This window comes from Vigna unguiculata, chromosome 1 (assembly GCF_004118075.2).
Source record: "Vigna unguiculata cultivar IT97K-499-35 chromosome 1, ASM411807v1, whole genome shotgun sequence".
Taxonomy (NCBI): Eukaryota; Viridiplantae; Streptophyta; class Magnoliopsida; order Fabales; family Fabaceae; genus Vigna; species Vigna unguiculata.
In genome coordinates, this window is record NC_040279.1 from 18,520,041 (window position 1) to 18,664,219 (window position 144,179).

The following is a 144,179-nucleotide window of genomic DNA, read 5'->3' on the forward strand; positions in this document are numbered from 1 at the left end:
GAATGGGTATAAAATATGATGAAGTCTAAAGACTATGGCTACTGAAGACTCTGTCAGAGTCTTGGGAGATATTTCAGGTTTCAATTACAAACTCTGCCCCGAATGAAATTGTTTCTTTCTAGATGGTAAAGAGTGGTGCTCTTAACGAAGAGATGAGAAGAAAGGCAAATGGTTTTTCATCTCAATCTGATATGCTTGTTATAGAAATTAGGGGGAGAAGTCAGAAAAAGAAACCGAAAGGTGGTAGAGAGAAAAGCAAGAGCAACTCCAAGTTAAGATATAAGAATATAGAGTGTCATTATTATAATAAAATAGGGCACATTTAGAAATATTGTTTTAAGTGGAAAAAGGACAATGTAGATAAGAAGGGCAAGCAGAAAGAGAATGATTGTAGTGATGATCGTGTCACTACTACTAGAGGTGGTGATCTTGTTCTTCTTTGTGACTTTGAGTCCGTTAATCTTGTATCTAATAAGAGCATGTGGATTATTGATAGTGGTGCTACACTGCATGTTACAACTAGGAAGGAGTTCTTCACATCTTACACTTCTGGTGATTTTAGAGTGTTGAAGATGGGTAATGATAGTGAGTCTAAAGTGATTGGTGTTGGTGATGTTTGCCTACAAATCAACATGGGAGTGTACTTGTTGCTTAAAGGAGTCAAACATGCTCCTGATGTCCGTTTTCATTTAATCTTGTGCACATGCTTGATGATGGTGGTTATGATAGTCCCTTTGATTTTGGAAAGTGGAAACTCACCAAAGGTAACTTGGTTGTGGCTAGATAAGAAAAATCAGCCAAACTATATTGGACAAAAGCTTTGGTTTCTAAAGACACTATGAATGCCATGGATATGGAGGCATCTTTTTGGTACTAGAGGCTTAGTCATATAAGTGAAAAAGGGTTGAATTATTTAGCTAAAAAGGATGTTCTTCAAGGGCTAGAAAATGCAGAATTGGAGAGATTTTCTCATTGCATGGATAACAAGCAAACTAGAGTATCCTTCAAGAAGCATTCGACCTCAAGGAAGTTAGAATTGTTACAATTGGTGCATTTTGATGTTTGTGGCCCGTTGAAGGTAAAGTCATTTAGTGGTGCACTTTACTTTGCTACCTTTATTGATGATTGTTCTAGGAAGCTATGGGTCTATGCACTTCAGCGAAAGGATCAAGTACTTGATAAGTTCAAGGAATTTCATGCCTTGGTTGAGAGGCAATCAGAGAAGAAGCTGAAATGTATCCATTCTAACAATGGTGGTGAGTATCGTGGACCCTTCGATGCTTATTGCAAACAACATGGTATTGGACATGAGAAGACTCCTCCTAAAACTCCTCAATTGAATGGTTTAGTTTAGAGGGTGAACATTACATTACTTGAGAAGGTGAAATGTATGCTCTCAGATGCTAAATTACCCAAGTATTTTTGGGGTGAGGCACTATACATGGTGGTGCACGTTATCAATCTCACTCCTACTGAGATTCTGGATAGTGAAGTGCCAAATAAAATTTGGTTTGGCAAGAATGTAAGCTATAATCATTTGCATGTCTTCAGTTGCAAGGCATTTGTTCATATTCCAAGGGATGAAAGATCCAAGTTGGATGCCAAGACAAGGTAGTGCATCTTTATTAGCTATGGTGAGGATGAATTTTGCTACATGTTTTATGATCCGTTGAGAAGAAGCTTGTTAAAAGTCATGATGTAGAATTCATGGAAGACCAGACCATTGAAGACATTAATAAGGTGGAGAAGACCACACCTGAAAAAGATAGTAATCTCAATGATGGTAATTCGATGAGGTTGCTTGTTTAGAATGTGGAGAATGTTGACATTGAAGCTCAAGATGATGAGCAACATGGTGATGTTGATGATCAACAAGTTGGAGGTGGAGTACAGGTTCCAATTGATGATGCTCAAGAGGAACAAGATGATGATCTTGGTGATATACCTGAACCACCTCAAGTCCAGTTCAGTAGGTTTAACAAACAGAAACAACCTTCTATAAGGTATTCTTGTGATGAGTATATAACCTTGACTGACGGTGGAGAACTTGAGTGTTTTGAAGAGGCTTTGGAGAGTGAAGAAAAAGAACAGTGGTTGGATGTAATGCAAGATGAAATGAAATCTTTGCATGATAATCACATTTATAACTTGGTGGAATTGCCTAAAGGAAAAAAGAGCTTTAGAAAATAGGTGGATCTCCAAAGTGAAACAAGATGTTAATTCTACATTTCCAAAGTACAAAGCCAAATTAGTGGTGAAAGGTTTCAGACAGAAAAAGGGTGTTGATTTTAATGAGATTTTCTCACCTGTGGTGAAAATGTCATCCATCATAACTATGCTAAGTTAAGCTACTACTCTTGATTTGGAGGTTGAGCAGATGGACGTGAAGACAACTTTCCTTCATGGTAATTTGGAGGAAGAGATATACATGAAGCAACCTGATGGTTTTCTTGTTGATGGCAAGGAAGATTTTGTGTGTAGGCTGAGGAAGAGTCTATACGGTTTGAAGTAGGCTCCAATACAATGGTATAAGAAGTTTGAGTCTTTTATGTGTGAGCAAGGCTACAAGAAGAGTGCTTCTAATCATTGTGTCTTTGTTAAAATTTTTTCTAATGATGACTTTATTATCCTGTTATTATATGTTAATGACATGCTTATTGTTGGGAAAGATGTTTCTAAAATTAATAGGTTCAAGAAGCAATTGGGCGAGTCATTTGCTATGAAGGATTTAGGAGCTGATAAACAAATTCTTGGAATAAAAATCATTTAAGAAAGAAAAGAAAAGAAGCTTTGGCTGTCATAGAAACACTATATTATAAAGGTGTTATAGAGATTCCAGATGGAAAATGCGAAAGCCGTAAGCACTCCTCTTGCTACTCATTTTAAACTAAGTGTTAAATAGAGTCCTTCAAATGAAGATGAGAAGGCGTATATGAGCAGAGTTCCTTATGCATCAGCAGTGGGTAGTTTGATGTATGCAATGGTGTGCACGAGAGCAGATATTTCACATGTTGTTGGTATAGTTAGTCGATTTTTGTCAAACTCAGGTAGAGAGCATTGGAATGCTTTGAAATGGATTTTGAGGTATCTTCATAGTACTGTTGATATGAAACTTTGTTTTGGAGGTGATAAGCCTAATTTGGTGGGATACTCATATTCAGATATGACTAGAGACATTAATTTCAGGAAGTCCACCTTGGGCTGTTTGATTAATTTTGCAGGGGGGTTGTGGCTTAGTAATCAGACTCCAAAGGTGTGTAGCATTGTCTACTATAGAGGTGGAGTTCATTGCCATTACTAAAGCATGCAAAGAGTTTCTATGGTTGAAGAAATTCTTCCAAGAGCTTGGTTTTGGGCAATATAACTATTCATTGTTTGTTGATAGTCAGAGTGTTATCCATCTTGGTAAGAATCAAACTTTCCATTCTAGATCAAGACATATTGTTGTGAGGTATCATTGGATACGTGATGCTTTGGATGCTAAGCAGTTTGCGTTGGAAAAAGTTCATACAGATGATAATGGTGCTAATATGATGACTAAAGCATTTTCAAAAGCGAAGTTTGAAGTTTGTTGTGAGATCACCGATTTGGCGGTTATTTCCACATAGTTGTGAGGGGGAGATATGTTGGGTATTGAGCTCCCTTCCTATGTGGAGAAAAGGCCCAAAACTTGAGAAGCCCATGTCTCATTTAACCTAGTGGAGAGGGGACTACAAAATAAATAGAGAGGCAGAATAATAGAGTCAGAATACACTAAAAACCCTAGCACATAGAGGGAGATGTAAAGGGAAAAGTCTGTTCACGTTTTTCATAGAGCTGTCACCATGAAATTGGCATTGCAGATTCGTTCATCGTTAGATCGGGCTAAAACTTTTACAGCAGGTTTGGAACACATTGTTTTTCATTCTGACTGGTCACATTGTTGGTAAGAGGTCTAAGTTGGGAGAAATTAATTTCGTATTGCAATAATGATTTTATAGGTTTTTTTTTTTCTCTCTTGTTCTTCTCTATTTGAAAGTTTTGTTACTTTGTTATTTGGTTGGGTGTTGGCACTAATTTGTGCAGCTGATTGAGACTCATTTGTAATCTTGTTGATCATGGTGGAGTTATTTCTTTGGTCTGGACGACTCATGATTTTTACCTTGATTTGAGGGGTTTTCCACACCTTAAAAATCTTTGTGTCTTTATTTATGATTGTGGTAATTTATTATTACTGCTTTGATAGTTGCTCCTTGTATATTTTTGCAAGTTAGAGGAAATTATATATGCTGCATTCTCTGATATATTGTTTGTATTGTTGTTTTTTCCATAAAAGTATATATTTAAATTAATTTTTACAACATAATATGTTTGCAAAATAAAAAAAGGTTAGAAAAAAAAATTCTAATGTTTAAAACAACAATCATCCTTAACTAAACTAATTTTAAAATCTTGCACTGTTTTTTTTTTAACTTACAAGAAAAAATTATATTTACAAACCATTATTTATAAGAAATGTTTATTAGGTAAAAAGATATAAAGGGATAAAAGATTAATTTTCTTCTCACATGAAAAAGGATTTTCTTTTTTAAATTGGCCACGTGATGGAATATTAACGGGAAGAGAATCATGTATTCAAATTTTCGTTTGAAGTTTGATTGCTAAAAAAGCATTATTTGATGCATTGGGAGAGTATGGTACAAATCTTTCATGGATCTTCGTTCTTAAAACATCTACCTACATGGTCCATATTTCACGTGCCACGGCTCCACCAAAAAAAAAAAAACGCTTTATGATTTTTTATTATTATGTAATCTATAAACGAGCTTTTATTGATCCGATGAGGATTTTGCAATGTTATTTAGGCAGAGACTAGGAGTTTCACCGGTTTTGTCGAGGGGAGAAGGAAATATACAATATACTATTTCTTTAATGTAATATTTCTAAAATAAACTTTTTAAAAATTTACAAATATATAAATTTGTTGTATATAATATTTGTATAGTTTTTTACAAAAATCTGTTTAAGATAAAAGGAATTTCTTTCAAAATATATGAAAATTCAAATATTTCAATAGTTCCTCTATATATTTTGATGATATTTCTACTCCTATAGTATTATATGCTCTCTAAATGTATTACATTCTAATTAAATTCTTACATTCAGATTTTGAAAACGTTTACAAAATTTGAGATTTCTTTCAAACTCCTATAGTTAACTCAAGTCTTCTTCAGCTTCTCACCTCTTCTTGAAACCTCCATTTATGTGATATAATTTTTAGTAAAACTTGAAATCTCAATATTGGTAATAGCCAATTCACATAAATTACTCACATGTAATTTAACATCAATTATCCATTTATCTTCTCAATATAAAAGCATTCCACTTAAATTTCATCAATCATCATATAAAATTTCTATAAATACCACACCTTATGTCAGACATCATAAAAATCAAAATTTATAATAACATATGCTCATTAAATCTTAATTAAAATAAGATAAAAAAAAACTTTATCAATGGTCAGCTATGTGTCATTCTTTCAAATGAGAGAAAATTGTCTGTATTTTTCTTGTTTGCTTACCTGTGCATATTGTAGCTTAAACTATACAAAATATCTTTCATTCAAGTATGTATTTGGAGACTTGAGTGACCAAGCTCTAAAAGAAGATAGAATTAGAATGACTTCCTTCTCACTCAACTTCCAATCATAGCTTGAGATTTGGAACTCCTCTTTTGAGTGACGAAAACAAACATAAAAGAACTAAGTGTTTGATTCCGATTAAACAAAATCATGTACTTTTTCAATTAATGTAAAACATTTTCTCGTCTATATACTATTCAAATTATATTAATTTAGTCCAATTAAACTCAAAAGCAGCTAAGTTGTTAAATAGCATTACATTTAAATACCAACTTCATGTATCACATATTAAAACAACATCACATAAAAATAACTTCAAACTAATCACAAAGCTCAAGGTTTTGCATACACTCTTTATAATCATCAATTACGTGCACTTTTATATAAGTAAATTTCATCGCCACCAATAGTACCTTTCATTTAATTATCAAAATTCATCATACTCATTTCTAAATCAAAATCGTATTAATACTACATAAGTTCGTTCATAGGTATCTAACCTAGGGTTTAATCCAGACAAGTATATTGTCCAAATCACTAATTCTTTTCAATTTGTGTGAATCAGGTTAAATTTTCATGATTTAGAAATTAATATTAAAAACTAAATCTTTTGGTGCCAAAATTTTGATAACCAAAATTTAGAGACCAATTTATAAATTAATTATAATTTTTTATTTATAATACTGACTATTTTAATAAACAATAATTTTTAATTTTGTTAACTGGTATATAAATTAGTCATTATAGTGACTACTTATTTTTGTCACTAAAATTGGTTACTATATAAATATTTTCTTGTAGGATTGATTAATATATCACTTTTATAACTCAAGATAATAAAAATTGTACCTTCTCCATTTAACTTAAACTTTCTTCTTTAAAACTTATAAAATAGAGCCTTACATTTTAGAAGTTACACCAACACGTCACTCTCTCCTAGTTCTTTTAAATTATTACAGATTTACTAATAAAACATTACACTACAAGAAAAATCCTATTTTGCTAGAGAAATTAGCAAGGAAAAATATTTGTAGCTAATCTCTCGCTAATTTGCGAGAAAATAGCGGAAGAATAAAATTGTAGCGAGTTTGTAGCAAAATAGTTACAAATTTGTCAGAGTTTATATTTATAACTAGTTTCTCACTAATTTGTGAGGAAATGGCGAAGGAAACAATTTGTAGCTTTTTCGTAGCAAAATAATTACAGATTTACAATAAAATATATTTATACCTAATATTTCACTAATTTGTGACGAAACAGTGAAGGAATAAAGTTGTAGTTGGTTCATAACAAAATTGCTACAGATTTATTAGAAAATATATTTGTAACTAATTCTTCTACATTAAAATGTACTATAATTATTTTTAATTTTAGTATAAATATATATTTTTAATTTTAGTATAAATATATATTTTTAATTTAAATGTTTTAAAATTATTATTAGTTTAGATATTTTAAATTATTTTAAATTTAAATATTTTAAAATTTATTTTTAATTTAAATATTTTAAAATTTATTTTTAATTTAAATATTTTAAAATTATTTTTAATTTAAATATTTTAAATTACTTTTAATTAAAAAATTTTAATTATTTTTAATTTAAATGTTTTAAAATTATTTTTTTAAATATAATTGTATATATTGAAATATAAATCATAAATATAAATATTAATAAATTAATTAAAATATATAATGAGTAGATTAAATATATTAATTTTAATTTTAATAAAAGAATTGAAAATTTAAGATAAATATAAATTAAAGAAAGAGGTAGCTTGATATACTTTAACTAAAACTGATTATACTTTTTATTTAATAAGACACTTTTGAAAAAAATATTAAAGTTGTTTTCTATTTGTTTATTTAGAAAATATCTTTAATTATTTTTTAATCAATGAAGTGAAATATTATTAGTTACCCATGTAACTATTTTTTATAAATTTCAAAGAAATAACAGTTAATTATATTAGAAAGTTAAAATTAAAATTAATTGAAATTATAATAATGTTTATTATATAAATATTATTATAAATTGTATGAAATTATATTTTAAACAAATATTATTATAAATTAATAAATTATATTAATATTTTATTACTATTAATAAAATTGATTTATTATATTATTTTTTAACACTAACCATTTACTCAAATGCACACAGGACACACACTCAGGACACTCAAGGGGAAACCAGGCACATCCCACGGATCTTTTTCATCATCCAAATCTTTTATTCTTTGGTGGAACTAGGACAAAGACCTCCATTTTCCCCAATCTTTCACTCTCCAATTTTTCATTCTTCTCCATCAAACCCTCACAGACTACTCACATTTTTCTATTTCTCTCTATTATCGTTCCTCCTCCGCAAACCACCATGCAACTTCTGTCTCAGCTCCGCGACACCACCGCACGAGCTCACCACCAAAAGTTTGTGAACCAAAGCGAAAAAGAATGGCGACGCGAGAATAGAATTAGGCGCACAACCATCTATGGCCTCATTAGCCACTGTTGGAACCTCGTTGGTGCCGTCGAGGTTCATCCTTATTCTCTCCTCTTCTTCTGTCTGCTCATTTTTTAGAATTCATTGTTTAAATGTGGGTTGGATTTGATTCAGTTAGGGGTTGTTGAAGCTGAATTGAAATTGTTAAGCTGTTATTTAGGTATCGGTGAGCATTTTTTGTTATTTATATTAACCTGTTTAATGCATTGGATTAGTGTTTTGAATTTGGTTGAACATGAATTTTGAAGGATATAGTTTTGGTTTGGAATGAAAAATTAAATAGAGTTTTAGTTGTACTTATTTCTTATTATTTGAATTTTATGACGTGTGACATAATTTGGAGTAACTTGGATCTCTCTACAAGTTATGGTTGTGAATGATGGTTGTGATATGGTGTTTTCTTATTGTTAGCATTGTTAGATAACCTCTTTGTTATATATTTTTATATATTATAGACTCGACCTAATGTCATATTATAGAATAATGCAATTCAAATTAACTATGCTATGGCCTGAGATAATTTAATTTAGTAGGGAATATGTTCATACCAAAAAGAATTATTTTATTTTATATTGTAAACTCAAAATCTAGTTAAAATTCTAAAATTAAGTAAATTCTGAAAATTCGGTTCATGCCAAGATTTTCATTTTTATTTTGAGAAAAGATATTCTCCCTTTTTCACATCAAAAGAAGACATTGATTTATTTAACTAATAAATCAGATTAATAAACATTGTAAATTAAAAAAAAAAAGATATTCTTCTTGTTTCACATCAAAAGAAGACATTGATTTATTTAACTATTAAATCAGATTAATAAACATTGCAAATTAAAACAGAGAAGTTAATGGAATAGCATACTTGTTATCCTTTGAGCCGCTTAATTCAACCCCTATAAGTATAGAGTCTGTTTATAGTGAATTTAAATTCCTAATATCAAAAGGAATTTTTCCATTTAGGTTATTTCTTGATAAGTCAATAAATTCTTTTGTGTCTTAGCGGTAACGCTAATACTATTTGGTCAAGTTTTATTGTTATTTCCTGTTTGTGTACATGATAATTTATACAAATTCTTTCAGAGGTATGGAGAGAAACTTCATTACAGCATGCCTGATATACTTGAAATGTTGAGGTTGGCTTTCTTATGCCCTTAATGTACAAATTTATACTGCTTATGCCTTTAATGTACCTCTCTATTGGTAATCCTATGCTTATGCCCTATCTAGTAGATGATGCGAAGAAAGATCTTGTTACTCTCGACTTCCAAGTATACTGATTTAGTTTGCAGGATTTTGTCTGTTTGAACATAAACAAAATAATGTGGGTCTTAGGTGTTCCTTTAAAATGCTAGGGGTTTTGTTTGAACAAACTTCTCCATAAGCTCTTTATGTGATAGTAAGTGTACATAAAATTTATTTTATGTTTTTCCAAAAGAGTGGTAGTTTTGCTCGTAACTATTAGCTATTAGCTATCAGTGATACTTTCAATAATAGGCTTAAATATATATTGCAAAATTTAGTTGTTTATTTATCACCCATAGAATAGAAAGTCAATAATGTGTGGTACAAGTATTTGAAGGTCTCAATGAAGAAAATATACCTATGAAATTCATTGTAAGTATGTGGTTATTCTATAAATGTTAAACTATTTATTTATAATATTGCTAACATATTGATTTTGATGTAGGAATCATATGAAAATGCTATGACTGAAAAAATTGCAAGAGCAAGTGAAAACACAGTTGCAAGCACATATTGATATACAAGGATTAATGTAAGCACAAATGAAGGCACAAGTAGAAATGGAAGCACATACTTTTATGGATATACTTTGATCATTATAAGATTGATTATCTATCATTTTGAAATAGTTATTGCAAATATTGGAGGTATTTAGACACTTTTTGTGAATCATTTATTTTCTTTGTCTTCTTTTTTTATTATGGCATAGGTTCATGGACATGACTCATAATAGAGAGTGAATAACAATGAAGTAATTGCAATTAACAAAATAATATTTATAGGATATTAATAGAATTGTAATAAATTAGCTAATCAATTGTGATACAAATTAATGATAAAAGAATTGCGACAAATTAACTACGGATTAGCGAGAATAAAATTATGATATATTAGCGACAAATTAACTACAAATTAGCAAGAAAAGAATTGTGATAGATTAGCTACGGATTAACGAGAAGATAATTGCGACGAGAACAAAATTGCGACAAATTAGCTACGGATTAGCGAGAACAAAATTGCGAAAAATTAACTACGGATTAGCGAGAACAAAATTGCGATAGATTAGCTACGGATTAACGAGAACAAAATTGCGACAAATTAGCTACGAATTAGCGACAACGAAATTGCGACAGATTAGCTACGGATTAGCAACAAAAAAATTGCGACAAATTAACTACGGATTAACTAAAAATTTTAAAACTTTTTAGAGAAGAAATAGAGAGAGATTAGCTATGAATTACCTATGAATTAACTACGAATTATATCCCTATCTAATTAGCTACATGTATTTAGCTATGAAAAATTCTCTAACAGTTTGGTAGGTAATCTGTCGCAAAATGTTTTAGCTACGAATTAGCTATGGATCAGCTACGAAATTTTCCGTAACTAATATATAAAATTTTTGTAGTGTTAGTTATTGTATATGTAAACTAAGTTTAAATTAATGCAATAATTTTATGAAATAAAACATTTAATACATCATTAAAGAAATAATAAAAAGAAATGTCATAAATATTATTGAATTTGTAAAACAATTAAAATTTTAAACAAAATTAAATTGTCAAAATGATGAGTATATTTTTTTTATCACATTTAGAACATTTAATATTAACTTTCTTAAAGAATAATTGAGTTTGAATCTAGTTTGGAAATTGTTCAAATGAGATTAATTGAGCTTTAAATAAATTATTCACTAACATAATATTTTCTAACCTTTATTAGACAAAAGATGATCTCTGTAAATGAAATACATAAGACACGTGTCTAAATTAGAGATTGTAGTTTTGTTGAAGTTCACTAGACGAATTGATGAACCATCCATGAGTTGAGTTTTAATGATATGATAAAATGCATAGATGTTTTTTTAGCATTCTAACATGTGCTTTGTATAGTTGAAGTGTAAATAAGATCATAAGTCATATATATATATATATATATATATATATATATATATATATATATATATATATATATATATATATATATATATGATACAATGAAAGGTTTAATGATTCTATAGACAATATTAGCATGATGAGTTATAGACATTCCAATAATTTGGAGAAGATGAGTTCATAAGCTTAAAAAAGAAGTGTTATGGAAGATTGAGAAGAGAAAATGATACATGCTAAGTTGTTTAGACAATGTGTCTTTGAAGTTGTATAGTTCGTACGGTTGAGTAGACGAACCTCATTACCAATAAGGTTTTTATGATAACAATAAGTGTCTAGTTAAGAGTGAAGCGACATTAGACAACTAACAGAAAGAATGACATTTTGTAATCGATCAATATAGTTTGTGTTAGAAAATGATTACTAAAATAATACTATTAATAATAAAAATGTGAAATAATATAATGATAATTATTAGAGCAATAATAATCCCAACATGTATATATATATATAAATCAACGAATATTAATCAGAGATAAAAAATTATAATAACAATAATAGAAAAAAAATAGATGAGGAAAGGATAAAAAAAGCCTGGGTTGAGGCACGCTTAACGCTATGCTTAGAGAGAAAGCGCCCCTACTACATAGGACACAACAAAATCATATGCGTTTGTCTCCAAGATACAACAACCCGTCAGATCGATCGAGTGCAACAAAGGATCTCTGAACCTTATGAACACCATTTTTTTGAAGATAATATAGAGAAGAAAAGAAGAACACTTTTGAGAAGACTCTAGTGTTTGTTGTTGTTGTTGTTATTTTTCCTCATGCATCTAAGTGGTATTTATAGGTAGAAAAGGGAGACAAAGCAGCAAATTATAATAAGAATATAGTCGTTAACCATAAATAACATGAACCCATAAAATTAAAAGACCATGAAAAATATTAGTAATAGTAGAATTTATTTTTAAATTATATTAAAATATTTCCAACAATCCCCACATCATTTAAAAAAATAATAAAATAAAATATATTATCTTTTAAAACAAAATATTGTAGTTCAACGTAAGGAACTTTCTAGGTTTGAGCCTTACACCTAGTGCTTATAAACTTCCACTCGAGAAAATGCAGAGACTTAATTGTCTTGAGCTACATCCCCTCTTACCGAGTTTTAGTAAATAACACATACAATATCGGTATTCATTATAGGTTTTAATCAATGGGTGCAGGTTACAACCTTGTGCATGTATCTTATTTCATGAGTGTCACTTAGAGACTTGCCCATGTCTCACAATGGCGGTCCCACCATTACACTCACTAGATAAACCCTCAAAGGGTGGTTTGTGACTCATACCCCTACAATAATTGTCATTGGGTTTATTAAGAGGTATTTTTATAAAATAAGCATAATAATGCACATAACTCAACCTTATTATTTCCACAATTTATAGTACACCTCGCCATAGGAATGAGACATAAATTTAATCAAATTATTTGGTTTACTTTAGTCAACAACAACTTTGTTGTTACCCATTGAACTCCATTCCATGAGATCGCCATTCATGTGGAGTTGGGTGTCTGTTGTTGCAACTAATTTATGAGCTTTAATCTAATTCCTCTAGACGAATCCAATTCTTGTTGATGCATCAATCCTTTGATAAGCAGATCTGTAATATTTCTTTATATTCTAACAAAGTCAAGAGAGATCTGCAATATTTCTTTCTATTTAAGTTTCTTATAAATTTGTCTCTCATTCTCATATGTCAAATTTTCATTGACATTTTTATTAGAAACTTTAAATATAACAATTTGATTGTCAAGATGCATTGATAATAAGAATAATCTATGCTTGCATAGTAGATCATGATAAAACAAGATTTTTTTAACATATTTACATGATAGTGAACCTCCATCCAAGGTTAAAACATAACCATAAGCAATATGTGATCTTGTGTCACTAGAATCAATATCCAATTTACATTAATATATCCTTCAATCCTCTCAAGAATTTGGACATATTGCCATACTTAGAAGAAACACAAATAATATTATTACTAGATGGCAAAATAGTACTAGAGGTATCGCTAACAAATTATGTTAATTTATCATTTGAAGGAAACAAAGAAACATCTCTATAAATTTATCAGTATAAATAACCAAGGATTTTTTTTCCTCATTAAGAGGTATATTAACCTTTACAAGATACCCCTACACTTTGAAATATTTTAAAAGTGGTTCTTTTTTTTCTTTTTCTTCCATAACTCAAGGAATCTTATCACAACCTTTTGTAAGGAAATATATTTAAGAATATAACCATCAATATATAAATTTTTATAAGTTTTACAATATATAAATTTTAGACAACTAGAACTTGTAGAATAACATTTACCATATCAAAGCATTTTTTTTCTTTCTTTTGTTGCACCATTTAGCACTATATGAAGATGTTATTTAATAAATAATACCATGAGTTTCACACGAAACACTCATTTATATATACATGTATTGCCATTTATAAAGAAATATATTCATAACTTCAAACTTTTTAATTAATTTTGTACCTTAAAATTTTATAATAGAATGACCTCTAACAAACTTCTCAAGAGTTCTAATAATAGCATGTCATATATCATAATTTATATTTATAGTTGTAAGACTCGAGAAATATAAATAATTAATTAAATAATTATTTAATAAATACGGGTAGTAGGAGCCTTTAAGGAATTTAATACGGATGTTATGATGTGGAAAAATACTAGTTCAAGTGGTTGAGAGTACTTTATTGTCCAAGAGGACTTGGGTTTAAGTCTTATGTATGACATTTATGTGTTATTTAATTATCATTGTTTTAATAATAAGATTGTGCATCTTAATTAATAATATAATATTTGAATTATATTAGTTGGCATGAATATGATGTGGTTGAATGGTTGGGCATTGATTTGGCAATTGCATGGTTGTGGGTTCAAGCCATGGGGAACCTAAATTAAACTTTATTTTTGCTAATGTTAGTTTTGGATGGAATGGGAAGGGTTAAAGGAAACCCTAATTGAACTAGCAGCCAAGAGGTTGTAAAACAACCTATAATGGAACAATGAATAGCCATTAACCATCAATTAATTTGCATTTTCGTTTTTAATTATTGACCTAGCTTTAAGGCATCATTTAAAAGGCAAAATTGGGGTATTAGGAAAGGTTTTGCAAGGCTGAAATTATACCCAGAAACAAAGCACGAATTCTGAGATATGGTGAGGCTTAAGTGAGATTCTTGGGGGCTGAATTGAGAGGGAGCTAAGGAGGCACTTGGTGTAGGGAGGATTCCAATTGCCAAAGTTCAAGCTAAGGAATTCAGGTTAGGGGAGTTTTACCATGTTAGTGTTATAATTTTGATTAATTGTATGAGGTGTGACTTGAATATGCATGAATTCTTCCTGTTGTATGTGGAATTTTGTGTTTCTGGAAAATTTCTAGAAACCGCCTGGCGGGCTATTTATAGCCGCCAGGCGACACAAGCCAGTTTAGTGTATTTCTGGGTTCCCTGAGGAATCGCTTGGCGGTGAATCCCTATACCGCCAGGCGATATAAACCTGCAACCCAGTTTCTGGGTTTTGTGATGAACTTGCTGGCAGTGATGAACACCCGTCAAGCGACGCGAGTCGAATTGACTCGGTTTTAATGTTCTGTGTGTTCTGGGGTGATTCTGATCGGGGAAAAATGAAGTTCTACTCGATTATTGATGATGTGATGTGTTATATTGTAGAATTATATATGGTTGGAGGTTGAATGTTGGGGTGTTTTTACTCCTGATTTGAGAATGAATATTGTGAATTAGCATTGGAAATTATTGATCAATGTGGTTAGGGTATGGATTATTTTGAATGTGAATGAAATCGGGTGGAGATTGATAGAAAATTTGCAAAGAAGGGAGAATGGTGAAAGGTTGGGATCGCGGGTGCTGAGAAAAAAAATCTGGAAATGCCCAGATGGTATGCACCGCCTGGCGGCACGGGGCTTGTCGCTAGGCGCCAACGCAGATGCTCTAATAGTGCATGGCTGAGAGGGCGTCGAGGGTCTGGGGACTTTTCTTGTAAGAATTGGTTCATTATGATGGAACATGGGGTCACTAGATTATGAGCTTATGAATTGAATCCCACTCAAATTGTAGATAGGTTATGTTGAGTTAAGGATATGGAATTATTAGGACATAATAGTTATTGAGATACTGGTATGATGCAGAATTGATTAAAATGTAGGGTCCTGATGAGCCTTGTTTGAATGCAAAGTGAATGCACGAGTTTAGTTGAGAATGGAGTATAAGATGGTGAATTGGTTTTGGTATATGCGTAAGCTATGAAGAGGGAAAAGTAGGAGCAAGTCTAGTGGGAGACATAGGTACTACTTGGAGTAACTGATGGAACATCCTAACTGGTGTTAGGATTAATTCTGGCAGATTTGGAATTCCAAGTGTTGAACTTAATGAAGTATAAGAAAGGCAATGCTGCAATTGGGATAATCATAGTTGATGTAATACCCTTAGTGAGTTTTACAATGGGTGTTAAAGTTTATTAACACTGGATAATCAGAGATGAAGAACCTAAATCAGAAGGCCTTGTTGTACTCATACAACACCTAACGACGGAGTAAATCCGCCAGGTGATAGATGTGAAAACAAAGAGCACTTGGATCGCGTGCGCTTGGCGGCGTGAGTGGTTCCGCCAGGCGATAACTTCCCAACAGGGAGCTGCTAGACCGTGTGCACCTGGCAGGGAGGGTCTTCCACCAGGCGGTACTTGCAGCGTGATTGAATCAGAGGCGCTATGCGCCTGGCAGTACGCGTCACCCGTCATGCGGTCTGGGATATATATATATATATATATATATATATATATATATATATATATATATATATATAATAATAATAATAATTATTAGAGCAATAATAATACCAAGGCATATATATAATATGCCTTGGTATATATATATATATATATATATATATATATATATATATATATATATATATATATATATATATATATACCAAGGCATATATATATATAATAATAATTATTAGAGCAATAATAATACCAAGGCATATATATAAATCAATGAATATTAAATAGAGATCAACAATTATAATAACAATAATAGATAAAAAATAGATGAGGAAAGGATAGAAAAAGCCTGGATTGAGGCACGCATAACACTATCCTTAGAGAGAAAATGCTCCTACTGCATAAGGCACAACAAAATCATATGCATTTCTCTCCCAAGATACAACAACCCGTCAGATTGATCAAGAGTAGTGAAGGATCTCTGAACCTTATGAACACCACTGTTTTAAAGATAATATACAGAAGAAAAGAAGAACACTTTTGAGAAGACTATAATGTTTGTTGTTGTTGTTATTTTTCCTCATGCACCTAAGTGGTATTTATAGGTAGAAAAGAGAGATAAAGGAATAAATTGTAACAAGAATATAGTCGTTAACCATTAATAACATTAACCTATAAAATTGAAAGTCCATGAAAAATATTAGTAACAGTAGAATTTTATTTTAATTATTTATTTTGTAAATTATATTAAAATATTTCCAACAGTTTGGAGATCAGTGTGTGATTTATACTTATTCTTTATATGCTTAAATTGTTAGCATTTAAATATCACGTATGTTAGCGTATGATGGAAGTCTAATAAATGCAAAGGCCAAGTCAAAGCATTAGATGAGTCTAAGTAATAGACAACTCAAGGTGTTATGTGAGTACATAAATTATATTCAACAGGTTTAAAGCATTAGACTACCCGAATCATTAGACAACCCATGTGTCTTTAGGTAACACAAGGTGTTAAAAGACTTAAGTAAAGCACAAGATGACTAAAGCATTAGATGAGCTAAAAAAATAGTGAATTATAACGCGCTTTGTTATCATGAATGCCTTATTCTTTGAATGATCATATGAATTAATATATTGATATGAGTTCTAAGGTTCAAGAAAATTATCTTTTGATAATTACATTGCGGAAGAAGTTAGTTTTTTATTAGAATTCAAAGGATTTAAATATTATGAAATAATTAATGAATGAACTGTTTGATTGGATGTGAAATTTTATTGCTCTAACAATTCAAATGCAGAAGCATACTCCACAAAGTTTTCTTAACAAGACAATTATGATGTTTAAGGAGAGGATAATTCAAAATAAATATGAGCTTATTCAAGAAAGGAAATAAGATATCCTAAAGAGCATTAGCTGATTCAGAATTGAAGTGTTGAAGAATGACGAAGATTCAAACTGAATAATAAAATTAAGGTTAAAATACCTTTTTGATCCAAATTTTCATTCAATTTTGTCATTTTTGTCCTAATATTGTTTTTTTGTTCAAATAGGTCACAATTTTCGTCAATTTTGTTCAATTTGGTCATTTTTTGCTAACGTCGTTTAAATAATTAACATTAATGAACAATAACTCCCACATGTCATTTCATGATATTTTTAATTTTTTTTAATTTTTAAATTTTTTATAAATGTTCATGTGTCAATGCAACCTTATGTCACTTGTCAGAGTCAATGTTTTATATTCAATTTGGTTCCTATATTCGTTATTTTTGTTCAATTTAGTCTCAACTTTTTTAAAATGGAACAATTTTGTCCCTCTTCAAATTGAGGCCAAATTTAATTTTTATATACATGTCATAATGATGTTTTTAATAAAATTCATATTTTTATTAAATATTTTGGTTTAGGGTTGCAATTAGTATAAAATTAGAATGAAAATTGTATAGATATATGGTGTTAATTGTCATCCTTAAAATTTTCGTTCTAATTTTAAAATAATAGTAACCTTCAACCAAACATATTTACTAAAGATATGAATTTTAATAAAAATATCATTATAAGTTTTATATAAAAAATAAATTTGATATTAATTTTGGAAGGGATAAAATTGTTCAATTTCAAACAAAATTAGGACTAAATTAGACAAAAATAAATGAATGTAGGGACTAAATAAATATAAATAATTGACTCTATGTGGCACACTACTGAATTGACATGTGGACATTTTTTTAAACATTAAAAAAAAAACAAAAAGTGACACATGAGGCATTGTTCATTACTGTTAGTTATTGAAACGGGATTAGCCAAAAGGGGCCAAATTGAATAAAATTGACAAAATTTGGATCCTACTTGAACAAAAAAATAATATTATGACTAAAATGACAAAACTGAAGGAAAAGTGGGACCAAAAAGGTATTTTAACTTCAAATTAAAGAATTGGTCAAGTCATTCCTTATTAAGAAGATAACGATGAAAAGCTGCAAATATAATTCTTAATGGCTAGCAAATGCAATAAGTTTATAAAGGATGCAAGGCCATACGAAAGTTCAACGAAGCTAATTTGTTTACAAACGACCAAAGTGCTAAAACTAGATGTAGCCTCTAGTGGTTGGAACCAATAAAAATCTATTGTGTGCATTTTGTCTATCCCTACATTTTTACTTTGAAAAGTTAATTTCTTTGTAATTAGTTGTTGTGCGTGTAATTTTTGAATTTGTTTTTAGGCACTATTCACCCACCGCCTTGCCCCTTCTAAAGCCATATTGCACCAACATGATTGTCATTGGACTCATCTGATGCATTTTTCCATAATTGTATACTCTATATTGTCTTAGACTCGTCCAATGAACTCATATATTGTGTATCATTTGATGAACTCGATTAATTTATGTTGAAAACATATGACTAAGTTCAAGACATGGTTGAATTGAACTCACTCTGAAATCCTTATTGATTACGTTTATACCAAGTATATGAAATTTATTGTATACAAACCACTCATTTAGTTAGTTGAAATTAGTTTATAGTTGATTGATAAATTAGAAATATAATAATTTTAATAAACTTAATTTCATCGATGGATTAGATTAATGATTTTATCAGAGTTTTTAATAGAGGTGTTCAAATTTAATTCTTAAATTGTCTTTAGGATTAACCTAAAAAACAAATTGCATCAAATTATGGTTAGTCTTGAATTATGCAATCTTAAAGAGAAACAATAAGAACAAAGAATATATTTATACTAATTCACTCTTTAACAGCTACGTCTAGTATACTTGGCAACATGAGCAAAGTGTTCCACTAATTCAAAATATTACAATATTTCTTACCACATAAAAGCAACTATTACAAACACACTTCTTGAATTGATGGATCCAGCTTAAGCCCATTACATGGCCATTCTCAACTCAAGGCTCAAGCCCATGAAGAGGCCCAATAACTAGAAGTATGGTGAGAAAGATTCAAGAGGGCCTAGATCAACAAGAGCCCAATAATCCTCATTGACTTCACATGTTATTCTCTTTGGCTAAAGAAGATATCAAAATATGATGGGTTTCATGTAAAAGCATTAGCATAGTCTTTTATTTTTAGGCCACATGTTAGGCCATGCTTTATAAAATAATTGGCCAAAGTACATTGATGAGTAGCTTCGAAATTGGGCCAATTCAACCCCATTTGCAAGCTTGGTCGAGAGTGCTCTCTAGCACATGGTGCACATGGTGAAAACACATGGTAGGTGTGAATGGACACTTGACGCTTGATCCTCGCATCATGAATCCGAGAGGCAATCTTGTTGCCTAATCCATGCGTTGCATTTCATTCCACACACATTTGCATTGCATTTAAGGAAGGTCTCTCTACTATAAATGGAAGCCTCCTAAGCTTGTGTAAGGTTACTCTTAATTTGAATGGTAAATGCCTTGATATTGAGAGCATTTCACACATTTGCCTTAATTACTCTTCCACAATTTTTTTATTACTTTCTCAATTTTATTACAAATATAATCACAAATGTTACTCTCTATATTTTTATAAATATCTATAATTATATGAATGTCTTCTTTCAATTAAAAGATAAAATAATGATTAAATAAGCTAAAATAGAAAATGCAAATCTAAATTGTAACTAACAAAAAATTAAATCAAATTAATAAAAATCAATTGACAAAATATGATTCCTCAAATCTACCAAGTATAGTTATATTGAGTTTCTTGAAAACATACGGTCTCAAAAACATGGAAACAATTACAATTACAAAATATATATACATATCTAAATAAAAGTCTAATACACTTTGTCCCCTAAAGATACAAAATGCTACATTTCCATATGATTAGGAATGTCAAAACAATTTGTACCTGTGGGTATCTACGAATAAAATTCGCAACGAATAGGAAATAGATATTAAAAATTGATATCTATGGGTAATGGGTACAAGTATTTTTTATACCCGCATGTAACGAGGTAGGTACGGGTATCATAGTATCCGTACCCATGGATACTCGTACCCATTGTATTATAATTTAAATTAAAAAATTATTAAAATATTAACACAATGATTTTGAATGGGTTATTTTTTATCAATTGGTTTTAAAAAATCTTCATTTATTTGTACATTGTCATTCAACACTATTTAAATGGGTTATTTGCACTTTGTTTGAAATTTATAAATGTTATGCATTGTATTTTTATTTGAATTTATAGTTAAAATTTGTTGTTAAATATAAAATTTTCCTTTTTGTAAATACTCGCAGGTACTCATGGATATTAAAAAATATACGGGTACCCACATAACGGATACCTGCACGGATTTGGGTACAGTATGGGGCAGATATTTATCCAACAGGTAGGGTACGAGGGAGCTACTACCCATACCCTACCTGCCCCGTTGACATCCCTACATATGATACAATATGCTAATCAATGTGAATATTCAAAATGGATCAAACATGGTAAAGGAAAAAGGCACACCCATGCCTACTTGTTGTGAAACCCTTATTGTGAAATCAATAGATTGATTCACATAGTTTTCCTTTACTATGTTTTTTCATTTATGAATTTAATAATGGTATTTACTTTCACCCATTAGATTGATTCACATAATTTGGAACTTTCAGGGACATAACTTAATTAGATCTCTAATAGAAGAGATTTCAAGTTGTTAAAAATTGAAAATTTGAAGTAGAAAGCATAGTAAAACAATTCAATCATCCTACCAAGCACTTCACATTAGATTTATACAATAAAAACAATAAAAGATTACACTTGGGGAATGACATTGAACAATTGGGGGACTTCTTTGGATAGTCGTTATTACAAAACAATGTTCAGTTGATAGATTCTTCCTTTATTGTTTATTATTTTTTCCAAATTAACACAGTACAAAGTTATGAAAAATTGAATTGTGAGATCAATTTTATAAAAAACTATGTTGAACCATTCGGTTGAAATTGTTCAATCCAAGACTGAATTATATCAAGTCCATACCATTTGTTGGGTTAGAAATGTTAAGAAACAATCATAACTAGGGTATAATAGTAAAGATGAATTCAATCATGATTAATGTAACATCCAGGCAGGACATTACAAATTTTAATAAAATAAAATTAGATAAAGAATAAATAATCATTTATTTATTTTGCCTTTTTTTCCTAAAAACGAGGGAAATATATGATTGTTTTGTGAAATCTGTCATGTCTCTTTGTTCTGAATTTAGGGAATGTATGTGGTGAATCTGTTTGTGCTTAATTTGTTGAGTAATTGCATGTGTTTGGGTTAAGTTATGTTCATGCTTAATGTATGTAGCTTGGCTGTGACGAATTTAAGGATGTGTGCATTGTAATTGCATAATGAAGCTGGATTGTAAGTTTTGCTTAGTATATTATTATCTAGTGTATTGAGAGAAGGAAGAGGTGTTAATTTGGTGGCCTATGATAAGTGAAATTGTGTTTGAATCAAGGATGTCAATACGTTTTTAATCATTGTCGCATTTAATTTAATCTGTTAATTAGCATACTGAATCTGCCAAACCCCCCCTTGTGTTTGAATTTGGAAATTGAAGCTTTGAACAAGAACATTGGTCGTTGGGAGACGACTTGGTTCAACTGTCACAACTGCATTTTAAGTGTTTTAATTTGGTGGGGTACGACCTCTATCAGCGGTACATAGAATTCTGGGTACAACCAGAAACTACTGCACCTGCAACCCTCCCAAGACTTCCCAATGCAATTCTCTGTTTATTCCTACAATTTCACAAGCAATCCTTCTTCCAATGCTATCAAATGACTATCAGTCACACTCACTCAAGATTCTTAATGACCATCAAAGTAAAATTTTCAGTGGGTTTGTGTTTGTGTTTGTGTATTGGTGTTTTCGTGTGTTTGTGGTTCAAGTGTGGTTGAGTTGGTATATGTTCATTGTGATAGTGTTTCTGTGTAGTGTGTGTGTTGTCTATGTAGTGGAATGAATAGTGTTGCGACGCGCATGAATAATGTCAATTCTAGTGTAGTGAATAATGTTGAATAATGTATGATTCTGGCATTTAACTTGTGGATTTTTGTTCTGGTAGCTACGATGCTTGTTTTGACTTGAATTTTTTCCCCCATTTCTAAGACATTGAACTTGATGGGAAAAATAGCTGGAGTAGTTGGTATGGTCTGATTTGAGATATTCAAAAAAAAAAAAATTGGACTGAGTTTTAGTTAAACTTCAGAGGACCATAACTTTTGCTCTGGTTATCAAAATCATCATTATTTATATGGATTTGGGGTGGAATTTAATTTCCTACCTTGTTGGAACTTGCGCTACCAATTTGTAAACTCCGATTCTCCAGAAAATGTCATTTTCTATATTTCAGCAATGTTTTTTGTGATTTTTCTTCATTTTTTCCACTTTTGAAAATATTTTAAAAATACTTGCACTTTGAGTTTTGATCTGATTTTTTTGTGGTATTGTTTGAGCACTCAAAGGACAATTCTACCAATTTTCAAGTAATTTGGAGTTTGTTTAAGTATACTTGTAGTTATACCCTATGTTGTGCCAATATCACTAGAATTAATGTATTTTGGTGCATGACTAGGGGAAACCCAAGTGAGTTACGACCCATTGACCCTGAGATTGATAGGACATCCCACAGAGGACGTAGGCATCTTAGGATTCCATCTTGCATGTTGATTATACTGTTACTTTTCTTGATTCCTCTAATTCTTTTCATACTCCTGATACTTCTCATTTTGTGCATTCTTTGCATTCTGAGTATACTATTTATTCTGATCATTCTGATTTTCATACTGATAATATGGCTCAACCTCCTCCACCTCATGAGAGGACCATGAGTGAGCTCACTACACCAGAGTTCACTTATGATAGTTTATGCATTCAATATCCTGAGGAGGGAGGTCCATATATGTTAAAAACTGGATTAATACACTTGTTGCCAAAGTTTCATGGACTTGCAGGTGAGGACTCATGCAGACACTTGAAGTAGTTTCATGTCGTGTGTTCCACCATGAAGCCTGCAGACGTCCAGGAGGACCATGTATACTTGAAGGCCTTTCCTCATTTCTTGGAGGGCAATGCAAAAGACTGGATGTACTACCTTGCACCCAGGTCCATCACGAGTTGGGATGACCTAAAGAGATTGTTCCTTGCCAAATTCTTCCCAGCTTCAAGGACAACAGCCATAAGGAAGGAATTTCCAGAATCAAGCAACAATATGGGGAGACCCTCTATGAGTACTGGGAGAGGTTCAAGAATCTTTGTTCAAGTTGCCCCCAACAAGGGGAGAATGATAAAGGATTGATCCCTACCAAGGATGATGGCCCATGGCACATGCTTAGAAGAAAGGGAGTTCTTTTTATTCCTTCCTTTGCTTTTATTTTCTTTAGTTTAAAATTCCATTAAGTTGTCTTGGTTGACTATTTTTAAGTTGACTTGTGGACTCAAAGAATTAGCTTAACCTAAAGCCAACATGCTAATTCAAAAATAACTTGTTTTGTAGGATCATTAAGAGGTGGGACAAGGAAGGACAAGTGGCACATTTAGATGGCTTTTGGAGAGCACATGTGGAGGAAAGAGAAGGAGCAAAGCTTTCTAGAAACATCTAGAAAGGATGACCACATGCCTTGGCCACCAAGAAGTCTAGAAACATCTAGAAGGAGCATCCATCTTGCCTTGACCAAGAAGGCTTCTAGAATGTGTCCATGTGCTCCTTTGTTGACCTACTTTCTAGACTCTAGGTTTTTATATTTGCATTGTAATCCTTTTCAGCTTATTTTTTTTTTGCTAAGAGGCCCCTAAAAACTTCTATTTAAGGGGACCTCTAACACTTGTACAAGGGTTGAGCATTTTGGAGAAATTAAACACCTTTGTGTATCAACCATTGTGAGAGTCTTCCTCCTTAAGGATTGATGTAGGGGCAGCCGAATACACCAAGAAGTTGGAGAGTAAGATTGATGCTCTTACCAAACTGGTCAATCAACTTGCTTCCAATCAGAGAGCCTCAGCTGCTGCCAGAGTTTGTGGCCTTTGTACATCTATTGATCATTTCACAGACTTTTGCCCAGCATTGCAACAACAGGCTGCTACTTCTTCTACACCAGTGGATACTCTTTAGGCGTATGCAACTAATATTTTCTACAACAATAGGCCCCAACACCAGCAACAAAACCATGATTTGTCAACAAACAAATACAATCCAGGATGGAGGAATCACCCTAATTTGAGATGGGGAAACCAGGGCAACCAACAGTAGCAAAACCAACAATTTCAAAATGTGCAGCCACCTCTACAACAAAGAGATACACCTGCACAAGCTGCTCTTGTTCCACCTGTACCCACACTAGCTCCTGCTGCAGCACCTACACCTTCTTCTTCTACTTCATTGGAGGAGTTGGTTAGAATGATGACACTTCAGAATATGCAATTCTAGCAGGAGACTAGAGCCTCGATCTAGACTTTGACAAATCAAATGGGGCAGATGGCCACTCAGCTAAACCAATCATAGGCTCAGAATTCTGACAAGTTGCCATCATAGACGGTGGAGTATCCGAGAAATGTGAGTGCCATTACATTGAGATCTGGGAAGAACATTGAAGTTCCCACTCCTAAGCCTACACCTCAAAAGGAAGTCAACCCTGCCACACTTCAGAGAAAGTGTGATGCTCATGCAGCTGGTCCTTCCATATCTAGTGTGACTTCTACGCCTTCCACCTCTATTGCTACACTTTCCATACCATTTCCTTTCCCTCCAAGAGCCATTCCAAGCAAGAAGATAGAAGAGGTTGACAGGAAGATCCTAGAAACATTCAGGAAGGTGGAGGTGAACATACCTCTTTTGGACGCCATCAAACAGATTCCCATATATGTCAAGTTCTTGAAGGAGCTATGCACGCATAAGAGGAGGCTAAAGGGGAAGGAGAAGATCAGCATGGGGAGAAATGTGTCAGCATTGATAGGTAAAGTTGTTCCATAAATTCCTGAGAAGTGCAAGGACCCAGGTACATTTTGTGTACCTTGCATCATATGTAACAATAAATTTGAAAATGCAATGCTTGATCTTGGTGCTTCAATAAATGTAATGCCTTTGTCTATTTTTAAATCTCTTTCTCTTGGACCCCTGCAACCTGTAACGTCCCTAAGAAATATTACTGAATTAAATAAATAATTAAAGAAAATAAATTAAAACATTAAAATGTTATTATTCCCAAAACGCGGGAAAATTTAAAATGTTTAAACATCGCACCAAAATTATTAAAGTCGTAGTATTAAAGCTTTACAATTTCCAAAGTCAAAAATCATAAATGATAACATAATAAAAATCCTTCGCTATAATCCCAGCTAGCCCTCACTCCGTCGCTTGAGCATCCTCAGCATCACCTATATCAACATCTACTCCCGTGTAACGAATCACACGATCATCGCCATACACAAACAGAAAGGGTGAGTTGATAAAAATAAAGATAACATATATATGATACATAAGATAAATCATACACCCATCTTAATCAATCTACTTAATTCTTGGCCAAGACCTTAACCCCAAGACTTTTCAGCCTTCAAATCACACCAATGCTTAGCCTTGGACTCGGAAACATGATGCTCAAACTAACTTGCCCGCTTGTTGTTCTGCCTCTACGAACCTCCCCGCTCGTAGTCCTGCTCTACGAACCTACCCACCCGTAGTCCAACACAAGTGATCCACCAGCCACGTACCTCCCCGCACGTAGCGTCTTTCAAGCGTGAGCACGGAACATACAAAACTACCTCGCTCGTATCCCCACGCGATAGTAAATTGATATGAACCTCCCCGCTCATATCATCACATGTTAATCACCATCCATGAACCTACCCGCTCATGGCACAACATCTTTTGATCCAAGTATAGCATTATATCTTAAAAAGCAACACACACACAAGTCATAATCTACAACACTATCGCCTGGTGCAACTCCAAGCGCCGCCAGGCGAAACCAGTGCAGACCGCCAGGCGAAACCAGTGCAGACCGCCTGGCGGTTCAAGCCACACCGCCAGGCGCCAAGCCCATATAGAACACATACTGCTCCGTGTCCGCCTAGCGGATCTCACCCTACCGCCAGGCGCCAAACAGTGCAGACCCTTTCTTGGAGCGCCAAGCCAAACAGTATTACGACTTCGACATATTTAGCTCTCGATTTCTCTTACACAAGTCATAGCTTATACCTCAATTCATTAAGACACACCATCTCACGTTCCAATTATACACTCTCAAGCCAACCTATGCTTTCCAAACTTGAAACTTTTATTGAGAATTATGATTCCCTCTTTCTTGCATTAACATTCCCACAAACCCACCATAACACACTCATACTTTCAAACCTCTTACCATCACATACTTACTTACCATAGGTAGGGTGTCCTTTCCTATTTCATCAGTTAACTTCCAATACCAATCACTCACCTAGGTTTCCTCTTCATTTTCCACTACCTAAACTCGTAAAACATCCCCAATGCCTCGCCATCGCTTGGCAGCAAGCCTAGCGCCGCCAAGGGTACACCAGAACCAGCCTAAACCTAGGCTTCTCCATACCTACGAGTATGTTAGCCCATGACCAATATCCATCCCTGATGCTAAACACACCATAATGTGACAATGCATAATATAAGAGACTAACTTTTTGTTCTTAATTCAATTCATAAGATTTTCTTGATCTTTTCCTCTCTTGATTCAATCCAATTTTCGTTTCCTTCCACCCTTGCCATATGATCATGGTTTAACATGCACGCGTGTGTCTAAAACACTACCATAACCCAATTTTTAATCAGTTTCATATCAGCAAAGCACCCAATGGGGTATACACACATCGAATTCCAGAAATCAATTGACATTTCGCACAACCAGCATCAAAACAATAAAAAAGAACGCGAACCGTGTCGCGCTGCCTAGCAGATACTCATCGCCGCTAGGCAGTTCTTGGAAAAATCAAGAACAACACTAACCTCTGATGTGTCACCTGGCGGCAAGGATTGAGCCGCCAGCTGGTGGTTTTTGGGAAAAACCCAGAAATCCTCAAAACAATGTAGAAACAGTGTGAGAAAAATCATATATTGACTCATGGCATCGCACAGTTATTTGAAAGAGAAATAAAAGCGTAAGAGACAACCCCGTTACTTGGATTCCTTGCTAAAACGTGAATTTGATGTGTCTTTAACCCAAAACACTCTTGTTCTTTGCTTACAACCCCAAAACTGGTTTTCCACTCCAATTCTTCTCTGTAGTACGTGCCAATATGACAAAACTTGCTGCCCAACACTCACACCACAGTTCTCTCTCACCCTAATTACTCTCTCTCTCTCTCTCTCAAAATCAATCCACTCTTAATTACCCTTTAACACCCTAAACGAAAATTAAGTTAAAATGTGTTTTAATGGTTATTCAATACCCTTTACCGAATATTTTTTCAGCCCTTACGTTGCCTCTCTATTAGCTACTAGGGTTCCTAAACCCTTTCATATTCATGCCAAGTAAATTTGGCAAAAAGAGAATGAATTTGTCCTCAGCAAGGTTTGAACCCACAACCCATCACTTACCAAGCCAAATGCACAACCAATTCAACCAATTCATATTTGTGATAATTCCTACAATTTTAGGATTTTATTATCTCGTCTAGCATTCAAGTATATCATCAAAATAATGCATAAATTAAAATATCACACAATTGGCATACATAAGACTTGAACTCAAGTCCTCTCACATAAACCAAGTACTCTAAACCATTTGAGCTAATACTTTTCCATGTCATAGCTCTCTACATTAAATGCCTTAAAGGCTTCTATTACCCGCATTTATTAAATAATTATTTATTAACTATTTAATTTTCTCGGGTCTTACATTCCCCCCACTTTTAAAGATTTTTATCCTTGAAAATTAGGACTTACTAGGAAACAAGTACGAATAGGATTGCCTCATGCGATCCTCTATCTCCCAGATCATCTCTTGAGTAGCCTCATCCCAAAGCACTTTTACGGTCCTGATCTCCTTCCCCTGCAACTTCTTCACTTGCGAGTCTAGAATCTGCACTGGTCCGGTGTTCACCGTCAAGTCTTCCCTGATCTGCATTTCATCTGACTCCAAAACATGAGACAGATCTGCTATGTATTTCCTTAACTGAGAGACATGAAACACATTGTGCAGATTCGCCAAGTGCGGTGGCAAGGCGATCTTATAAGCTGCAGCGCCAATCCTCCTCAATATCTGATAGGGCCCAACAAACCTCGGAGTTAACTTCCTTGATTTGATGGCCCTTCCAATACCTGTCGTCGATGTCATTCTGAGGAATACATGGCCCCCAGCTTCAAACTTTAAAGGCCGCCTCCTCTTATCTGCGTATGACTTCTGTCTGCTCTATGTAGCTTTCATTCTTCTGAATTGTCTTGACTTTCTCATAAGTCTACTGCAGAAATTTTGGACCCAATACCAGGGATTCACCATCCTGGTTCCAACATAGCGGTGTCCTGCATCGTCGCCCATATAGGGCCTCATATGGTGCCATGCCTATACTGGAGTGGTAGCTGTTATTGTACGTGAACTCCACCAATGGAAGCATCTCACTCTAGCCTTCCATATGATCCAACACACAAGCTCGTAACAAATTGTAACATCCCTAAGGAATATTACCAATTTTTAAATAAATAAATAAATAAAATGAAATAAAATGAAAAGAACGTCACGATAATATTGTTCCCAAACGCAGAAAAATTTTCAAATATTTAAACACGTGCCAAAATTATAAGATAGCAATAATAATGATGTTATAATTTCCAAAAAAAATCCCTAATCATAAATAAAACATCATAAATATAAGATGAAAACTCCTAGCTCTAATCCCCAAGCTAGCCCTCACTCCGTCGCCTGAGCGTCCTCAGCATCACCTGTATCCACATCTGCTCCTGTGTAACGAATCACATGATCATCGCCATACACAAACAAAAAGGTTGAGTTGAGAAAATAAAGAAATAGCATATATATATATATATATATATATATATATATATATATATATTAGTATCAGATAAATCATACACCCGTCTAGTCCAACCTACTTAGTTCTTGGCAAGAACCTTCACCCCAAGGTTGTATAGCCTTCAATTCACACAAAAGGTTAGCCTTGGACTCGATACTATGATGCTCACACGAACCTGCCCGCTCGTGGTCCTGCCTCTATGAACCTCCCCGCTAGTAGTCCTGCTCTACGAACCTCCCCGCTCATAGTCCTACTCTACGGACCTACCCGCCCGTAGTCCAACACATGTAATCCTCCAGCCCCGTACCTCCCCGCACGTGGCATCTCTCGAACGTGAGCACAGAACATACGAACCTACCTCGCTCGTATCCCCACATGAGAGTAACTGGATATGAACCTCTCCGCTCATATCATTACATGTTAACCACCATCCATGAACCTACCCGCTCATGGCACAGCATCTCTCGATCCAAGTATAGCAACATTGCTAAAAAATGACGAAAACAAGCCATAGACTGTAGGATTGTCGCCCGCCGCGACACCTAGCGTCGCCAGGCGAAACTGATCCAGACCGTCTGGCGGTACCTTCCCACCGCCAGGCGCCAGCACCCTCTAGCCCTCATTGTCTTTCAGTCACCGCCTGGCGGGCTCACCCTGCCGCCAAGCACCACGCGATGTAGGGATCCCTCTTGCAGTTCCTATCACCTAGCGAGTATCAGTAGGCCGCCAGGCGCCATATCAGAAACTCCTTGGTGTTGGTTTTGGCACCTAAATTGGTTAGTTCTGCAATCCAGAATGCTCTACAGTATATTGCACCTTTGTTTTATCAGGGTCTGTTAGTTTCTAGCCACTCCACCATCACTTTAAATTCCTGTCTCTCATGCTCAAGTTATTTCATTCTCTTATCAATATTAATCACTACACCAGTACCCAAGGCACACCATTCGCTACCTAAATAGCATTGTTCAAGAATAATGTCACACCTCTTCACCACATACTCCACTCACACTATACTGCCATGAGTGTTGTCCCACACAATATTGCATAATCATATGTCTTTTATTTAAGCTTACAAGTCACTAAGGACACCAAAAGCTCATAAATCATAATCACATATATTTAATAACACATATGCAAGGTACTATGCTTCCAACACCTAAACTCTTAATTAATGTTATCCTTCCCTCTTTCTTTCCTTAACACGTCTATCAACACCCATCACATAGTCATACCATCAAACCTCTTTCTATTCCCATACTCACTTACATAAGTATATTATATCTTACTGTGTCCCCCTTTAATTTCCAATATCACTCACAGCCTCTTCCCTCACGACCAACCAAACTCAATGCAACATTGTGCCACTGCCCCCGCGACTTGCTCAAGACGTCCATGACTCAATTCAGCCTCCAAATTCAATACCACACAATAATTCTCTCATGGTTTACCCACCCAACTTCCTATGACATTATTTCCCCTAAGTCGCACCTACTATGCACCACAATAATTCAAATTCTGATTCTACCGATTCCAAAACCCCCAACTCCATCCATGGTTATTCATAAAGAGTTTTCCAAAGCACCATAAGAAACCCCAATTCTAACAGTTTCATACTATTGACTCATAGCATCATACCCAAAATCACAATCAGAAGTCCCATTGACCCCTACGCACACAGCAAATCAAAAGAAACACGCGCACAATGTCGCGCCGCTTGGCAGATCTTCATCGCCGCCAAGCGGTTCATGGCAGAATCAAGAACAAGGCACACCTCTTATGTGTCGCCTGACGGCAGGGGTTAGGCCGCCAGGCGGTTTCTGGGAAAAATCCAGAAACTCTAATAAAACAGTGCAAACAGAATGGTAATCATACAATTGCGATCATACAAGCTCAGTATAAGGATTACAACTAAAAACACGTAGAAACAACTCCCCTTACATGGAATTCGCTTCAAATTCAAATTAGTGTGTGTATCTCTAATCCAAAAGCTTCCTTGCCTTTGCTCCCACGATGGTTTCTCCTTCTCACTCCCCCTTTGCAATCAGCCCCAATTCACCATAATCCTTCTGTCCAAGGTTCACACGCAATACAACACCTCTCCCTTCACTAATTCACTCTCTCTCTAACTTATTTCCATTCTAATTACTCGTTTTCTCCACCAAAACAAAAATTACCATAAAAGAGGTTTAATAGCTATTCAATGAAATTTTAATCTAGTTTTCTAGCCCATTAGACAACTAGGTTATGCTGCCCTTTTCAAATTCCATGCAAAAATAAAATTAAGCCAAAAAGAGAGTTTAATTTGGTTCTTAGCAAGGCTTGAACCCACAACCTATCAATCACCAGATCAAGAGCATAACCAAATCAATCAATTCATATTTGTGATAACTCCTACAATTTTAGGATTTTACTATCACATCAAGCATTCAAGTATATCATCAAAATAATGCATAAATCAAAATAACACACAATTGCCATACATAGGACTCGAACCCAAGTCCTCTCACACAATCAAAGTACTCTCAACCACTTGAGCTAGTACTTTTCCACATCATAACTTACTGCATTAAATGCCTTAAATGCTTTTATTACCCGCATTTATTAAATAATTATTTAATTAACTATTTAATATTCTCGGGTCTTACACAAATCCTCTAAAGACTGGATTGTTCGCTCTGACTGCCCATCAGTTTGTGGATGATATGCAGAACGCATCCTCAATTGGGTCCCCAGCGCTGCTTGTAGAGACTGCCAAAAATGAGATGTGAATCTCGGGTCTCTGTTTTATACTATGCTAGCTGGCACACCATGCAACCTGACCACTTCTCGCACGTACAACTTGACCAACTTATCCAATGACCACTTCTAGTTAATGGCGAGAAAATGTTCACACTTAGTCAATTTGTCCACTATTACCCAGATTGAATCATGCCCTTTAATAGACCTCGACAAATGAGTCACGAAGTCCATGGTAATACTATTCCATTTCCACTAAGGAATGTCTAACGGCTCTAGTGTACCCCCTGGTCGCTGATGTTCAATCTTGGCCTTCTGACATACCAAGCATGATGCTACGAAGTTGGCAACATCAGTTTTCATCACGTTCCACCAGAAGGACTGTTTCAGGTCCTGGTACATCTTAGTCATACTTGGGTGTATGCTAAGACGACTTTTGTGTCCCTCCTTTAGAATTTTCTTCCTCAACCTCTAGTTTTCCGGCACACAAACTCTATCTCTGAACCGTAAGATACCATCTGATCCCATCATGTAATCCTTTCCTTTCTCAGTTCCTATCCAACTCATAAACTGTTGTAGCTCAGCATCGTTCTTTTGCTGATCATGGATGGTCTTCAATACATCATTGGTCAGTGTCAGAACACTGCATCTGATGGAATCTTCACTCAACTGTATACCAGGTTTTTATCCCTGAGCTTCTCAATCAATTATAGCTCATTCACCATCATGGTTGAGATATGCATCCTTTTCCGACTCAAGACATCCACAACAACAATTGCTTTACCAGGATGGTAAAGCAACTCAAAATCATAGTCCTTGAGGTACTCCATCCATCGTCGCTGCCTCACATTCAACTCCTTCTGATCAAACAAGTATTTCAAGCTTTTGTGATTACTGAAAACCTGTAACTGGGAGCCATACAAGTAGTGTCTCCATGTCTTGAGAGCAAACACTACAGCAGCCAACTCTAAATCATGGGTAGGGTAGTTCTTCTCATGTACCTTTAGCTGTCTAGAAGCATAGGCCACTGGCCTCTTCTCCTGCATCAGTACACAACTCAAACCCTGGTAAGATGCATCGAAGTATACCTCAAACGTTTTACTAGTATCTGGAATAACAAGCATTGGAGCTATTGTCAACCTCCTCTTCATCTCCTCGAAGCATTCTTTGCATTTATTGGTCCAAGAGAAGGGTTGATCTTTGCTAGTGAGTTGAGTTAATGGACTCACCATTTTAGAGAACCCCTCTACAAATCTCCTGTAATACCCTGCCAGCCCCAAGAAGCTTCTGACTTCTGTTACTATCTGAGGTCTTTCCCACTTCAGCACTGTCTCAATCTTGCTTGGGTCTACTGCAATACCCTGTGAAGAGATAACGTGCCCTAGAAACTGTACCTCTTCCAACCAAAACTCAAACTTTGACAGTTTACCGTACAGGTGGTGTTCTCTCAATACCTCCAGTACAATCCTTAAGTGTTCTACGTGTTCCTCCTTATTTTGAGAATAGATGAGAATATCATCTATGAACACCACTACAAACTTATCCAGATAGGGGCGAATGATTCGATTCATATAATCCATGAAGACAGCTAGAGCATTGGTCACTTCAAATGGCATCACAACATATTCATAATGCCCATATCTCGATCGGAAAGTTGTCTTCTGAACGTCCTCTGGCTTGACTAAGATCTAATGATAGCCAAACCTTAAATCGATCTTAGAGAACACACCTGCCCCTCTCAACTGATCGAGCAAGTCATCAATCCTCGGCAGCGAGTATTTGTTCTTTATCGTCAATTTATTCAACTGTCGATAATCGACGCACAACCGAGAACTCCCATTCTTCTTCTTTACCAGTAACACCGGAGCTCCCCACGGTGAGGCACTAGATCTGATAAATTTCTTCTCTAGCAAGTCCTCGATCTGCTTCTTCAACTCTATTAGTTCTGTCGGTGCCATTCTATACGGTGTTGCCGACACTGGCCCTGCTCCAAGGATTAGATCAATTGAGAAATCTATATCCCTACTGGGTGGTAACTCGAGTCTCTCATCTGGGAAAACATCAGCATATTCATCCACCACTGGTATTTTACTGATCTTCTCTTCTGTACTCATCATCTTCTCTTGGGCCACTATCACAAAGCAAGTGGATTGTAAGATCCGAGGAATTTAATTAATTAAATAAATGATTAATTAATAAATGCGAGAGAGTAGTGCATTTATGACATTAAATTCTGTTATGTATGACGTGGAAAAGTACTAGCTCAAATGGTTGAGAGTACTTGGCTTGTGTGAGAGGACTTGGGTTCGAGTCCTATGTGTGCCAATTGTGTGTATTTTTTTTATTATTATTTTAATAGTATGTTGGGCCACATTTGTGTATGAGATAATGCTTGAATTGTGTGTGTTAGCAAGAAATATAAGTTGGCCTAGTGGTTTAACTTTGACTTGGCGTTGTGAAGGTCATGGGTTCAAATCTTGATGGAACACCTTTAGTTCTCTTTTTGCGAAAATGGGTATGGCGAGAATATGAAAAGGGGAAGAGAAACCTAGCAAATGGGGCCAGATAGGAAGGAAGAGGGGTTTAGAGAAGCTATTTTCTGAAGGTGCTGCAAGGGTGCGAAAATTTGAGAGGGGTTTTGGTATTTGAGAGTATAGTGAAGGGAAGGTGTTGGGCTGCCTAGTGATCAAGGAGAGATTCCCAATGTTCGGCAATTGTCTAAGCAAAGGAAAATTTCAGGTTAGGGGAGCTGAATCCGTATTTTCGTTTAAACCATCGTATGTTTGCGATTCTGATATGTTTTGTACCATGAATTCGTGCTGTAAGGGGTGAGATTTGGGGTTTATGATTTTGGTACTATTTTATTGAAAGTGTAACCTAAGTTTCTGAATATAATGGGTTCATGCACGAGCTAGGATGAAAATTTTGTTAAATTGGAAGTTTGAGAACCTTTTAGAGTCAAGAATTATGCCTATGTGTTGTTGCAATATGTGTACACTGTTCTGGTATGTTTTGGAATGTTGAATTGGGCATGGTTGCTGGTGTGTGTGCATGAACAGATTTGGGGGTCTGCATTTCTCGCTCAGGCGAGCCAGGCTCGCCTAAGCGAGAGTGGCAAAGGGGAAATCCTTGTGTTACGCGATCATCTCGCGTAGGTGAGGGGGTCTGGTCCTGAGCAACAGGTCATCTCGCTTAGGCGAGCGTGTCTCGCTCAGGCGAGGATACGCGCATGTTGAAGGGGGCTATTGGGGACGTCTCGCTCATGCGAGAGTCTCTCGCTTAGGCGAAATTTCGAGGATGACTTGTGCTGTTTGGTAGAACTCGTCGCTTGAACGAGATGAGTTATGATTTTGGGCGAGCGAGGGTCTCGCCCAAGCGAGGGTGAGCTCGCTTAAGCGAGAGTACGTGTTCTACAGACCTTCTAGAGGCTCGCCCAAGCTAGTGGATCTAGCTTAAGCGAGATAGGCTGGATTGGCGTAACAAAGGCTTTTGGCCTAAGTGAGCAAAGGTGTTACTGAGTGTTCAAGGCCTGAGTTATTGTTGTATTGATGGAAATTGTAAGGAGTGGTCTATAAGGCTTCTAAAGAAATCCTGATGGTGGGCTTGCTGGTGTTCCATGGGTTGTGGCCCGGAACGTATCCTTGAGTTGTGGCTTAGGATAGCGGATGAACATGAGGAACCTTGAGTTGTGGCTCGGGTTGGCGAGTGTGCCGGTGTGAGTGTGCTAGTTGTGGCCAGTACGGATGGGTCTAAATGGATTGTCCTCCTCAGTGGTTGCTGATGAGTTTGGTAGTCCTGGGACGTTACGGACTATGTTCGTATTTGGGAACTCCACTTGGCGTTACGGTGTGTGATCCGTAGCATGGTTTCCACACATACTCTATCGGTTGTGGCCGATAGGTGTGGCAGCAAGGCACCTAGAGATACTCAATAGAAGATATAGAACACTGCATACATGGTTGTGGCCATAAGAAGAACTCGAACGAGGTTTTAATGTACCTATTATGCATGGTGGTGGCCATGTGGAGGGAAGGTAACGTGACTTCCATTAGGTGCATCGGTGTACATGGTGGTGGCCATGTGATGTAAATAGAGTAAGATACAATGGGAAAAGAAAGGATACTTGATATGGTTGTGCCATGTAGCATAAAGAAAGAATTTGTGTTGTTGTTTATTATTTGTATTTGTTAAAGATGCATATATATATTTGGTATATATATTTTTGTATGCTTTATCTCTTAGCTCACCCTATCTACTTGTGTTTGGCGATGATCGTGTACGCGGTACACGTGAACAGGTGATGATACAGGTGGAGCTGGTGAGGCTTAGCTATAGAGAGGGGCTGATAATGGGGGATTTTTATGTTCATGTTTTTGGTAACTCTATTTTTAATATATGATGTAAAGGCTCATGGCCTATTTGACTAAATTCACAGTTTTGTATTTATGAACTTCTGGTAATTTAATGAAATTTTACATTTTCCTGTGTTTTGGGAAACGTGGTATTATTATAAAATGAGGTTTTAATAAATGATGCCGACGTGTACTTCTATTTTATTTTTATTAAATTCGTAATATCCGAGTAGGATGTTACATTTGGTATCAGAGCTTTGTTTTCAAAATGATTTTTAGGGTCTATGGGGAGTGAGCTTACCGTGCGTGTGCTTGTGAGATCATTTTGATCATTGGTTGTTATCTGACTTTTAGTATGAAGTCTTAACCAAGCTGTTTGATGTGAACAGTTATATGTGGCGTGCTCAAGCTATGGCAAATAGGAGGAGGAGGAATAATGCTGGGGCTGATGAGATCGTGTAGGCGATACATCAGATGGTAGATGCGATGCAGCCCATTGCAGCGCAACCTCGAGCCGTGGTAGCACCCACACGTCTGGTGTCGATGGAGGATTTTATGAGGCATAAGCCCTCAAAATTTGCAAGCAAATCTTCTCCAGATGAAGTCGATGCTTGGCTTAAAGAGTGCGAGAAAATTTGTCAGGTGATTGATTGTACAGACCCCTAGAAGCTCTCATTCATATCTTTCCTGTTGATAGCTGATATGGAATACTGGTGGGCAGGCATGTAGCAGCTCATGCAGACTCGGGTGAGGAGGTTACCTGGACTTCCTTCAGAGAGATTTCTGGAAAAATATTTTCTAGCCAGTGCCAGGCATGAGAGAGAGGCAGAATTCCTCACGTTCCAGCAGGGGAACCTAACTGTGCAGGCATACACAAACAGGTTTGAATATTTGGCCAGGTTCTACACACCTACTGTTACCGAGGAGTGGAGATGCCGAAAATATGAAGGCGGGTTGAAACATGAGCTACGCCGCTTTATTGTACCTCTCCGGATCAGGGAGTTCCCAGTTTTGGTGGAGCAGACCAAGGTTGTAGAGCAGCTGGAGATGGGCCCAACAAAGGGGCTTGACCACAGAAGACTACCTCGGATTCACGGCAACAGAAGAAGTCGTATGATAGGCCACAGAGCTCAGCTAAGAAACTATAGTGCTACAACTGTGGTGGAGAGCATTATCGGAGGGATTGTCCAAAACCCTCAGGCAGTTCTAGTGGTGTTGGTGGTGGTAGCACTGGCAAGTGCTATGTTTGTGATCAGACAAGCCATTTTTCACGACACTGCCCGAATAGAAAACTAGTTGGAGGTGCACCAGCGAAGAAACCAGTAGGGGATCGACCTAAAGCCCCTGGTCGTGTTTTTGCCTTGACGACTACCGAGGCCGCCCATTCAGGTAACCTAGTGTAGACTACTTGTTTGTTATTTGACCATGAGGTTGTTGTGTTTTATGACTCAAGAGCTACCCACTCATTCGTATCCAATGAATGCGTGAGAGGCTCAGTCTAGTGATGCGAGAGCTGGCATGCGAGTTAATAGTTGTGACACCAGCGTTTGGAGAGGTATCCACCACATCTGTTTGTGTGGGATGCCCTATAGAGGTGGCCAGCCGCAGGTTCAAGGTGAATCTCATCTGCTTACCAATAAAGGGGTTAGATGTGATTCTGGGTATGGATTGGTTGGCCAGCAACCATGTGGTGCTTGATTGTGGGCAATGCAGGGTGGTGTTTCCAGATGCAGAAGGACTGGAATTAATATCATCCAACCAAGCAGAGAAGGAGATTGAAGCGGGGGCTACGTTTTTTATGATAGTAGCTCAGACGGAGAAGAAGAGTATTGTAGAGAATATTAGTCTGATTCTTGTGGTAGATGAATACGCGAATGTCTTCCTTGACAAAATCCCAGAGTTACCGCCAAGCAGGGATGTGGATTTCACCATTGATCTCATCCCTGGGCTGGCCTTTTCCCATATTTCCTTTAGTGTTCTTTCCGCCTTTTCATGTTCCCTTTTTGCTTGTTGCGCTTGTTTGACTTCGAGCTTTTTTCTAACACTCCTCTTCACCTCTTTTAAGTGTACAATGTAATCTTAGAGTTCTTGAACAGTCATGTACTTGGCATTCCAATTAGGACATTGATAATTTTCGGGTCCATAACCTTAACACTTGGTGCACCTAACAACACTTGTTTTGGCAATGATCGTCTATCTTCATAGTGCTCCCTTCTAAGATTCCCAAGTTTGTTATTTAACCTGATAATTCTACACACAATGAAGTTGATATCTTCTATCAAGGTCGAACGTGTATGGAACATTCTGGAGTGCTCAGAATTCCTAATTCTTGCAGGGAAAGAGAGAAAGCAAGAACTAACACAAAACACAATAAGTGGTTAGCAAAAGTAATGTGGATAAAATTATCAAATGGGCCTCACCACTCCTTACGTGTTTACACTCAATTCCACTCGTGTTTCACTTGCAAAGTGTACTCACTCGCACTCAAGTTCCTGTTTAGTTCTGCAAAAAAACTCCAATCAATCCATCCAGAATTCAACATCAAAGTGAAAGACGTAACGAATCTAAGCTCAACTCAGGAGGCCAAGTAAAGGAAAACTCCAAGACAAAACAAGGGAAATTTAAAGACAAACTAAAAAAGCACCAAAATCAAGAAAGGGCTAAACCAAAGGGAGTAAATATGTGACAAAACTAGGACTATGACAACGAGAAAAGCACTTTTAAAGACAAGAGTAATCTAAATAGTGTTGTCGCAACCGGAATCAAGACGGGAAGGCGAACTGAAAAAAGAAAACAGGTTTAAAAAAGATTTGGGAGTCGCCACCATAGGTATTCTGGAAAACTATGGAAAACCATAAAGATAAGACAAGTCTACGAAAAACCATCTTTTGAATTCGAGAGTCGGTTACGCGTAAGGAAGGTGTTAGCACCCTACCACGCCGGCCCGAGGGCGGTACCTTTAATTAAAAATGCAAAGTTGATATGGTTTTCAAAATATTAATTTTCCCCAAAAATAATAAGCCAAAAATATTAGAAAGAAACAAAAATATATATTTTTAATTTTTTGGGCCCGACAAGGATTGACCTTGGTCCTACGTATTCTCATTAAAAATGAGAAATCAGGGTTACGTAGTTCTTTAAAACGACATTTTTTGTTTGAAAATATTGATATTTTTATATTTTAAAAACTGTATATTTTTGGGTTTTTTGAATTTTTTAGAAAATATGTGTCACACGACGCGAGCGGTCGAACAAACACTAAAAGAGAAAGAAACTATTTTTGGTATTTTGTAGAAAGTAAGTGTCACACAGTGTGAGCGACCGGACAGACACAATAAAGTTAAAGAGAGTATTTTTACCCCTTTTTTTTTACTTTTCTATTTTTTGCAATTTTTGATAATTTTCAAATATTTTTTTTTATAAATAAAAAGAAAAGAAAATAAATAAAATAATAAAAGATAAATAAATAAATAAATAAGAAATTAATAATAAAAAAAAGACAATTTAATTAAAAGATGAAAGTAGAAAACAAAATATGAAAGTATATGAGTAATTAGTGGGAGGTACATGAAGTAAATGAGGTGTGTTTATTAAGGGTGGGGGTGCAGTAAATAAACTATAAAACAAACCCAAAATAAGAGTAAAAAGTGTGTGCAGGGGTGCGGGATTAGCAATTATGAAGGTGCGCGAGGAAGAGAAAGTTGGGAGGTGTATGCGTAGTGAAACAAAGGGCTGCAATAAATGAGCAAGTAACACAAATTGTAAAGCTACAGTAATCAAAAAACACGGGGTGCGCAGGGATAAAGAGAATGTGTGAAACTGCATAAACTAAAAACAAGGGGTGCGCAGGGATAAAGAGAATGTGTGAAACTGCATAAATTAAAAATAGCGGGGTGCGTAGGGATTAAAAATGGGGGTGCAACAGATAAAAAATACACAACAAAAACAGAACAAATGAATGGAGGTGTACAGATAAAAAAGGGGGTTGCGCGAAGGAGTTCCTAAAGCAAAAAGGGTGTGAGGGTGTGAAAGATAAAGATGGAGGTGCAATGAGCAGGGGTGGGCTGATTTTGAAACCTAATTTTAATTCAAGCCTCCCTTCTCTTCACTTCACCAACGACAGCTTTTCTTCTCTTCTCCCGACCCACAAGATTCCAGCCGCAGGTGCCACTGCCGCAAGTCCCACGGCCGGCGAGACGCACCGCCGTCGACGCCAGCCTCCACCAGAAGCATCGCCGACGGGAACTCAGCTTCCCAAATCGTCTCCATCGTCGTTTCTTCTCTCGCGCAAGACAGGACCAGATCCTGGAGCTCCGCCGTCGCACACCATGTCGGTCCAGCCTCGTGTTCGTCAACTCCAACCGCCGCGGCCTAGACTGCCGCCACGGCGCCACTGCCACTTACAAAGAGCACCGTCCGAGATGCCAGTTGCCACCACCTTCCTCCTGTGGTTTCACTTTTTCGATTTGTGTTGGGTTGTGATGACGAATCGTAGGGATGGGTTGTAACAAAAACAAGGTGGTTTCTATTGATGATGAAGAATGGGTGTGGTTGTAGTGCAGAATAAGAGTCCAAAATTGAATCTGCTATTTAGTGATGAAGGTTCGTTAATGGCGGACTGGTGCGGGCTTATGATGAGGGTGATGATGGGAGAGTTTTTGTTGTGCAGAAATAATGGGAGTGGAGTGAAAATGAAAGGATGAGTGGACAACGAAGGATGATGGGACAGTAGTGTGGATGACCATGTGAGTACTGCTTTCGGGTCTATGTCCCTTTTTTTTATATGCAGGTGTGACATGAAGATGATGGTGAACGAGAAAGTTAGTGAAAATGTGTTCTGCAAAATATAATTGTTGATGTGTTTGGGTTCTGGTTTGGCAATTTCTTGCAGGTAGAAGGTGATGAGGGAAAGATGATGGTGGCGAGAGAGATTGAGATTGAGGGTGAGGTTATTTTCCAGCACTCATTCGGACTCATTCGGACAGCAGTAACACCCAAACAAGAACATATTTTAACAATGGCAGATAAAATAAAAATAAAAAATAAAAAAAAAAATAAAAAACATTGTGCTCTGTTCTTTACTGTACCCAGGTGCGATGGGAATAAACAAAATGAATAACAGATGTAACTATACTCATCTCAAACCATCTTTCATCCATACATTCATGAACATCAATATCAAGTCATGTTAACATAAGCTCTAATTCATACACCCATGAACATCAATAGCAACATCAAGTCACGGTAACATAAGCTAAGGAGAAGTTAAGAACACCTACCTTGAAAATAAAACTTAATGCATTAACAGCTTTGCTTCCGTTTTCAAATTTGACTCCTTCTCTCCCTCACTGATTTCTAGTGCCCAAACCCCTCTCTCTAGTAATCCCCAAAAAAAAAAAGACCCTTCCTCTCATGAATCTTCCCCTTTTTATTACGTAACTCTCTGCACCTCCCAATCTCGAAATTTGGGACAAGGCTGAGAGCAAATGTTGCTTCCTGCTCCTTCAGCCATCATGACCATGCTACAGATCATTCCCAATACAAAACCATGATAGCATAGCAGGCATGGGTCTGATAACAGAGGGCCTTGATGTAAACATAAGAAAATCAATGACCATTCCATCGGAGAGGGCCTTGATGTAAAGAAAGAAAATCAATGAACATTCCATCGGAGAGGGCCTTGATGTAAACATAAGAAAATCAATGACCATTCCATCGAAGAGGGCCTTGATGTAAAGAAAGAAAATCAATGACCATTCCATCGGAGAGGGCCTTGATGTAAAGAAAGAAAATCAATGACCATTCCATCGGAGAGGGCCTTGATGTAAACATAAGAAAACTAAGGGGAGAATGTCTATATATGAAAGGAGAACCCGAAGTTTGATTTTGATGTGTCAGCAAACACTGCTTGAATGCTTAGCCGGCAAGATTCAATCTTTAGGCAAATGATGTAATGTAGTGAGGATGCATAAATGCATGGATGCATGGATAAAATTTATAGGCGGCTTTATTTTTTGCCTTTTTACTTATTAATTTTTTTTCCACGACACCCTCCAAAAATGAGTCTGCTCTTAGTGACTGTACTTGTGATGCCTCGTTGGTATCCACATACTTTTATTCCCTTCTTTTTGTTTATTATTCTCTTTACAAACTTAGTGTGACATTCATTGCTTTAAATTTATGGATAGAACTAAATGGTGTTTATTAAACGAAAAACAAAGCAGAATACAACAAAATTTGGAGACAATGTCAATATCCCCTAGTAGCACTTCCTATTAAGGAATCATCATGTAAAAAAAATTTTGACCGCATCAGAATTGACCGGTAACGGTAACTCCTCTCCATCCATCCTTGTGAGAATTAGCGCCCCACCAGAAAATGCTTTCTTCACCACATACGGGCCTTCATAATTTGGAGTCCACTTGCCCCTATGATCCTTTTGTATAGGTAAGATCTTTTTCAAGACTAGCTCGCCTTCATGGAACTCTCTAGGGCGCACCCTCTTGTCAAACGCCTTTTTCATCCTTCTTTGGTATAATTGTCCATGACACACTGCTGCTAGCCTTTTTTCCTCAATGAGATTAAGCTGGTCAAATCGGGCCTGAACCCATTCTGCATCTTCCAATTGGGTCTCCATTAACACTTGTAGGGATGGGATTTCTACTTCGAAGGGTAGTACTGCCTCCATTCCGTACACCAGAGAAAAAGGTGTTGCCCCAGTTGATGTACGTACCGAGGTGCGATACCCATGCAAAGCAAAGGGAAGCATCTCATGCCAGTCTTTATATGTGACCACCATTTTCTGTATAATTTTCTTGATATTCTTATTAGCAGCCTCGACTGCCCCATTCATCTTTGGACGATAAGGAGAAGAATTATGATGTTGAATTTTAAATCCTTCACACAATTTGGCCATCATTTGATTGTTTAGATTGGTGGCATTATCAGTGATTATCTTGCTAGGCAACCCGTACCTACAAATTAACTCTCTTTTTATGAATTTAGTCACAACTTTCCTAGTCACACTAGCGTAGGAAGCAGCTTCCACCCATTTAGTGAAATAATCAATTGCAACTAGAATGATGCGATGTCCGTTTGAGGCTTTTAGCTCTATAGCTCCGATGACATCTATCCCCCACATTGAAAATGGCCATGGGGCAGACATTAAGTTTAAAGTAGTGGGTGTCGTATTGATATTATCTGCATACTTCTGACATTTCTCGCACTTTCTCACGTGCGTGCAACAATCATTCTCTATAGTCAACCAAAAGTAACCAGCCCTCAAGATCTTTCTAGCCATCGAGTGTCCATTCATGTGTGTGCCGAAAGTTCCTTCATGAACTTCCTCCAATATTGACTCGGCCTCTTTTGCATCCACGCATCGAAGGAGAACCATATCATGATTTCTCTTGTACAACACATCCCCACTCAGGATAAAATTTGTAGCCAACCTTCTCAGTGTCCTTTTATCATTCTTAGATGCTTCTTCAGGGTATTCTCTGGTTTTTATATAGCGTTTAATATCAAAATACCACGGCTTACCGTCTAACTCTTCTTCGAGGAAATGGCAATATGCTGGCCCTTCATGGCTCTTCATTTGGATCATCGACATTACCCCATCCTGATTAATCTTGAACATCGATGATAAAGTAGCTAAGGCATCTGCCAATTGGTTATCCTCTCGCGGAATATGGTGGAATTCAATGAAATCAAAATACTCCACCAATTCCATGATATAAGTTTTGTAGGGAATCAACTTCTGATCCCTAGTTTCCCATTCTCCCCTTAGTTGATGGATAACCAACGCTGAATCTCCATATACATTCAAAAATTTTGCCTTTGACTCAATTGCGGCTTGGATGCCCATAGCCATTCAGCGATATTATTTGTGCAATTAAAACACAACCTTGCTGTCATCGGAATGTATTGGTTTTCTGGAGATATTAGTATTGCCCATATACCATGTCCCATGACGTTAGAAGCCCCGTCGAATAATAACGTCCATTTCTTTATGTTCTCATCTTCTTGGTCATCTTCAAACAAGGCCATGATGTCCTCATCAGGAAATTCGGGTTGCATCGACTGGTAATCGTTAACGGGTTGTTGGGCCAGATATTTAGCCAAAGCACTACCCTTGATGGACTTTTAAGTGACATACACAATGTCATATTCTGACAATAGCATTTGCCACCGGGCTATCCTTCCAGTGAGAGTGGGATTTTCAAAAATATACTTGATAGGGTTAGTCTTGGATATCAACCAGGTAGAATGACTCAACATGTATTGTCTTAGACGATGGGCAGCCCATGCCAATGTGCAACAAGTTTGTTCTAAACACGAGTATTGCTGTTCACATTCCGTGAACTTCTTGCTCAGGTAGTATATGGCATGCTCTCTTTTTCCAGTTTCGTCATGTTGACCCAACACAACCCATTGAATCATCGAGTATCGTTAAATACATAATGAGTGGTTTTCCCGGTTCGGGTGGGCGTAACACAGGAGGATCTTGTAGATATTGTTTAATTTTTTCAGAAGTAGCCTGACAGTCTTCATTTCACTTAACCACCTGATTTTTACGCAATAGCTTGAATATTTGTTCACAAGTGGCGGTTAACTGGGAGATGAACCTAGCAATGTAGTTCAGTCTGCCCAAGAAACCTCGTACCTCTTTTTTTGTACTTGGAGCAGGCATTTCGATTATCGCACGCATCTTGTCGAGATCGACTTCTATCCCCTTTTGACTAATTAAACCCAACAACTTTCTAGATTTCACACCGAATGTGCATTTAGCCGGGTTTAGTTTAAGTTTAAATTTCCTCAATCTCTCAAATAATTTCCTTAGGTTGAGGATGTGTTCTTCTTCTGACTCAGACTTGGCGATCATGTCATCTACATAAACCTCGATTTCTTTGTGCATCATATCATGAAAAAGCGCCATCATGGCCCTTTGATAGGTTGCCCCAACATTCTTAAGTCCGAAAGACATCACCTTATAGCAAAATGTTCCCCACAATGTGATAAACGTGGTCTTCTCCATATCTTCAGGTGCCATCTTAATATGATTATATCACGAGAAGCCATCCATAAATGAAAATAGTGAAAACTTGGCTGTATTATCCACTAATGTATCGATGTGCGGTAATGGGAAGTTGTCTTTTGGACTCGCACGGTTCAAATCTCGATAGTCAACGCACATCCGAACCTTCCCATCTTTCTTGGGCACTGGTACAACATTTGCCACCCATTGAGGGTATTTTGCCACAGCTAAAAATCCAGCATCAAATTGCTTTTGCACTTCTTCTTTAATCTTTAATGACATTTTTGGTTTCATCCTTCTTAGCCTTTGTCTGACTGGAAGACATTCCGGTTTGAGTGGAAGCTTATGTTGTACTATATCAGTATCTAAACCAGGCATATCATTGTACGACCAAGCGAACACATCCCTAAACTCCTTTAGCAACGCACACAATTCTTCTTTCACTTCTTTCTTTATACTCGTGCCAATTTTCACTTCTTTCTTTTCATCCCCCTCACTCATGTCAAGCACTTCAACATCTTCCTGATGGGATTTTATTTCCCTACATTCTTGTTCTACTAATCTCATTAGTTCGGGGGAGGGTTCCGAATCACCTTCATAATCATCTTCCATGTTATTGACAAGGTGCTCGAAATTAGGGATATCGACATTGTTATTTTCAAAACATTCATTATCATATCTACATTATTTGAGTTTATAAAAAAATATAAATAAACAAACAACAGTGAAAAATGCAAACAAAGATAACAAAGGTAGCAAACACAAATTGATTATCACGCTGAGCATAAAGGAAAAAGGTGTCATCCCGTTAAGTCATGAATCCTAAAGCTCCTGGTAAAGCAATAGGATAAATTAAAAATATTACATTTTAACCAAATTAAACATCACGGGTAGATCCAAAGTCTCCCAATTGTTGAGTAGTGCATTTGGAGCACAAGGCTGCACAAAAATCGAGCTTTCAAGTTCATCTTCATCTCTGACAGTTGCTATTTGACTAGTGTTGATCCATCCCGCGCTGCGGAAGCTATCTTTGATGTCGCAGATGCGAATCTTTCCTAACCTCAGTTCTTTACCTTGGATTCGAGCCACACCGCACTCTCTCCTTTCTTCCGCTAGCCTGTTCTTATCCTCTCTAGTAGGCTTGTATCCAAGGCCGTATTTATTCTTTTTCTCGGTGACTTCTAAAGGATACATCAATCCTTGCTCGTACTTGCCTAGTCCCTTTCCGTACTCATATCCCTCTTTCAACATGACCTTGGTCGTCATAAAGGAAGTACGCGACAAGTGTGGGTTCATTGGAAAGGGCTCCACATAGGCATTACCCACAATTTCCAAAGATTGGAAAGCTGTCTCGAGGGCTTCCTCTGCTGCTTCAATATACCGAGAAGATGAAGGTCCACTTACTAAAATATCTTCCTCCCCTGAAACAATCACTAACTTTTCACCCATGACATATTTTAACTTTTGGTGCAAGGTTGAAGGTACCACGCCCGCTGAGTGAATCCATGGACGACCCAACAAGCAGCTGTATGCTGGAAGGATGTCCATCACTTGGAAAGTTATTTGAAAGACACATGGCCTTATTTGGATTGGCAATTCTACCTCTCCCATTACTTCTCTTTTACTCTCATCTAAAGCTCTCACTATCATTACGCTTGGTTTCATGTGAATACCTTCACACGGTAGCTTTCCCAATGTTGTTTTCGACATTACATTCATGGAAGATCCATTGTCGATCAATACACGTGCTATGACATGATCCAAGCATTTTACAGAGACATGGAGGGCCTTGTTGTGTCCCCTCCCTTCAGTAGGTATCTCCTCATCGCTAAACGTGAAGTAATTATTAGCAGTGATATTGAAAACAATTCCCTTAAAATTATCCAGAGAAATATTTTGCTCCACATGCGCTCCATTGAGTATCTTCATTAACAACTTTCTATGAGAGGTTGAATGCATGAGTAGTTCTAAAAGTGAGATTCGAGCAGGCAGGCGATTCAACTGTTTGACCACTTTATACTCGCTTTGTTGTATGAACTTCAAGAACTCGCAAGCCTGCTCATCAGATACTTCTTTCCCATCGTCTTTTCTTAGACCCTCGTCAGTTTGGATGGTCTTCCCTTTCAAGAGTTCCTTAGCCTTTTTGGTATTCACTGATTCACTATTGCCAACTTCATCTTTCACCAAGTTTGGAGGCGTAAAGATTCGACCACTCCTCTTAATTCCACCGATGCTTGATATATTTTTCACCACTGATAGGTTGACCACCTACCCGTTGTTCCTCACCCAACATGTATGCACCATATTTCCATGGGACAGCTTTCTCACTTTTGTAGGGAAATGGGGAGGGTGCTTGGATAATAATAGATTGCCTTTCTTAAATTGTCGGGGTAGAGGTGGATCTAGTGAAATGAATCACCAATGGCTCTGGCAAAGTCACACATGGTTCCGCACCATCTTGTGCTAATACTTCTTCCTCCATGTCCCCGTGACATACTTGCACAAAGTTTTTGTCTATAAGATTTTGTAGAACATCCTCAAACTCGGTGCATTCATCGATAGAATGTTTAGCACTCGGATGGAATCCACACTTTTCACTCAAGTTATATTCCCAATTTTAATAGTGTCTCAAAAACAAACCGCTTGGAGCTTCGAATTTCATTCACATCCCTTACCAGTCGGTGTTTCTTAACCTCAATGGCATTTGTCGAAGGGTTCCCAAGACCAGAAAGGGGATTAGCCTCAACACTAGGTTTGTCTTCATGGAACTTTATCCATCCCGAGTTGATTAAAGCTTCCACCTTGTGTTTAAGGGACACACAATTCTCAATAGAGTGACCAACTCCCCCTTCGTGATAATCACATTTGCCATTTGGATCATAATTCTTGGGGAACGGAGGTTGCACAGGCTTCATCGGACAAATGGCCACCAAACGCTTTTGGAGGAGATGAGGCAACAATTCCGTATATGACATAGGAATAGGAGTGAAATGAACGAAGTTCCTCTCTTGATTCCTCCTTAGATTAGCGTTTTGTCCCGCATTTCTGTTGAAATTCGAGTTAGGTTCAGTTTTCCAAGCATTATTTGGAGCATGTAGTGGTTGATAAAGATTCGACGGTTGATAAAACCCTTGCTGTTGAGGTCGTGTTTGATGAACAGACACTGCATTGGCCACATAAGGAGGTTGGTTCAAGTGTGGTCGATAATTATGTGTAGGAGCCCGACTTTCCCACATAGGCATCATTGAGGCTGCCTGTACTTCCGCTTCTTTCTTCTTTCCGGGAATAAAATTGGGTTTCTTAGGAGTTACAGCCGCGAATGGGCCATATGCAATCTTTCCACTTTTTAACCCGATTTCTAATCTTTCCCTTATGATAATGATATCAGTGAAATTGGAAGACACATTCCCCAACACATGCTCATAAAATGGTGATTACAGCATGTTTATAAACGTCGCCACCATCTCCTTATCAAGTAGAGGTGGCTCAACCTGAGCAGCCAATTCCCTCCACTGTTGTGCATATTCCTTGAAGGACTCGATATCCTTCTTGGCCATGTTTTGCAATTGCAATCTAACTGGCGCACTATCTGTGTTGTATTTATACTGTTTCACAAAGGCGTCGGCCAAATCCATTCAGGAATGGATTCGAGATGGCTCCAAGTGTGTATACCAATTCAATGCTACCCTAACCAGACTATCTTGGAAACAATGTATTAGCAATTTTTCATCATAGGCATAAGCAGCCATCTTTCTACCGTACATTGTCAGATGGCTTTTAGGGCATGTGGTGCCGTGATACTTTTCAAATTCTGGGACCTTAAACTTGTGTGGTATCATCACACCAGGAACCAGGCTTAATCTCGCCACATCACCGAACCCATAGCTTCCACCACCCTCAATGGCACGAATCCTTTCCTCAAAAATTTCAAGCTTACTTTTAGCCCCATCAACAACAGTGGATATTGCTTGGATTGTAGTGTGTGGTGCAGCTTTAGTCGCAGCATCTGCATCGATGAATGTTTTCGGAGGCTGGGGCGCCACAGTCATCCTCGGTCCTGTGAATGTGACTGTCTCATTCATCTCCGCTCCTATCACAGGAGTCAAAGCTAACATCGGCCCTTGAGTACCGTTCGATAGCGTGTTGTTAGCTGCAGGAAAAGAGAAAGAAGTTTGTTATGCATCTGAATATTCTTCAACTAGAGTAGTGTATCCCGGAGGCAGACCGTACATCGGGAACGGAAGTGACGCGCCTAGAGGCATACCATAAGAATGAGCATTCTCCTCGACCCTAGCGGATGAGGCCTCCCCTGAAGCCTTCAGTGACTTCAAAGCCTCTAGGATTTGGCCCACTTGATCCTTCAGCTCGTTAATGTCAGCCTTCACAGCTTCATGGGCTTCTTCCCAATCTTCCATGCTTTTATGGTTAGCTCGTGTGCGATAAGGATGTCGTGGAAATTCTGCCGTTGTATTTGATTTTGCTCTATTATTTCGTTAAATGAAATCAATTATGAAGAATAAAAATAAAGAAAATGAATGCAAAACATTTATTCTAGTCGAAAATTTAAAGCTGTGAGAACGTTAAGGTAAATATATCATAGAAATTAACACGAAACTGATACAACCCAATCATTAACAAGTCTTCTACATTGATTAAACGAGAAAAGAAAGAAAACATATTCCCTAACCCTGACTATCATGCTCTTCATCTCCCTCATCAACTTCTTGCAATGATTAAAGAAGGCTTCAATCTCCTTTGGCGGATTGAAGATCGGTAGTGTAGTCTCTACTTCAGCTAATAATCGTGGGATTTCTTCAATTGCTCCATTCGCCAAGGCAGCCAGCTGTGAGAAACATTTCTTCCAATGTTCTATAGTCATTTCCTGCTCAACTGTGTACTCATTCATCCGACTAATCACCCCTCGATGTTCCTTTTCCAATTCAGCTCTATGCCAACGCTCCTCGTCCATCTTCACCTCATAGGTCGACACCACCTCTCTCATTTGTCGTTCGACCTCACTAATTCTCATTTGGGCATTGTGCAACCGTCTCAGTGCTTTGGTTCTCTCTCTCTTAAATTCCTCACACAATTGATCCCTTTGGCGCTTAGATGCTGCTGCTGCGTCTCTCTCTCTGTCCCTTGACTTTAGTGCGGTGCTTGCTGCGGCCAAATCTTGTTTCACTCTGAAAGCATGATCTCGTTCTTCTCTTTGTTGCCTAAGAATCCCTTCATACGCCTTTGTCATTTCCTCATTATCACGCCTCAGATCCACATACTCATGTCGGAGACTTTGAAGCTCGTTAATTAATTTGGCATTTTTTAGTTTCATCTTCTCGATCTCTTCTTTTAGCCCTTTCACCTTCTCAGACTCAACAGGTTCCAATCGCTCCAGAGTAGGAGAGTCTGATCTGAAGGGTAACTTAATCACATTAACCCTTTCCAGAATCCATTGTCAGTAAGATATCTTTCCGTCTATTACCCATGGCCTTGGGTCTTTTTCTGTGCGCAAAACCTCACCCCAGGCACTCCTAACTCGTCGAATTAGATCTTGAGAAATTCCTTCTTCATAATAAGTCCATATGTCAACCAGAGATTCTGGAGTTGGAGAGCTCTTAATTGGGCACCCAAACTGACGTTGAGCCAAAACAGAGTTATAATTCACACAATTTCTGGTGCCCATCAGAGGGACGTTAGGGAAGTCCCCACAAGAGATGACATGCAACTTGGGCAGCCTAGGGACATACCATCTAATCTTTCCCCCATTCAAACCTGCACAGAATTGGACCCATTCCTTCGCCCCTCAAATTTCAACGCCACCATGTGGCAACTCCCTAATTTGACATTCAGCATTTACTGTACCCAAGCAGACTCGGGATATAAACCATACATACAATATAGGTACACAACACAACATCTTTTTCCTCTTGAGTGCGTAGCACAAATTCAAACCCACGTAGACATCAGCTAGAACCGCAGTGACTGGGCTTTCCGAATGAATCTTGTAAGCGACAAACACATCGATGGCTGCTTGATCAACAAAATTCTCCATGTTAGGAAAGAGCACGACTCCATATAGTGTGAGAGCCAACACATCCATAAACGTCTCCCCTATCTCTTTCTCAGCCAAACGACGCAAGTGCCCTTCTAAATACCCTTGGGGGATCCCCTTCGAGTTGCCCTTGGAGGCCATTTTACTCTCTAGCTCAGCAGGGTGTACCTTCAAGATTCCTGCCAACGTAGAGATAGATGCTCGTTGCTCAGAATATCTGTAAGGGACTTTATCTTCCACCGACAAACCCAAAATTTGCTCGAACTCTTCTACTACTGGTGCCAACTGAAAATCCTGGAAGGTGAAACATCTGAGCGGCGGATCATAATATTGGGCCAAAGCGGTGACTGTGGACGCTTGGACTTCCACATTCAACAACCTCAATAAGTTCCCATACCGCTTCTTGAAAGCATTCTTCTGTATAGTCTTCATTTGTTGCACTATTTCCCTTAGACCATTCAGATTGCTATCTATAACCCTGATAGGTAACTTCTTCTTCTAGGCATTCGACCCTAAATTCCCTTCGACTTGAAATCCCATGTTAATTTCTTTTGTTTCTTTTTTTTTTCACAAACTCAATCACAACCTTAAAATTTCTAACCTAGAATCACAAGAAATGTTATGGCATGGCATGACAAAATACATGTTATGCATGAAGAAATAATCAAAATGCATGTATGATGATGCCGCGAAAGAATGTACAGACACATGACTTCATTGCTATATCAAATAAAGCGAGAAAAATAATATGAGAATTAAGGTAATGCACATGTCTCCCCTTGTGCCTTATTAGAGGTTCGACCCCTAATGGTCCTAAGGTAAAATATATGCGCTTGCCAGGATGGTTCCCTAATACTTAAGGATCAAGGTCACTAGAGCTATGGCCCACTTCTTGGCATTTCCCACAACAGTTGGTAGACAACAAGATGTGGGAGTACCAACGAAGTAAACAAACTCTAGCTGGGGTTCTCACAATGACCACTTGGGAAGTTCATCCACTGTGGCACTGCTACACAATCCCCTCTAACTCTAAGTTACATAGACCCGGGTATAGGGCCCCGCTCATGATATGCACAAAGTGTGTGTGTGGAGGGAGAATGATGCATACCATAACCCCTACCTGCAAAACAACCAGAAAACTTCCTAGGCAGATATATAGCAAAATATGCAAAACAATTTACACACAATCACTTCAAGAGACAAATATATACACATGCAAATAAAGACAATAATAAACAAAGAAAAAGAAAGAGGAAATAAAACATAAGGAAAAAACCACATGAAGTTCGCATATCTAATTAAATGGCTTGACTCTCTAGCTTCCTCAGTGAAGTCGCCAGCTGTCGCAACCGGAATCACGACGGGAAGGCGAACCGAAAAAAGAAAACAGGTTTAAAAAAGATTTTGGAGTTGCCACCATAGTTATTCTGGAAAACCATAAAGATAAGACAAGTCTGCGAAAAACCACATTTTGGATTCGGGAGTCGATTACGCGTAGGGAAGGTGTTAGCATCCTACCACGTCCGCCCGAGGGCGGTACCTTTAATTAAAAATGCAAAGTTGATGTGGATTTCAAAATATTAATTTTGCCCAAAAATAATAAGACAAAAATATTAGAAAGAAACAAAAATATATTTTTTTAATTTTTTGGGCCCGACAAGGATTGACCTTTGTCCTACGTATTCTCATTAAAAATAAGAAATCAGGGTTACGTAGTTCCTTAAAACGACATTTTTTGTTTGAAAATATTGATATTTTTATATTTTGAAAACTGTATTTTTTTGGGTTTTTTGAATTTTTTAGAAAATATGTCACACGACGCGAGCGGTCGAACAAATACTAAAAGATAAAGAAACTATTTTTGGTATTTTTTAGAAAGTAAGTGTCACATGGTGCGAGCGACCGGACAGACACAATAAAGTGAAAGAGAGTATTTTTACCCCTTTTTTTTACTTTTCTATTTTTTGCAATTTTTGATAATTTTCAAAAAAAATTATAAATAAAAGAAAAGAAAATAAATAAAATAATAAAAGATAAATAAATAAATAAGAAATTAATAATAATAATGAAAAAAAGACAATTTAATTAAAAGATGAAACTAGAAAACAAAATATGAGAGTATATGAGTAATTAGTGGGAGGTACATGAAGTAAATGAGGTGTGTTTATTAAGGGTGGAGGGTGTAGTAAATAAAGTATAAAACAAACCCAAAATAGGAGTAAAAAGTGTGTGCAGGGGTGCGGGATTAGCAATTATGGAGGTACGCGAGGAAGTGAAAGTTGGGAGGTGTATGCATAGTGAAACAAAGGGCTGCAATAAATGAGCAAGTAATACAAATTGTAAAGCTGCAGAAATCAAAAAACAGGGGGTGCGCAGGGATAAAGAAAATGTGTGAAACTGCAGAAATTAAAAACAGGGGGTGGACAGGGACAAAGTGAATGTGTGAAACTGCAGAAATTAAAAACAGGGGGTGCGCAGGGATAAAGAGAATGTGTGAAACTGCATAAATTAAAAACAGAGGGTGCGCAGGGATAAAGAGAATGTGTGAAACTGCATAAATTAAAAACAGGGGGTGCGCAGGGATTAAAAATGGGGGTGCAACGGAGAAAAATAATACACAACAAAAATAGAACAAATGAATGGAGGTGTACAAATAAAAAAGGGGGTTGCGCGAAGGAGTTCCTAAAGCAAAGAGGGTGTGAAAGATAAAGATGGAGGTGCAGCGAGCAGGAGTGGGCTGATTTTGAAATAAGGAAAAGGAGAAAACTAATTTTAATTCAAGCCTACCTTCTCTTAACTTCACCCACGGCAGCTCTTCTTCTCTTCTCCCGAGCCACAAGATTCCAGCCGCATGTGCCACTGCCGCAAGTCCCACGGCTGGCGAGACGCGCTGCCGTCAACGCCAGCCTCCACCGAAAGCATCGCCGGCGGGAACTCAGCTCCCCAAATCGCCTTCATCGTCGTTTCTTCTCTCGCGCAAGACAGGACCAGATCCTGGAGCTCCGCCGTCGCACACCATGCCGGTCTAGCCTCGTGTTCGTCATCTCCAACCGCCGCGGCCTGGACTGCCGCCACGGCGCCACAGCCACTTACAAAGAGCACTGTCCGAGATGCCAGTTGCCACCACCTTCCTCTTGTGGTTTCGCTTTTTCGATTTGTGTTGGGTTGTGATGACGAATCGTAGGGATGGGTTGTAACAGAAACAAGGTGGTTTCTATTGATGATGAAGAATGGGTGTGGTTGTAGTGCAGAATAAGAGTCCAAAATTGAATCTGCTATTTGGTGATGAAGGTTCATTAATGGCGGACTGGTGCGGGCTTATGATGAGGCTGATGATAGGAGAGTTTCGGTTGTGCAGAAATAATGGGAGTGGAGTGAAAATGAAAGGATGAGTGGACAACGAAGGATGATGGGACAATAGTGTGGATGACCGTGTGAGTACTGCTTTTGGGTCTATGTCCCTTTTTTTTATATGCAGGTGTGACATGAAGATGATGGTGAACGAGAAAGTTAGTAAAAATGTGTTCTGCAAAATATAATTGTTGGTGAAATGTGTTTGGGTTCTGGTTTGGCAATTTCTCGCAGGTAGAAGGTGATAAGGGAAAGATGATGGTGGCGAGAGAGATTGAGATTGAGGGTGAGGTTATTTTCCAGCACTCATTCGGACAGCAGTAACACCCAAACAAGAACATATTTTGGCAGATAAAATAAAAAAATAAAAAAAAAAAAAAACATTGTGCTCTGTTCTTTACTGTACCCAGGTGCGATGGGAATAAACAAAATGAATAACAGATGTAACTATGCTCATCTCATACCATCTTTCATCCATACATTCATGAACATCAATATCAAGTCACGTTAACATAAGCTCTAATTCATACACCCATGAACATCAACAGCAACATCAAGTCACGGTAACATAAGCTAAGGAGGGGTTAAGAACACTTACTGTGAAAATAAAACTTAATGCACTAACAGCTTTTGCTTCTGTTTTAAAATTTGACTCCTTCTCTCCCTCACTGATTTCTAGTGCCCAAACCCCTCTCAGTAGTAATCCCAAAAAAAAAGACCCCTCTTCTCATGAATCTTCCCCTTTTTATTACGTAACTTTATGCACCTCCCAATCTCGAAATTTGGGACAAGGCTGAGAGCAGATGTTGCTTCCTGCTCCTTCAGCCATCATGACCATGCTACAGATCATTCCCAATACAAAACCATGATAGCATAGCAGGCATGGGTCTGATAACAAAGAGACCTTACGTTACCTCTTTCTTTCCCTTTTTCCTTTTCTGTAGTTTTTACTATTTTTTTTTTTGTTTTGTTATTTTGTTTCTTTTTTATTAAACTAAAATGAGAGACGTAAAACAAAAATGGAGTTGTAATAATAGAAAGGAAAATAAAATAAGCCCAAATAAATAAATAAATAAAACAAAATTAAATCAAAAAATAAAAATAATAATAATAATAAAATAAACATAGATATTTATTATTTTTTTCTCGAACTAAAACATATTTTTTCCCTTTTTTTATTATTTATTTATTTATTTATTCTTCTCAATTGAACTTTAATTAATTAATTTTTTTGTTTATTATTTTTATCATTGTTACCCGGACGAAATTGGGTGTTCACAAGTGTATTTAGAATTACTACTAGAAATGTGAAATAACATACTCAAGCTAAAATGTGATGATTAATTCAAACTCTCACAAGCAATACTTCCAACAATTTAGCTCAAGGTACATTGTCCCACAACACAAGAAACAAACGAAAAGCAAACTCAAAGGAATGTGATAGACAAAAGACTCAAGCAAAGCGAAGGTGAACAAATAATAACTCTAAATGGCAAGACTAGGCAAACCAAAATGTGAGAGTGCACTAGGAATAGAACATGAAAATGCTACAGGGACCAAATTGCATTAATCCACGTTCACTAACTTAACATTGAACCACAAAGGCACTAGCCAAACGAAGAGTGTTGCACTAGAATCACGGCTTTGGTCAAAATGTTCTGCACCAACACGTTTCAAAAAAAAAATTGTACCAAATGGCCTAGGCAAGTTGCAGTCATGAACATGTGGCTGCAGGGGCTAGTTTTGGATCAGCCTACTGTTGCACTGTTGCCAATTCTGCACCGAATGAAATTGCATAAAACAAAAGTTGTTGCACCCAATTGTTTCGCTTAAGCAAGGGGGTTGATGTCCTACATCAAAATGACTAAGCACTGGCAGCTTAAACAAATCTGCACCTGACATTAAACAAACCAAATTCACTGAACCCAAATACCAAACAACGTGCCAATCACAATCACCAACAACTTGAATCTGCTACTTTCACCATGCTCCACCGCTAGCCTATTTCACGTGCCAATCAAAGAAATACCGCATGAACTAGATACTCAAGTGAAATTTCTGCACCAAAAGGACTAAGCCACGCTTAATTCACGGATTCTTTGCACTGTTGCACTACCGCTACTATAGTTGGTCCAAACTGTTTTAGCACTTCTAACTCCAATTTCACGTGGCAATTCACTACACCTGTTGCACCGAAACAGGATTATAGGTTACTCCCACATCAAAATAAAAAGGCTGACACCAACTGAAATAAATAAATGGTTGCGACACTACACAAAATTTATGTTTTGTCACCGATGCACCAAGACAAAATATCCAATCTAAGCCTCCAAAAGATTCAGCCAATCCAACCAAAATTCACGTGAATTTAACCAATGAACTAGAAAAAAAAAAGTTATTGTCACCGCTTGAGAAGAACAAAATTGCCTGCTGTCCAGCTACATCGTTTAGCTATCTTAAGTGGTCCCTCCTTTAACATCACTCACCGATCTGGTATGTAGCTGCAAGAATCCAAATTGCACCAAGAATTCCAAAAGCAAAGAAATAAAACGATGTAATCAATGAATCTTGCTGACTTTGCTGCCACAAGGTAGTTCTCGCTGCTGCCACTAGACGTCCCAAATTCATATGATGAATTCCTTTTGCACCAAACTCACTTTGGATAAAGGGAAGTAACCAACACACCACTTACTGCCTAATGTGATTGTTGCACTGAATTTTTCAGCAAGCACACTGCTCATTCACCTATTTAGTTGGCTGTCATACCCAACTTGTTCTGCACCAATGAAAGCAACAACCATTTCCAAATCTGCACCGCTTGGAACACTCTAAAATGTGCACAGAAAGGAGTCCAAGCTACTTCACCAAATTGCCTAAAAGGCTGCCACCGAATGTAGCAAGGAGCCAACCACACTGCACCGCTTGGAACCCCGCTTAAGCGAGGAGGTTTTGAAGAAATTTTGCACCCAATGGCCTAGACCCGCTGTTGTCACCGTATAGACTAGCACCAAGCTAAACCAAGTGCAACACTAAAACACAAGATCATATAATGAGATAAATCCGCTGCTCGGACCGCACTAATTCAGAAAAAAAAAATTGTCTATGTCTCTAACTATTTGACTCAGCCAACAACTTCACACAACCACTCACTTACTAGACCAGCCCCCCTTTAAATTAGATTAAAACGTTGTCACCAATGCCAATACTTCATGTGGCTTTTGATGATTCTAGAAAAACAATGTGTACGACGTGTTTGCTTTGTCAGGGAAAATTTTAGTTTCATCCACCACCGAATGAATCAACTTCAATTGTAATTTGGTGTGCACCGAATGAGACTTAAGTTGGCTGCCACCAAATGCATCAGACTGCTGCAGCACCACTGAGAATTCTACACCAAAAGGCCACAAACTTATTGCTGCAACAAAATTGCCATCACATGAATCTGCAAACAAAAATCAACACTGGCTGCACTTTCTCCAATTGTTCCAATCAAATTCTCTCTACTGCACCAAGACCTTTGTTGCTTCAAGATAGGGCCAACAAATCCTCAAGTACGAAGTTTCTACTATGCACTAGTATCCATCGCTTCAAGCAACACAACACATCGCATGCTTCAACACCACACACCCTGTTGTGTTCACAAATTCAGTGCCAATCCAACCACATCAATATGCCAATTGTTTGGAGTTTCACCAATTTAATATGAGACAAAAATCTTCAAAAATCTTTAGTGAGTCATTTTCGCAAACATCTTGTATGCATTCTTAACTCCTCTTTACTCAATTGCAATAAACACAATCCACTCCTCTAGTGTTGTGCGTCTACCAAAACTTCAAATAAAAGATGAACCAAGACCACAGTCCATTCATTGTCGAGGTTTAGAAACCCACAACTGAACCAAGAACAACTACTTGTGGCAATTCACGACCCCCAAACACCACGGAACGACCATTGCGACACTGTCATTTTGAAAGCCACAAAATTGTGCCGCTATGGATAAACAACCAGCTCCATTCACCAATTCAAAAGCAAGCCAGACGAAGAGCTACGAATATGATCCAAACATAATGATGAACGAGAACTAACGAAGAAAAACAACAAAACCCCGAAGAACGAACAAGAACAGTTAACAAACGAATGCACCACGAACAATTTTGGAAGCACAAGCGAGAAAATCTGAAACCAATATCAAAAGTACAACTAACCGAGCTCTGATACCATATGATGAAGGATCGTCTCGGATTTGGGGTGGAAATTCATTTAGAACGAAAATGGGTATGAACCCTAGAACGAATGGGAGAAAATGGAGGACGTCGATTTGGGGGTTTTCGGAACAGGAGGAATTCATGCCACTTGGAGGAGATTCCAAGATAAGTGAGGAAGATCCGCCACTTTGAATTGGAGATTCAAAGATAAGGATCGGTGGTTCTGAGGAGAACCTCGAGACTTGAGAGAAAACTCACTGTTTCATAAAACTCAAATCTCCCTACAAATGTGTGTCACAAGGACTTATATACTATGGGCAGAAACACAAAAAGGCCTAACACAAATAAAGGTCCGATAAAGCCCAAACAAAAAAAACTTTACAAAAATTATAAAAGAGTTCATATTCTACAATTTGAATCTAATCTGAGATCTCTTTGAAGGTCTTGGGCATGATTCCATCAATTGCTCTGAAATCCCTATGACGATCCTGAACCACGCCTTCATCAAGACTTCAGGATGCTCTTTGGGCTCACATGACTGCTAACAAGGTACCTATAGGGATGTCTCCTTATCGGGTTGTATTTGATAAGCCATGCCACCTTCCAATGGAGATTAAGCACCGAGCCTACTGGTTGTCAAGTCATGCAACTTCTCACTTGATCAAGCTGGTGAGGAAAGGAAGCTGCAGTTGAACGAGTTAGATGAGATCCATGTAGAAGCATATCAGAACTTTATGTTCTATAAGGAGTTTGTTGTGTATAACTCTAGACTTGGACGCATAGGGGGTAAGTTGCGGTCAAAGTGGATTGGTCCTTTTGTGGTGACTAATTTTTATCCTTATGGTGCAGTTGAGATCAAAAGCCAATCCACCAATAAGAGCTTCAAAGTGAATGGGCATCGTCTGAAGTCATTCCTCAGCAATCCTGCCTTGGTGGATATTGTTGTAGAGGAGACTTCCCAGTTTGATCCCACTTCTATTTCACTATGATTCAGGGAGTTTCCTTTCTCCTTCTTTACTTTTATTGCACTTGTCCAGGTATGTCCGTTGTTGTTTCCTTTTGTTTGTTTCCTTTTTGTTAATTTGTGTTAATTTGTGTTATTTTTTGTTTTCTGTTTGGGACACTCACTTCACTTTTGGAGGATGAGTTGTTGGTTATTCTGTGGACTGATATCCTTGCTTTCTCTTTGCATGTCAAGTTACTTTTAAATTGTTTTACCCTGTGTGATGATTTGAGCCACTCTCTGTTCTTTGATTGTGTGATATATGCCTCTTGAATGCTTGCACAATGGCCTTGGCTTGACTCTTTTTGATGCTTTTCTGATTCAAATGCATGTTGGGATATGATTTAGGCAATTTTGTTCTGTGAGCCTATAGCCAGATGAGCGCACCTTGAACTGTGTCCGTTGATACCCTTTTTTGAGCATGCCTACCTTTTCATTGTTCTACAGCTCATTACAAGCCCTTAGCTTGAAAAACCATGATTATTCCTGCCTTAGGAAATTTTGGAGCTTTGGAATTGTTTTGGGAATGGGTGCTCAATTAAGTGTGGTCGCGCACAACAAGTGTGGTTGTGCGCGCACTTGTTATTGGTTCTTGAAATTGCTCATTTGTATACCCATATGGGATTTCAAAATTGTTGCTTCTCTGCATGTTCTTTGTATAGAAAAAAAAAAGAGAAGTGATAAAACAAAAAGGAAAGAAAAGAAAAGAAAAGAAATAAAAGAAGTTTGGATTTGAGCACTGTATGAGAACCGAATTCGGAAGTGTTGGTGTTTAGGATTACTTTCATGCTTGATTGAGACTTATTCCTCATTGCTCTTCTATTTCCTTTGTTGCTTAGCTACTTATCCATATGTTCCACACCTTGTCCTCAGTCCTATTACAACCTTGAAAAGTCCTTCTGATCTTAACCTGCATGCGTTTTGGTTTGGTTGTTGGTTCTAAAGGCTTACTAAGTCCGTTTGATGTTTGTTTTTCAAGGGTGCTTTGAGAGTAAACAGTAGCCTACAAATTTGACTGATACAGTGCATATTTTGTGAGGTTATGTTGCTTTCGATTCTCTCTTCGAGCTAAACTGAGTACTTGACATGTTTTGAATTGCATGGATGATGTTCATGGATACCTAGCAGCTTTGAACCCTTCTGTGTTGGATGTGTCTCCATTATTTTGTTTTGAGTCTGTTTGTCTTATGTCTCTTTTTTTCTCTCTTGTTTTATGTAACGCCAGGTGGAGTTCTCAATACGAACATAGTTCGTAACGTCCCAAGACTACCAAACTCGTTAAATAAATACTAAAGAGGGCAATCTATTAGGACCCATCTGTACGAGCCACAACTCGTACACTTACACCGACAACACTCGTCAACCCGAGCCACAACTCAAAAGTTCCTTGTGTTCATCTGCCATCTCGAGCCACAACTCAAGGGATATGTTTCGAGCCACAACTCAAGGAACACTCCAGCAAGTTGACTTTTGAGGTATCACCAAAGCCTTGTAGACCACGTACATCAAAAGCAAACAACCACTCCCAACCTCGCACTCCATCTCATAACCCACAAATTTCCAAATTTATTGCGCTAGCGCCTAACGGCTAGCAAGGTGCCGCCAGGTGGTTGATGAGTCATTATTTTCCTTCATTCCACTAGCCTTTGTGTACCTATTTGTCAGTTGTTCAGTGCTTAATTGTTCATCTTTAGTGTGTTTTCATCTGTTGGGCTTTATTGGGTCATTGTTCCGAATTTGGGTTAATTTCATATTATTTGGCCTAATTTTCGTTTTTAATTATTTTTAGGTATTTGGGTGAAGCAATTTTGGAGCTTGGACATTAATATTTAGTTGAAGAGACTTGCCACATCATTGCCACATCATTGCCACATCATTTCCACGTCATTTCCACGTCATTTCCACGTCATCTGAGTGAATGAGCCAACACTTGAGGCCTAGTAGTGACATTTTTGTAATTCTGAGTGACAAAATGGCATTTTGCTAAATAATGCTAGCAGATTTGAGGTGACCACAAAAATTAGGTCTTCATGCATAAGGGAGTCGCACTCCCTTCTTCTTCACTCCTTTCGAACCTCCATTTTCGTTCTTCAAACTTTGGTGGGTGTCTGTGGAGGTGTTCCACTCGTTTTTTATGTTTTTGCACTAATTTTTATCATTTCTATGCATATTTAACATAACCCATTGTGGGATTTACGTTTTGATAGTGTGGTGGTAATAAATTTTTAATAGAAACACATGTAAAATTTATTGTTATTATTATTTTAACTTTCTTGTTTTCATTGTAAAAGTAATATTTTTATTTAGATATTTATATTTTTTAAATTACGTTATTATTATTCATTTTTATATTTTTATATTTTTTTTAATTTCAATATAAAATTTATGTTTACGGTACTAAAAAGATTTATTTCTTTATGTTATTATTATCATTTTAACTTTTTATTTATATTTATATTTATTTAATTAATATGAAAAAATATTTATACTTATACATAAATATATATATATATATATATATATATATATATATTATTTGGAATATTTCAAAATAATAAAGTCACAAAATAGGAGATAAAATAAATAGATACATTGTAAGAAAAGACATTGTCATATGTCATGTTATTATGTAATCGTGTGTCGAAATGTTTGAAAATTTCGTTTTTTTTTTCTAGTTTTTTGATTTTTTTTTTAATTTTGCTTTTCAATTAATTATATTATGTATAGATAGATATGTCATTCGAACATATGCTCCCTTCAAAATTTTTATTTGAACTTTTTTATATAGAAATCATGGTGTAGTGGTACTAAATTTTTAATAGAGGTCAAATGTATTCTTATTATTATTTTAACTGTGTTGTTTTGATTGTAAAAATAATATTTTTATTTAGATATTTATAATTTTTAAATTATGTTATTTTTATTCATTTTAATATTTTTATATATTTCTTTTAAATTTTAATATAAAAATCATGACTTCAGTACTAAAAATTTATTTCATTTTGTTATTATTATCATTTTAACCTTTTATTTATATTTTTATTTATTTATTTAAATATAAATATATATTATAAAAAAATATTTGTACTTATACATAACTAAATATGTATATTGTTTTGAATATTTAAAAATAATAAAAGTCATAAAATAAGAGATAAAATAAGTGAACACATCAAGAAGAGACATTGTCACATGTCATCATGTTATTATCTAACCATGTGTCATGTTGTGGAGTGTTTGAAAATTTTCTTTTTTTAGTTTTTTTAATTGTGTTTTGTTTGATGTTTAAAAATTTTGCACTTTGTGCTATAGATAACTAAAATTATCCATAATAAAAATTAAAAATTAAAAATTAAATTAAACTAAATTAATTTATTTTTGTTTTGTAGATGTTTAATGATTTAACATTATTTTTCAAAATTCAATAGTTTGGAAGAAAATTAATTCAATCCCAATTTTTTATAATTAAACATTTCATATATTTTTTAATTTAAAAAAATAAATTTATTTTAAAAATATTAGTTTTGAACATTTTAAAAATTTTGCACTTTGTGCTCCCTTCAAATAGATTATGTATAGATAACTAAAATTATCCATAATAAAAAATAAAAAAATAAATTAAACTAAATTAATCTATTTTTATTTTGTAGATGTTTAATGGTTCAACATTACTTTTCAAAATTTAATAGTTTGGAAGAAAAATAATTCAATCCCTGTATGGCCCATTCTTTTCTGCCCTTACGTTTAAAGGTTGCTCCAAAATAGTTGGGCCTAGGGCTGGCCCATAGGGTATACAAAGCTCCTAAGGTAGTCAAACCCCCTCACATTTTCCATTCTTGCAAAATAGTACCTTGATTACTCTTCTTCTTTTTTCCACTTCAGAGCTCTGTTAGGGTTTAGAGTTCAATGAGATCCAAGATTAGCCCCACCTCGTTTTTACTTACGTAAGTGTTCATCAACTCATATTATTCCTCTCTGGTCTAGTTTTTGTGGTCATTGTTAGGGTTTTCGTTATAACCTCACTTCTGCTCACCTCGTGAAATCTAACTCTAGAGCTGCTGTGCTCCGCGGTTCAGTGTCGAGGTCTTGTACTAGCTCCTTCCAAGTAAGGGAAGCTAGGGTTTTGTTTGTTCTTCGATTTTATGCTTGTTTTGGTGTGGTTTTATGTTATGGTGGCTTATTTGATGTTGTGAGTGCTTGAAAAAAGTGCTAAAACTTTGTTTGGTTGTGAATCCTTGGTTGTACACCCGAGAACAGTGGAGAACCCTGGTATTTTCGCCCAAGCGAGAGCACTAGGGGTTTCTCCCTGGAGTTTACGTGAGTTGTCACTCAGGCGACGAGCTCCTGTTTTAAGCGAGATCCATCTCGCTCAGGCGAGGAGGTCTCGCCTAAGCGAGAGAACGCGAATGCTCCATGTTCCTCTTTTCGAGCTCTCGCCTAAGCGAAGGGAGCTCGCCTGAGCGAGGGAAACCTCTCGCCTGAGCGAGACCTTTCTGCCTGAGCGAGGAGCTAGGCGAGAGAGTGTTTTGTTATGCTTTTCCTCTGTTCTTGGATGTATGCCACTTGTTTGGTTTGGATTAGTATGTTAAAGTATGTTTTGGAGTGATGTCGCATGTATGGATTGGTTCATGGATTGAGAATGATGAACTTGGTATGGTTTTGGCATGGAATATGAATGAAGGTTGGTTATAAAGGTTAGCATGAGATTTATATGCATGATAAGTATTTGATTGGTTGGTGGAACATGATTCGTTTGTGGTTAGGACGTAATTCCACAATAGTTTCGTGGTGGTGCCTCATTGGTTAGAGCGTAATTTCATGAGCCTCTAGGTGAGACCTCATGGTGGTGCCTCAGTTGGTTGGGATGTAATTCCATGACCCCTGTTAGTGGGAGTTCATGATGGTGTCCCATCTATATAATTTAGTAAGGATTCAAGGTAAGGTTGCATCCTGACACTCTAAAGAGTCAGTTAGTCTCACATAGAGCGTACTGACCCTAGTGGTGAGAGTAGCAGGAGGCTTGGAACCCATTAAGGGTTAACCTTGTGTGTGAGAGGTGAGACACTGTAACATTTAGCTCAATAGAGCAGGGAAGTCCACCACAAGTGCAAGCATTCGCTGAATCCGACTAATTATATGTATTCAGATGAGTCGTGTCTGAGTCTTAATGTATTGTTTGCAAGTCATAACATGATTGGTTGGCTTATACATCTTGAATTATAAAATTGTATGTAATTGTATGATAAATCATCTTCTGGTCTAGCTTACCCCTTTTGTTTGTTGTATGTTCTATTTGTGTGGTTTTCTCTCTTTGCAATGATCATCAATTTAATGATGTGAGCAGATACGAGAAATTCTCGTGGTCAACAGAAATGGTGACTCCACTACATAGCCTGCTCGGGCTGGATTCCTTTTGCTTGGGTTTTTCTCCTAGGGCTACGACCCATGTATTGTCTTACCTCTAGGCTTTATTTTGAATTATTGTTGATTCTTACTATACTTTGTTACTGGCATCGTGGTGTGCCTTAATCCTTCTTATTCCTTTTGGGATAACTGTAGGAGTAGCATTTATACTCCAAGACCGTGCTTACTATTTTATCCTGTGTGACATTTCCTTTAATTAGTATTATTAATTAAATGAGTGTTACAATCCGAACTTTTTTATAATTAAACATTTCATATATTTTTTAATTTAAAAATATTAAATTTATTTTAAAAATATTAGTTTTGAACATTTTTAAATTATAATTTGTTTTTAAATTTTTGACGGATGAGTTGGATATCTTTCTATGAAAAAATTCTCCATAGATGAATTGATTGAGTTTTTATTAAATGAAAATGGGATCAATTTCTTATGAATTAAAATAAATTATTTTATCTAGTGCATTATAATTCAAAGTCAAATTTATCCAAATTATTTTACCATGTTGATTATAAATCAAAATCAAATCTATCCAAATTGTCCCCTTTGTCACCAGAGACCACACCATTTTAATCATAATAGCATTCACTCGTACCATTATTACAATGAAAGGAAAATAATATGAAAAAGACAATTAAAATTAAAATTTTCTTACTCAATTTAATGAATTGTTATCTTTAAAAATAAAAATGAATTATTTCTAGATTAGAAAACTTAAAAACGAACTTTAAATTGAAACTAAAGGAATGTTTCTAAATTTAGAGGACTGCTAAAACTATTATTTAAATTAGAGAGATTTAAAATATTAGGTTTATATTTGATAGACTAAAATATCCCTTTAAGATTCAGAGATTAAAATAAAATTTAATTCAAATCTGAGGTACTAAAAGGTTTATTATTTATTTTTCCCTCCTAGGCTAGAATTATACAGGTAATCCTTACCTTTATAAGGGTAACTATTTCTATGAAATAATAATCAATGTCATCAAAACTCTACTTACAGGTTCACTTATATTACAAACTGAATACACATTTGTAGATTTACACAAGAAGTTTGCAGCAGCCTGCTACAATCAACCGCCACCAAGCACTTGCTGTTCCACTAAATAAAATAAAACAACATAGTGAGAAATAAAAATGCTACCAAGTGTTGAAAAGGGACATTATGCGAAATAAAAGTTTATGCATTGTTTTTGTTAGATCTCTCTCCCATGCACGGTTATATATATATATATATCATTTTTTTTTCATTGTTCTTGTTAGAAATTTCACATTATAAATTTAAACATCACCTTATAAAATTAATTTTTTATATTGAATTAAATTTTAAATTAAATTTATAAATTAGTTAATCTTTAAATTTATTTTCTAATATGATATCAAAACCTATCATTGTCTGTCCCTAATAAGGTATATCAGGCCTATTCAGTCCTTCGATATTGGATTTCTATATTCTCACTCAAAATATTCATTCCTTCCTTGGGCAAGCGTCTTGGATTATGACCAAAAATACATAATATATAAATGTATTGTAAATATAATTTTATAAAATGGCGGTTTACAGGGCCCATGGCCCTAAATTTTTTAAAATTTGTTAAATTTATGTAATATATATTATATTAATGAAAATTAAATTATGTAAATTTTTAATTTTTTTTATAAAAAAATATAAAATTAATTCAATAAGAAAGAGATATTTTTTATGTTTTTTCTTGTTATATTTTGGATTTCTCACAAGATTGTATTTATCTTTCACTCACCTATTTTATTTTTTTATGCAGAAAAAATAAATTAGGTACAAACTCACTTTTTATCTACTCATTTCTCATATACTCTCTTTTATTATTGAAGATAAAAAAAATATAATTATCTTTTACCTTATTTGATAATGAAATATTAATTAACATTTTTTTATTTCATGAAATTTTTGTATATTTGTTTTTCTTATGAATATAAAAAGAAAAATGATGTATTATATATTCTTTTATAATCATTTTTTAATTTGATTTGAATATTATAAACTTTTTTTACCAATTACATCTCTTAATTTTTATTAGATTTTGATAAATTATATTATTTTCAAACTTTTTTTGTAAAATAGATATATTGATAAAAAAATAAAATAATAAATTTATTATTTAAGAATGATAAAATGATTCCGTCTAAGCATCATACTAAAGATCCAAAGATCCGATTGTTGAATTAGAAAAACTCTTCTTTAATATTTAAATAATTATAGATGCATATGAGGAGTTTTATATTAATTCTTGCAACATATATAAATTTTAAGTCTAAAATTTATGATCAAGATCTGTCACCGATTATTATAAACCTCAGGTTCTGGTTTCGTAAAATTAAGTTAAACTCAAATTAATCTTCATATTAATTATCTTTCATAATATAGAATGAGATAGACATTTATATGTTGGAGTGTAATTCTTTGCTCCTCGGGACCTCAGAAGTAGTAGATAGAGAAAATGTATTAAAAGTTGAGAGGATATGAAACTTAAGATATCTCACATCACATTTTTCATTAAAATAATCACTCTATAAAGAGGCTATCTAATTTTAGGATCGATAATAGATTTTATTTGAAGTGATTTAATGTTTTACCTCTAGATTAATCATAATAAATATCAAATCATTTTCTGTTATCCTTTTGAGTTTGCTTTTCTATGTTTCCTGGCATGGCTTTAGTTTGGTTCCCATGTTTCTTGTTTCCGTTTTTATATGTAATAACTTTTCAAGTGACAAGTACGATTGATGGACTTTGAATTACCGAAACTAATGTGTCAAGATTCATAGTGATATATCTAAAATGAGTTTTATAATAAAGAAATTTATTTCTAGACGTGTTAAAAATTTGATTTTGGAAAAGTTAATATAAAAAAAAACTTGCTACTTTATACCTAAATTAATTTTAACTTTTCCTTTGAAAAATATGTTTTATTTTTTATTTTCATTTTGTTATTTTTTTATTTGAAAAACACTTCGTATAAATTTACCTAAATTACCTATACCATATCTACAAATTACATTAATTGCATCCTATACACAAACAGATTAATGGACTTCATATATTAATAGACCTTTTAGTGTCTTTCTCTCATTGTCCAAATTTGAATTTAGTCTCCCTATTTTTACATTTTCGAATTTATTTCTCTAGCTATTTTTCTTTATTCATCTCTTAACATAACTTTGTACTCTAAACATAAATGCTAAGTGTAATAATATGTCACGTCAACATAGACGTACCGATGCAATAGTCCTACATAGATAGGGTCAAGTTAACATTCCCATTAAATATGAGATGCTAAATTATTAGATGAACCAAAAATTGCATATTTAAAATATTTAGTGGGATTAAATCTATGAAAAAAAAAGTAAGACCAAATTTGAATTTAACTACAGCCGTAATACTAAATTTAATTAAGCCTACAAAATATTTTTAGATATTGCCGACATGGATGACGGGCAGAAAAGTAAAGCAGAAATTAGAGTTCAAAGAAATTACCTTCGAAGAACCTTTGAGTTGCCGAGCACTTTGAACAAAATCCATGCACACACTGCTAGACACTCTGTTCTATTGGTTTGATCTGAATTCCACGTTTCAAAAGGGATTTATAAGCTGGAGTTCTTGACCATTCATCAATTTCCCTAGCACGTAGAACAGGTAGAGGATGTGACAGTTGCCTTGTTTGTGCATTCCTAATCAGCAGCCAGAAGTTTAGCTTCTGAATGGAAACAAAATCTCAACATAATTTTCCAGTGCCCTAAACAAGATTCTACAAACCTTATATACCATCCAATTGGGCTGGAAGCAGCTTTTTCATAAGAGCGAGCTTGCTCCAGGAATGCATCCACATTTAGTTGATCAGCCATAGAAGGACATCCCCCAGCTAATTTCATGAGGACAGAGATGACGACCTCTTGTGGGGTTGGGGAATGAAAAATTTATAATTCAGTATTTTAATCAATATAGAATAATAACCAATCTACATGTATCAGCATAGTAGCATACCTTAGGGTCTTGAGCAACTAGAAGAGCTGCTCGATCACAAGTCAGCTCAGCAGCTCGAAGCCAGCGGAATAGCTGCTCTTCTAAAGTTCGAGCTATCATACCACCGATGCCTACATCAAACGGCACTAGTTATGAAAAATTGAGTTGAACAAAGAAGACAAGACTTCACTGTCGAAATAAGGTACCCTTTCAAAGGTCAAAGAGAAAAGTTCGAAAATATTGCATTATGAGCAAGCCTTTAAGGTTGTTATACTCAACTAGTGACAAGAGTGACATGGATTTTATTCCCTGTTCTACCTGTCGGAGTAAGAGAAAAAAATGTTTCTCCAACTTTGATCATTCAATCTAGCTAACTACTTAAGCAGTGTATACATATCCATTTATGTGGGTATTAATACGTCTATGAAAAAAAAAAAATACTCTATGTAACCTACCAGGTACAGTATAGGCTCCAAGGGTTAGAATATTTGCGTAAGTAAGCCACACACCATGATCACATTTTAGATGACCTAGCTCATGAGCCAAAACAGCCTGTTAAAGTGAAGTGATCACAAGTAAATAACATTCAGAACCAGAACAATGGACACGATAGACAAAGATGGTTTGAATAATAATTGATCAGGCATCTTTGAAGAGAAAGCTTATATATCATGCAATGGATCGTACACCCAACATCATTGAGTAGGGAGATGGGAGCACTTTGTGGATACTAAAAAACTGTAAAAACGAAATAGATTATAACCTGCAACTCTGCTTTTGTAAGGAGCTCCACAAGGCTAGTATGAATGACAACGAAAGGTCGTTTACCACTTATAGCTAAAGTATACGCATTTGGTACAGGACTTTGACGAACATATAGATCAGGGGCATCAACATTTAATATTTCTGCAGCTTCGACCATTAGGTGGTAAAGATCAGGAAGCTGACAAAACAAGAGGAAAAGTTTATTTAATTACTTGAGGTAATATTAGATGTCAACGAATCAGAAAGAAACTAATTGCATTAATTAAAGATAATTATATCACAGCTCAACTGAGTGGAAATAAAAATCGGAAGGGAGGATACTTCACAGTTCTCATATTTAATCAGAACCAACATAGATAAATTGGACAAGTTAAATTCCTCATCTGTCAAGGAGGCTTACACAGACTCATGCACATTCATATCTACAAGTACACAATCAATTGAATGTACTCTGACAGTCTGATTCTTCATTTGTGAAGAATAAAAAAAAGAAAGTGGAATTCACACAAATAATTATAGTTTTCCGACATGCATTGTTTTTTCCAATGCATATACATTGTCATATTTGAATTCAAATATGTAAAAATTCATTGACAACTGCATCATAACTGTATTTTCGTTCTTTTGCAAGTAGTAACAGTGAACTGCAACGAAATCCTTCATCACCACAAAATAGGCAAGGACTATCCGATGCAGGAAAAGTTTATCTATTATATTGCGCATCTTCCTATAATGTCCTTTGCAGGTACTTATTTAAGGATTTTGATTAGTGTAAAGGATACCTGATTTTTAGAAACAAGGACAGATGTCCCGATGTTCTCAAGGAGCATAACCTGCTCAGCTACAGTGCCTGCATTTCATTTTAAGGAACCATGTCATACAATAAAACCCATGTCCGAAACATGGACCTACACTACAATGACAACTATTTTCCCACTGGTATCTGAAAGCATGTTGCAGTTATGAATATTCTTAATTAGTATATAGCGGTGGTGTTTTGTGCCCCAAAAAACCAATTGAACATCATTGATCATCATAGAAAAGCAGACAAATTCACTATTTATATAGAAAAGAATAACCACTCCACAACCATGCACAAAATTGTGAACAGATGTGGAGATCCTGATATTAAAAGATATAATAAAACCATTCATGGGCCACTTATTGTAACTATTTATTACTTACGGTTGATTGTTCTGGTCTTCTACAAAGTATATAACGTAATGGCTAGCTGTGTGGGCAAATATATATTGTGACTTTTTTACCAACTTAAATAATTTCAGATGCTTGCATAAACTACGTTAATTTGCATGGAAATATATTAGGGGTATGAGTCATAGAGATTCTTGTATATCAAGGGCGCGTTTGGTCAACATGTGGGAATGGTAAATTCCATGATTGTACGTTCTAAAAACAGAATACAATAAAATATGGAGTTAAAAAAGATGGCACATCTTGGTTCCACTAAATGATTGGAATATTACGGAGAACAGAGCAAAACCTTTCTAATTCATTTGGTGTGCGGCCAAATTCTACCTTAGCATACCTGTCAAAGGTGTACTGGGTCGATAAACTATTGACACCAATGATCCTTGTAGTTACCAGTTGATGATGACTCAATACTTATGACAACTTAAATACATTTCCTATATAATTTTAGTGTTATGTTCTTATCAGAATCATAGTTTCACTTCTATGTAATAAATGTTTGCATTAAAGGTTAGTTAGAAATATAAGAAATATCCAAAGATATTTAGATATTATCTTACATTTCTAATAGTCAGCATAAGTTCGATGGTAAAATTTCACTTCTGATTGTGAGAACAACACTAAATACACCTAAATAACTTCATATAGGTTTTGTCCAACACTTTTTCTAACTCAAATCCCCAAATTCAGCTAGCTAGTATGAGGATTGTCCTCCTTCTATATAGACTACTTTAGACATATCACTACTCAACGTGACTTTCCAACCACTTTATACTTAGAACACCCAAGTTGAGTAAACGAGGATTACATAAGAATCTTTACGTTAATATAATTTTTCACAGGTACCATTGCTCGATAAATCTCCATCGTCCACTAAAAAAGTGGGGTGCAAAAAAAGAAGTTAGAATTGACCAGAACTACTAATTAGAGCAGTCTTAAAATATGGAGTTTTAGTGAAACGCAAACCTACAAAACCCAATTCTACAAAACCGAACTTAAGACTCATAATTTTTCTCATTCATATACTATGATTTCATAATACTCTTCGTCAACTAAGATCTCAACAAATTACACATGCTATTAAACATCACAAGAACTCAATAAACCACAACACCGCTACTTAGAACACGAGGTATCTGTTTGTTACCTAGAAGAGCCTTTCCAAGTTCGTTTAATCCTGGAATCGCTCTCAGTATCACCGTATTCTGGAACATCAAAATTAAAATCTCACCACCAATCATTAGCGCTTCCCAGAAAACAAAAAATCATAAAAGAGAAAACTATTTACACAACTCATAGAAAAAGTTAGTAGGATGATTTTAACTCAGAAGAAGTAAGATATTTGTCGAAGACGGATGAAGAAACCTGAAATAAATTGGACGCACCTGTTGATCAAGCGGGTGGCGAAAATCGTCAGCGTCGAGGTCTCGGAAGGCGACAGCAGAACTAATTCTGCAAACGGGTAAGGTTCCCATTTTGCGGTTCTTCCGAACCTTTGGGAACGAGATTGCCGGCGCGCCGCAAAATGTGGACCTGTCCAACGCTAAGAAGCGGAGGGAGGGTTTGTGGAAGTGGCAGAGAGTGGAGAAAGGCGTGGAAGCCATTGAATTGGAGAGACGCAATGGTGAACTCGTTGAGAATGAGAATGAGAAGAGAAGAGAATGGGTGTGGTAGATATTTGGGGGTGGATTAAGGTTGTTGCTAACGTAAGGGTCGTTGTGACCACATTCGTGCCTATGGTACCTGTTTCGTGCCACTTCATTTTCTGTTGACAACTTCACCTTGTTAACCAATGGGTGCAGGGTTGTGTTCATATTCGCAGGGATGTGTTCATGTTGCCATTGTCAAATTATATTACACATTTTGCGTGTTGCTTATAATGTACTATTATTACAGTTACTTTACTTTTTTAAAAATAAAATATATTTTTTATATAAATTTAGGTTTAGTTAAGTTTTAAGTTTATAATAAGCTTGGGAATGTTTACTTAAGTCTTTATTAAACTCTTGTAGTATATTAAATATTTAAAAAATTTATATTTTTTTAATTAAATCATTATTGTTTAAATTTTATGTTAAAGTAATCTTAATTTATCACCTTGTTTTGTTTTTATTACATATTATTTTTAATTTTATAATCCTATAATTTTCATAATTTTATATTTTTATAAATTTATAATTTCTTAATTTTAATATTTTTAAAATTTCAATTTTTAACTTCTTTTCTTTGTTAGATTAATAGTTATGACCTACAATATAAGAGGTTTGATGACAAATTTTTAGCCGAAGGACCCACTACAAGAATCATGATAAGAAGGATATAAGAAGATTGAGATTCGACTAAGCTAAATAGGCTCAAATTGATGTTTACATGGACTAAAAATTATGAAGACCTAGTCTAAGATTCGTTGTATATATTTAAATAATATTTGGATTGTGCATTCTCGACCAAGTAGTATAGCAAATTCATTTTGGACTTTGTATAATGGACAAAAATAGATTAGGAATATTGGTCAACTTAAGTCAACTTGGGTTAACGCCCAAGGTTGACCAAAAAGGGGTGCATAAAAGAGAGTTGACCAAGGGTCAAATAGTAGTCTTGAAATTTGATGAACAAGACATGAGTGAAGTAGAGGCCATGTGGTACTCTCCTAATGGAAATGATTTGCTAGAAGTAGTGGTCATGTGTCATTCCATGAGTGGAGAGGATTCTCTCATATAGTGGTCACATGTCCACCTCTCATTGGAGAGGATTTCTAGCTTATTCTCCAAGTTTTCCAAGATGACTCTTTTATGGGTTTGCTCATTTAGGTTTAAAACAACTTGCTCCTATAAATAGAGGTCTCTGCTCGTGTATTTTCTAGCTTGAATTTAAGAAATGAAATGATGTCAAATTTGGTGCACATCTCTTATTTGAGCTCATCTTAGAGTGGAATTCTCTCTAGAATCACTCTAGCTTCTTTCCTTAAAGTTGGCCTCACCTCTCTTAGGAAAACCTTCACTAAACACCACACCAAACCATCAAATTGAGACACTTTCCCTTCCATCCCTTAGCTTCTATGCAACCTCACACCGTCCATGGAGCTTCCACCTTGCGTTTTCATGGATTCACTAGGAGGAAGGCCATCAAGGTTGATAGAAGATAAGATACAAAGTATTTTTACATTAATTCATATGATTACATAGATTATATGTCTAGTTCTTGACCAACCAGACAAGTTTTTCTATGTTAACTAACATTGCAAAATACGATTAAGTATTCTTCGTCACCTGGCCACTTTTTTGTTGACATCATTCAAGTATTCTTCGTCACCTGGCCATTTTTTTGTTGATATCATTCAAGTATTCTTTCAACAAATCGTTTTTTAGCTTAATTAAGTATTCTTTCAACAAGTCACTCCTAGCTTAACCCGAGTACTCTTTTGATTCCAAATCACTCTTAGCTGACTCACTTTAATTGTTCTTTTCCTTATCCCCTTTTGACTTAATTAAATATTATTTTAACAAGTCACTCCTGGTTCAAGACAAAAACAATGTCTAAGTGATAAACAAAATTATAATTTTTACTTACCAAAAAGGGTAGCACCTTTAATGCATACATTGGTTAAGCTCTTTTTACTAGATTATTAGGATTAACACAAATAATGTTCTTACAAAACTTTTAAGACAAGGAGAAATTTAGTAGAATTTTGACACATGCAAAATGAGAGTTGTTCTTTAAAAAGTGTCTTTATATAAGTGATCTTACAAGTCCTTTTTCTAGTCATTGAGTAGCTTTGAACACTTGGATGTTTTCTTCTCTTTTTGTTATCGTTTTTTTAGCTTTGACATTAAGATGCATTAAATGTGTTTCATGCAATATTTATTGCTCTTTTCTTTTATGCAATCTCTCTAATATTTGACAATACTTATCTCCCAAGATTTCATATTTTTTTACTTTTAAGAGAGATAAAACTACTCACCATACTTGGGTATATTGTTGGGCCTAAGTTTCCATGTGCTTATGTTAAATGAAGGTGGCGAATATTTCAGCTTTAGCTCGAATCGTAAGATATATTGAATGAAGGTTGAACTTGAAATAATTCTTTTGGTAACAGATGAAGACATTTCCTACATCACAAACTTAAGCTTTAGGAATATTCTTTGAGTTCATGTCAGCTTAAGTCATGGATAATACTTATTGTTTAATTGATTAAAATTTACTTATCAGACATAATAAAACTTAGCATGGTGCTTTATCGCATATCAAACGAAGCACATTGATTGTTGTTGTTGATGCAATCAAATAAATGTCATTTGTCTAATGCAATACAATAATCATTTAATGCACTAATCTATTGCACTATTAATGAACAAAAATAAAGAATAGACAAGGTTAAGCTAACCCATGTCATCTCCCAACAAATCTAATTAAGAGCTTCACTTAGAACACATTTATTTTAATTTGAAAAAAAAGTTGGAAGCATATAACATTGAAAGGAGTGGGTTTTATAACACAATAGACTAAATGAAAGACTTAAACAAATATGACAAAAACAAGTTGATTCTCTAGCTTTCTCATAGTCAAACAAATATGAAAGACTAAAACAATAGCTTCATTAGTTATCATAAGATTGTTATTCATTTAATTTATGGACATTGCAAGTTAACTAGATAAACATCAATTAATTTGTTTACACTCTTAATTGTTCCAACATCTACAATTACAACTCTATTTAGACTTCACATGTATACATGTGAAATCCTACTCTCTTTTTTACCTTTGTAGTTAAACAAACAAATATGTAAATCTAAACTAACCAAGCTAACATTAATTAACTCTTTTAGTTTCTCATAAATTCCAACATATACAAGTGAAAAGTTATTTCACTACACTCATTCCAATGTCGAAGAATGAAGTGTTAATTATACCTCACAATTTCCAACGAATACTCAAAAAGTACTACTTATTCACTTAAGCAAAAGGTTATCGGAAAACTTATAAGAATTTTAACTAAAGACACAAGACTGAATTATAAACGAACATTCTAAAACAGTCTTATGAACAAAAATTAGAAATTATGAAGATTGAAGCAAAATAATAATTTGTATTGAATAAAATTAATGAACAATTCATTACTTGCAAACAATATTTGAATCAACTACTAAACTACAAGAAAATCAATCCAAGACATTTAGCCTCCCATATGGAAGGTAAAACTAGACATAATAAAAAAAGAATAGTAAAAGTGATGCAATGGAGATGAGATGATTAAAGGTGGAAGTGATGATGGAAGTGTTCATTGTTGCTCTCCTTTTACAATAGTTCCGGATAGGGTTAGTTGTTGCTCTAACTCACACTTGCCCATGCTTTTCATTGGTGATTGCATAGTAACTATCTTCAACTACAAATGTGGCAACGCTCAACTCGTGTTGCTTGTCTCCAAGTTGGCAAATTTCACAAAAATCCATGAGATTAAATTCAATTCTATTCATTGAATATTTAATGTAAATAACAACATTTTTCTATATTAAAAAGTCTCTTAAATATCACTCTAAATAATAACCAAAGCATCAACTTTCATTTGCAGAAAGCCTAACTCAACATACGATCGCACCTTCAATGCATTAGATAATAGGTGTAGACAAGGTCCTCCCAAAAAATCATCAAACGATACCACGAGATGAGTCTTTAGTAGACAAGCTCATTAAATGAGTGCAATAGATGATATCATTAGATGATTGAGATAGATGAGTTCATAAAATGATACATTTATTAGACAATGTCATCATATGAGTTTGGCAAAGCACTAAGTAGATGAATCTAGTGAAGCGCGTTAGATAAATCCAACAATGTACTAGTTAGATGACTTGAACAATGCATTGGGCATACAATACCTTGACTAGAAGACTTAAGCAATACCCTACTTAGACACCTTGTCTTTTATGATCTTATTTTTTCCATCTTCACGAACACTCTCTAGTGACCAAACCCTTTTGATTTGTTTGACCACATTTTAATATAAACCTAGTTTGTTGTTAGCAACAATTAATCAAAATTCTACAATGTGTTGGATCATACTCTAAACTTTGTTTGTCTAGTCCATTTTTAAACTATGACTATCTTTAGATTTTGTCTATGTCTGATCATTGAATCTTATATATTTTTGTATTTTATACACACATAGTAACTTTATTACACACATAAAATTATTTGTTATCATTAAAACTTTAATCATTTTTTATAAGTCTTAAAAAGTTAGACTTTTGTCTAATCAAATTATACTTGTCTTTACCTTCTCAAAATATATATATATATATATATATATATTGTCTAATATATTATAGTTAAAGATGAAACACAACATACAAATTTCAAGTACAATAATAAAGACAAAGATATCTCAAGTTATGATATATCCATTGTTTATCATGATGGAGTAATGTGATGTGGATCTAAAAGGGTGGGGAGGGGTTGAATAGAGCTTGAAAACAAATTCAAAAACTACATGCATAAATACACAACCGCAAGTGAGTCACCTGATTAATTTAAAAGTGTAGGGATATAGGAAATGTACACAACAAATATATACTAGTTCACCTCCATTCGAGGCTATGTCTAGACTTTTAACCAACATGCTTAAAAAATTCCACTAATAAACACTTTTGATTAGTAATGATTAGGTTACATAAGTTTCAACCTCTCCAAGTATACGAGTACAAACCTCTCTAGGTACACCAAGTATCAACCTCTCGACATTTCCTTCTCAATGTCTCCTAAAATCAAGAACTCTCAATTACAACGAGTAATCAAATAAAATTCTCGTCGTAGAAGTGTACAATACAACTCACATATTACAACTTAGAGAGGGACTTAAGAGAAAATCCTAGTTTGAAGATAAATTATATATGTAACAAGGTTGTTAGGAAATGGAATACAAGAGTTTCAATGTCTATGGCTCGTAGGGCAAGAGCAAGGGCAGTAGAGGAAGTCCAAAGGTTCATTTAAAGAGCAGTTTAAAAGAAAATATGATTATGCCAATGAATTGTTGAAATCTAATATGGGATCCAGAGTAAAATTGAAGTGGAAGACGTGGAGGGAGAAGCAACATTTAAGAGACTTTATACTTGTTTTAAAGCGTTCAAAGACAATTTTGTGTCATGTAGACCAATTGTTGGGTTGGATGGATGCTTTTTGAAAGGAAGGTTTGGGGGTAAGGTGTTAATTGTTGTTGGTCGAGATGGTAATGACCAAATGTTGCCACTATGCTATGCAATTGTTGAAGTTGGGAACAAAGATACATGGATGTGATTTCTAGAGCTATTAATTCAAGACTTGAGGGTGTTGAAGTATGCTAGTCCATGACATTTATGTCACACCAACAAAAGGTATTTGGTACCTTCTATTTATATTAATTTCTTTTGTAAAGTTTCTTAATTGACTTAAATGAGTGCTTTTTGTAATCCACAAGGACTTATGCCTGCTATACATGAACTTTTACCCAGGGCAGAACAAAGATTCTACATGTGCCATTTGTACTTCAATTTCGGAAAAATATTTCGTGGCAATTGAAGAATTTAATGTGGTGGGCTACTGCAAGCACATATCCCAAGCTTGTGAAAGAGAAATGAGAAATATAAAAGAAGTGAATGTTGAGGCTTACAAATATTTGATAGCCATTCCCCCAAGGTTTGTTTTTTACCCTTAAAGCTGAAAAATTTGTTCTTCATTATTTTTAGACCAACCTTATTGAGCATCGAAACAAATTTTGGTCCAGATCTAGGTTTACAAATCAAGCTATATGTGACAGCTAGTGGACAACATGAGTGAAGCTTTCAACAATGTCATCATTGATACAAGGAGTAAATGAATCATAATAATGCTAGAGGACATCAGACTTTATTTAATGAAAAGGCGGGCCACAAATCGAAAGAAAGTCAAATCTTTAGAAGATTCAATTTGGGCCAAGATTAAAATAGACTTCAAGGAGAATCAAATTTAACAAAGAACTAGATATCGAGGTACCTACATAGTCTTTTTGTCACACATATTTATTTTCACCCTTATTCATAACATTTCACACTTTCACAATTGGTTAGGAGAAAATGTTTTTGAAGTAAGGTGCATTTCCATTATTGTGGACAAGTACAAAGTCAACATCGACACACAAGAATGCACCTACAGGAAATGGCTGCTCACTGGCATACCTTGCTACCATGCAATTATTGTGATGAAGTTCTTAAATTTGAATGTAGAGGACTACATACCATATTGGTTTAGACTATCCACTTATGAAGAAACATATCACTTCATCATTTATCCAGTTAGTGGCCAACTACTGTTGGACATGACTACCTATAATGACGTCCAACCCCCTCTTAAAAAGAGATTACCTGGGAGGCCAAAGGAAAAAGAGGAGATTGGAATAGTGGGAGTTAAAGAAGAATGATACAGAATTGAGGAAAGTTGATCACTGTAAAAGATGCAAGGTATATTATGAAGTGGCTCATAACAAAAGTAATTGCCCACTACATCCTTAATAACCAAATCAGCAATCCTCAAACCAACATAACCACCCCATCAAGTTAGCAGTCCTCACAACCAACACAGCCTACACAACAACCATAGGAAGTGCCAATGTAGTTTGGACAAACAACTTCAAGAATGAGGTAAAAATTGCAGTTTCAGAGACCAACTTGACCATCACTTTCTTTGTTTTAATTAGGTATATTTAGGAGACAACATTTTTTGTTCAATGTATTTAGGCCTCTTTTGTTCAATCTTTTGGATGCAGTACTTTGAACTCTTTTGTGATCAATCTTTAGGATCCAATACTTTGTACTCTTTTATTTGATGCAGTTATTAATATGGTTAACTACGTACATTTTTATGTTGCAATATAATTTTGTTATTAATGTTGCCATTGTAATATGTAGTACTTCTCATTTTATTAGTATTGAAGTTTGTACTAGTTGTGTGTTTACAGGTTCTGATTACACAAAAAATGTGTTGTGATATGGAAATATGGACTTCTGATTACAAGTTTTGATTCACAAGTTTTCTTAAAAAAAATAGGGATTATATTGAACAAATTTAAGCCAAAATGAGGATTGGATTAAACAAATTTAAATGTAATTAGAAACCACTTTGAACAAATTTTGCAGTAAAAAAAATTCATAACTTCATTCATTGAATGGTTACACAAAACGTGATCATCCTTAACATTACATAGAAAAATGATACAACCTTAAGAACATCCCCACCTAAACACATCACTTTTGTAACATTACTGAAACCATCACTTTGTTCATTACACCAATAACAAAAACTAATCCTAATAAAAATTGGATCTTTTCCTTCAGAACCCTCCAACTTAGAAATCTTCATCCTTTGCTTGGCTTTAACAATATCCCTTTCATCAAATAATTCTTCACCACTCCATTTGAAGTGCTTACACCACACCACATTACAGGAATCACTTTGTTATTAAACTCAAAAGTAACAAGGCCAAAATTGTCTTATGAATGTATACCAAAGCCAAATATGGAATAAAGAATTTTTATAAGGCACATGTGAATATAACCTTATAGTTAGGACAACCCCAAAATTGTCTATCATTATTCCTTGAAGTTCATGCCACTTTGAGCACCGCAAACTCTTTAGATTTGCAAATGGGGGTTAAACCCATACGTCTTGAACCACGAACATAAGAACCACTACAACTTGACTGCCCTCAACTATTACAACAAGATGAAGAAGATGAATGGTGATGAGACATACCTCACCTTCAAACTCACAAGGTGGATTGTGCACAATATCTTCTTAATGGTTACAAATTGTTCTCCTTCAAACCTTAAATCAATATTTATCTCCAATTTGGATTTGAAGATCTACTAAACATTAAGAGTATATACAAATATAACGGGTAACGTCAAAATATTTTTCAACTCCCAAATAGTGTTAAGTTGTCCATTGTGTTATAAAATATTTTTAACACCTTGTTACTAAAAGAACTTAATTGATTAAAATTTACATAAATAAAGACTAAATTAACCACAAAACAAAAATAAAAACTAAAATAAATAAAGTGAGACGAAAATATGTACCGTATCTACGAAAAACAATAAAATACTCCCGTTCTTCGTCATGCACGACTAACCGAGCTGCTAAGAATTGAACAGGGTTACTATAGTGTCGTATTCAAATGTTAGCGCCAAAACTGCAACCCTGTTCTCCATCATTACTGCATAGAATCCTCTCCACTCTGGCAGTCCTCGCGGACAAATGCACCACCATGGACCAGCTGAAGCAGCTTCACGCCCAGATGATTGTTTCCGCCGTCGTCACCGCTGATGCCTATGCTGTCAGCCGCTTGCTCTTCTCCTGCGCCCTCTCCCCCTTCGCCGACCTTTCCCACGCTTCCAGAATCTTCCAGTCCACACCCCACCCCAACTCCTTTATGTGGAATACCCTCATCCGCGCCCAGCCCCAGGCGCTCCACGCGCTCTCTCTCTACCTCGCCATGCGCCGCAACCGCGTCCTTCCCGGTAAACACACCTTCCCCTTCCTCCTCAAAGCATGCTCCCAATTGCGCAACCTCCCAGCCTGCAAACAGCTCCACGTTCACGTCATGAAGTTCGGGTTGGCTTCTGATTTGCACGTGGCTAACGCTTTGGTCCGGTGTTATTCGGTTTCGGGCAATTGGATCGATGCTCGTTTATTGTTTGATGAAATGACCGAAAGAAGTCCGAGTCTTTGGACCACTATGATTTGTGGGTACGCTCAAAATTTCCGCTCCAACGAGGCTTTGCAGCTTTTTAGTGAGATGGTTGGGGCGGGCTTTGAGCCCGGTGGTGCCATCCTAGCTTCGGTACTGTCTGCGTGTGCCCGGTCGGGTTATCTTGAGTTTGGAGAAAGGATTCATGGCTTTGTGAGGGTGAAAGGGGTTGGACTAGGAGAGGGGGTGATTCTTGGGACGGCGTTGGTTTACATGTATGCCAAGAATGGGGAGATTGCAAAGGCTAGGAGGTTGTTTGATGAAATGCCAGAGAGGAATGTTGTTACATGGAATGCTATGATCTGTGGGTTGGGTGCTCATGGACATGCGGAAGATGCTCTTGGTTTGTTTGAGAAGATGAAGAGGGAACAGATTGTTTGTCCTAATGGTGTCACCTTTGTTGGAGTTTTGTCGGCTTGTTGTCATGCTGGCTTGATTGATGTTGGTCGTGAGATTTTTCGTTCGATGAAGTTGGTGTATGGAATTGATCCGAAGATTGAACATTATGGATGCTTGGTTGATCTTCTAGGAAGAGGGGGAAGGTTGCTGGAGGCAGAGGAGCTGGTGAAGGGAATGCCGTGGAAGGCTGATGTGGTTATTTTGGGAGCTTTATTGGCAGCTAGCAAGAGTAGTGGGAATACTGAGGTTGCTGTAAGAGTGGTGAATGAAATTCTTGCTCTGGAACCACAAAATCATGGTGTTCATGTTGCTTTGTCTAATATATATGCAGAGGCTGGACAATGGCAGGAAGTTTTGAGACTGAGGAAGACAATGAAAGAAGAGAAACTCAAGAAAGAGCCAGGGTGGAGTCTGATTGTGGAAAGAAATTGATTCTTTCATTTTTAGCAAAAGGTGAGGAAGGGAAATATAGAGGTACGCACTTCACGATCAACTGATGCAGTCATTTTGAAAATAGCTATGATGCTAACTGAAGAAGACTTGAAATACGGGTGGACTTGACTCCATCAACTGATGCATGGTGCTAAATGAAGAAATGTTGCTACACTTCTGCTGGATCACAAAGCTGGAATTTTAGAATACCACAATGATATATATCACATCCTAGAATACTGCGATAGGTTCAGAGGATATGATTTTGTTGAGAACTTCATGAGCAAGAAGAATACAAAAAGATTTTCCAGTGTGCTTGGTGTTGAAGCCTTATATTATACCACCAGAGAAACTAATACAGGATTTTACTTCTATCCAATCCCTGGTATTGGTGACTAAAGGACCGAAGGGAAGAATTCTTCGAAGCTTTCTTTACTACGGTAAAGTGTGTCTTTAGCACGTATATACAGGTATAGCCTTTGATCATGCTGACTTGCTGATTTAAGACAACACACTACCAAAATGCTATCAATATGCATTAAATGCCAAATTACAATGCATAAGTTACGTTATTAATTTGCTTGCTTTAGGTGTTCAAACATTGTTCATTTGCCAGGACTTGTTGAATTGAAGCATAGAAGAGCTACATTCAACAGTAGAGTAGATGAAAAGGAGATGGAAGTTGGCTTGCTATCTCTTGATTTAGAGAAAAAGGCAAAAGAGCTTGTGATTGTTTACATACACACCTTCCCATTGTTGTAAAACAAATTGTGATGTGATACCTTCATGTTCATGGTTCCAGTTTATTATTGAAGACCATTAATCTAAGATTATGGTCATGATGGTAACAATAATAACTATAATAGAATTTTAAACCCTTGTGGGAGACTAAAATACAAATAAACTGTTTTTGGTAAAAATCTTGGCCAAAAATACCACAAGGATAAAAAGGAAAGGATAAATAGTCGATTCGGCATATCAAGCTTAGTTAAAAAAATTTAATTTCGTTAATTTTATTTAAACTCCGTAAATAGTTGAGATAATTGAACACCTGTGTAGTCTAATGTGATTGTTAAATATGTTTATTAAAGAGAAAAATTAAGGTTAAAATATAATTAACCTTGAAAGAAGAAATACTCTTTGCTTCTTTTTTCAAATGTAAAACTTTAGTGATTCTTTAAAAGTTAATTGGATGTAGAAGTTAATTTTTCTTTTGATAAACACACATTATACTTACTAAAAACTAAATACGTGCTTTACTTTTATTAATCATTAAAAGAATTCAAGTCAAATTGATAGGATGGAAGTTGTTGTTTCTTTTATTGTACTAAAAATGAAATATGAAAATACTTTTTGTACTAAACAGACTATTTACCTAACAAGAAACAAGAAAAATAACATACCAATGGATGTAATAGAAGAAATTTTTTTTCTTGGTTGTCGCAAGTAAATTATATGAACTATTATTGTCTTCTTGTTGACAAAGAAAATCTCATTTAATTCATAAAGGGTGCCTAAACATGTTTTAAATACTAGTTAAAATTTATTTGAAATTACAGAATCGCGAGTACAAATAAATAATAAGTGAGGCTCATAAAATTTTGTTATTTTCAATAAATTTAATTAAATAATAAAAATACATTTTTAAAGAGTGTTAAAAATTGTATTGCTAGCTTTCTTTTAATTCATATTGCCATGAGTTATTATTAAATGCATATTCGCTACAAATATGAAACAATTTTTGCATTGACTTTAATCATGAATTGTCACAAAATCAAAGATTAGCAATTTTTGTCATAACTAGCATTCGACTTTATATAATGTATTAAAGTTAGGCAATCTAGTCATGACATGAGATGATATGGTGTAACAATTTTATCTTAATATTTTTGCGTTGTGAATGTTTAATTTTCACAGAAACAGAGATGATATGATGTAACAATTTTATCTTAATATTTTTACATCATGAATGTTTAGTTTTAGTAGATAAAGATCGTCTAGGTAATGTAACATACTAACTCCAGGTGTTAAATAAGAGTAGGAAATTTTTCTTCGAAAACCATTAGTCGTCTGATACTTTATAGCAGGGTCATCTAATGGTGTTTAGCCAATAGTCGTATGGGGAAGGAGTTGTAAACCAAGAAGTCGTCTACCGCAAGGGTCATCTAGTGGGTTAAGAGTCGTCTTGAAACATTGTTTAATGCTCTAGCTCATCTAATGTCGAGTATCGTCCGGTGAGCTTGAGATCGTCTAATGGGTTGTTTATTATCTGTAAAGCGTCTAATTGATTAAGTCATCTACCAGTGACTTAGATATTTTTTTCCATATTCAACTATTTAAGAGATTATTCTACTCACACCCAAAAACCTTAAGGAATAAAAAGAAGGAATTTCACAAAGGTAATGCCATTCATATCAACCTTCATACATTTGGTTCATCATAATTAATCATTAAGACACCATATGAAAATATAGGTTCAAGAGGTTATCCATACATCCGTACAAGAGAAAATGAGATTAAACGGTCCATGGTTACATTCAGTTGAATCTTAAGCATTCTAAAGAAAACATAGACTTCTATTGATCTCCAAGAGTGTCTAATCCTTTCACCCATGTGCACTAGCATCTACACCAACATCTGCTTCCGTGATGATCATGACCATAGCTGGACATGAGGAGGGTAAGATAATCATGAAACAAACGTTGTTATATCACGCATCAGGCCATTCATGTTTACATGCAAATCCATTAAAACTTAAAATTTCATTGACAAAAGAACATGTGGTAATATAAAATGCATGGTATATGAATCCAATTCTGGAAGGTGCCAGTGTGTTAAGTAGACTTAGAAGTTCCTAGACCTGCCACATGACAATGGTAGATTACAATCTCATCCCCCATCTGACTTAACTCGTCCTTTGTAACTACATTCTCACCATTTGACAAGGTAAATCCCTTGTGGTCTAGTCGTAGGCAGTTAACACTACCAACTATGGCAACAAGAAACCTCCCTCTGCTCTCATTCTTGGCTACTTCTTCTACGCGAATCTAATAGCCAGTAGAGTTAAGATTAAATCTCATGTGTTAGGTTGGACTACTAACTATGTGTCTAAAAAGTCCAACCTACTAATGGCATACCCCCTAGCATGGCCAAACACTTTCATGAAGAGATAGCGTCATCTTTGCAAGGTGAAGCAAAGCTCTTTTATTTTAGGCCACAATGGAGTATCGTTAGTAGATTAAGAATTTTTAGACCTTGTATTTAGGGTTATGCAGTGTAAGTTTTCCTTTGAAGGCCTTGTATTAAGAGCCAAGTAGTGTAGGGTTTTAAAAACAATCTTGCTTAAGTAGGGAGCATCATATGCGCTTAGCTTAAACAATCCTTTGATGTTTAATTAAGTTAACCCTAGCTTAAGGTGGAGAACGTCCCACACATGCCACATGGTAAAGCCTCTAATGGAGAGTTCTCTTACAAAGATAGTGGTCATGTGTCATTGTCCTATTGAAAAGGCTTTTCATAAAGTAGCTTTATACATGCAACTCATAAGTGGTTCGTTTTGTGAGAGTGAGGATTGCCACATGTCAAACTCTCCTTCACCAAGATAGCATTTTCAGGATTTTGGTTCATGTTAGCATTTTAGGGTTTGGATCATTTTGAAGACACCTTACTCTATAAATAGAGGTTTCTCCCCCATGTATTTCTCACTTTGAGAATGATAATGTTATGTTGCCAAAATTATTTTTGAGTCATACTTCTTCTATTATTCACTTGTTAGAGTATTCCAAGAGGTCCCTCTAGTACTCCTTTCTCTAGAGTTGGCTTAACCTCTCTTAGAGCTCCACAAATAACATTCATTCCACCATTAAATCACCAAAACCGAGAGCCATTTTCTCTCAACACCAAGCTTCCGCGAATCCACCATCCACCATAGTCACCATTTCAAGCTTTGGCCCAACCTAGGTGTAACATCCTAGCCGAATATTACTAATTTAGAATTAAAATAATAGAAATTTTAATAAACAACATTTAATAATAAAATACTTTCTCAAAAACGTGGGAAAAATTAAAACTTTAGTATATAAGCACCAAAAGATAAAATTCAGAAATATGTTCAACTCTTACAAATATAAAATGATTCATAGTACTGATTACAAAAATCATCCATAAAAATATTTCCATGTAAAAACTCCCATGTTGTCCCTACTTCGGCTCTAAGTATCCACGTGCTCACCTGCATAACATCTGCTCTCATGTAACGAGTTACATGATCATCGTCAAACACACACAAATAGTGTGAGCTCAAATAAAAAGAAATACCATACACGATAACTTAATTTAAAACCCATAACTCTAATGACACCCCACCCGGCAAACCCAACATTCACATCTTCCCCTGGACACCTCTCAATTCTACATCCTTTGATGATTACATTGATCGATCCTTGTTGCCACGAGTGTCTACTCGCCCCTCCGACTACAGGCCACCACCTATAGTCCACACGTGGGAATAATCTACAACACCAAGTGGAGTTTTCCAATACGAACCACAATCTTGCCGCTTTCTGCCTTTATGTTCGTCACCTAGTATTGTTTTGGTCCTCGGAGCGATTAATTTGTGGGAATAATGGCTCTTATAAATATGCACGGTTGCTCCTACTTCATCCAACCCTTTACATTCATTCTTGTGCTGATTATAATACCACTAGAGATGGCAAATAAACCTGCCCCTGTGGGTATTGCCCAAACTCGTCCCCGTTTTGACGGAGAATCCCCGCATTGACTGGGTATGGGTATGGGTATGGGGAATCCCCGACTTTTTCAATTGGGTATGGGGATGGTTATGGGGATGTACGTATCCCCCCATTATACCTGTCCTGGCCATATCTCCATCATCATTTAAATTATTAAAATATTCACAATTAATTAAGTAACCTTATATTTATATATATATATATATATATATATATATATATATATATATATATATATGTATATATATGTATATATATGTACATATATATATATATATGTATATATATGTACATATATATACATATATATACATATATATATATATATATGTACATATATATATATATATATATTTCAATTTTTTATTTCTTCTAGTTATTTGATTTGTCATGAAACTCATTCACATCTCCAATATATTTTTCATCTTATCATAACATTTATGTAATTATGTTAAAATGATGTATGTCAATTAAAATTTTTTTATGTCTCGTATTTGAATATTTCTATTACTTTTTAATATTTTTATTTATTGTATATTTTCTTTTCACATGAGTATGTTTAGTACTCTCAATTTAAGTGTTTAATAGCATAAACCTTTCATTTACTAGGTAATATAAAAAAAAATCTTTACTTATTTTTATTAATTTTTGTTTCATTTGAAGAATTTTTTGGTTTCGCTAAAATAATTATTTCTCAACCATTGAGTATATATGTTAATGTTTGAAAAGTGTTCTTAGATATCTTAGGTATTTTTCATCTTATCATACCCTTAATTATACATTTGTTTTCCTTTTGCGATTTCTTTCAATAGTTTCTCAAATTGTTTCTGAGACATACATTTGTTAATTTTTTAATACTTTTATTTGTTGTTTATTTTTATCATGTTGAATACTATTTGAGTATATTTTATCCAATTATTTTTTATTTTCTAACTCATTATATCAATTATATCGTAATATTTCACTATAATTGTATAAATAACTTTTATTTACTACAATATCAAAATTTAATGTAATTACCATGAATATTTTTTTTATCACCATCCAACATATATTGGAGTTCAAAAAATACAATATCCATGTTAAAAGTTTATTATTATGTTTATTATTTGTTTTTTGCGTCATTTCGATTAAGTGATGTATTATATTTTTATTAGTGTATAAAAAAAGAGATTCATTAGAATTTAAAAATTGAAGTAAACAAATATTTAAAATATATTTTAATTTGAATATTGTTTTACTTTAATTTTTTTTTAAAATATTTTTAAATTTTATCAACTAGGTTTCGTTAATGTTTGCAGTTTGTAAATTTAATAAATGTTTTAGTTCTCATGAATTTTATTTGGTATTCTAATCTAAAATATAAGCAATTATAATTTATTTCAAAGTATTTGATATCGAAGAAACAATCATCATCCTCAAATTGAATATTTAATAATATTATGTTTCATTTACCGTAAGTTTTTATTATTTTATAAAAATTAATTAAAATTTATATTAAAGTGGTAAGGAAACGGGTACGGGTATGGGTACGAGATTATACCCGTTACCCGGCGGGGATGGGGATGGGATAAAACTTTGATACCCGTTAAGTTTGGGTATGAAGATAAATTCTTTTACCAAAATGGGTATGGAAAAGTGAAACCCGTCCCCGTCCCGTCCCGTTGCCATCCCTAAATACCACTCACGAGTTTACTTAGAGGATGTGGAACTTCGAAAGGATCCAAGCCTGGATTATTCTGTCTAGGCACCCCAGAAGCTCTTACGTTGAAGTGAAGAATCTGAATGTGTATTCATTCTTCTCTGTTCCATGAAGTTCGACTGGATCTCTGGTTAGGTCTTTTTCTCCATTTTCAGTTAGAAATAATAGAAGTTAAAGGGACATGACTGATTTAAATTCCTTACTGTTTTCCATGATTTAACAAAGATAATATTTGCTTTAAGAATGTATATTTTGCCCTAGAAAACAGACTATGGATGGATGGTTCTGACTGTTTAAAATGTAAAATAACCTTTCTTAAAAAATTATTTGGTGTGGCAGCATGTACTTTTCATTGAAGTAATTAAATCTATTCATATATTTTGTTTTATTGTCAAGCTTGCGTTTGTTCCGACAATAGTTTTAAGGGCATCAACATCTAGCTGCAGCTCATATTGATCATCGAATATTCTGTTTTCATCCAAGCAGACTATTTTCAGTATTAGATTTGTGAAATTTTAACTGATATTCTGTTGGGAATGTGTTTCACATTCATCTTCTTTTCAATTTCAAAGAAAAGTTTTTTCTCAGTGCCTACTAGTAATAATAGAAGTTGAACCATGTTGAACTTCAATCTTGTTTGGTTTGAGGGCAAACAAGCACACATTGGTTATACCACACATTTAAGCTTTATTAATATTAGAAAGAATTAAAAGTGTATGCATAAAGAGGCCGAAACAAAAAATAGTCAACGTCAACATCATTTATGTACTCTATTACTCATCAAAATTGACAGTGTTTTCTTCTGTCTAGTTAATAGCTGCAGTGTCTTGAAAATTGTGCATAGTTTTCTATCAGTGGTATCTGCCTCACTGTGAGTTTTGTTGAAAAATGTCAACATGATATTAATCTGAATTTGAAGTTTATGACTTTGGGTTTCCATGTGCCCCGAAATATTGTATGTTAGGTTTTTAAGGAGGGGTATCACTAGGGAGATACAATACCAATGAGACTTGAGTCAAACCATATAAGGCACTGACACCACTCTCAACCCAAAATCTTAAGGTAATGGGTTTATGGGTCTTTATTCTTATATAGTACTTCACTTTCTCATTTCTAGCCAATGTGAGACTTAGAATCACACTTGAATTCCTAGCATTGTAATCTTCATTAAATCATTTACTTAGCTCCTGATTTGTTCAAATGGACTATCAGGTTTCCCAAGTAAAAAGAAAGACAATCACCAAGGGCAAAATAAATATCCAAGGATATCAAAAGATCTCAAAATCACGCTAGAATTTGGTAAACATGTTTATTTGTGTTTTATCGTAAGCGAGCAGAACTATGATGTTTGAACTTTTGATCCCATGTTAGAAAGATTTATACATTGTAGGAATAACATTGGGATGGGGGAGCATCAAATGATAAGTGCTGTTGCTTCTTTCTCTAACTCTTCCTCCATGGTGTCTTCTAAAAACTATGATGTTTTTCTAAGCTTTCGGGGTGAGGACACTCGCATGAACTTCACAAGCCATCTTCATGAGGCTTTGAAGGAAAAAAAAGTTGAAACCTATATTGACTACCAGCTTGAGAAGGGAGATGAAATTTCACCAGCAGTCTTCAAAGCAATCGAAGATTCTCGTGTGTCTATTGTGATACTCTCAGAGAACTATGCTTCCTCAAAGTGGTGCTTAGAAGAACTCAGCAAGATTCTAGAATGCCACAGAAACCAAGAACAAATTGTGATTCCAGTGTTTTACAACGTAGACCCATCCCATGTTAGGAAGCAAACAGGGTGCTATGAGCAAAGCTTTGCAACACACGAGGAAGAACTCAGGTGCAACAAATGGAGATCTGCTCTCACTGCAGTAGCCAATTTAGCTGGGTGGGATTCTCGAAACAGGTAAATAAAATGATTTGATATTGAGTAAAGTTCTAAAGGGAAATATGAGAAAGATAACGTATTGTTTTATATGCATCTGGCTCAACTTAGATTCTATATGTAATAGAAAGATAAGAATGATATAATCATGACTTAGATATTAAATTATTGTTGAAACAAAGTAGCTAAATCTTGATATCAAATTGTATATACTATTGAACAATGAGAAATAAAGCTATTTCCTTCTTCTGTGTGTGCTGTTCAATGCAATTACTACTTTGCTGTGAAGTTTCTGTCTTTTAATCTGTTTAAGTTTTAGTAAAGTTGAGTAATTGAAGAGAAAAGAAGAGCATAAATTTAAAACTCGTATCCTCTCTATCCCTTAGTTATCCTATATTTTTACTTGATAATTTCTAATACTATTAGATGCATGTAATCATGCCTTTGTAGTATAACCCCTTTCATGGGAGTTTGCTTATGAAGTTCGTTGAGTAGAAGAAACTGAGGCGTCCAATTATCCTAAATCACTGTATTCCGGTTTCTCAATTATATCTTCTTTTTTCTTCCTTTTCTACCACTCTACCATACCGATCATAGGTTATGTATAGTCGTTTCTGTAGTTCTGTTTTTTTTTTTTTTTTGTTATAACACATTTCTTTCTTTGTTTCTCATTTCCTTTGCCAGGATTGAATCTCAATTCATTAAGGACGTTGTTAAAGATGTTATAGGAAAACTGACTCCTAGATACCCAAACGAACTTAAAGGACTAGTTGGAATTGAGAAAAGTTTTAAACAGATTGAATCATTATTAAAAATTGGTTCAAGTGAAGTTAGAACCGTTGGAATATGGGGCATGGGCGGCATAGGAAAGACCACTCTGGCTATTGCTTTATATGACAAATTGTCTCACGAGTTTGAAGGTCGTTGTGTCCTCACTAATATAAGGGAAAAATCAGACAAGCTCGAAGGTTTACGTGATGAACTTTTGTCGAAGTTGTTAGGGAATAAAATTCATGGGATTGATTATTTTGACATGAGGAGGCTTCAACGTAAAAAGGTTTTCATTGTTCTTGATGATGTGGATACCTCAGAGCAGATAGAAAAGCTAATTCTAGAATACGAGTTTCTCGGACCAGGAAGTAAAGTCATTGTTACAACTAGAAATAAGCAAATACTTAGTCTAGTTGATGAAATATATCAGGTTGAAGAATTAAGCTCATATCACTCTCTTCAACTTTTCTGTTTGACTATATCTGGAGAAAAGCAACCTAAAGATGGATATGAAGATTTATCAAAAAGGGCAATTTTGTACTGCAAAGGTCTTCCTATGGCTTTAAAAGTTTTGGGTTCAAATCTACGCAAAAAAAGTAAAGTGGTATGGGAATGTGAATTGAGAAAACTCCAAAAGATTCCAAATGTTCAAATTCATAATGTGCTAAAATTAAGTTATGAGTGCTTAGATCGATCTCAAAAGGACATCTTTTTAGACATTGTGTGCTTCTTCAATGGATGGGAAAGAGATAGGGTAACATATATTCTGGAGGCTTGCGATTTCTTTGCAGCATCTGGGATAGAAACCCTTTTAGATAAAACTCTCGTAACAATTTCAAATTATAGTCACATAAAAGTGAATGACTTGATACAAAAAATGGGCTGGGAAATTGTTCATCAAGAGTCTATCAAAGATCTTGGAAGGCGAAGTCGATTATGGAAACAGGAGGAAGTGTATGATGTTTTGAAATATAACAAGGTAACGATACGATGTGGAATTGCTTCTATTTGATAATACGCGTATCGTTTTAGAATGTTGGTAAGATGATAGACTTGCTAATTATTATTTCAAATTTTTTGTTAGGGGACTGATTTTGTTGAAGGCATGGTTTTAGATTTGGAGCAATTAGCTGGAGATTTATATTTGAGTTGTGATTCCCTTGCAAAGATGACTAACATGAGAATTCTTAGAATCCACAGACGAAAATGGGGTTGCAGATTTAGTGTGCACCTTCCTGATGGTATTGAGTTGCCTTACAAATTGAGGTACCTTGAGTGGGAAGGATTCTGTCTCAGGTCTTTGCCATCAAACTTTTGTGCTGAACAACTTGTAGAGCTTCACATGTGGAATAGCAAGCTTAAAATGCTTTGGGATGGGGTTCAGGTATGAATTTGAAACTGTTTCCGTGAACCTAACAGTTATGAATACAATAAGTGTTTAGCAATGTGACGCATCTTTCTTGTTACAGAACCTTGTGAATTTAAAGACAATTGACCTTGATGACTCTCGAGACTTGATTGAGATCCCAGACTTGTCTATGGCGGAAAAACTTGAAAGAGTGTCCCTTTATGATTGTGAAAGCTTATGTAAGCTTCATCCATCCATCTCATCTCTTCCCAAACTCAAATATTTGATTTTAAGTGGTTGCAAAGTCATTCAAAGCGTAAATGTTCACTCAAAATCTCTAAATGTACTAAGACTCAGAGGCTGTTCATCTCTCAGTGAATTCTCTGTGACATCAGAGGAGATGACACATTTGGACTTGTCTCAAACCGCTATACGTGAATTGTTGTCACCAATGATATCTCTCCCCAAGCTTACATATTTGTACTTAAGTGGCTGTAGACATATTGAAAACGTTAATCTTCATTTAAGATCTCTCCGTGTGCTAACACTCGTTGGTTGTTCATGTCTCAAAGAATTCTCAGTGGCATCAGATAAATTGACACTATTGGAGTTACCTGACACTGCTATAGGTGTATTGCCATCATCAATTGGTCACTTGTTATCTTTAGAAGAGTTAGACCTACGTGGAACTAATATTGAGTGCTTGCCTGCAAGTATCAAAAGCCTTTCAATGTTAAGAGTGCTTTGGTTAAATGATTGCAAGAAACTGGTATCTGTACAAGAGCTTCCACCATCCTTAAGAGAACTTCATATAAATGATTGTTGGAAACTTGTGTCTCTGCCAGAGCTTCCACCATCAGTGAAAGAGGTGAGTGCCTTTAATTGCCGTTCTCTAGAGGAAAACATCACACAAGAGCTAGTGTTACGACACATGTTACAAAGTTGCATACCCGACAAACATCAACAATATCCTTACAATCCTGTGTATTTTGATGGTGGTTATTTCATCTTTCCGGGAGACCACATCACCGACAATTGTGCGTTTCATGCAACAGAGAGTTCAATAACTATTCCTTCCCTTCCCAGATCTCACTTGTGGGGTTACATTTTTTGCATCATTATTGCCAAGGGACCGATGTCAGATCATCAGTTTTCATGTTCTATCTATCAAGAAGATATATTGGTAGGTTGTGGTCATCGTAGGTTTATAGGCTGCGAAAATTTAATTTCAGATCATGTGTTATTTTTTTATCATGATGTGATCAATTTCGGTGGAACAGATGAAGTGTACGGTCCTTTTAATAGCTTTACATTCATGTTTGAATTTAATGGTGATAAACACACCATAAAAGGGTGTGGGGTCTTTCCCGTATATTTGACATCATCTGGGTTTAAGTTTTGTAATGTTGACTCACAACCAAGAGCAAATGGACCCAAAATTGGAGGCTGTGATAAAGAAAATTTGGAACAACTTTTTGCAGCCAAGAGAAGAAAGACTGCGTGATACTCTCTTCCTGTGATCACTTAATCGGTATGAAGCATCACATATCTTGTAGACTTCTAATTTATTTTTTTAATGAAACCAGTCATTTTAACACAAAAAGTATCAGTTAGAATACTCTAGGTTGTAGAAAAAACATTGTTGTTATGTTGCAGTGACATTATGTTAAAATTACATGTTGGGCAGGTTTTCTTTTGAAAAACATGTGGAGAATATTGGCGGGAACTAGGCACAACCTTGTTGGGAAAGTCGAAGCAGCAATGATGAGTAATTGTGTGGTGGTCCTCTTTTTATTAGAAATAAAAAAGGATAATATTGTGCTATTTATTCTCTATGTATCCATGGAGATACATGAGTGGTAATGTATTGATGATTCAAAATTTAGATGTGAAAGTAGTAGAATCATGTGCTGCTTGTAACTTTTACTACTTTATTTCCAATTGTTGGAATTAATTTGTTTCACTCCTTGGAGTTTTATATATTATGTGTCTCATTTAGAGATTGGGTAGCCAAACAAAATTAGTATAGTTCTGGAGAAAAGTATGATAAAGACTCGAACCTTTAAGACATTTGTAACATGATATAGTTATATAGATCCTTTCATCAATCTAGAAAGGACTTTTTAAAAGTATATTTGATAACAATCATAAACCATCATTGTCCAAAATGCTATTAAAAAATTTAGCTATTAATGATGGCTATAAATTGATGAGATACATCTAGCCAAAGGACCTACAACTATAGCTATGGCTAAGAGGATACAAGAAGATTGGGTCTCCTCTGAGCATGTTAGTCCCAAGATGAAGTTTAACTGAGTTAAGGAGGATGTGAAAACCTAGCTAAGTCTCTACCTTTGAATATTAGAATAGGAGTTAATTTTGGACTTTATAATTTGGACCTAATAAAATAGGATTTTTTTTAGGCCATGTATTGGGCCTTAGAGAAATTTTGGGTATTAAAAGCATTTTGCACCAAAGAGAGTTAGGCATTTACTTTAGGCCTTGTGGAGTGCACACCAAACCAAGGATTCTAGATCCTTCATATGCCTAGCTTGCTCACCTAGCTTGTCTTCAACGCCTATGTGCAAGGAATGTGTGACTTGTTTATGATAAAGGATCGATCCCTACCAAGGATGATGGCCCATGGCACATGCTTAGAAGAAAGGGAGTTCCTTGATCCCTTTCTTTGCTTTTATTTTCTTTAGTTTAAAATTCCATTAAGTTGGCTTGGTTGACTATTTTTAAGTTGACTTGTTGACCTTGACTTTGGGTTGACTTGTTGACTCAAAAGATTAGCTTAACCTTAAACCAACATGCTAATAAATTCCTTAATTTGCTTTTGTAGGAATAAGAAAGGAGGAGGACTACATAGGAGACACTTGGCGTCCTAAGGAAAAGAGAGAAGGAACAAGACTTTCTAGAAGCATCTACAAAGGGGAGGCCCACATGCCTTGGACACCAAGTCTTCTAGAATGTTCTAGAACCTTCCTTTGGGAGCCTTGGCCATGAAGACTTGCCACCTAGACGGCTTGGACAAAAATTCACCCATGTCCACCCTAGGATGACCTACTTTCCAGAACATGTTAGATTTCTTTTGTAATCGTTTAACTTAGTTGTTTTGCTAAGGGGCTCCTAAACTTGTCTATTTAAGGAGACCTCTAAAACTTGTACAAGGGTTGAACATTTTGGAGAATTTATATACTTTGTGTTTCAACCTTTTGTGAGAGCATTCCTCCTTAGGGAGTGGAGTTCTTTCAAGCCTTATCTTGCCTTGGCAAGTGGTGGCATACACCACTCATCTTCAAGGTTGTCATGACTTCTTCTAGCCTAGCCTTGTAGTGGCGTGAATCCTCCATTCATCCCCTTTCCCTTACTTTTCATTTTATGTTCCTTTACTCTTCTTGGTTTATATTGTTTCTATTATGTGTTTTTCCTTTTGGTTTCTTACTATCCATCAATCCATTCTTCTCCTCTCTAGAACATTGGAAAGTAACCTTCACATCTAAATAGCTTGCTATCTTAATATCCAGTGGAAATTTCCTTGGTTTTCTTAATCAATCATCACCATATTCATTAATCTTCTAAAAGGAACAAGATAATCCTACATCATTTGGTATCTAGAGCTTTGGTTGTCCTTGAATATGGTGTTTTCATGTTCTAACCTTGTCTTGTGTAGCTATCTTTGAATGGTCCACATAAAAACAGTGCTGGCAGCAACGTGTTCGTTTTTGAAAAACATACTGCAGCTAGCTCAGTGGTCCAAAAGTAACTTTCTTTATATCAAAAGAAAGTTCTGTGAGTCTAGTTTCCAACAAAAAAAGAATGAACGCATTTGAAGTTCTGTGGAGAGAGTTATGATCAAATGAGTGAGCGAAGGTCAGAGCTGCCGAGAATACGAAAACAACATTTTCAGGTTATGTTGTGGCAATTTTGGCTTCGGTTATGTGACTCTTTTGCTCCTAAATGTGGTTGGATAACATGTCTTTGGATGCTTAGTCATTGAGCTTAAAATCCATGAGTTTAAATGCATGATAGCTACATGTTTGTGTCTTTGTGTATGTCATGTTGAGTCTTTAAATGTGCCAAACTTTTGCTTGAGTCATATGTCATATGTTAGCTTGAAGTTTTCTTGTTCTTGTTATTCCAAGTATTTGAATATTGCATTCACCTTATGTCTCGTTTGATGTATGCTCCTTGAACTTGATTTTGGCCTAAAAATTTGGGAACTAAGTGTCCAAGCCACCCAAACACCTTTCTCATCATTTTGTGAAACTAGTTTTTGAAAGAAGAAAAATTTTGGTACACTTTTACAATCTTACCGAGAGCAATATGGCTCTTTGATGAACCAAAATTGTGTTTCCGCTAAGTGTTATGTTACTAGTTTTCATATTTGGGTGTTGGATGATATTGGCTAATTAGTTCCATGCTTAAAACTTGGTTATGATCTTTCTTGGTGTATGCATGATTTGAGACTTGGTGATGCATAGTTCAAGTATTTGTCCAATAGAGTCTTTTCATGTGCTTTTTTTGCTTGTTTTGATTTAAAGTTGTCACCTTGATATCTTTTCCTTAGAGTTTAGCTTTCTTGGCTTTAAGTACTTTTATTGCTTGTCTTTAGGTTCTTTGTTTTGTCTTAGTAGTTTTCTTTCTTTGCTTTCCTTTGAGTGTAGTGGCCAAGCCACTTGAACTTGTCTTGAAAAGGTTTCCAAAAACTTTGAAAGCATTTCACTCCTTTTTGGTGGATTTGAGTGTAGCCTTGCCTTATTGCTTTGGGGGAGAGTGATCTAAACACTTGGGTCAATTTCTTTGGACCATACTTGGTCTCGGGTTTGGTTACCAATTGTCACTCACACCTCCTTTTCTCGGATTTTGAGTTTTTTTATAGGAAAGTGAGATGGTGACTCCCATGGCCAGTCAAGGTGCATTGGTAGACATTGGTAAAATCTTACAAGAAGTGGAGCTTAAGAGACAAGAAGATAGAGAACAACAAGAAAAAACCCTTCAAGTTTACATGAAACAAATGCAACAACAAATTCAACAATTGCAACCATTCCAAAGAGAGGCTAAGAAAAGAGAGCATTCTAGGCACCAACCCTCACAAAAGAAGAAAACTCCAAAGATTCCTAAGTTCTATGGTGGATGTGATCCCAAAATCTACCTTGATTGGGAAGCTCAAGTGGAACAAATTTTCAATGAAAATCATGTAAAGGATCAAACACAAGTTGATCTAGTAGTGTTAGGATTTTTTGAGTATGCCAAAACTTGGTGGCATAAAGTTTGTAAAAATTATGACCAAGGGCCACCCGCGACTTCTTGGATGGACATTAAAACTCTTATGCATGCTAGATTTGTTCCTCCCTCCTATAGGAAGGAACTTTTTTTGAAGCTCCAAAGGCTTCACCAAGGTCCTATGTGTGTGAGTGAGTACTTTAAAAAATTAGAGTCTCAAATGTTTAGAGTTGGAATAAAAGAAACTAACAAAGAAAAAATAAAAAGGTTTGTGAATGGTCTTAGGAGAGACATACAAGACCAAGTAGAGTTGTATGAGTACTCTACTCTTCAAAATGTTTTCACACTTGCCCTTAGGATTGAAACTCATTTGAAAAGAAAGAATAGGGCAAGGAAGAGTTACTCTCCCAACCACTACTATAGTCACTCATGGAAGGGAAAAGCTAAAGAGAAACATGATAAATCTCCTTCTAAGTCTCACCAAGAACCATCAAGTAAAAATAAGTCACCAAGTGGTCACACTCATCATTCCACTTCTCAAAGATCTACTTCCATTAAATGTTTTAAATGTTTGGGGTATAAACACATTGCTTTGAATTTCCTAATCAAGAGGACAATGATCTTATAGAAGAGTGATGATGAGAATGAACATTTTTCTTCCCCTTCCCCCTAAAATACTTCTTCCCACACTTCTTCTTCAATTGAAAGGACTAAACCCCTTGAAAGTGGATTGTTAATGGTAAGGCGCCAACTAGGACAAGTTCCCAAAGAACTTGTCCTTCTCAAAGACAAAACCTTTTTCATGGAGGGTGCCTTATCAATGATAAGATATGTCCCTTCATCATAGATAGTGGAAGTTGTGTAAATATGGCTAGCCCAAGGGTGGTGAACAAGTTTGGCTTGAAAACCATTCCTCATGCCAAACCCTACAAGCTATCATGGCTTAAAGAAGAAGAAATAAAAGTAACTAAACAAGTCCTCATTAACTTTTCAATTGGCAATTTTAAGGATGAGGTATTATGTGACATTGTGCCTATGGAAGCCAACCATATTTTGCTAGGTAGGCCATGGCAATTTGATAGAAAAGTTGTTTATGATGGCCATACAAACACCTATGTTTTCTCCTCCCTAGGAAAGAAGTTCACAATCGTACCTCTCCCACTTCCACAAGAAAATGAGGACAAAAATAAAATAAAAGATGAAAAAGAAAAAGAAAAAGGGCAAGCTTTCACCAAGGAGTTACTTGCCTACAAAAAGAGTTTTTCAAAGCAAGAGGTGCAACATCACTCTTCATTCTCTTCCCAAACAAAGAGAGATGAACAAAAACACAAGCAAGAAAGGGAGAGTGGCATTAAAAAGAAAGAGGGCATCTCCAAGACTAGGGATGGAATCATTAAAGATGAAAAAAGTTCTCATCAACTCAAGTCAAACTCCATGAACAAAGACTTAAAGAATTTGAGGTCAAATTCTCTCAAACAAGGGGAGAATGATAAAGGACTAATCCCTACCAAGAATGATGGCCCATGGCATATGCTTAGAAGAAAGGGAGTTCCTTGATCCCTTCCTTTGCTTTTATTTTCTTTAGTTTAAAATTCCATTAAGTTGGCTTGGTTGACTATTTTTAAGTTGACTTGTTGACCTTGACTTTGGATTGACTTGTTGACTCAAAAGATTAGCTTAACCTTAAACCAACATGCTAATAAATTCCTTAATTTGCTTTTGTAGGAATAAGAAACAAGGAGGACCACATAGGAGACACTTGGCGTCCTAAGGAAGAGAGAGAAGGAATAAGACTTTCTAGAAGCATCTAGAAAGGGAAGGCCCACATGCCTTAGACACCAAGTCTTCTAGAATGTTCTAGAACCTTCCTTTGGGAGCCTTGGCCATGAAGACTTGCCACCTAGATGGCTTGGACGAAAATTCACCCATGTGCACCCTAGGATGACCTACTTTCTAGAACATGCTAGGTTTCTTTTGTAATTCTTTAACTTAGTTGTTTTGCTAAGGGGCCCCTAGACTTGTCTATTTAAGGGGACCTCTAACACTTGTACAAGGGTTGAACATTTTGGAGAATTTATACACTTTGTGTTTCAACCTTTTGTGAGAGTATTCCTCCTTAGGGAGTGAAGGTCTTTCAAGCCTTATCTTCTTGCATTGGCAAGTGGTGACATACACCACTCATCTTTAAGGTTGCCATGGCTTCTTTTAGCCTAACCTTGTAGTGGCGTGAATCCTCCATTCCTCCCTTTTCCCTTGCTTTTCATTTTATGTTCCTTTACTCTTCTTGGTTTATATTGTTTCTATTATATGTTTTTTCTTTTGGTTTCTTACTATCCATCAATCCATTCTTCTCCTCTCTAGAACCTTGGAAAGGAACCTTCACATCTAGATAGCTTGCTATCTTAATGTCTAGTGGGGATTTTCTTGGTTTTCTTAATTAATCATCACCATATTCATTAATCTTCTAAAAGGAACAAGATAATCCTACATCAATTTAGGTGCAAGTCACACCTCCCACATGCTCCTTTTTTGCTTCTAAATTCAACTTTCTAGACTAGAATTTTCCTTCACTTTTTAAAGACACCTAGCTCTCCTTTTCTCCTATAAATAGAGGAGTTTACCTCATGAAATGCAGCTTGAATTTGGGTGATGAAGCCCATTTGTGTGCACATGCCTCTAGTTTGAGCTCACCTTAGAGTAAACTTCTCTCTTGTCTACTTTAGTCTTTTTTCCTTAGGAGTTGGCCTCACCTCTCTCAAAGATCATTCACTCTAGCTGAACCAAAACTTCATCTTAACCTCATCTTCTCTTGCTTCCACATACCTCTTTTCATCCATGGAGTCTTCATCATATCTTCAAGGACTCCAAGCTAGAAGATGGACTCATCATAAATAGTTATAAGTAGTTTTTAACAACGACTATGGATATAAGTATCTTCATATATGGAAGGGAAACAATTATAGTTATGGTATGTGCAAGTTTGAGCCACTAAAGATTCATTTTAGTTAACTTTAACCAATTAACTAATTAATAGTTGTCCTATGTACAATTTTTTGAAACCGACTTTGTTTTAAGGTTTTACTTTAACTGTAACCTTGTATTATTTTACATACAATTCAAAAATGTTATTTGAAACTAGTATGACGTATGTAGTCGAGTGTTTTAAAGTCTAATGATTCAATAAGTTACACACATACACTTGATATTTAATTTTTAAAATAGAAATAAGTATTGTACTAATGAAACCGCTAAATATTATGAATTATTTTATTCCAACATATTTGAATTTAACTAGCATAGTTAACAGAAATTTAGTTGGAGGTTTCTTGAGAAAGGATGACTATCCATCAAGTTTCAAACCAATAACAAGATGAAGACAGGTTAAGTTTTCAAAATGTGATTCTTTGTTGTTTATGAGTGCCTTGTTAGAACCTGACAATACAAGACACTTCATCACAAGAGAGCTCTAAGTGATTTTAATGATAACAAACACTATTAAATAATGAAAGTAAACAATATTATTTTTCTAACATATCTAGTTTTTCAAATAAAAGTACCTCAAAACAATAAGCATAAATTGTCATGATATTAAAGGATCAGACAACTACTAGAACTCGTCTATTGCCTATTGTTTGTTGCATGTTGTTGGATAATACTATATATGTATTAAATACATTTTACTTTAATTGAATTTAGTATCTGATACAAGAATATGATTAAATCAAGCTTAATGACTACTTTATCATTGTATTAATTCTTCCAACATCTCTTTTATAATAATTTTGGAAACAAAAAATTATGTTCAACTATTGTTAATGTTATGATTTGCATAATCTGCTTGGAAAGCTTCCTTTGGCAAAGAAATTTCTTAACTTTCAAAACACATCATATTCATTCACTCTGAAACATAACGATCAAACACTTCAAGAGAAGATACTACATGATCAACAAGGAATGATATGAATATTGTATTAGAACTTTCGTCACTAAAGTGTCAAAGACAAAGATGTTGATATGGAATCAAATGATTCACCATTAAGAGTTTCAACTATGATATTCTCTACAACTATAAATAGAAGAACATGGCAAAACTTGAAGACCCTTAAACTCTCTATATAAGGGGTGTTCTGAGACTTGTAAAGGGTTGAACATTTTGAAGAATAAACACTCTTGTTGTTCAACCTTGTGAGAGTCTTCTCCTTTAGGAGTGAAACTTCTAAGCCTTATCTTGAGCTAGACTCAAGTGGTGGCACAACACCACTCATCTCCAAGGATTGATGTCATTTGGCCCTCCTTGTAGTGGAGTGCTTCAACTCACTATTATCATCTTCTATGACTTCCATTTTTATCTTGATTCCTTTTCATTTCGACAATCTTGTTATGTTCATCATTTTGTTTTGTTTCTTGATTCAATCAATCACTATCATTATTTAGATCCTCTAGAAGTGAACATTCACATCTAGATAGCTTGGCTATTTTAATGTCCAGTGGAGATTTTCTCTTGGTTTTCTTCAGAACACAAACACCATATTTCACAAAAGTTAAAATGAACCTACATCATTTTAAAGATTTTCTAATCTATCTTTAATGGCTAGAGATGTGTTAAGCATTCCAATAACCACTATGGCATATGAATCTTCATTTAGCATTAGATCTCAGATCCTTAACAAATATAGGAATCGACTTTTGCCTGAGAATGTGGAAGCAATTATCTGTCGTTTTAGTTGGAAGCGTGGATTTGTTGTTAAAGGTAATTATTTGATTGATCCATACTTTTTGTTATTGTATTGTTTCAATCTCGAATACTTATTGTTTTGTTTCAATGTATGCAGAAGATGGAAAAGATAATAATTTTCAAAATGTGCTAGATGAAGGTTTATCCAAAGTTACATCCAATGTTATTAACATGGAAAAGGAAGAATGATTTTTATATTTAGTTGTCCACTTTGTTAATCACGAGCTTTAAATTTATTGGTTGAAATTAAAGATTATCATCTTTGATTTAGTTTGATTTTAATTAAGGATTTTGTTGCTTTGATTTCGAATGAATTGGTTGTATTTTGTTTATGTTGGTAGGGAATTATATTTTGATTTGTTTTGTGATTATGTGTTGTACATACCGTTAAAAAAATGAGAATTAATTTTCTAGTGTGTAGGCTAGCCCGTAGGTCCATGCGCAAGGCGACGAGGTAAAGTGGGGCGACCATTGAAAAATACCCATTTTCCAAATTCAAGGTGGACCAGCCCGATCCACATTTTGTGGGCCAAAATGTGGGACGGGCCAAATACCCATCTTTGATTGTTAGTAATTTTTATGTTTTGAGGTTTGCGTTTGGTGTAGGGATGGCAATGTGGGTTTGCCCGTTTAAGCTCGTCATACATTTGGCCTGCAAAATGTGAGTGAGGTTGGCCCTCCTCGCGTTAAAATCCGGGCTGAAAAGTCTAGCCCACCCTTCATAAGTTATGGCAGAGAACCTAGGGGTGATAATGTGGGCTTAAGCCCAGCCCGCGAAAGCTCGAAGCCCGCACGAGCTGGCATGCGGTCAACACGGGCCAGCCCGCAAGCCTGCATAAAGAAAAAACTTGCACTTATGTATATCGGTTACTTTCCTTCTGGACTTCTGCATGAACATTTGAAATTCTTGTATGACTAGAAAAGACAAGTATTATGTATTATTAAATGTGCTAAAATTTAAAGAATGCATCGTGTATGTCAAAGTATGAATATGAATATGATGAAAATGTTGAATTATCAATTTATCATCCAACTTCCCAAAGGCTTTGCTTAATTTTTGTGAACTTGTTATAGTTTCCCAATTTGTTGAACATTGAAAGTTTTATCATAAGAATTATTAAAAAAGGCGGGCTAGCCCCCGCGAGCCTACATTTATGTGGGGTGGGCCAAACTTTTCAACCTGTGTTGAAAATGCAGGGCAGGCTAGCCCGGCCCACTTTTTGCAGGCCAAGTGCAGGTTGGGCATAAACGGGTTAGGCCGAACCCGCATTGCCACCCCTAAGAGAACCTAAGGTTTGATTGGAAAAAATATGGAAGCTTTTGTTGGCATTTCTTGGTTAAAGACTAGGTGAGGGAAACTTAGAATTTTGATTGGTTCCTAATAAGATTCTTGATAGAAGTTTGGCCTAGGAATGCTTAAGGAATTTGGTTCAGTTATTGATGGAGACATGACAATGAGCAAGGGCAAGGATCCACTTGAAGAACTTTGAGGACCTATGACAAGGGCTAAAGCAAGGAAAGCAAAAGAAGCTCTGCAGTAAGTGTTGTCCATATTATTTGAATACAAATCCAAGTTTCAAGTAGAAAAGACCAAGGTTGTGAATTGCATCATGGCCCAAATGGAGAAGGACTAATATACCAATTTGTTACAATTTCTTTTAAGTTATTAGTTTGTTTAAATAAGGGCTCAATGCTTTGTAAAATTGGTTGAACAAATTATGTTTTGGCTTAACCAATTAATGGGTTTTAGTTTTGCTTTATTTTCAAGTTGTAATAAGATCCCATTTGCTAACTTAAGAATCAACCTTTCGGAGACCAAGAGGAAGCATAACTGAATGCTTTTGGGGTGACCTTTGGGTTGTCAAATTTATAGTTACAATCAACCACTAAGTAGTGGGATCATTAATAGCTAAGTGGGATGTAATTGTAATTTATGGGCCTTTTGTAATTTTGATGGTTAAAGCTTGTATATAAGCTGAACCATTTTTATCAATGGAAACAAATTGAGTTTTATTCAGAAAATTATAGTTTATCTCTTTTATTTTAGTGAGAGTGATTCTCCTAAGTTCTTGAGTGATTCAAGAACCTTTGACTGTATCAAAGGACTTTTCCCTCCTTTGGAAAAGTGATTCTCTCCTTCCACCTTTCATATTCACGTCTTCTTCTTTCACCCGAAATCAAAAACTCACTTCTGTCCAGATTTATCACGTCTTCATAACTCTCGTTCTACACATCTAAAATTAGTGTTTCATAAGCCTAAATTACAATTTACAATGTGAACTTTCACCTCGTTTTGGAATCATGTCAATGGGAGTTCTAGTGCTCGAGATATCGACGTTTCCAATGTTAGAAACTGTCAGAATCTAGAAAGAAAGACTGATACTGAATATTGTGAAAGCATACTATTATTGATATGTGAAAGGAAGAGTATTTATATAGAGAAATAATAGGTGCTACTAATTTAATAACAGAATAAACCAGTAAACTAACATAACAGACATAACTACTTGACTTAATTCTTTTAACATCCAATATATTGTCCAGACTGGAATCTCAACATCTTTCTAATCCATCTTTTCACTAAGTTTCCAAGTTTCCTACAAGGTTCTAACCATAAAGTTCCTCAGTTAACCCTTGTGTAAATGTACTTTTGGTTACATCTTGGAAAGCTTTAACAAGTAAAAAGACAAGAGATGAAAGCTTAATAATCACATAATATATATGTAATAAATGAAATGGAAATTGACAATAGATACTAGTGATGTGAGAAAAGTACATGAAAAAAGGGGTTAAGATAGGATGGTGAGTGATGATCATATTTTCATTCACTTTTAGAATATTTAACTTGATATGTTGAGACTAAATCCAATATTGTAATTGGAATTTGCTTAATTGAGATTAATCAAGTTTCAACTAAAATCATTTATATAAATAAGTTTTTAAGTTCTATTAGACGCTAGACAATTTAACTTGACCTTCATCAGATGGCACAATCAAACAAGTCTCACTAGAAGTTGGGGAAAAATTGAACTCACACAGCGTCTACAGTTGATACAACGATACATGATCTAGTGGGCCTTTGGATGCGCAAACAAATTATTTGATTTTCAATTTGAATTGGACAATTTTATTCAAGTGCACGTAATGCAATTATGGGAAGAAACGATTGTGAACAATTGTAATTTGTAATCGTATATGCAATATTACTTGAATCATGGCATAATCATGTTCAGTTGAATTGGACTAGATCCATGTTGAGTCAAGTTCGGTCGAATTAAGCTCTGACCAAGTCTAAGTCATGTTGGGCCAAAGCAACATAAAGACTAAGTCGTATTGGGCTGAGATATCACATGAGATTAAGTTAAGTCTATCTAGAATCAAGTCAAGTAAAATCAATCAACCCAAACCTAGGTTAACTCGAACTAGAAAGAATTTAACAATATAAAGATTTCAAATTCTTAGATAAAATTTGAAATTCTTTAATTTTATGTAGTTTAATAATTCTAACAAAATTCTAAAATTTCAATTCTCTTTTAATTGTCTCATCTAAACAACTTATCTTTCCCCGATAAATTTTAAATTCATCAAATAAATAAATTACTTAGATGACATCATCATAACACATTGTAAAAGCATTGTATTGTTGAATGCAAGATCACATAATAAATATTTTTTTTTCCTGACAGAAAAATAATTAAAAAACAATATAAAAATGTTTCCTGCATCTTTCTTTCCGTCCAATAAATGATACGTAAAAGTAATAATTCTTTTAAAAGGTGAATATATGACTAAGAAAATAAACATTAAACATTATGTTACTGTTAATTTTTAATCTCTCTGAAATTATTAAAAAGTAACCAACATGAAATATGAATGAAAATGTTATATATGCTCACAGTACAAAGATTTTTAAATTTTCATATAATCATGAATTATTGACAGATTATAAAATACTTAATTTATAATAACTACTTTAAAAGTTGTATTTAAGATTTATAGTTAACAATGTTAAAATTGGTATGCTAACACACTCAATCCTTTTATTTTTGCAAGACTAATTTACAGAAAACACATGTTGATAAATCAATTAGCGTTTGTAGTATTAAGATGAATAGTTTTATGGATTGCCGTGTCATTTTGACCTAAAACCCACCATTTTATCCTATAGTAGATCATTCAATCAACTCACTTCTAAGTGTCATAAATATCTAAAACAGACCAACTTGTCTAAATTAGTACGAAATAATGTTATCGATGAATCGGTATGCTGTGATAACACCTAATGCTGTGATAACCCTTATGATTATAGATTTAGTAGGAACACCTAATGTTGTGATAACCCTTCCCTTTTCATCAGTGTTCAAGATATCAGCATCAAACCTTGAAAATATCAATGTGATATTGTAACCATGCTCCCTACTTGTTATCTTGGGCAAGGTGAGAGTACAATTCAATCGGCCCAATGTGACTTCTAAGTCTGTTTAACTTTCAAGACAAATTGGAAAGCCTTCAAATGATAAGAAGGGGAAAGAGACTAGATGTAGAGAAGATCTAGCAAATTGAGATGGTACACCTAAATAGACTTCAATGCTCAAGATACCAAATGCTGGGGTCAAATAATGTAGTTAAAAGCTCAAAGATCATACCTTTGAAATAGTGTGGAATTGTAATTATAGGTGTATAAGTTAAGGATTTTCTTTACCTGAAATGAATATGTACATAGCTTTCTTTTGTAAAAACATGAAATCTTCGAATAAAGGAATTACTATTACCTTTCACATGCATGTATCAGAAATTTGAAATTTTATTTATGTCAGCTGTAGTACGATGATATTTAAAAGCATACACGCAAGTAAACGAACTTTTGCTTGTATAACAAATGTTTTTGCATAAACGCCAAAATAAAAGGCCAAAATAAAAGCAAGGAATAAGACTGTTACATACTAGTAATTTTGGATAAAAAATTATTTTTCAAATTTATATTGCAAGGAGTGAAATAATCATGCTTTTACAAGACATATTCATATACTTTCCAGAAAAAACCTAGTACAAGTGTGTGCAGTTCTTACTAGTTCCACCCATAATCTTTACAACATATTAGTGAGGTTTAACACCAACCACACCTTGAATAGATTAGAGAGCAGCAGACACAAGAAATGTGCGAATCCTCTGCAACAACTCAGCCTTTATGGTATCAGGAACGGAGGCTGCGAAAAACAAAAAAAACAAGTTTGACAAGTTCTTTATATTGTCAGTTGGACACCTTTCTGATAAAGAAAACACACCGTGGCATAATTGTTCAGTTTCAAATGTTTAAACACGTAGTACCCTGCTCAGTAAGGACTACATAAAATATTAATCATTAGATTTTGAAGAATTTTGGGTGGTGTTGACCTAATGAGGAGTTTCATTCAACTAAATTCAAATTTTCTATATATTTTCTATATGCACAACCCTCAACAAAAATGTCTTATTCTATAAATGAGGTCGGTAACAGAGATCAGACAACATTATTAAGCTTGGAAATTTTTTGTATGAAGAAAAGAGAAGAAAAGAAATTCAAACTATGAAACACCTAATTCTCTACCTCGGCCCTTTGGAGTAATGACATGTACAAGTTCATCCACAGTAACATTATTCCTCCCTTTCTTCTTCACAACGGCTCTGCAGTAAAAAGGACAAGAAGTTCCAATTTCACACAAGTGAGCGTTTATCAGCACAAAATGGTAGAAACAATCAGAAAAGAACAACAGAGTGAGATAAAACAGCAAAGTTGAATCAATATACAGCCAGGGAGAAGACCTGATATTATCATGGAAACATTTTGTGTATAGTCACACGGTCCTAGAATTAAGTGCCAACTAAAGCATATAATGAATTTAACACTACATACAACCAAAGCACTAGATAGACACACAAAGAAGACACCAAACAAGTAGAAATAATTCGTTCATTCCGTCAGTCAAACTTAAAGTTGTATCTAAATGTCTAGAGTTAATTAGAAATCTGAGCCATAGTTGTCAATAGCAGTAAGCAAAAGTTTCTACACAAGAAGTCACCCTTGTGTTACTGGTCCGAATGGGAACTGGAGTCTAATATAGAATGGCAAATATTTAATTTCAAATTCGAATAATTCTGTTTTCCCCTGTACTAGAAAATACTTATTTTGCTTCTAGTATACTCAAAAGGGCATCTAGAACTTCTAAAACTCACTTACTGAATCGATAATAAATAACCCTGCAAGGCTATAACCCACAAAGTGCCTCTATAGGAAGAAAAAGAATCATGGTGACAAACCTAAAATAAAATGAAATGAATTTAATTTACATTTACTGTCAGCATAATACACCTTGTTCTCACACATTGTGGGAACACATGTTCAATCCCAACAGGGTGTAAAAGCTCATTTCCAGTATCATGACCAGAACACTCTTTAGTGTAGTGGACTAAGAGAAACCCATAGCATGAAAGTATAATAAACTGCCGACCAAACTAAAATCATAGTGTATGACTTTAAATGGTATTTATTAACGTCAACAAACTTATCTTATTATCTAATATGACAATTATTTTTTCTAGAGATATCTTCATTTGAAGAGAGCACAGATAATACTAAAGGAGATCATTAGTCTCTTCCAATAAATCCATTCTCCATAGTTTCATCACAATTTTGGTAAGCGGGTGTACTATTCACTAAACAAAAAATAAATAAAAATACCTGCAAAGAGCTTTCATTTCATCCTTCCAACCACAGTCAACAAGCCTTTCCCTCAAAAGCTCCATGAGACGCTCCTTCTCTCCGGTCTCGATCAACTTCACAGCCATTCAAGAAACCCAACAACACCATCAAAAACTAACAAACTAAACTAATCTTCAAGACCCATAATAACCATTCCAAAAAAAAAATCAATTGAAACTTGGAACAGAACAAACAAGCAAAAAGACGAAACCTTGATATTGATGAGCTCTTGAAGCGTGGGCTCCCTTTCAGGGGCATTTTCGATCACATCTGGTGTGGGAGGTCGATTCACTGACGCCTTCAGCTTCCTTGTGTTTAAAAACAAAAAGACACAAACAAACGAACCGAATCACGCAATGGTAAGAGGATAGTAACATCTTTATTTGATTTTTTTTTTTAAAGGGTTTTGATTTAAAGGAAGAAGGTAGTGGGAGTGAAGGCATGAAAGAAATTTTGAAAGCTTACATGGTTGAATGAAAGGGTAGTTGAAGTTACAGATACGATTGTTGATTAAAGAGATGACGATGATGGTGATGATGAAGAAGCAGAAAGAGGTGAATTGCTCAGGTGCTGTCGCCCATGCCCTATCTCGTCTTCGCCTTCCACACTGCCACCTAAACTTATTTCCCTTCCCACCTTAAAGGGGCGATTTTCTTTGAGGTTAGAATAGAATCTGTTATATATATATATATATATATATATATATATATATATATATATATATATATATATATATATATATATATATATATATATATATAATAAAAATAAATCTTTTCATAAAAAAGTTAGTAACTTTTTCTAGTTATTACTTGTATTCTTGTTAATATAATTTATTCTATTATTTATAATTCGTACTGAGAAGTCAAACTTAAATTTTTACTAATTGATCATTTAACTGTTGATGAAAACTGATATGGATAGTGGTCAAATAAGTAAAATTTATATAAAATAAAATATAGAAAATATGTGATTATTAAAGTGAAAAAAGATAAATGAATACTCTACATGGATCAATTGGTATTTATAAATCTTTTATATTTTTAAAAACAAAACTTCTGTAACAGAAAACATATAGGTGGTTAGTTACTACTTGAAATTACCTGAATTATGAGATGAGTCTCATTTGTTCAAACTTTATATAAATATTATTGTATTGTTATATATATATATATATATATATATATATATATATATATATATATATATATATATATATATATATATAATTATAACATTATAAAATTAACAGAAACATATTTCATATTTGTTCATAACAATTTTTATTTTAATAATTTTTGTAATACTTTTCTAATTATATTTATGCATAACATTAATAAGAAAAATACTATTTTTTTAACTACTTTTGAAGCATACATATATTTTTATTATTTTACTCTCTTGATAATTACTATTTTTTAAATTTAATTAACCAATCACAATAAGATCTACATGTTATATGTAAGACCAAAGTAAATATTTTTATTTGGTAAAATAAATTAATTTCTTATATATTTAAATTAATTTTGGTCATGGTACGAAAAGATGTGATAGCTTAGTTAGCGGAAGCTTGTTTATAGAGAAGGTTCTGAGTTTGACTCTCACTTAGTTCATATTACTTCACTTAGCTCATATTACTGATATGGTTTTATGATCGATAAGTGACTAAGGTTTTGAATGTTTGTAGGTTATAAAATGTTGGGCTAATGAAGATTGAGAGAAAACATGAGGGTTTACGCCACATTTTTTTCTTTTTGGGTTATTGGGACATAGAAAAACACTTAGAGGTGAAGGCCTGTTGTTAGGGTAGAGGCTTTTGCTCTGAACATAGTATTAGTATGGTAAGTACCTTTTGGTATAATTTTATATTCTTTTAAAATATTTTTTAGTTTCCGTTTTGGCCTATCTTTTTTTAGTGCCAAAAAACGGAAGTGTCACCAATGGGTTTCAAACATGTGTTCGGCACTAAAAGCTGATGTAGAAGAATAAATCAATGGAATAAGAAGAAATACGATTTTGTAGTGGTTGAATGCTTGTATTGTTTGAGAAAGTTTTGTGGTTTAAAGTGCAAGTTAACTGTTATGGATTTCTCTGTTATAAAATATGGGTGGATGATGATAATTATTTTTATGTATGAGTTATATGGTGTAATTCACGGTAAAAATGTGTGGTCTCATGGGAAGTTAAGTTGATTGTATATCTAGGGTGAAATATATAGTTGGTATTTATATTGAATTATAAGTATGAAAATCTTGATGGAGTCATTGTGAAGTGATTTTATGGTTTGAATTATTCTAGTTTTGATTTTGGTTGGGTTATTATTGGAAACGATTATTATTGAGATGCTAAAAAGATTTTTTTTGGTAGATGAAAAATATTTGACAATTTTATTGTGAGTGAATAATGGATATTTTTTTATGTTAAATGAAAATATGTGATTGTTGAGTGGATATTGAATGAATTAACGTTTTAAGTGAATGGTCTAGGTAAATGGTTAGAAGAACAATATAGAAATTATAATTTGGTGAAATACGTTAACTTGGGTGACTCTCTCATGATGCATAAATAATGGAGTTATGTAATTCATAAATTTAGTTGAGATGGATAAGTTATGGGTTAAAATTTAGCAACAATACATGTTCTAGATTTATTGGTTGAGATAAAAAAAAATAGAGTTTAAGTTGTACAATATATATTATATTTTATTGATGGGAAGTGTTGATGTGTGGTTTTGGGGAATGTTAATCATTTTGTGGTACAAAAATCGTGAGAAAACATAGTGGATAAGCCATGTAATGAAGGATTTGTGTTCTGAATGTCTTTGGATTATACAGATTTGTTGGGTGAGTGTCTATGTTATTGGGCGACTAGAAAGTAGTGAGTTCTCATGTATATATTCGTTGGGCAACTAAAAACAACGTTTTTTTGACAAGTTGTTCGTTGGGTGAAAAAACAAGTCATTGGACGACTTTGTATTTTTCTGAAGTTGGACAACTTCGATAAAATTGAGTTTCATTTTAGGTTTGTGATGATAAATTTATATTAATATTTTTAATAATTGTGTGCTAAGTTAGAGGCACGGGTTGTTGTCTAAATTGTATATCCAATACAATGTTTTAATAATGTGATTGTAATTCATGTGTATATTATGGTGAACTTAATGCATGCATGTGTTGAAATGGTGGTTGTGAAGCGTGGGAGTCTTAGTGATGAGCCATTATTTTCCCTTTATTCCATTGTCTTTTTGTGTTCATCTTGATGGGTGTTTGGTGCGTAATTGTTTATTTTTAATGCATTTTCATCCATTGGGTTTTATTGGGCCATTATTCTGAATTTTTTGATTAATTTGATATTATTTGGTCTAATTTTCATTTGTAATTATTTTTAGGTATTTTATATGAAGCAATTTTGGAGCTTGGACATTAATCTTAAGATGAAGAAAGAGTTGTCACGTTATTCCCACATCATTGCCACATCTACATCATTGTCACGTCCACACCATGTCATTTAGCTTGTCCACGTCATTGGGCCAACATTTGGAACCCATGGTGGCATTTTTGTAATTTTGCAACCCTGGGTGACATTTTTATAAATATGAGTGGCAAAATTGAGGGGAACACGTTTTTGAGGGTTTTATGAGGGTTTTGGAGAACTCTCTTCTCCCCCAATCTAATTTTACGTTTTGGAGAGCACCCATTGTTGGGGTTTATACATTTCCTTCTTCCACACATTCGAGCGTATAGGTTCACGTTGTCTACACATTGCTTCTTTCAATTTGTGTTTTCTATCTTCTTTTCTTCAATTTAATGATGCATTTCAGTTTTGGTTTGAATGTTGGTTCAAATTCCATAGGCAACTAATTTTCTATGCATTGATTCCTTGTAGAGAATGAAATGAAACCTTGAGATGATTGTTTTATTTGGTTATGTTTTATTATTTATTCGTTCTGGATTTGTGTGTGTTTTAAATGAAGAAACCAATATGTTTATGCTTAATTTTCATAGTAGGTAATTCGTTTTCTTTAGGTTGCATTCATGCTTAAGGAACTATGACAGATTCATAAAGGTGTGCATTACTTAATTTCATATTGAACTCGTGGTTAACCTTCGTTTAGTTATTTAATTGCAAGTTTCAAGGCTAACAAAACCAATTTAATTTGTAATTTGGAATTGGTGAAGTTTTATTCAAATCAAGGAATCAATGTCATTTTCACTACTGTTTTATCAAATTTGAAATTACGTTTTATTCGTGTGTTGAATTTTTGAAAGTGCCAACCCCCCTTTTGTTGAATCTGGAAAGCTTTGATTGAAAACAATGGTCACTGGGAGATAACCTTGGGTTAACTCCTAAGTACTGTATTTATCTGTTTAATTTGGTTGGATATGATCTCGATCACTTAGCTAGAGAAGAGGGAATTTTGTGAGTTGACCTTGATGATTCTGGTTGTATTCTCGAGAGAAAGTAGCAAATAGTGGTGGATTTCACCATAAGAGTCAAGGAAAAGTTGTGCAAAGCAAACTCTGGAGACTCCGAGGAAGTAGAAAAGAAGAGTTGGTTTTTCTTGAGGGGTGAGTATATTGGGATGGTGAGTTATGTGTGAGGGTTTTTGTTAATGTTAATGATTGGTTGTATGACTATGTTCTGTGGGAGCAAATGTTTTTGTAGATACAATTTTGGATGCACAAAGTGAGGAGCTTTGGGATTTCTTTGGGGAAGAACTTGTTTTGTATTTGAACTTATTTAGACGAGGGTTGTTTTAAAAAGTATATAAATTTTGGTTTAATTGTAGATTTAGGGTTTAGGGTTTATTGAATAACTTAAAGTTTAATTTCGGTTAATTTTGAATGATGGTATCAGAATTGTGAATTAGACATTTTTTAAATTTGTGTACTTTACTAAGCATTTTAGTAGTATTCCAGACAGGGTGTGACATAAAAATATAAAAAATATTTATTCTCTAATAACCTTTTATGAACATATTTTTCATGAACTAAATAGTGCTTTATTTTAATTATTATTGTAAGAAATAATAATTAAGTAACATTGTAAATTACACCTCTATGATAAATCAATCAACATTTAGCAATTTATGAATAAAGTAGATCATAATATGCATTTATTATAGAATGTAAAGCAATACAACTAAGCATTCAAAAGAGTATAGCACACTCAATAGAAAAGAAACTTGTTAGACAAATTCATTTACCTCAACATTGTATGATAATCATGAAGGGAATCTTGAAGCATACCACTTGTAAGTAGCATCTAACCAAATGAATTAACAAAATTTTTCTCATTAGCACGTACTCGTCCTAGCAAATATGCCAAATGACGTTGTCCAACAAGGCCATCCAACCTAAAGTGGTTGGAAGAAATTTTGAGATATATTTGTTACTATAAATATTCGTATATTAACTATATATTTGACCAAATCTCGGTAGTTTGATTACGTCATGATATTCCTTGATATCGTATATTTATAGAATACATGATATATCAGGTAAGGTATCACATTATTATTATTATTATTATTATTATTATTTTTTATTTTTATTATTATTCTATTAATTATCATATATACGGTAAATTGTTATTATTTGATATATTTTTGATACTATATGATTTTATCACATAAGACATAGGGTCCAAAAATCATATAAATACATATGGTATTTCATCCAGAATACACATTCTCTCATACTCATCCTCTTTTACTCTAAAGATCCAAACTCTTTTACTGACTTGAGCATCGACATTTCTTTGCAGGTGGATCTTCCCCTGTGTTCCTGTCCTCAGAACTCTTCATCAAAGATCCTCAAGGCCATCAAGATCTTGCCACTTGTCCAAGGTTCACTCAAAGTCCCGATAAAAACAAGTATAGCCAACATCTTTTATGAAAATTAAAGCAAACTCACTATTTGTAATGTGTACTATGCTTCCTGACACTATAAGTGAATCTTGTTAAAGCAATATTGCTTTTCTACTAAGAGATGTAATAGAAGACTTCCGCCACTCATCGTCGAAGGTTTCAGGCTCTAAAATTCTATAACTCTCATCAAATAAAAATAATATTATAATACATAAAGAATTTGAATTCTAGAACCCATCTACAATGTATTAGTCTAGGTAAAGAAACAATGCAGCAAGTCAACCACTAGTACATCACAAACGTAAACAAACAAGAATTTAAGTACTATGTATAATTTACATAAAGCCAAGTTAATATGATCAAATAAAGCCCTGCCACTTCTATTCCCAGTCTAAGAGTAATTTCTTAACACCAATTGGATTCTTCGAGGACAAATTGCAATTAAAATGTACATACATGCATAAGGAACATCACAATTTTAATTAAGGTATTCTTACAAGACTGATAACCGAGTACTTGAGAGAAATAGTAGGATGCTTACTAATGGAGTTAGAAAATCATCTTCGTTCTTACACATCACCAGGGGACTCTACTTACCATTAACAATTTCAAAACCCAATCCTTGATATAACTAGATATTGTGAAACCCCTTTACACGATAATGTTATTAATTAGGTTTTGATGAAAAAGTCTATAAAGAAGTGAAAACATAAGTTAAGATGATTCTAGCATCTAAGTCCCAAGACCGGTTAAGTAACAAATAAATTAAAAAAAAATGTTTATCCAAGGATTAAATGAAGAAAGAACAATGTATGCTTAAAATTCTATAATACTACTTATGTGTAATAACTTTAATATTGTTAAGAAAGTAACCAAAAGATTAGTGTGAGAAAAGATAACCCAAAGTTGTCTCCCAACAAACACGAAATTGATTCCTAACAAATTAGTCTTTATAAAATATATACAAAACAAATACTAACAAACTATAGCAACTTTAGTATTACTAAGATAGTAATCAAAAAAATAGAAAAGATAAAGTCAATTCCAAATCGTCTCCCAACGAATACAGAAATGATTCCTTACAAATTAATTCTTATAAACTCAATACACCATATGATTAGTCAAATAAAATAAAAATAATAGAAGAAAATATAGATAAACAAAATAAATAAGAAATTAGATAATAAAGTAATAAAAGAAATAAAGAAATAAAATTGAAAAAAAGATAAAAAGATATAAAAACAATTATAAAGAAAATATATTGATTCCCCTGGTTTTTCAAAATAGATTCATTGGTTATCTAAAGATTATTGTTCAATTGATTATTGTCTTAACTTTTTAAATCAATCAATGTAAAATCTCAATTAATTTGTTAGTGTTCTTATTTTTAATCAAAATATAGTCTTAATTAAAAATAAGAACATTTAGATTATTCACAGTAAATTCAACAAAAGTACAGTCTCAATTAAATTTACTATGCCTAATCTTGTTTATTCCTTTGTTTCTTAACCAAATAAAAAGCTTAATCAATAAAAGTAAAGTCTTGACTAATTTTAATTCAAGTGATTACCTTTACTCAAAGTAAAATCTCAATTATTGATAAAAATTTATTTAATCACATGAAAGCTTCTAAATTAAATAAAAGTAAAGTCTCAGTTGAATTAAAAGTCATTCAACTCATATGATCAACATGCATATAGATTTAAACACTTCGCTAATTATCTAGGATGTAAAATCATTACTTTTTATTTGATTCAGAAAAAAAAAGAAATAGATAAATTAAAACCTCAACAATAATAAAAAAAACCAATATTTTTTTCTAATCTAACCTCAAAATCCACAATAAAATTATAGGGAATAGCCTTAGAAGTTTAGAACTCCATGAAATAAAAAATAACATCAAAATAAAAGAAGAGATAGTGGAGAGAGATGATGGTTCCTAAACTTTGAAGTTTGTTTTCTGCTTGCCCTAACTTGTATTAGGCTGGGATCTAACTTTTCCGTTGATGTATCTTCAAGGTTTATTGTTAGTATGGGTTTTGTTAATAAAATCTCCACAAATTATCTTTTAAATATTTCTATTTTCTTTATCGGTAGAGATTTAAAAACTACCAAAATATTATTTTCTATTAATAATTTATGATATAAATAAATAAATAAATTATTTAAAATATCAAATAAATTATTAACATTTAAATTTTTTTCTTTCTTATAACAAAATCACATAGTCCAAATTTGCATAGAAATCCAAAGATATCTAATTATACAACTATGAAAATGAATACCTATGGAAAATCTAGAAATACCCTTATTTAGATTTTTGACAACTTATCATTTACTTGGAGTTTTTGTCCTTTGATATGCTCAAAATACTATGGTACCCCTTCCTCTCCGCTTGTGAGATATTCTAAAGTTTGGTTTTTATGTAATTTATGAGACCTTTTTTGGCAGGTCCTCTAAATAGGTTTAAAATTTCATTTTTAGCCTTTTTGCAACTTTTGAAATCCAAAACTTTTAGTGGTAAATGCATATTTTTTGTGAGGCTTTTCAAAATAAAAGCTTTATTTTCTTGGTAAGAGCATTGTTTGGGACTGTTATTGATGGGATAGAATAATAAGAAATGGATAATTACAGGGCTTTTGTATATTGTATATGTTTATATGTATTTTGGTCTCATTTGTGTTTGTTTGTTTGTATAGAGTTCTTTTTTCTACAACTATTTTCATCAACATGTTGTATTTCTTGACATTTTGGTTTTGCTTTGAATAAACATTTTTTCACAACTTTATACTTAACCTATTTGTGTGCGTTGAAGAAAAGGTAACAATATTTTAGTGTTTTAATACATTGTTCTTCTTATGTTTTTGGTATTTTGGTTTTCTCTTCCAAAAACTATTTTTGTTGTTTGAAGAAATGGTCTTATTTTTTTTATTATATAAGGTATATCTCTGTTTTTTGGGTTCTAGGGGTTATTGTTTTTCCTTTATAGAAGTTATATTTACAATATATAACACTAAAAAGATTAAATAGTATGGTTTACAGATTCTATTTTTTGAATATTAGTTTATGATTTACTGATAATAATGTTGTTCATTTTTTGGGTGGTTTTGTAGTGTTCTTTTACTTCTTCAGGAAGCACCCATGCTACCGTGTTATTGTTGAAGGTTTACTTTAGATTTTTTTACTTTTCTTGAATGAACTTTTTCATTTTAAAGTGAGTTTTAATTTTTTTTTTCCTAATAACAATTTTGGTTGTTTTTTTGGTTGTTAGATAGGATGGCTAAGAAGTTTGATAGCATAAAGGACGTTGATGGAAAGAGAGAGACGATAAAGCTAGGTGTCAAGATAATTGATTTGTGGTTTGTACAGAATGGGGATGGTAGTAGACATATTGAGATGATACTAATGGATGGTATGGTACATATCTTTTCTTTTGTCAACTTAATTGTTATTTGACTACTATGATGTATGTGTGGTAGGGTCATGTTATATCAGCAATGGTTAAAAAGGAAGATCTACCACAACGAGAGGAAAAGTTGGTGGAGGATGAGACCTATGTTATGCACAATTTAAAATATTGAAGAATCAAGGACAGTATCGGGTATGTGATCATGGTTATAAATTATTGTTTATTGGTGCTACTATTTTAAAAGTTCAAGCACTTCCTAATATCCCTTTGAAAGCATAAAAGTTTAAGAGCATAAAGGAAATCAAGGAGGGAAACTTTTCTCCTGATATGTTGGTTGGTATGTGTATGTTTGTTATTTGTTTTATACTTATATTTTTAGTTTATATGTGAATTTGTTTACTTTAATGATTTTTTGTTCTTCCATTTAGATGCAATTGGAGTTGCGAACAGTGTCAAAACCAATACAAATTTTAGGAGTGTTACCTTACACCTTTCTAGTGAAGGGTAAGTATATTCTATTTCTTGGCTATCTTTTTTGTGTTTTTTCACATTATTTTAATAATTTTGAAATTTTAATTTGTAGTGGTTATGCAATTGGTTGCACCTTGTGGGATACTTGTGCCACAAAGTTTTGACCAATTGGAATGACAAACAAGACCTAGAGACTATGATCATAATTTTGACATAGGCCAAAATCAAACTTGTTTCTGGTAAAAATTGATGTATGTATTCATTGTTCTGGATAGTTATATGTGGATTAATAAACATACTTAATTTGTTAGGACCATGGCCGGTTTCAATATCCAACTCTTGGCGCGGTTCAAAGTTGTTGATGGATGAGAACATACCACAAATTAATGAAATGAAGGAGTAACTCATGCAATAACTAATTATATGCATTTTCAATTTTAGTAGTTTTTATTACATGTTATAGTTATGGATGAAGTGAATAATATAGTTGTCTATTGTAGAATGCCCCCAAAGGAGTTGTCTTACACTTAAGAACTGACTCAACTAACTAGATCATCACAATATAGTGAAAAAGACAAGTTCATGTATAAAGCTGATGTAAGGTATATTTTTTAGATTTCCATGATCATATAGGTAAGTATTAAGAAAACAGTTTAGTAATTTTATGTAACAAATCGAATTGTTAAAGTAATATTCTATTTGTATTTATTGGAAACAGGAAGCATGTTGTGTGACTATTAGTACCACTATGAAGTTTAATTTAAGGAATGAGGGATGGAGTTTTCCGGCCTGTAATTATTGTAAGAGAAGAACTGAAGAAGTTAATGCCGTTAAGTGTAATAAATATAATACACCTAATCAACAACCAACTTTGAGGTAAGTGTGGCTCTATTTATATTATTTGTGTTGTTCATATAGCTTACACTTTATTCACTATGGTAGATGTACAAATTGGAGCTTGAGGTTACTTTTGGAAACCATTCTGCTAATTTTGTTTTGTGGGATCAAGAATGCATAAATATCATTGAAAAGACAATTGTTGATTTGAGAAACGCAATGATAGAGACAATCTACTTAATCCACTATATGAAACACACATTAAATTTGAATCGAATTCAAAAGGATAAAAGTAAGAAATGTCGAGCTTCTTGTCCTTCCACAATTCATAGGAAGTCTTTTTCAAGAAAGGGTCTAATGTAAGTTTTATTTTGTTAGTAGCAGGTTGTGTGGAGTTTTAGTTTAGCATTGTTCTTGCCATCTCTTATAAAGCTTTGTTTTTACTTTTCACAACACCAATTTGTTATGGTGTTTTTGGAGTGGAAAAATTATGTTTTATTCCAAAATTTAAAATAGTACACAAAAAATTTCATTTTGAAAGATCACTTCTAACAAAAACAATAAATAAACCTTTTTCATTTTTAATTTCTTTAAAAATTTGTTAAAAATGTTGTAAGGCTTAAGAATTTCACTCATGTCTATCTGGTGTATTGTCTACAATAACTAGACCATATGTAAGACCAAATATATCAATATGAATAAGCTCAAGAGGTCTTTGTACGGAATATGGAATTTTCACCGGTCATATGGTGTGAGTACCCACTGTCCAGATACCATGACAAGGGTTTTCTTGTTAGGTTTGAAGATGTCTACAATAGGAATTATTTGTGTTTTAGATACACATATTTGTGTTGGTCCTTGGGGTTGGCTTTCCTATAGAATGTTATTCCTTTATTAAAGGATGTATTCCTTTTTGTGTGTTAGAATTTAGATCATTTTTCTTTGGGTTAAATCTGTTATATGTTTTTAGTTCCTAAACTTTGACGCAAAATTGGAATTCGTCTCTGTTCAAAACTTTGATACATTTTGATCCTCAAACTTTAGAAATGAATGGATACAGTTTTTTTATAAAAAAAAATTGTTTATTTTTTTGTGTCAAACACGTCTCATAATAGCACTTAAGTTGTTTACATCGTTTAATGCGTTCCCACTTTAATGTTAGATGAGAGATGTGTTTGACACATTAAAAAAATTTAACGTAATTGAGTTAAAAGGACTACATTTATTCAAAGGTTTGGACAAGGACGAATTCTAATTTTGCGTCAAAATTCAGGAACTAAAAACGTATTTAACTTTTTTTCTTTTCATATCCTATCCATGATTTATCATGAGACTTTCTAGAATTTTTTATTAGCATGTCTAAAGATTTTTCATTTTTCTTAGTTTGTGTTGGAAGCTTACGCAAAGCTATATTCTCAATTTTTAATATTTCTATTTCTTCATTATTTTCTTATCGGATTTTTACAAAGACTCTCTCTAACAAGAATTAATTCCTTTCTAAGTTCATTATTCTTTAAAATTTGTTCTTTCGGTTTTATTTAGAGCATTGTTTTCTCTATTTAATTCATTCGACGATGTGATTTTGCTTTCTAACTCTCTAGACTAATCTTTAAAGTTTCTTTTTAATGACTTATACATTTCTATCAATTTGTCATTTGAGACTACTTCAAGATAAGCTTGTCTAACTAAGTCAAGGTCAAAAGGGACTACCTCTTCTTCATCAAAGTCGGATGATGAGTTGCTACAAGCGTCTGCCACAAGTGCAATGTGAGCTTCCTCAACTTTTGAGTCAGTTACTCTCATACCAGTTGATGAAAACCAACTAGTATAAAAATAGGTATTGAATTATACTCACTATGATTGGTACTATAATATCATATTACATAGAACACTAAAATTGAAAATGAACACCATGAACAATGCACCTTCCAAGTTATCGAGACTTTGGTCTCTCCCTTTCCTAATTTTCTCTTCAATCTCATCCTTTTTTTTTACTCACACCTTTTCCTATTTTTTGTTGTTCACATAATAGGAATTTATGCTTTCCCTTTACAAAAGCATTAAAATTGTCAAATTGATCAAGAAAATTGTCAAAAATTACTACAATAATTGTTCTATCTACTACATATCGTGCAGAATCTTACTTTTGGTTTCTCCTCTTATAAGGCTTATTATAAAAGGTTGAAGACAAGCTCACTTATAACCCTTTGCTACATATTGGAACTTGTAAACTAACCCTAGGAATGCATGCATATTCCCTTAATCCAAACAATGGGATTAGCTCTAAAAGGTACAAAAGACAAAGATAACTTTTAGGCTTAAATACAACTTTAGTCTCTATTTTTGTCTACTTTATTTATTTTGGTCCTTTATTCTTTTTTTTTTTTGGCTTAAATAGTAGTTTGGTCCTAGTTTTCGTTCGGTTTTTTCAATGTAGTCATACTTTTAATTTTTTTCAATTTTGTCCTAATATTGGTAAATTTTTTTCAATTTGGTCCTTTTTGCTAACACTGTTAAAATAGTTAACAGATGTGAACAGTAACAGCCACGTGTCATTTTGTGATTGTTTTTATTTTTATTTTTTTTATTTTTTTTCTATTTTTTTTTATTTTTTTTATTTTTAAAAAACTGTACATGTGTCAAGCCCATATCATGAAACGTGTCATTTTTTGTGATTTTTTAATTTTTTTAATTTTTTTAATTTCTTTTAATTTTTTTTAATTTTTTAATTTTTTTTAAACTTAATTTTTTAATTAGAAAAAATCAACGTGTCAAGCTTGCCACGTATCAGAATCAAATTTTTATATTGAATTTGGTCCTAATATTCGTTATTTGTTTTCAATTTGGTCCTAGTTTTTTTTTATTTAGTATTTTTGTTCCTCTCCAAATTGAGACAAAATATAATTTGTACATAAATGTTATATTGATATTCTTATTAAAATACATATTTTTATTAAATATTTTTAATTTAAAATTAGATTTGGTTTAAAATTAAATATTTTTAACCTCTTCAAATTTTAAATTGGTGTTATTGCTTTTTTTTCGTTTTAATTTTAAACTAACTCTAATTGTAAATTAAAAATATTTAACAAAAATATGCATTTTAATATATACAAATTAAATTTTGTCTCAATTTGGAGAGGAACAAAAATGTTAAATTTAAAGAAAAAATTAGGACCAAATTGAAAAAAAATTAACTAATATTGGGACCAAATTGAATATAAAAAACTGACTCTGACACGTGACATGATATTAGCTTGACACGTGAATTTTTTTAATTAAAAAAATTAAAAATTTAAAAAATTTAAAAATCACAAAAATGACATGTGTCATGATATGGGCTTGACACGTGTACATTTTTTAAAAAATAAAAAAAAATTATAACAAAATTATAAAAGAATTATAAAAAGAATTAAAAATAATTAAAAAAATTAAAAAAATTAAAAAAAACACAAAATGACACGTGGCCGTTACTGTTCACGTCCGTTAACTATTTTAACGGTGTTAGCGAAAAGGACCAAATTGAAAAAAAATTACCAATATTAGGACCAAATTGAAACAAAAAATCAAAAGTAGGATTACATTGAAAAAACCGAACGAAAACTAGGACCAAACTATTATTTAAGCCTTTTTTATGTTCAATAAGGTCCCAATTTTCATTAATTTAGTTTAATTTAATCCTTTTTGGTAATAACGTTTAAATGGTTAACGGAAGGTAAACAATGCGTAACACAAGTTAGTTTATGTTTTTTTTTAAATTTTGATTAAATTTTTTTATTTAAAAGAAAAAAATAATTGTTCACGTCTCAAGTCAACATTGTGTCACATGGTAGTGTTAGTGCGACGTATCAAGTCATTATTAGTATCATGTGTCAATCAATTTAAATGTTATGTGTCTTATTCTCAATTCAATTCCAATTTTCGTTAATTTTGTTTAATTCAGTCCAATTTTCATTTATTTAAAATTTAGAAGGAAATTTTTCACTATTTTTAAAATTAGAAAAAAAATCTTTGTTTTTTAAAATTAGAAAAAAAATTCTCCATTAGTTTTAAAATTAGAAGGAAAATTCTTCATTATTTTTAAAATTAGAAGAAAAAATAGTCATTATTTTTAAAATTAGAAGGAAAATTCTTCATTATTTTTAAAATTAGAAGGAAAATTCTTCATTATTTTTAAAAATAGAAGGAAAATTTTTCACTTTTTAAAAATAGAAGGAAAATTCTTTGTTATTCTTAAAATTAGAAGGAAAATTATTAATTATTTTTGAAATTAAAAGGAAAATTATTTACTATTTTCAAAATTAGAAAGAAAATTATTAATTATTTTTGAAATTAGAAGGAAAATTATTTACTATTTTCAAAATTAGAAAGAAACTTCTTCATTATTTTTAAAATTAGAAGAAAATTCTTTACTATTTTCAAAATTAGAAGGAAAGTTCTTTATTATTTATAAGATTACAACGAAAAATCTTCATTATTTTTTAAAATTAGAAGAAAAATTCTTCATTATTTTTAAACCAATTCTAACCCTATTTTTTTTATGTAGTAAAAATCAAACATAAATCTAAATTATATTCCAATAATATAGTTAAAGTTGGTTTTAAAATAATTGAAGAAATATATAATAAAAATGTGAATTTTAATAAAAATTTAAATATAACATTTATATAAAATTTAAATTTGATATCAATTTGGAAAGAGACAAATTTGGGACTGAATTAAACAAGGCTTAAATACTTTTTTCGTCCTCATTTTTGTAGTGTTTGTTGCATATGGTCCTCATTTTTACCGAATGTTTAAAATGGTCCTCATTTTCGCAATTCGTGTTTTATTTGGTCCTTTTTTGTGTCGTCGTTTAAATGAGTAACGGAGCACTGTGCAAGTGTGTGTTACGTGTACTGTACAGGTGGCTAATTAACGTTAACTTTTGAATTTGGGGGAAATTTTGTAATTAGGTTTTTCGAATTGTGCAATTAGGGCTTGAGTTGGATTGCAGTCGCGCTCTTCATCATTGAAGGCGATTTCTTCATCTTCGACTTTCTTGAGCTCGAATTTGCAGAGGAAGCAGTTAATACTTGCCATTTGTTCGGTTTATTTCAATTTTCCAGTTCATCCTCATCAACAAGGTAAGTGAGTTTAGGGTTTTATGGGTTATGTTTGCTCATGGGTTAGGGTTTTCATAATTCTATTTTGAGGTTTGTTTGCGCTTGGATTGTTGTGATGTTCTGCATGGTTTCTAAATTACTTCCATGATTTTGTGTAGTTTGTATTTGTAGGTGGAGTTCGGAGGGTATTATTTTAGTTGGTTTGTTTGTCGGTTGTCGGTGTTGGTGTAATGGTCCCCATTACTTTATTTGAAATTGATTGTAGCAGTGGTCCCCTATTCCATTAAAGTAGGCTTAATAATACATCTTTTTTGTTTGTTTAATTTACTTTAGGACAATGAGTGATGATAGGTTCGATGTTGTTGTCCACCATGGTGGTATTTTCGTACAAAATCGTGGGTTGCATTATATGAATGGGGAAAAATCAACGTGGTCATGCGATCCGGATAGGTGGAGTTACTTTGAAGTTGTAAATGCAATTAAGGAGATTGGGTATGTTAACATTAAGGGGATGTGGTATGCTATTGAAAGAATGCTTCACCTATTGTCAGATGACAATGGTGTTATAAATATGGTTAATGTTGTTAGGCATTATGGTGAGGTTCATTTGTTCGTGGTTCATGGTGTGGATGAAGCAGAGATAGTAGATGGTGTTAATGAAGAAGAGGTAGGTAATAATGTGGATGAAAAATTTTATACCTCTGTGATGAACCAACTCTTGCTGAAGAGGTTGGGGAAATGGATCCTAAGGTTGGAGAAGATGACGTTTAGGGTGCATATGAGGTTTATGAAGTGCAGACTGAGGTTTGTGAAGAGCGGTTCATGGTGAGGTTGGGGAAATGGATAGTGAGGGGGGAATGGAGGCTGATGGTTGTGAGGAGGACCAGGTTAGAGAAATGGATGGTCAGGTGGAAGGAATGGAGGTTGAGGAAGGTGAAGTGGAAGTTCATGTTTGTGAAGTGCAGGTTGAGGCTGCTGAAGAGGTTGTTGAAGAGGCTACTAAAGTAGAGGTTGGGGATGAGGGTGCTGAAGTAGAGGCCCATGAAGAGGCTGCTGAAGTAGAGGTTGTGGATGAGGGTGCTGAAGTAGAGGCCAATGAAGAGGCTGCTAAAGTAGAGGTTGGGTATGAGGGTGCTGAAGTAGAGGCCCATGAAGAGGCTGCTGAAGTAGTGGTTGGGGATGCCAGTGGTCTAAATAGGGACAGTGTTGAGGGTCCAAGGCTTGTGGACGTGGATTTGAATGTAGCTAGTGATGTTGAAGTGGAATGTGATATTGAAGTGGAAGTTATGTCTAAAAGTGATGATTCTAGCAAAGGTAAATTTGAAAATAGAGCACGTCATTTAACTGATTTATATGATGATGAATGACATTCAAAAGAATTACTCAATGCGCTAGATAGCGAGAGAGAAATAGATGGGGATGAAGAAAACAATGATGAAAGGACAGGATGTGGTCCATTCTTGTAATGCCAAAAAGTATGGCGGATTACAAATGGGAAGTAGGAACTGTTTTTCTAGACAACAACCACTTCAAGGATGCCATTAGGACTTATGCTATTCATGCAGGGAGAAATCTGAAATTCTTGAAAAATGATAGTAAGCGAGTTAGGGTTGGTTGTTTGGGTGCACATAATGGTATGCATATTGTTCCTATGTTTTTAGCTGGAAGATTTGGCAATTAAGGAAACTACTTGATGTTCATTCTTGTAGCAGGGAGTTCAAGATTAATATGATTAAAGCAAAGTGGCTTAGTGAAACCTTGGACCGAACTTTAATAGAGAATCAAAAGCTAAAGATAAATGATGTAAGACAAAGGGTTTTAAGAAAATGGAATACACATGTGTCAATATCAACAACTCGTAAAGCAAGGGCAATGGCTGCAGATATAATAGATGGGTCATTTAAAGAGCAATATAAAAGAATCTACGACTATGCACATGAATTACTAAAATGTAATTCTAGATCAACTATAAAAATCAAAGTGGAAAATGACAATGATGAAGCAATTTTTCAGAGGTTTTACTCCTATTTAAAAGCATGTAAAGATTCATTTGTCTCCTGTAGACCCATCATAGGTTTGGATGGTTGTTTTTTAAAAGGAAAATACGGAGGGGAGTTGTTGAGTGTTGTGGGTAGAGATGTTAATGATCAGTTACTGCCCTTAGCGTATGCTGTTGTGGAAGTTGAAAACAAAGAAACTTGGACATGGTTCTTGGAATTGCTTATTGGTGATCTTGGAGGTATTGACATGTGTGGGACAATGACCTTTATGTCTGACTAACAAAAGGTATGGTTAATTTATGTTCAATTCATTAATTTTTGTTTATTGTTGTAAATATTAATAATGTAATCATTGCACAGGGATTAGTGTTTGCCATTCAGGATCTATTACCCACTATTGAGCACAGGTTTTGCATGAGGCATCTATATGCAAATTTCAAAAAAAGATTCTCTGGCCAAAAATTAAAAATACTCATGTGGAAGGCTGCTAGGAGCACACACCCAGCAGTTTGGGAAAGAGTGATGTTAACAATTAAAGAGCTCAATATTGATGCTTACAGATACCTTATTGCTATACCTCCAAGGTATCTCTATCTCTATAATATTTTTGTACAAATACCTTATTCATGTGCATATCAATACTGGCGCTATTATTGATGCAAGTTCTGGTCCAAATCTAGATTTAGTGGTCGAGCCATATGCAATTGTCAACAATATGAGTGAAGCATTTAATAGTGTCATAGTGGATGCTAGAGGCAAACCCATAATCACCATGCTTGAGGAAATAAGAGTTTATTTAATGGAATGGTGGGCCACCAAGAGGAAAAAGGTTACAACTTTTGAAGGAAACATCTGCCCTAAGGTCCTTGGCAAACTACATAAGGAAAATGAGTTAACCAAATATTGATCTCAAGGTTAGGTTTTTGTCTTTTTTTAACACAATCAACTTATTCGTGTACTAATATTTGTAATGATATTTGCAGTTGGTCAGGAGAAAAGCTATTTGAAGTGAGGCACATATCCATGGTTGGAGATAAGTACACAATCAATGTGGATGCTCAACATTGCAGTTGCAGGAAATGGCTTCTGACTATTATCCCTTGCTGTCATGTTATTGCAGCAATGAATTTCATCAATGTCAATGCTGAGGACTTCATACCAATTTGGTTCAGAAGATCCACCTACGAAGAAATATATCAATCTATCATCTTTCCAGTCAATCATGAAGTCTTATGGGAAAGAACTCCCTACCCTGACGTTCATCCACCACATAAGAGGATCTTACCAAGAAGACCCAAGAAAAAAAAGGTTGGAAGAGTGGGAGTTGAGAAAGGATAACACACAAATAAGCAAAGGAGGTCACAGAAAAAAAAATGTAGCATATGCCGTCAGATTGGCCATAACAGGAACAATTGCCCAGATAAACATGTGGATGAGTAGACTGCACCACTTGTTGAAACTGCACTAAATGCCCTAACTAAACCATATGCTAACCATGTTGAGGAAACTGCAACACCTGTTGAGACTGCACCAGATGCCCAAACTGCTGAGAATGCAACAACTACTGAGAATGCACCAACTGCTAAGAATCCACCAACTGCTGAAACTCTAACAACTCAACCACCAAGGAATGAAGTGGAGAGTCAAGTAGCACCACTACCAGCACCAAACGAACCATCTCAGCAGTTTAGGATGAAATTATAAATTATGAGGAGGCCATGATAGCAGCTACAAACGTCTTAGTTATTTTTTGGATTTTTTGATGTAGAATTTGTTAACATGAGAAGCCAAGGTGGCTTGCTTCTTGAAGATCTGATGAAGATTGAATTAAGCTCTTTTGAACTACCTTGAAGCCATTACCATTAGAATGAAGCCTACATTGATGAAGGAAAGGTGATTTGATGATAACCATGTTGATCAAGGCTGGAACGTGTGCTCTCCATGTAGTTACATCATTAAGAAAGTGTATTTGAAGTTTGTAATTCATATTGTAGACTTTGTAGCATTAATTAGATGTATTTGGTCTTAGGTGTATCTTTTAATCTGTTGAATGGTTTTCCAACAGGTTAAAATGTCTCTTTTAGTTTGTTGAATGGTTTTTAAACAGGTTAAAAGGTTGGCTGCAGTAGTCTTAAACTGCAACAAACTCAATCAGTTGATTTAGTTTTTAATCGACTGATTTCACTTAAGTCAAGTGAAATCAACCGATTGATTTGAAAATCAATATGTTGAATTTCATAACAGTTTGACTATATAAGCTGTAATTTTCGAAAGAGAGGTTTGTTGATCATTTTAGAGCGCGAATTTGTTCTGGAAATGTGTGGATACTCTCTCCTTCGTGATCATACGTGTTGCAGTTGTTGAAGATTGATCTTGGATCAATTCTTGGAGCTTTTGGCTTGGTTTGAAGCTTGGAGAAAGTGGTTTGTGGTAGGTTGGGTTGTGCTACCACTGAGGTATTACCATTGGAATACCTTGTAGTTAGGTGTGTCTTTTAATCTGTTGAGTGGTTTTTCAACAGGTTAAAATGTCTCTTTTAGTTTGTTGAATGGTTTTTTAACAAGTTAAAAGGTTGGCTGCAGTAGTCTTAAACTACAACAAATTCAATCAATTGATTTAGTTTTTAATCAACTGATTTCACTTAAGTCAAGTGAAATCAACCGATTGATTTGAAAATCAACCTGTTGAATTTCGTAACAGTTTGACTATATAAGTTGTGATTTTTGAAAGAGAGGTTTGTTGATCATTTTAGAGCGTGAATTTGTTCTGGAAACGTGTGGATACTCTCTCCTTCGTGATCATACGTGTTGCTGTTGTTGAAGATTGATCTTGGATCAATTCTTGGAGCTTTTGGCTTGGTTTGAAGCTTGGAAAAAGTGGTTTGTGGTAGGCTGGGTTGTGCTACCACTGAGGTTTGATCTTTCTCAAGCTTTGTGTGTGTGCCTAGTGGTTTTCCAGGTCTGCAAAAGGGTTCTTGCTGTGCTGGTGTGATTCTTGTGTGATTCAAGAGTCTTTTGTGGTGTTTTTGCATATTTTGGAAGTGTAAGGGTGGATACTTTGTAAAACTTTTGAAATAGTGCAAAATCAAGCTCAGGTTGCCTTGACAAACTGGATGTAGCTCAGGTTTGAGTGAACCAAAATAAAAATCTCGTGGTGTCCTCTCTTCTCTAACCTTTCTCTCTTGCATTTTCATTTTAAAGTTTAAAGAACTTGTGCTTTAATCATCTTTTTCATGATCTTGCATGTTTTCATGACATTTGCAGCATTGAGCATGTTTGTATAATCATTTAGAACCTGTCTTGACCATTCTTGTGCATTGTTTCTGGTTTAAATCTCAAATCTGCATTTCTGCATTTTTCCCAGTATTTCAGTCGACTGTTTTTCTGTTTCAATCGATTGATTTACCATAACAAAATTTGTTTAGTAAAATCAATTTGTTAACTCTATTTTTGATCGACTGAAAGTATATTGTCCAGCACCTTTTGCATCCTAACTTGGTGATCTATTTGATTCAATTAAAGATGGTTTTTAGTAAGCAAAGATAGCCTAAATTTTTAACTAGCCAATTTAACCCCCCTTTCTTGGCTTTTCAACCATTTCAAAACTAACATAATTCATTATTGATGTACTGTATTTTTGGAGGAGGCCATGTAGGCAATTATATGTATTTTAACTTTCCTTAAACTTCATTCAATTTCACTTTTGCCAAACATTTGTGTACTGCATTTTGATGAGGATGACTTAATGTTATGAATTTAACTTCTTCCAGACTTAGATCAATTTATTTTTTTTCAAGCTTAGATCAATATCACTTACTTCAATGCTCATATTAAGATATCATTTTGAACAGGTTGGGACTAATATCAATATAACCAAACTAATTCAATTCTTCATTTAACAATAGTACAAAACATATTGGACTTGAAAAGATTACACACAACAACAGTACGAAAAATACAATTACAACACAAGTGAACCTTATTACTAATTGTAGCCTCTTCTCAGCAACCTTCAATGACTTCTCCAAATCATTAATATGCCTCCTTTGTGTCATGATGATGAAATCCTTTTCATCAACATCTTCTTCACACCACCATTTGAAAAAGTTGCAGTCCACATTATTGGAACCACCACTCTATAAATTAATAAACCAAAAAATTAAAACCAATTTATTATTAACACAAAAATAAAAACAGCTTGTACACTTAATCTCACCTTGTAATTGGAACAACCCCAAAATTTTCTACCAATATTAATATTTTTTAGAGTTCTTGCCATCCTCAAAGTTACCATCTAATATTGACTTGACCCATGACATTGATAATAACTTGATATGTGGCACTAGCATTAAACTATCACGTGGTACTAACGATATCACGTGACACAATGTTGACTTGACTCGTGCACAACTTTTTTAAATTTCAAAAAAAAAAAAGCACGAACTGACATGTGACATGCATCATTCACTCTCCATTAACTATTTAAATGGCATTACCAAAAAGAATTAAATTGAATAAAATTGACTAAAATTATAATCCTATTAAACATCCAAAAAAAAATGACTTCATTGAATAAAGTAAAAGAATATAGGACCAAAATTATATTTAAACCTAACTTTTATAATTTTCTTCATAATTAAGAATCATAATGTCTAAAGTAGCCTTTTTGAACTCTTCATTTAATTCGTTAGCTTACCTTGTAAGAAACCCCTTAAGGTGTGTTTAGGGTTTGAACTTGACTCCCTTTCTTAAATTTTATCCTTAACGATTTTTTCAATAAGTTTTTTTTAGAGTTCATGAAACTTGTACTTAGATCTTCATTCTTATGTGATCTCTTAATCAAAGGTTGACATTATTTCTATTGACTTAACTTGCTATCCAAAGGATAATTTATTTTTCTTAACATAGTATTAACAAGATCAAATTTCAAATTGACATGTAATCTCAATTAATCTGCTATGTAAAATCACAAGAAATTTTAGGAAATGTCATAAAAAAGTTAATAATTCAACAAATTTAATTTAAGTCTTGTATTACTTATATATCGAGTGTCTACTTCTTTATAATTGATATATTATAATTATTAAAAATATCTTATTGAATGAAAAGATATATGCACGAGAAAAGTTGTATAAACAAGAAAAGAAAAATAAGATCACTTTTTAGGGAATATCAATTTCAAACAATAATATCCAGAAATTTATAACAATTGCTTGTCAAAAAATAAAAAGTTCTTTTCAAATTCATACATAGTTCTTTATATATAAAAGCTAATTTTTTGGAGCCTCGATCAAAATTAATTGTTTCAAAACTATATTTTACTAACCTTAGCATTACAAAAAACTGATATTGAATAATCTATTGTAATGAAAGCAGATTACAGATATAATCAATTATTGAGATAATCTATTTTCCACGACACCACGATCACTTCAGCCAACTCAATAGAGTTTAGAAGTAACCGAAACTTAAAACTTCTAATATTTGCTTAGTTCAACAAATTCATGGTTTACCAGTACAAACAGTTGTCTCTTTGATTGCATACAAGGTCTGTACTAACTTAATCATACAAAAGGATTAAATGTCATGCAACAGCTACAAAGCATCTTCAGGGGATAAGATAGCACAACATTTATTCACCAACCAGACAAAAGGGTCTCACTCTTAACACACTTCCTTTACTTCCCCCAAGATGCTCCATCAACAAACTACTTTCCAAGCTTACGCTTCACGGAAAATCTGCCAAAATCACACAGCTGGCACACCAAAACCTACCTATTTTGCAAATTCCTCGTTTGTTTGCTTATGCTGCTGAACCAGCTTGTTCACATAAGTCCAACAGATCCAGAGTCTGCAATATCCAATAACAAAATTCACCCATCAAAGAGAGAGAAACTAGCAGTGACAAATCAATATCAAAGAATAATTCTTTTTTAATACAGAAAGACCAATACTCAAATTATACCTCTGGAACTGACAGCTCAAGACGAAACTTTGGACCATCATAATGATGCAATACTGGCCTGAACGAATCTTCTTCCAATGCCTTGCAGAGTTTCCTAACACGGATTCTTACCTACGAGATGAGGGAATATTATTTATTTGATAATTGAATGACAGCTACTATATGGACTTCCTCATTTCAAAATTGTAATTATACCTGAGCTGGAAACCTTGACTCGCCTTTGCATTTTTTATCCTCCCAGGCAGTTGGATCTATGTTAGAGCCACCAAAACTTGCTGCCTGCAACATAGGCCTTCAGAGTTAGAAAATAATCTACTAAATTTAATTTATCTATCATCAACTTTCTCAATTTTGGCCATTACATTTGAATAGTTGTTATGAACAATTATACAAAAGAAGGCAAAAAACTATCAACATCTTTTCAAAAGATAGAACAAATACAAGATTCCGAATCTCTAATCAGACAAGAATACCCAAGCAAAGAAAAAACCAAAAACAAATGAGACCAAATTAGAACATTGCCATTTTTATCCTATGCATTAGGTAACCCCATTACTAGCTGTGCCACAGCAGCTAAATACAAATTATTGATCATTAAAACCCCTCTAACATCAATTTTTTTCTATCAATTAACATAACAACAAAAAGCCAATTAGATAATCATATCTAAAAGTAATCTAATATAGACATGTTCTAAATGTATGAATAACAATGCAGAAGGAGGTTCTGTATTTCTGAAACGAGATAATATTTCCAGCCCGTCATGTTTAGCAGACACTAACCGATTGGGCAACACAAAATAGGTTTCATAGCTATTCTTGGGTGCAACTCCTTGAGAAATTACAATTAGCCCCATTTTGTGTCAATATCATTTAATTTAGGAACACAATTTCAATATTTCATAGCCCTAAAATAAGATACATACTGCACAGTCTGAAGCATAACAAAATTAACTGTAGTTAGTAATTTAGAATAGCTTACCTCAAAAATGCCATGCAGCTGATGAGTAGTATAGTTATACAGAAATAAAGGTAACCCTGGTGTTATTGCCCTAACAGAATCTCGATACCTTGGAGGCAAGCCTACCAAAAACGATTGAAAAGGTCAGTCATCACGAAGTATATAATTAATAATGTTCAAGACAGAAGAACAGATTCCATTTAATAAAAACACACCAAATAGCTGACGTTTCAAGTCTTCCTGCATTGTGTCATTGTTACAGACAAATATGTATCCTCCAAGCACCTCATTGCGTGGGAGTGTCTCTGCTGCAGGCAAGGTTTTAAACCTTTTGTCAGTTGCATTTGAGTTGTTGCTCTCATTGTTGTTGCTGTTCCCACTGTTATTGTTGGACTCTTTGTTATGCTGAATATTACCACTATACTTGTTACTGTTCACATTACTCACCAAGTTTGCATTACTTTTCTGATACACTGCATTCATACTGTAAACACTATTACGAAGTGAGCTTTTGCTCACATTTTCAGTAAATTTAGAGTCCAAGTTCAACATGCTCAAGTTGAGAGAATCAAATTTGTTCTCTTCCTGGAACCCAAATTTATCCCTTGACCTTGTATCAATGGGGCCCTTTGAAAGGTCAAGGTTATTCACACGCTCCCCCTTCAATCTTGTCTGTTCAGCCAACTTAGAAGCAACCATTAACCACTTGTGATCCTCTGACGCTTTTGAGTGTCCACGAAGTTCATCACCCAATTGCCAGAAGCTCTGCATGTTTTCCATCTGTTGAAACCCTGACAAGTTATAAACACAATATAGACCATATTACGAAGTAAATCAATCAACAGAAAAAATACAGCAATAAACAGAGCATAGTTAGCAAACATGCAATTGGGAAAAATGAAAATAATTCAACATCTTCCTTTTTTGTGCTGACATAGGTCAAACGCATGACTAGACTTATAACAGTTCATATGAGCATACAACAACATTTGCCATACATTGGGAGGAGTACCAATGCCAACTACAGCAATCGATAATTCTTACTTAAAGTTTTTTAAATTAAACCAATACTGAGGACTAAAAAAAGGTAAGTGATTATAAAACTTCATAGTAGTGGGCTTTTTGCAACTTCCGATAACCCCAAAAATAAAAAAAGGAAAAAACATAATTCTAGTAATTTCTAATTCTAACCATCACAAACAAAGCAAATAAAAGAGCTCTCAAATCTCATAATTCATTTTCAAAAACACTGGTTTCCTCCCTTTCCTTTCGTGCAACTCCGCACGAAATCCAAGTATCCATGCACACAGCAGAAAACCCCATCACAAATTCAGCATCAATTAGCGAAAGTATCAACGCAAGTTCAAACTCAACGAAAAATAACACAGAAATAGAACAAATCTTGAACCTTCACTCACATCTCGCACAAATATCCGCAGGCACAACGAAAATTAAACAACACAACAAAGATCAAGGAAGGAAATCGAGGATCCAAAGCGAGCATTCACAGATAGAATAAGAAATTACCAAAATCAGCACAGTGAAGAGAGCAAAACACAACTTCAACGAAGAAACGTAAACAGAGACAGAGATTCCAAATCGAGAATTGATAACGAAATTAAGACACTGACTAGACGAATTCCGGAGAAATAGACGAAGCCCTAGATTTAGGGATCCGAAGATGTGAGGAGAGAGAAAAAGATAGTACCTTTTATGACTTCGCTGTGAAACTCGAAGACGCCAGTAAGAGAGAAAAAGAGCGAAGGAGGAAAGAGATTTTGTAATTAGGTTTGTTTGTGTTTTACGTAAATGCCCATTAATGTTTCGGGAAACTACGTAGTTACCACTATGGATTTTGACTCTGTTTTTCTTAAATTAAATCGGGTAAAGTAACCATTTTATCATTAGATGGGTAAAACTTTATTAATTTAGTCCATAGGTAAAAAGTTCAAATTGATTCCCATTTTTATAAACTAATGATAATAATTAATAATAAAATAGTTTTAAACGAGCAAATAGTTTTAACAGAAATAGTTGTAAAAAATGTTAACAATAAGACGTAATTGAACAATCTTATGTCATTGTTAAAAACAATTTGAGTAAACGAACAATTTTGTTTTTAAAATTTTGATTTACTCAATTTATTTCTTCAAAAATTAAAATAATTTTTTTTAATTTTTAAATTAGTAAAATACTGTTGTGGGAGTATTTTGTCATTAAAACTGTAAGAATCAATGTGAGTGATTAAGGACTATTTTGTCATTAATTTATAATATTAGAAATCAATCTGAAGTTCTTTTACGTATTCGAAGACTAAAATCAAACACTTTTTATTCCCTCGAAGACTAAGTTGTTATTGTGTCATATTCAAATAAGAAATTGATAATCTATTTATGTATTTTTCTTTTTTATGTTTTGAAAAAAATTTGATTTTGGTCCTAGTTTTTTTTATAAGTTTAGTCCTTTCAATTTATATTTAGTAACAAATAATATTACTCTTTTCAATAAAGTAAAAAAAAAATCAATATCATGTACTTTTTTTAATATCACTATGTGAACCCAAAAGAACAGAAAAATGAAGATAATTAAATTGACAATTAAATAAAGATAAGTGTAATTAAAATTTTAAGACTAAGATTATTTTAAGAAATGAAATTTAAGACAAAGATTTTAGATAATTAAAAATTAAGAAATTAATATTTTTAAAATGAATGTTAAAATTGTGAATTTCTTATAATATAGGATTAAAATTATTTTTTTATCCTAACTTTTGTGTTTGGGGCGGTTGGAAGGAGAGGGTGTATTCATTGAATGTGAGGGGTGTACTAAAGAAGTTTCACGTGCCCTAGCGATAAGAGGTTGCCGGAAATAATGCACCACAACATGAATGCGTGAGTGAGGTGCGGATAAACTTAACATTTATTTTCCTCATTTTACGAAAATGTAGAGAAGAAAAGACGTACATAAAATAAAATAAAGGATTAAATATGATTTTAATCTTTTAAATTTGAGTAAAAATTAAATTTGTTTATTTTTAAAAATTTGGACCAATTTAGTCATCTATCTTTAAAAATGTGAGAATTTAGTTTTTTCAATCAAATTTTATTAAATTTATTTGACGCACAATTAATGAAAATAAGATAAAGGAAAAAGGGATTGATCTTACGCTTAGAGATGGCAAATCAATCCGCTCTTTGTGAATATTGCTCGAACCCGTCCGTTTTGACGGGGAATCCCCGCATTGACTGGGTATGGGTATGGGGAATCTCCAAATTTTTCAATTGGGTATGGGGATGGGTATGAGAATGTACATATCCCCGCCATAATATTCTTCCCCACCATATTTTCGTCTCCGTTTATATTATTAAAATATTCATAATTAATTAAGTAACCATATATATATATATATATATATATATATATATATATATATATATGTATGTATGTATGTACTTTCTATTTTTTGTTTCTTCTAATTATTTGGTTTGTCATGAAACTCATTCGCATCTCTAATATATTTTTCATCTTATCATAACATTTATGTAATTATGTTAAAATGATGTATGTATATTAAAAAAAAAATATGTTTCACATTTGAATATTTCTATTAATTTTAATATTTTATTTATTGTATATTTTCCTTTCACATGAGAATGTTTAATACTCTGAATTTAAGTATGTAATAGCATAAACCTTTCATTTACTTGGTAATATAAAAAATATTTACTTGTTATTATTAATTTTTGTTTAATTTGAAGAACTCTTTTGTTTTGCTAAAACAATTTTTGTTATTTCTCAACCATTGAACATATATAGGGATGTTAAAACAATTTGTACCCGCGGGTATCCGTGGATAAAACCTGCAACGGGTAGGAAACAGATATTAAAAATGGATACCTGCTACCCGCGGATACAGGTATTTTTGATACCTGCATGTTAACGGGACGGGTACGGGTATCATAATCCGTATCCGTGGATATCCATACCCGCTAAACTTTAATTCACAAAAATACTCTTATATATATATATATATATATATATATATATATATATATATATATATTAGTTAAAAATATTTTGAGTCTTCATTCAGTAATGGTGGTGGTCGGATTCTTACCCCACATCGCAATAGATTACTTCCAAATACTGTAGGGGCACTACAAAAATTTTATATATTAGCTACGGAACATTTCGTAGCTGATCCGTAGGTAATCCGTAGCTAAAACATTTTGTGACAGATTAACTATCAAATTGCTAGAAAATTTTCCGTAGCTAAATACAGGTAGCTAATTAGAGAGGGATAAAATCCGTAGCTAATCTGTAGCTAATTCATAGTTAATCCCTCTCTATTCCCTCTCTAATTGAAATAAAAAAGTTTTACAATTTCTAGCTAATTCGTAGCTAATTCGTAGTTAATCCCTCTATATTCCATCTTTAATTGAAGTGAAAATTTTTTAAAATTTCTAGCTAATCCGTAGCTAATTTGTCACAATTTTGTTGTCGTTAATCCGTAGCTAATTTGTCGCAATTTTGTTGTCGCTAATCTGTAACTAATTTGTCGCAATTCTATTGTCACTAATCTGTAGCTAATCTGTCGCAATTATGTTGTCACTAATCCATAGCTAATTTGTCGCAATTCTCTTCTTACTAATCGGTAGCTAATCTGTCGCAATTTTTTCCCCGCTAATCCGTAGCTAATCTGTCGCAATTTTTCCCTCGCTAATCCGTAGCTAATCTATAACTAATTTGTTGCAATTTTTTTCTCGCTAATTTGTCGCAATTTTTTTTATCACTAATTTGTATCACAATTGAATAGTTAATTTATTACAATTCTATTAATCTCCTACAAATATTATTTTTTAATTGCAATTACTTAATTGTTATTCACTCTCTATTATGAGTCATGTCCATAAACCTATGCCCATAATAAAAAAAGACGACAAAGAAAATAAATTATTCACAAAAAATGTCTAAATACCTCCAATATTTGCAATACCTATTTAAAAAGGATAGATAATCAATCCTACAATGATCAAAGTATATCCATCCAACAATACAAAACAACATAAAAGTTTCCACCAATGTATAATAGTTTTAGGACACAAAAGCATTGGAGGGTATCAACAAAAAGTAATGCATCAACACAATTAAAACACAAACAAAGTTTTGGATTCTTTGAGACATGTCTTCATTTTTGTTTCTTCAAAGCAGACAATAATTCTCTCTTAAAAGATTGCATTTGCTCTTGCATCTGTTGTTGCATAGTTGCTTGCATTTCTGCTTGTGCCTTCATTTGTGCTTGCATTAATGCTTGCATATCAGTCTGTGCTTGCAACTGTGTTTTCACATGCTCTTGCAAATTAGATATTTGTGTAGTCAGTGTAGGGATTTCTTCAGTTGTTGGATTTAGATTTTGGGAAGAGGGACCTTCAACTGTTGAGGATGAAACATGTGGACCAATGCCAAGATCCAAACTATGACCAATTCCATAGATTCTACCTTTCCTATTTTCACCACCTATTTTTATCCAAACACCAGAGTCAACTATAGGATGCTTTGACATGTCTTCCCCATATTTTTCAGTCATAGCATTTTCATATGATTCCTACATCAAATCAATATGTTAGCAATATTATATAAATAAGTAATTTAACATTTATAAAACAAACACATTCTTACAATGAAGCTTTTTGCTTTGTTGGACACATATTGACCATCTTTTCGTTTGTGAACTTTGTTGTATAATTCACCATAAGAAATTGGACGTTTGTATTCTTCTTCCTGTAAAAAAAATGCAATTTATGTATAAAAACTCATTACTTTCCTTAATGATAGTAAAAGGACATATTCATCTTACTTTTTGCCATGTTAGTGTGGAAGTTGGTTTATATCAAACATGTACAAAATAACTCCATCTCTCCGTATCATATATCCTTTTAGTAAGTTATCAGCTAACCAATTCCAAAATATTTTTTTCTTTCTATCAAGTGACCAACTCATTTCTATCTAACAGACAATTGCTATCTGATATTGCATTTTGAATGTGACAAATTACAATGCATTATATTTGCAATATTATTATCAAATGTGAAAAGTAAGAATACCATTTTTTTTAGGTGTTGTCCAAAGCTTCGTGATCCTCCTGTGTGAATCATGGCATCAGGCTTGGCAGCCCTATTGCTCTTACCTGCAATAGACTTTTTTTTTCATTCTTCTGTTGCCCATATGCCTACTAATCCATCCCACATCTCAGTTCTAATACCTCTTGGTCCAAGACCCTTTAAGTCTTGAATATTGTTTGAATTTGTCCTTTCTTTCGCCTTTTTCCTTGCCTTAGATAAAGAGTCGGAATATCGATCCATGCATGTTAAATTCCAAATCTTTCTTGCCATACAACGATCATAAGTTGATGAAAAATGATACTTCTCCTACATCAATATAAATTCATTAAATTACTTTATGATACAATAATTGATACAAAAATATTTCATTACATTAACTAAATGATTACTAACCATAAACTCATTGAACAAAATTTCTTTCATATCAGCAGAATATTTTTTCCAATTTGGTGCTGGATTAGGCATCCTCATGAGCAACTCAGATATAATATCTCGAGTCACTGAATCTGGAACAAACCTCCTCCTATAATTTCAGATACTTAGTTTATATAAATTATGATTTAGTAATAAAAAGTGAAACAATTGATAATTAAGTTTAGTTTAACTTACAGATTAGTAATTTATTGCACAGATATAATAGGTCTCCTATCAACTTCATTGTGAGAATTTTCACTTAAAGGCTCCTCTTGAAATTGTGGGTTAGCACATGTTGGGGCAACACAAGATTGGTTACCAATTTTATTTGGTATTATAATCTAAAATGTAAATAATTATAATTTATTTCAAAGTATTTGACATCGAAGAAGCAACCATCCTCCTAATATTGAATATTTGATAATATTATGTTTTTTTACCGTAATTTTTTATTATTTTATAAAAATGAATTAAAATTAATATTGAAGTAGTAAGAAAACGGGTACGGGTATGGGTATGACATTATACCCGTTACCCGGTGGGGATGGGGATGAGACAAAAGTTTGATACCTATTGGGTTTGGGTATGGGGATGGGATGAATTTTTTCTACGGGGATAGGTATGGGATAGTGAAACTCGTCCCTGCCCCGCCCCATTGCCATCCCGCTTATGTCTTTATTCCCACTAAATCTCATCAATAGAAAGAGGAGGAGATTTACCGATCTTGAGCTCAAGCTCAAACTGTCACCTTTTAGTTTTTAGTTCCTCATCTATTTCAAGTTTTTTTATATCTTTTTACATCAAGAATTTGTATTGCAAGTAGGGATGACAACAGGGCGGGTTAGGGACGGGTTTCACTATCACATACTCATCCCCACAAAAAAATTCAACTATATCCTCATACCGAAACCTAACAGGTATCAAACTTTTGTCCCATCCTCAACCCATCGATAACGGGTATATATTTATACCCATAGTCCTACCCATTTTCTTACTGTTTCAATATTAATTAATTAATTTTGGTTAAATTACTCTTTTAGTCCTCTTATATGTTAAGTAGTTTCAAACTGGTCCTTCAATTATTCATTGTCTCAATTTGGTCCTCATGTTTTCTAAAGTGACTCAATTTAGTTCTCTCCATTTAATTTAAACAAACGTCATCCAAACAGTATTGAGGTGGCAAAATTCAACTGATACGTGTCAAGGTTTTTAAGAAGAAGGAGCAATTGACGTGACATAAGTAGAAAAGGGGTCTTTTCTATAGAAGGGAATCATGAAACCCTAATTGTTGGCTAGGTTCCTAAATTCATTCTCCCCCTGTCTTTCGTTGTTGTTGTGAATTCTTGTAACCATATTGTCCCCAGTTTGTGGTGTTGAGAGGCATGTCCCAAGTTAACTCGTGTAAGTCTTGCACATGTTCGGGCAACCAAAATCGTGGTGTGTCCTCTCCTAGTGGTGTGTGGAAGGGGTTGGGTGTGACTCCCATTTGTTAGTGTGGAGAGGTTGTTGTTATGAGAATTGCCAGAACAACTATGAATATTGGGAATAAATTTTGGGGTTGCCCAAATTTTAAGGTTAGAACCGTGAATGTTGTTTCTGATTTTTTGTAATTATTGACTGTAAATATTGTTTGTTTGTTTGTTCTTGATTTGATCAACAAGAGGAAATGAAGAATGTGTTGGGTGTAATTATTTCAAGTGGTGTGGTGAAGATGATATTGACGACAGAGATGGTGTTATCTTCAGACAAAGGAGGAAGATTTTTAGTTTAGAGAAAAGTAATAAGTTGTATGAGAAATGCGTGAAGCGGTTAATAGGAATTGTTTGTGTTGTTGTTGTAGTTAATGTAATCTTAGTTTCAGTGTTGATCAAAAGTCCATAAATTGTTGTGAAGGGTTGTATCTAGTATGTTGTGCACAAACGTTGTATTTGATTTTCATATGATATATAAAGTTACAAAATTATTGTCTTATGTGTATTTGGTATGTGTATATAAACCACTTCCTTCATCTGTATTTGGCATATAGGATTGTTGACACAAAGTCAAAAAGACGCGACAATAAAAAAGTCTATGCAAGAGTTGAATTGTCCAAAAAAGTAAAATTTCTATGCAAGAGTTGAATTACCAAAAAAAGTAAAGTTGCTAAGGCATATCAGCTCCCAATATGACACACTAAAAAAGTCTAACTAAAAAAGTCTAACTAAAAAAGTAGAAGTAGGTCAATTTTTTTTACGTAAATTGCCATGAAATGTCTTGTTATCTCTTCTCATCACAAGGTCACCTTCCATATCAACCACAGCCAAGTAACATAATTTAACAAGAAAATAACATAAATTATATATATATTTATATCAACCACAACCAACTACTATAGATTTATAAAAAGTTTGAACTCCAAAATACAACATCAAGTTTTTTCTCCAAAATACTACATGAAGTGTTTCTCCAAAATACTAGACGAAGTGCAGATGTTCATAAACAAAATACATCAGACTTTGCAACCAAACCCAAAATACTCCATGAAGTCACTATTGTCCATTAACAAAATACAAAATACATAATAAT

General features: G+C 34.3%; 7 protein-coding genes and 1 pseudogene across 15 annotated transcripts; 3 read left to right on the plus strand and 5 right to left on the minus strand.

The window, feature by feature from the left end:
• Positions 1-28,497: 28,497 nt before the first annotated feature.
• On the minus strand, positions 28,498-28,899 carry LOC114189098. The gene has a single exon (XM_028077810.1). The coding sequence runs from the start codon at positions 28,897-28,899 to the stop codon at positions 28,498-28,500; it is 402 nt and encodes a 133-aa protein (XP_027933611.1).
• Positions 28,900-38,161: 9,262 nt separating this feature from the next.
• On the plus strand, positions 38,162-38,758 carry LOC114189118. Its single transcript, XM_028077827.1, has one exon. The coding sequence runs from the start codon at positions 38,162-38,164 to the stop codon at positions 38,756-38,758; it is 597 nt and encodes a 198-aa protein (XP_027933628.1).
• A 4,209-nt stretch (positions 38,759-42,967) lies between these two features.
• On the minus strand, positions 42,968-50,133 carry LOC114189126 (annotated as a pseudogene).
• Positions 50,134-66,598: 16,465 nt separating this feature from the next.
• Positions 66,599-73,553, minus strand: LOC114176376. 4 transcript variants are annotated; one of them, XM_028061433.1, is made up of 9 exons: positions 73,108-73,553; positions 72,870-72,927; positions 71,296-71,363; positions 70,512-70,691; positions 70,204-70,300; positions 69,770-69,879; positions 69,542-69,675; positions 69,263-69,405; positions 66,599-66,850 (listed from the first exon to the last, which is right to left on the minus strand). In XM_028061433.1, the coding sequence occupies exons 1-8, from the start codon at positions 73,534-73,536 to the stop codon at positions 69,318-69,320; spliced, it is 1,164 nt and encodes a 387-aa protein (XP_027917234.1). In that variant the 5' UTR covers positions 73,537-73,553; the 3' UTR covers positions 66,599-66,850; positions 69,263-69,317. The 4 variants fall into 4 exon arrangements, with proteins under 4 accessions (XP_027917234.1, XP_027917227.1, XP_027917220.1 ...); XM_028061426.1 differs by having other exon boundaries at positions 66,599-66,842; positions 69,263-69,456; XM_028061419.1 differs by having other exon boundaries at positions 69,263-69,456.
• Positions 73,554-81,859: 8,306 nt separating this feature from the next.
• LOC114179356 (pentatricopeptide repeat-containing protein At5g48910-like) lies at positions 81,860-84,190 on the plus strand. Of its 2 annotated transcripts, none has more exons than XM_028065690.1 (2): positions 81,860-83,779; positions 83,900-84,190. In XM_028065690.1, exon 1 carries the CDS (start codon positions 81,906-81,908, stop codon positions 83,307-83,309), a length of 1,404 nt encoding a protein of 467 aa, XP_027921491.1. In that variant the 5' UTR covers positions 81,860-81,905; the 3' UTR covers positions 83,310-83,779; positions 83,900-84,190. The 2 variants fall into 2 exon arrangements, with proteins under 2 accessions (XP_027921491.1, XP_027921483.1); XM_028065682.1 differs by having other exon boundaries at positions 83,926-84,190.
• Positions 84,191-89,736: 5,546 nt separating this feature from the next.
• LOC114169696 (TMV resistance protein N-like) lies at positions 89,737-95,737 on the plus strand. Of its 5 annotated transcripts, XM_028055237.1 has the most exons (8): positions 89,737-89,892; positions 90,727-90,824; positions 90,975-91,061; positions 91,153-91,662; positions 92,326-93,391; positions 93,497-93,796; positions 93,882-95,291; positions 95,448-95,737. In XM_028055237.1, exons 4-7 carry the CDS (start codon positions 91,166-91,168, stop codon positions 95,262-95,264), a joined length of 3,246 nt encoding a protein of 1,081 aa, XP_027911038.1. In that variant the 5' UTR covers positions 89,737-89,892; positions 90,727-90,824; positions 90,975-91,061; positions 91,153-91,165; the 3' UTR covers positions 95,265-95,291; positions 95,448-95,737. The 5 variants fall into 5 exon arrangements, with proteins under 5 accessions (XP_027911038.1, XP_027910797.1, XP_027910955.1 ...); XM_028054996.1 differs by having other exon boundaries at positions 90,975-91,662; XM_028055154.1 differs by lacking the exon at positions 90,727-90,824 and having other exon boundaries at positions 90,975-91,662.
• A 12,937-nt stretch (positions 95,738-108,674) lies between these two features.
• On the minus strand, positions 108,675-111,132 carry LOC114176405 (transcription and mRNA export factor ENY2). Its single transcript, XM_028061450.1, has 5 exons — positions 110,929-111,132; positions 110,675-110,771; positions 110,443-110,537; positions 109,312-109,388; positions 108,675-108,931 (listed from the first exon to the last, which is right to left on the minus strand). Coding segments are annotated over exons 1-5 (345 nt in total). The 5' UTR covers positions 110,931-111,132; the 3' UTR covers positions 108,675-108,857.
• A 22,354-nt stretch (positions 111,133-133,486) lies between these two features.
• Positions 133,487-136,886, minus strand: LOC114191664 (B2 protein). The gene is made up of 6 exons (XM_028080996.1): positions 136,787-136,886; positions 135,294-135,869; positions 135,100-135,200; positions 134,314-134,397; positions 134,119-134,229; positions 133,487-134,004 (listed from the first exon to the last, which is right to left on the minus strand). Exons 2-6 carry the CDS (start codon positions 135,856-135,858, stop codon positions 133,957-133,959), a joined length of 909 nt encoding a protein of 302 aa, XP_027936797.1. The 5' UTR covers positions 135,859-135,869; positions 136,787-136,886; the 3' UTR covers positions 133,487-133,956.
• Positions 136,887-144,179: the final 7,293 nt, after the last annotated feature.

Bases quoted from the DNA above. Each gene is read 5' to 3' on its own strand.
- LOC114176376 (XM_028061426.1), bottom strand. From the start codon at position 73,536: ATGAACACAACCCTGCACCCATTGGTTAACAAGGTGAAGTTGTCAACA. The intron at 70,692-71,295 runs GTATCCTTTACA...TTGTTTTGTCAG, and splicing joins TCCTTGTTTCTAAAAATCAG to CTTCCTGATCTTTACCACCT. The intron at 70,301-70,511 runs GTTATAATCTAT...TCACTTTAACAG, and splicing joins TTACAAAAGCAGAGTTGCAG to GCTGTTTTGGCTCATGAGCT.
- LOC114191664 (XM_028080996.1), bottom strand. From the start codon at position 135,858: ATGGAAAACATGCAGAGCTTCTGGCAATTGGGTGATGAACTTCGTGGA. The intron at 134,230-134,313 runs GTATAATTACAA...CTCATCTCGTAG, and splicing joins AGTCAAGGTTTCCAGCTCAG to GTAAGAATCCGTGTTAGGAA. The intron at 134,005-134,118 runs GTATAATTTGAG...TGGATATTGCAG, and splicing joins TTGAGCTGTCAGTTCCAGAG to ACTCTGGATCTGTTGGACTT.
- LOC114169696 (XM_028054996.1), top strand. From the start codon at position 91,127: ATGTTAGAAAGATTTATACATTGTAGGAATAACATTGGGATGGGGGAG. The intron at 91,663-92,325 runs GTAAATAAAATG...TTCCTTTGCCAG, and splicing joins GGGTGGGATTCTCGAAACAG to GATTGAATCTCAATTCATTA. The intron at 93,392-93,496 runs GTAACGATACGA...ATTTTTTGTTAG, and splicing joins ATGTTTTGAAATATAACAAG to GGGACTGATTTTGTTGAAGG.
- LOC114189098 (XM_028077810.1), bottom strand. From the start codon at position 28,899: ATGACATCGACGACAGGTATTGGAAGGGCCATCAAATCAAGGAAGTTA.
- LOC114189118 (XM_028077827.1), top strand. From the start codon at position 38,162: ATGCGTGAGAGGCTCAGTCTAGTGATGCGAGAGCTGGCATGCGAGTTA.
- LOC114179356 (XM_028065690.1), top strand. From the start codon at position 81,906: ATGTTAGCGCCAAAACTGCAACCCTGTTCTCCATCATTACTGCATAGA.
- LOC114176405 (XM_028061450.1), bottom strand. The intron at 110,538-110,674 runs GTTTCGTCTTTT...ATGGCTGTGAAG, and splicing joins AAGAGCTCATCAATATCAAG to TTGATCGAGACCGGAGAGAA. The intron at 109,389-110,442 runs GTATTTTTATTT...TTTTTACTGCAG, and splicing joins GAAATGAAAGCTCTTTGCAG to AGCCGTTGTGAAGAAGAAAG.